This window comes from Zonotrichia leucophrys, chromosome 23 (assembly GCF_028769735.1).
Source record: "Zonotrichia leucophrys gambelii isolate GWCS_2022_RI chromosome 23, RI_Zleu_2.0, whole genome shotgun sequence".
In the NCBI taxonomy this organism is placed as follows: Eukaryota; Metazoa; Chordata; class Aves; order Passeriformes; family Passerellidae; genus Zonotrichia; species Zonotrichia leucophrys.
Genome location: NC_088192.1, coordinates 5,072,151 through 5,213,405, shown reverse-complemented (window position 1 = coordinate 5,213,405; position 141,255 = coordinate 5,072,151). Strand labels below are relative to the sequence as shown.

At 50.0% G+C, this 141,255-nt stretch overlaps 2 protein-coding genes across 4 annotated transcripts; one reads left to right on the top strand and one right to left on the bottom strand.

Moving 5' to 3' along the window:
• Nucleotides 1–56,264: 56,264 nt before the first annotated feature.
• Nucleotides 56,265–108,074, top strand: SCMH1 (Scm polycomb group protein homolog 1). Of its 3 annotated transcripts, XR_010442663.1 has the most exons (16): nucleotides 56,265–56,374; nucleotides 60,028–60,112; nucleotides 65,460–65,528; nucleotides 70,309–70,379; nucleotides 72,406–72,640; nucleotides 74,875–74,963; nucleotides 75,471–75,714; nucleotides 86,773–87,005; nucleotides 87,536–87,662; nucleotides 88,659–88,859; nucleotides 89,432–89,617; nucleotides 95,996–96,127; nucleotides 103,266–103,469; nucleotides 104,351–104,505; nucleotides 106,038–106,360; nucleotides 106,522–108,074. XR_010442663.1 is itself a non-coding variant. In XM_064731437.1 (15 exons), the coding sequence occupies exons 2-15, from the start codon at nucleotides 60,088–60,090 to the stop codon at nucleotides 106,161–106,163; spliced, it is 2,097 nt and encodes a 698-aa protein (XP_064587507.1). In that variant the 5' UTR covers nucleotides 56,265–56,374; nucleotides 60,028–60,087; the 3' UTR covers nucleotides 106,164–108,074. The 3 variants fall into 3 exon arrangements, 2 of the variants coding, with proteins under 2 accessions (XP_064587507.1, XP_064587508.1); XM_064731437.1 differs by having other exon boundaries at nucleotides 106,038–108,074; XM_064731438.1 differs by lacking the exon at nucleotides 95,996–96,127 and having other exon boundaries at nucleotides 106,038–108,074.
• A 755-nt stretch (nucleotides 108,075–108,829) lies between these two features.
• CTPS1 (CTP synthase 1) lies at nucleotides 108,830–126,538 on the bottom strand. Its single transcript, XM_064731559.1, has 19 exons — nucleotides 126,391–126,538; nucleotides 125,771–125,947; nucleotides 125,282–125,452; nucleotides 124,553–124,653; nucleotides 122,951–123,067; nucleotides 122,251–122,334; nucleotides 121,916–121,996; nucleotides 119,778–119,929; nucleotides 117,813–117,945; nucleotides 116,340–116,428; nucleotides 115,503–115,597; nucleotides 114,964–115,026; nucleotides 114,192–114,235; nucleotides 113,412–113,508; nucleotides 113,135–113,190; nucleotides 112,954–113,050; nucleotides 112,577–112,721; nucleotides 111,434–111,524; nucleotides 108,830–110,286 (listed from the first exon to the last, which is right to left on the bottom strand). The coding sequence occupies exons 1-18, from the start codon at nucleotides 126,491–126,493 to the stop codon at nucleotides 111,440–111,442; spliced, it is 1,890 nt and encodes a 629-aa protein (XP_064587629.1). The 5' UTR covers nucleotides 126,494–126,538; the 3' UTR covers nucleotides 108,830–110,286; nucleotides 111,434–111,439.
• Nucleotides 126,539–141,255: the final 14,717 nt, after the last annotated feature.

The following is a 141,255-nucleotide window of genomic DNA, read 5'->3' as shown; positions in this document are numbered from 1 at the left end:
GCAGCCTGTGCTCTGCAGCCCTGCTGGGGCTGCTGCAGGTGCTGCCGAGCTGGCCTGGCTCAGGGCAGAGGGGCTGGGGCACAGCTCCTGGGAAATGGGCCAGGAAACATGCCAGGAAATGTGCCAGGGAATGTGCCAGGAATCATGCCAGCCTCTGCAGCCATGGCCTGGACAGAGTGGTGCAGTCCTGGAGGGGCAGCAGGGCTGGCCTCGTTACACAGCCTGAGGGAACAGGGGGGCTGCTGAGTCACAGAACCATGGAATCATCATTAAGGCTGGAAAAAACCTCTGAGATTGCTGAGTCTAACTGATCATCCAGCACCACTCCATCCCCCACTAACCCATGTCCCAGCTGCCACATCCACCTGGCTTTTGAGTATTTCCAGGGATGATGATTCTACCACTTACTTGGGCAGCCTGTTCCAATACCTAACCCCCTTTACAGTGAAGAAATGTTTCCTAATATCCAATCTAAACCTCCCCTGGTGCAACTTGAGGCTATTTCCTCTCATCCTTTCCAGTTCATAACTTTGGCAAGCAACTGAAGAGCAGAGATGAGGGCCAGGTTAGCTATTTGTTCATCCTTTCCAGTTCATAACTTTGGCAAGCAACTGGAGAGCAGAGATGAGGGCCAGGTTAGCTCTTTGTTCATCCCGTCACCTCCTAGAGCTCACCTCTAATAATACAGAAAATCTGGGGGCTTCAGCAGAGCAGAGGGACCAGGAGGAGGAAAGCAAAGCCCAAGTGTCTGTCATATCTTAACCTTGAACCTGCCCTGCCAGAGCAGGAGTGGCCACTTCCAGCCTTGCCAATCTCACTGTGCAGAAGGATTGAATATCCCTGGTGCCACCAGCAGCCCCTGCCCAAGCCTCTCTCTGGCCCACAGAAAGCAGAGATCTCCTGCATCTAGGTTTGCCCTTCATCAGCCCATCCTGCTGCTGTCCCACCTTTCCTGCCCTCCCAGCCCTGCCCTTTCCTGCCAGCTGTGCCTGTCCATGCTGGGCTGTGGCTCCAGGCAGGGCTCACCACGAGCCTGCCCCACTCTTGTCACAGACATCTTTTCATGAAAATCCTTTCCTTAAGATTTTTTCCTCCTGAGAAGCTGGGAGGCCTCAGGAACAAAATGTAAACAATGGTTATCTGCTGCTGTGGAATGCAACAGGTGCATCTGTGATTGGTCTCATGTGGTTGTTTCTAATTAATGGCCAATCACAGTCAGCTGGCTCAGACAGAGAGTCTGAGGCAGCTGCCTTTGTTATCATTCTTGCTTTTCTATTCTTAGCTTAGCCAGCCTTCTGAGATTAAAATTTTCCTTCTATTCTTTTTTGTATAGTTTTAATGTAATATATATCATAAAATAATAAATCAAGCCTTCTGAAACATGGATTCAGATCCTCGTCTCTTCCCTCATCCTCATACCCTGTGACCACCATCACACACTCTCTGAGCTCCCCTGACCATTATCTACTCTGCCTTGGCTCTCACACAGAATCACAGAATTTCTAGGTTGGAAGAGACCTTTAAGATCATTGAGTCCAACCCATGTTCTAACACCTCAACTAGATCATGGCACCAAGTGCCACATCCAGTCTTTTTTTAAACACTTCGAGGGATGGTGACTCCACCACCTCCCTGGGTAGATGATTCCAGTATTTGACCACTCTTTCTGTAAAAAACTTCCTCCTTAATTCTAGCCTGTATTTCCCTTGGCGCAGCTTGAGCCTGCAGGCCAACACCCAAGCCTTGGGAAGAGCCGAACTCGTGTCCACCCCAGCCCATTTCACAGAAACCACGCCAGGTCACGGCCCTTCATGCTCAGGCTGCCATCAGCACCAAATTCTGCTCTCCAGCCCTTCACTGAGACAAACCCTGTGCTCACCTCCCCTGCCTGTGTCTGGTAGAACAATCTGACTGTGATCAAGACTATCTGTAACACTTGTTCTCCCATCCATGCTCCGCAAGATAAGCTCTCCCATACCCACAGTTCCCCGGGATTACTCATTCCTCCTGGATGAAGCCTTCTAATTCTTCCATTTAATTGCTCATGTTCCTGGCACGGGGACAGAAATACTTGAACTGTTTCTGCCTGCTCTTATCTGCTCTCTCAGCCGAGGAGGTGCCGTCCCCCTGCTGGCTGCAAGGGCTGCCTGACGTGGGTTTTTGGCAAGGGACGAGCTCTCCCATTCCTCTCTGCTCTCTGATTTTCCTTTCTTGGTCGCCCTGCTCCTGCTGCCATGCTGCCGTTCCCCATGGATGTGGATTCCAGGCAGGGTGCAAGCAAGGCCAAGAAAGGAAAGGCTCAGACAGAGACCCATGCACGGGGAACATCACTGCTTATCTGCCTTCCTCCTGATAACCTCCTCTTCATATTACCCACTGCAGGCTCACCCTTCACAGGTTCTTTATCCACTTTAATTCTGTGATCCCATCTTCTCTGGGTTAGCTAATAATTTCCCATGGGTGCTTTATCCAATCCTTGCTTAAATGCAGACAGACACAACACCATGGATTGCTCAGCCCCCGACAAGCTGCCTTTGGAGAGCCCATGCTGCATTTTATATTTCCATACATCTCACTGGCTTCAGCTGTTGTCCAATATAATACAAGCTCAAAAAATTCGTATATTACTCAGGCCAGACTATTCACCCTGCATTTATAAGGTGGTGGTGCCGTGCCTAGGACTGACTTCTTGTTTCAGTTCTGCTCCTCCAAGCTCATGTCTGTCCAACTTCTGTAAGTCCAGAGGAGGCAGCTGCACTGAGCCCAGGGCTGGACCCCCTCTGGAGCCAGGCTGGGAGAGCTGGGGGTGCTGCCCTGGAGAGGAGAAGGCTCCAGGGAGAGCTCAGAGCCCTTGCAGGGCCTGAAGGGGCTCCAGGAGAGCTGCAGAGGGACTGGGGACAAGGATGGAGGGACAGGAGCCAGGGAATGGCTGCCAGTGCCAGAGGGCAGGGCTGGATGGGATCTTGGCAATTGGGAATTGTTCCCTGGCAGGGTGGGCAGGGGCTGGGCTGGAATTGCCAGAGCAGCTGTGGCTGCCCCTGGAGCCCTGGCAGTGCCCAAGGCCAGGCTGGAGCACCTGGGACAGTGGGAGGTGTCCCTGCCATGGATGGAGGTGGAACAGGATCTTTCTCCTTTCCAACATTGTTCTGTATTTCCCACTTCACCCCTCCACATTGTCCATCTGTTTCTCTCCTCCTGAGTCTGTCCTGGTGCTCTCTGGCACAGCCCCACTTCACCTGCAGTTTGTGAGGTGGGATCAGAACAGGGAATGCTTTCCTAGCTGCTCTCAGCCTCATCTTTGTTTTTCCTCTCCTGGTGGCTGTGAGGGAGAGGGGACCCTGCCCGTGTGACAGCGTGGCAAAGGCTGCACCACTCTGACCCTTCTCCATGAGCATCCCACTTAGAAAAGAAAGGAACTGCTGGACTTGTTCAGCCACACACCAGCTGGGATGTGGAGTGTGAGATATCCGTTCCATTAAAAAGCTCAGAGATAAAATCCTCCTCTAGTGGCATTGTTATTTCCAGGAACACCTTAAAGATGCTTTGATTTTCCTTTTCTTGTGGCCTTGTTATACAACAGCAGCAAGAGCAGCTCTGCTCACAAGCACCATTAGCTACTTAACACAGCAGTGAGAAGGAATAAAACCTGGGTTTGTGGCTGTTCTTCAGGCCCAGTCCATTCAGCTATTCACCAAAATCCCAGTGATATTCCAGCCCTGTAACCAAAAGGCTTTGGGGTGACCCAGCTGTAACCTTCTAGCACCTGAAAAGGTCAGTAAGAAAAATGGGAAGAGTTTTTGTGAGGGTATGTAACTGAGAGGACAATGAGGAATAGCTTTCCACTGCTGAGGGCAGGGCTGGATGGGATATTGGGAAGGAATTGTTCCCTGTGAGGGTGGGCAGGCCCTGGCACAGGTGCCCAGAGCAGCAGTGGCTGCCCCTGGATCCCTGGCAGTGCCCAAGGCCAGGTTGGACAGGGCTTGGAGCACCCTGGGATAATGGAAGGTGTCCCTGCCATGGCAGGGGTGGCACTGGGTGTTGTCTAAACCATTCTGGGATTCTGTGATTCCATCTCCACAGCAGCCACCATCATGAGATGGTTTTGTCAGTCAGGACAATCACACTCACCTGTGGATTTAATCTGATTTCATTTGTCTCTGGAGCAAACAGAAAACGTGAAGTGCAGGCTCTGAGCTCATTACAGACAGGGCTCAGCAGAGCTGCCCTCCTGAGCCACAAGTCACACAAGTCACAGGTTATCTCCCATTTATTCTGGGAGATAACCACAAGGAACCCCATCCACAAGCCAGATTCCATCAGATGCAGGATTTGTTCACCTACAGGCAAAGCCATATCTCAAAGTCAGCATCAGCCAGACCCAGACATCAATCCCAAAAGTGCAGCACAAACCTTTCAGGGAGTCCCAGCAGTGGCTCATGCTGCCATTTTCCTGCCTCTTGCCTCCTGGGCCCTGGGCTCCTTCGTCAAGAAGTTCCACAGCGAAACCAGCCAAAGTTGAGAATTTCCAAGAGATATGAAAATAGCAGAATGCAAATTTTGTGGAGGCTTGAAATTTCAAGTGATTTACCGGTGTCAAACCCGTAAAATCAATTTGGCAGGTGTTCACCGGTTAAAATTAGTTTTAACTGAGAGCTGGAGGCATTTTTGTGGGAGTCTTTGAGCATTGTTGTGGATGCACAAGGCACGGGCAGGACTGCACAGGGTGCATGTGTTGTGGGGTGAGATCCTCCTGGAGAGCCTTGTGTATCTTAGGGAGCTCTGGGGCTGGGGCTGTGGGGCTGGCACCCCAAAGCAGTGCTTGCAGAGGGTTCCTGGTGTTTCTGGGGTGCTCAGTGTGTGGGGGTCCCACCCCAGTGCCTTGGGTGGGCTCCCAGGATAAGCCCTGCTGAATTTCAGGGCAGTGAGGGGAAGAGACACCTGGTGAGCCCACAGAATCACAGAATTATTTAGGTTGGAAATGATCTTTAAGCTCCTCATGTCCAACCACTGTGTTCATCACACTGGGACTCATCCTCCCAGGACACTGCAGACAAGCCCAGCAGCAGGCAGGGTACAGCCCCCTGTGCATTGCCAGCAGTGCCATGGAGGGATGCCAGGATGCCAGGATGCCATCCCTCCCTGCCCTGTGGGGCCCCAGTGCCCTGTGAGCTGTGCAAGGTCCTGCTCTAACACCACAGCACCAGTGCCAGCAGTTCCCTCTGCCCTTCCCTCCTGTCCCCATCCCTCTCACCAAGCTGGCAGTCCTGGAGGGGACATCACACCCAAATTCAGGGATTTTGGGAGCTGGTGCTGGCAGTCAGGGTGGTCTCCCCTCTGTCACAGTGCTGGGTTGAGGTGACAGCCCTGGGGTGCAGAGGAGGAGCCCTCAGAAAGGAGGTGTTGGGTCCTTCAGCGCATTGTGGAAGCAGAACATTGTGAGCTCCATTATCCCACCAAATCCTCCTGCCATGTTCATGTCTGACCTCCTCCCTGTCCTCCCAGCTCGTGGCTGGAAGGAAAATCCTTCCCCCCTCTCCTGCTGCTGCAGTGCCTCTGTCCCCAGGCTGTCACCATGTCCCCAGGCAGGCCAACACCTGGGACGCCTTTAGGGGGGTTTCACTTGAGCAGACCCCTCAGGGGCTCCTCTCCAGCCCAAGACATCAGGAGCCATTCCCAAAAGCTTTTGGGGATCTGAAGCTGCTCCAGGACCCCAGTTTGTGCAGCCAGATGTGCCCAGGTCCAGATGTGCCCTGCTGCTCTTCCACAAGCAGCAGCAGAGCTGGACCAGCAGCACTCCTGTCCTCACTCCAGGGTCAGCAATGAGTCCAGAGGGCAGGGCAGGCAGCCCTTCATCTTCCCTTTGGAAATTAAACAAGAAGCAGAAAGGGTTTGGTTTTCATTAATATTTTTCTTCAAAAGTTTTCTGGCTTCCCTTCCCCATCTTCTGCCAATATTTCTTCGAGGGGGCGGGCAGCGAGGAGCAGGGAACGTCTGGCAGCTTTTTGTTTTCAATTTGCACAAACTCATTCTGTGTGTGTGTGTGTGTTTTTTCTCTCTTTCTGGAAATTCTCTGCAGACAGGCACTTCCTGCAGAAATCATAATTTGCAAGGGAAAAATATCTAACAAACATGTTTTTTTCCCTTTCGGTTTGCAAAGCCCTGGGTTGGGTTTTGTGCTGCTGACCCTGCCAGGAACCAGTAACACCCAGAGGAGCTCTCCCTGCCTGTCCCAGTCCCTCTGCCAGCCCAGCACCTCCCTGGGCTGCCCCATGGCTGCTGTGGATCTGTCAGTCCTGGCAGGCAGCTCCGAGTGTGGGGTGTTCGTGGCTCTGGGGTTCTGCCAAGAGCGGGGTCATGCTGGTTGAGCTCCACCACTGTGTCCTGCCCTGGTGGGGCAGTGACGTCCTGCCTGGGCAGGAGGCCATCCAGATGTTTTACCAGCTGTTCACATCTGGTTTTCTCCCTGCTCTCGGAGCTTTGGAGGACAGGCAGGCAGTGATGGCCACAGCTGGGCAGGGGCACATGCAGAGATCAGACCCTGCTGTCTGAGAGCTTTGGGGCTTTGGTCTCTGCCCATCCTTGGGGACCCTCTGAGGTCCCCTCTGTCCCCCAAGCCCCACCAGTCTCACACTGGCCCATCCCAACCTGAGCTCCCTGGTCCTGCAGTCTGGGCAGGCATGGGGGTAGTAGCCAGGAGTGTGAGGTTAAATAATTCATTCCACATAAATCTTTCTTAGAAACAATTTTTTTTTCCCTTCCCAGGGAGACACATTACCACCTCACACACACAAACCTGAGCAGGAATTATAAGAGTGCGTTTCTGCCGCGGCGAATGGGGCAGGGAGAAGGGAGAGGAGGGAAGGAATAAAATATAGATTCTTGAACTCAGACCTGGGAAGCAGCAAAGCATCAATCTTGTTAAAGGACTAGTGTGGACTCTCCAGCCAGCCCACTTCATCCTGACTCCTGACAGGCCCCGATGATTTGTGCCTGCTCAGCAGAGGAGAAGTCCCATAACTCACGCACGGAGACGGCGTGGGATGGAGGCAGGAATGACTCACCACACCCGCATCCTGCCGTGCCACCGCAGCTCCCCTCGTGCCCACCGCCCCCACAGACCCGGGGCAGCCTCCAGGGCCATCCCCAGCCTGGCACAGCAGCCTTGGAGTGAGGTAGATTTGCTCAAAAATATATGGGGCTCGTGGTGTTGTTAGCCATTGCACAATCTGGATTATAGGAGGGGGGTGAAATTCTCGGATTGTCCCAATTTGCTGTGCTGCTTGCCTGGAAAACAGGCGCAGCAGCTGTCCCCTGCCCTGCCAGCCAGAAGGATTTGCTCTTTCCACCCAAGGCTCGCAGAGGAATCCTGCCACTGCTGCTGCTGGGGATGTGCTGAGCATGGAGATCATCTCCGAGATGGACACGGTACCTCTGCTCCAGCCCTGCCCGCAGGCGCCGGAACTGAATGCTTGATTAGTGCAGAATCCCGAGCAAGGAGAGGAAATTCTCCCTGGAGCCCTGCCAGGCCAAGCCCGCATCCAAAAATACATCCTGCCGTCCTGCTCGGAGCCCAGAGGTTTTTTGGAAAGGAGAGCGCAGCTGCTTCGCAGGCAAAAAATAACAGCAGCCCTGAGAGCCTGCAGTCCTCGTGAGCAGGGCCGGAGTCACTTTCAAATCACAGCACTTATTCCAAAAAAGAGAGATGGGGAGAAGAGAAAGAAAGAGACACACACACACCACCACGGATCTGGCAGGCAAACACAGCTCCAGGGCTTCTGTTTGCCCATCACAGGAAGATTTACTAGGGGGAAAAAAATATAGGCTGATTAATTATGCAGCCGGTTTGGTCCATTATATCATAAAACCCAGCTGTGTAGGACAACCTTGGAGATGCTCCTCTCCAGCATTATCTCGGGCTGGAACCAGGCGCCTGGAGCCAGGAGGAGCTGTCTCGGCACCGAGCGATAGCGCCTTCCCCGAGCCACCTTTTCCATTGGAGATTAGGAGAGCAGTGAACTTTGATATGGTACCAGGGCTAATTTCAATCGGCAGGCCCCTCGCTGGTGTCACCGGAGGCCTCGGGTTCATTCAGAGAGCTGCGGCAGCGCGAGGGGAGGAGGGAAAACAGCCAAAGACTCCCCTTGAATATTAATGAAGCATCAAAGCTTTTAGCTGCATGGCCGTGTCTGAGCGCGACTGCTCTCCAGGGCTCTGCTATGTTTGGCACAATAAAGCCTTGGTAATTATTTCCAATAACTAATTTAGATTATCATTAGCCCCACATTGGAGGCACAGAGAATGCTGCCCTTTCAAACACTTGAACCACTGAGCCTCAAAAATAAAACGTTCGCTCTCTGCAAAGAGATCTTTGCCAGCTCTAATAAATTAGAATATATTTGTGTGCGTTAGCGCCTGTGGTGGCTCCGGATAATGAGAGCAGGTTGTGTCTGGGAATGGAGGAGAAGGCGGCACCTCCCCTGCCCCCGCTCTGCCAGCTCACATTCCTCCGGGCCCCAATTTGTCCCCATTATCCTCCCGGAGCCCCCAACCCCAAATCACCCAGGCCTGGCAGCTGACCCTGTCACAGCCGGTAATAACCCATAAATCATCCCACACCTTCAAAGAAAATTTCTGTGTGGTGTTAACAGGCTCCTGTGCCCCAGCTCCGTGCCCAGCTGGGCTCTGCGTGCCAGGGTGGATGCTCTGCCCCAGCCCTGCTGCCTCTGCAGCCAGGGGGGCTCCAGCAGCTCTGCCCACACCTCTGCAGTGCCCAGGAAAAGCTCCTCAGCTCCTCAGCTGTCTGCACTGTCATTGTGGGCACAGCCAGCAGGGTCCCAGCACTGTGACCCCAACACTGTGGGACTCCTCCAGCCTGGGGAGCAGCCCCCACTGCACTGCCTGCATCATCCTGGAGCAATCCCAGGCAGCAGGGATGTGCCTGGAACATGGGACACACACAGAGCCACCCAGCTGACCTCCAGCTGCCCCAATTCAAGGCAAAGCTCCCCGTGCCCACCCCGAGCCCAGAGCCTGCCCTGCAGCCCTGCCCGCCTGTGACTCCTGGCTCTGGCACCGCAGGGGCCTGGGGACCTTGGGTGGATCACTCCAGCTTTCACAGCCTCCGTTTCATCAACCATGTCATTAGGCTAATGATAATTAATGCCTGCAAAGGGCTTTATGCTCTTCAGCTGGAAGGTGATAGTGAAGGGTAAATTATTGTTATTACCATAAACACAGGGTACCTGCCACTTACCAGGGTGGGACCTGCTTTCTGACTTGCCTCAGCTCTTCTTGGACTCGGACCAGGGTCAGGGCTTTTCTTCCTCTGTCATTTCCAGCTGCACCTGTGTTTGAGCCAGGCAGGACTCCAGACTGAGAATTTTTCATGCAAAGCCTCAAAAATAAGGGCTCAGCTCATTCCATGGAGTGTGTGTGCTGGGCACTGCTGGGGTTGGATGGGAGAGGTTCCTTCCCTGTCTCCATGTGCCTTGGTGTGCCAAGTCAGTGACGTTGAACAGGTTGATGTGCCAGGTTCTGAACCTGGGCCACAAGAGCCTCAGGCACTGGTCTGGACTGGGGGCAGAGAGGCTGGAAAGATTCTCAGTGGGAAAAGACCTGCAGGTGCTGGGTGGCCGTGACTGAATGTGAGCCCAGGTGTGCCCAGGTGTGCCCAGGTGTGTCCAGGTGGCCAAAGTGGCCAATGGCCCCTGGGCTGTGCCAGCCATGGTGTGACAGCAGGGCCAGGGCAGTGACCACCCCCTGTGCTGGCACTGCTGGGGCACCCCCAGTGCTGGGGTCAATTTTGAATACCTCAGGATGAGAAGGACCTGGAGGGGCTGGAGCACATCCAGGGCAGGGAATGGAGCTGGGAAGGGTCTGGAGCCCCAGGAGGGGCTGAGGGAGCTGGGCAGGGGCTCAGCCTGGAGCAAAGGAGGCTCAGGGGCCCTTGTGGCTCTGCACAGCTCCTGCCAGGAGGGCACAGCCGGGGGGGTCGGGCTGTGCTCCAGGGCACAGGGACAGGAGCAGAGGGAACGGCCTCAGGCTGGGCCAGGGTAGGGGCAGGGGGGATTTTGGGAAATTTCTTCACTGAAAGGGTGATCAGGCTTGGAACAGGATGCCCATGGATCTGGTGGAATCATCTGGAAGTGTTTAAAAGCCATATGGATGTGGCACTTGGGGACATGTGTTAATGGTGGCCTGGGCAGTGCTGGGGGCACTGTTGGACTCAGATCTTAGAGATTTTTCCAACCCGAACAACTCTGTGATTCCATGATTCTATCCCTGTTCTCCAAGGGCATGGTGACCTCCACTCAGTGGCTGTGTGTCTGAATCTCAGAGAAAGGAGAAACAATTCTTATCATTTGCTGTGCCTGTGTTTGTGCAAAAGTAGAATATGAAAATTGTTCACCCACAGTGATGGTGTTTTGGTCCCTTGGTCTGCCAGGGCCAAGTGTGCAGCCCCACATTTCTCTTCACAGAGAAAAGCAAGGCAAGAATATTCTCGTCTCATTTGCTGTGCCTTTGTGCCAAAGTAGAATGCAACATGGAGACTGTTCACCCACAGTGATGGTGTTTTGGTTCCTTGGCCTATCAGGGCCTATCAGTGTGTGTGTGTGTGTCAGGACTGTCAGGACAGTCATGAGATTCTGGGTAGTGTGTGCAGGGTTGAGTGCTGGGCAGATTCAGTTTAGAATGAATGGAATATATATATATTATATATATATTATATATATACTTTATTATACTATATTATTCTATATATTATATAGAATAATATACTATAATAAAATAATTAATTAGCCTTCTGATAAGATGGAGTCAGATGCATCATTCTCTCTCCCATCATTGGGGGTTGCCTGTGAATTCAATACAAACCTGGCCACGACTCAGCCACGCCCCTCTCCAGTGGCTGTGGATCCCAACACCCTTCCCATTGCTCTCACACCACTTCTTCCCTCTGCTTTATTAAATTTGTTTGTGGCTCATATTTGGTTGGACGCTTGATTGACTTCATTGTTTACTTTTTTAAGCTCCTATTCCCTATGGACGGTTTCAGTTTTCATTAAAAGTCTTTCATCAGAAGGAGCCAAAATTGTCGAAGGCTGTTCCTGGGTTTTGATTAAAAGCTGAAAACTGCAGTGAGAAAAAAAAATGTATTTCCCTCCATCCTTTCCCATCCTTCCTCTCCATTTTTATTGAAATCTTCCATACAGAAAAATTCCTTGATTAACTGAGGAGTTGCCTCACATGGGATGGAGCAGGGGCTCATTTACCCTGAGCAGAGAGAGCAGGAGCATCACTGAGCTGTGCTGAAATCTCACAGCAGGTTCAGACCAGGGACGTGGTGCTTGCCTGGCTGCTGTGCCCAAGCTGGGATATCAGCACGTGGCATCAAAATCAAGGCATTGTCCAGAATCTGGGCACTCACAGGTGGACCAGGAGCATCCCCACAGCTGACTGACCATGGGGACATCGCTGCACCCTCCTGCCAGGGCTCACATTCTGTTCACAGCACCTACATGGTTATCTATGAAATGTAACCACCTCTTCTCCTTCCCTCTCCTGCCCCAGTTCCTCTCTCTCAACCCCAGAGTGGTTTCTTGCAGCCCTTGTTGCTGCTCCTGGAGGAAATGAGTTATCTCTCCTATCTTTCCATATGTGCAAAATCGCAGCTCCTACCCCCCGGCTTGTCACTGCATATTAATGGGGAGGAGGCTGAGATTTAAATGTATCAAAATGCAAGAACTCAGCTTTCCTTTTGCATCCTCCAAAGCCTTATTTTGCTTTTTGGGCCAAACATATTGTGCATTTTCTGTAACAATGAACTTATCACACTTATTACGATAAACTGAGAAGGCACTTCCCACAGGAGACAAAAATCCTGCAGATTGACTTCAACTCTCAATTATTTTTGGATACACTCACATTTTTCCATGGGTGTTCCAATAAGGGGAATATCATGACTGCAGCCAGTGCTCGTGTGAGCACAGCTGATCTCCAGGCAATGGGAGCTCCTGCTGCTCCTCCTTAGGAGCAGCTGGCACCCTGTCCTTGCTCCCTGGGAAGTGCCAGGGCATTGCTTTCCCTGCCTTGGACTCATCTGGACATACTGGAAAATATTTATTTTGTCACTCCACAGTAAGCCCAGCCCAACTGTCAGGACCCAGCACATCCCTCTGGCTGTCCTGGATTGCCCAAACCCCTGCCAGGGGGCTCAGAGACCCTGGCACAGAGCTCAAAACACCTGTGGGTTTGATTATGACCCATGGAGCAAATTACCAACCTTGTATGGAGACCAGCAAGCCACAAGAGTTTAGGCAGAATAATAGTGAAGTTACCACAGGGTGGAAACGTAGATTTTAGGGTTTTTGGTATGGGGGTTCAGGAGGCAAGATGGAGGGATCTGGGTGTGTCTAGCCTTTCTCCTTCTTCTTGGCCTCCATCTTCTGCTGTGATGGTGGAACTTTTGAATTGGTATAGAGTAGAAACTCACTGTCTAACATAGGGGATAGGTATTGGAAAGTTATTGTAAATATTGTACACGTAGTTTTTAGTATAAAGACATAACACTGTCCTGGGGCAGGCAGAGTGCCTGGAACTGTCCTGCTGGATGGACCTCGGCAGGGCAAGAGAAAATTTTTTGTATATAACTAAAATAAACAACCTTGAGACTGAGAAATGAAAAGCTCTGACTCCTTCTTCAAGCGCCAGGCTGAAAAAAGAGGCTTTCCAGCTTTTCCCAGTGTCACTCTGACAAGCTAACGATCCCAGCACCCAACACTGTGACCACTCAAGGCACAGGGACCTCTAGGATGTCCCACCCAACCTGTGCTACCACCCACTGAAGAGCAGGGCAGAAGCCATCCCCCTCTTGAGCACTATCCCTGTGATCCCAACAGGGATCTCTCTCTGGGAGAGCCTCTGGAAAATGCAACCAGGCGTGGATCCCTGTGGCTCTGCTCTCTTGCTAAGCAGGATGAGACAAGTCCTGTTCACCCACTGCTCCACCACAGCAAAATCCCGAGCTAAGCAAACATCTGGCAACTACAGCTGGAGCATTTCCCTGTGGGACAAGCCATGGGGACAGCAAACACTCCTCCCTTTTGACCTCTCCCCTTACCTTTGCAGACACCTGGTGACACATTTCTCCTGACACGTGAGATCCATCACATCCCCACCCAGCAGTGTACCACCACCCATCTCCAGGGCCCACGGACAGAAACAAGCTTGCAAACACACCAGACAGGGAATAAAAGTGTTTTCCTCTTCACACAGATTGGCCAAACCTGGAAGGATGCTGCGTGGGGACAAATGCTGAGGATGCAGCAGCCCACTGCCAGCTGGCCAGCCTGTCCCTTGAAGCACATTTGGTGGCACAGGGAAATAACCACGGTGTCAAACTCTCTGGAGCTAATTCCTGGGAAATGACACGATGAGCCTGGTGGCACAGAGCTCAATGGGTGAGCTCAGAGTGTTTCTTTTTTAAATAAGTGGCCCTGGACAGCCCCTGGCAGGATCTGGGGCAGTGAGGAGCTGTGTTCTGGCATCACCTCCATCCTTCACCTTCAGAAATGAAGCGTGCAGAAAATGAGAGCAGAAATGCCTTGGCTGACAGGTTGGAATTAAGAGATTCCAGTTTTTTTATAAACAGTCTTCGGATTTCCTGAAAGTTACGGCACTGGGGCATCATTGGTATGCAGGATGTGTTGCAGCTCAAAGGTACCAGAACTAATGCTGTCCTGTTAATGAACTGAGTGAGTAATAGCCATGGGTATAGAAAGCTTATGTCTGAAACTAATCCTAGTTAATGAATCTATTGTTACAGGTATTAAATGGTGACAGGGGGTTTCATCCATCAGCCCTCCATTAATCACAGTGTCCCCGCCTATGCTTATTATTTAGAAGCCAGCAAAGGGATCTTAATGATATTAGTAATAGAGAGCTTGTGGTACGTGACCTGGGACAAGGCAGGGATTGGAGGTGATAAGTGTCTGATGGCATAAGGCATTTTAGAGGTGATCCAAGCAGCTTTGCTCCCCATGGCATGTTATCTTGTCTCTGCCAGCCTGCTCTGCTCAGCCAGAGCTGCTGTGAGAGCACAGAGCTGTGCTGGCCATGCCAGAGCCTCCCCTCCCTCGCCTGCTCTGCCTGCAGGAGATCCCTCTGCATGGGGGGCTGCAAAAATCCCCTCCCTGAGGGCACTGCCAGCTCAGTGTGCAGGGCACAGCTGAGGGATTGCACAAACCCCTCCCTGAGGGCACTGCCAGCTCAGGCTGCAGGGCACAGCTCAGGGTCTGCACTGGGGTATCCAAAATCCCTCCCTGAGGGCATTGACAGTGCTCCAGTGTGCAGGGCACAGCTCAGGGACTGCACAAACCCCTCCCTGAGGGCACTGCCAGCCCAGTTTTCAGGGCACAGCTCGAGGTCTGTATGGGGGGCTCCAAAACCCCTCCTTGAGGGCACTGCCAGCCCAGTGTGCAGGGCACAGCCCAGGGAATGCCCAGGCTGCTGTCATGGGCACAGGAGGGATCTGTCTGCACAAGTAGCCAGGTGCAAGCCCACGTGCACGAGCACAAATACCCACCCACCCACACAGCCTCAGAGCAAATGACTCAAAGGTTTCTCTGGAAAGACGTGAGGAGCATCTGATATTCTACGCTAATTCTCCATCTGGACACCCTCAGTGTTGGGATGGGATTCATCTCGTCATGGTCTCCTAAACTCAGAGAGATTTCAGCCCAGTGGAGGGGCAAGGCAGGGTCTCTGAGAAGGCCAGGACAGTGTGTAGGATGAAATGGACCATTGGAACTTCACAGATGCCTTTTGCTCTCCACGGGGTTGTCTCCCATTGCATGCACCACGTTGGGATGTTGATGGGTGGAATGAACCCCAGTTTGGCACAGCTTGGCCATGAGCAGGAGAGGCTGCAGGAGCAGGAGATGCTCCCACTGCATGCACCACGCTGGGATGCTGATGGGTGTCACAGACATGTTTTATGAAAATCCTTTCCTTAGGATTTTTCCTCCTGAGAAGCTTGGAGGCCTCAGGAACAAAATGCAAACAATTATTATCTGCCACTGTGGAATGCAACAGGTGCATCTGTGATTGGCCTTATGTGGTTGTTTCTAATTAATGGCCAATCACAGTCCAGCTGTCCGGACTGTCTCAGTCAGTCACAAGCCTTTGTTATCATTCTTTTTCTATTCTTAGCTAGCCTTTCTGATGAAATCCTTTCTTCTATTCTTGTAGTTTAGTTTTAATGTAATATATATCATAAAATAATAAATCAGCCTTCTGAAACATGGAGTCAACTACTCTTCCCTCATCCTGAGATCCCTGTGAACACCATCACAGATGGGTGAAATGGACACAGTTTGGCACAGCTTGGCCATGAGCAGGAGAGGCTGCAGGAGCAGGAGAGGCTGCAGGAGATGCTCCCACTGCATGCACAACGTTGGGATGTTGAGGTGGGGAAGGAACCCCAGTCTGGCACAGCTTGGCCATGAGCAGGAGAAGCTGCAGGAGCAGGAGATGCTCCCATTGCATGCACAATGTTGGGATATTGATGGGGATAATAAACCCCAGTTTGGCACAGCTTGGCTCTGAGCAGGAGAAGCTGCATTGCTCAAGTGTTCTTACAGAGGCAAGAATGAGTAGGTTTGGAGCAGGTCTTGCTCTGAGGGTTCAGTAGATCCCTCCATTGTTCTCCTGAACTCTGCTGTGCCCTGAAGGTGTTTGAAGAGCTGAGGGACACCCAATGCTCACTGACCCCATGGCAGCAGCAGGGCCAGCAGCTCATCCTGGTGGGGAGGGCAGGGATGCTGTGTGAGTCAGGGCCTTCCCTCAGGATGTGAGTGCAAAATCCCAGCTATAAAAACCCAGAGCATGTGAACAGCCCCGAGGCCCCTGCACAGCTCTCACGTTCAGCCCCCCGTGCAGTTCATGCTCTGCTGCGTTTCCAGCTGACAGAGCAGCTCCCCAGTTGGTGCCACAGCTGCAGAGATCCTGGGCATGTGTGTGAGCTGATGGGGGCACAGGGTGCCACAGCACAGCCACGGGGCTGGGGGAGCAGCAGCCCCTGAGCTCAGTGCCTGGGTATCAGTGCCCAGGTACCCCTGCCCAGGTATCAGTGCCCAGGTACCACTGCCCAGGTATCACTGCCCAGGTACCCCTGCCCAGGTATCAGTGCCCAGGTATCAGTGCCCAGGTACCCCTGCCCAGGTATCAGTGCCCAGGTACCCCTGCCCAGGTACCCCTGCCCAGGTATCAGTGCCCAGGTGCCAATGCCCAGGTATCACTGCCCAGGTATCAGTGGTCTAGCACTGCCCAGGTATCACTGCCCAGGTACCACTGCCCAGGTACCACTGCCCAGGTATCAGTGCCCAGGTGCCAATGCCCAGGTACCACTGCCCCCACCGAGCTCACAGCACCTGGGGAGTTCTCCCCACCAGGACAAGGCTGTCAGGGACAGGATGTGCAGGTTTAATGACCAAAGCAGAGTCACTGAGGCGAGCACTGACTCCTCTTCAAGTCTCCTTGTTCTCCATAAAACTCCTCCCTAGCTAAGGGCGGCCAGTGGCATCTGTCCTGTGCCAGCCACGGTGTGACATCAGGAGCAGGGCAGGGACTGTCCCCTGTGCTGGCACTGCAGTCCTGGGGTCAGTTTTGAGCCTCTCAGGATAAGAAGGGCACCCTCACAGGGTCATTCCTGCGCTGGCACCAACCAGCTGGGCATGGGCAGCTCTGGAAACCTTCAGGGTGGATCAGCCCTTCTCTATTCCCTGCAAGGACTCCAAGCCCTGCATTTCTGTGCAAAACCAAGACAGGTGATCTGCCACTTGGTTGTATTTTTAGGTTAATAACAGATGTGTAAATATATATATGTCTCATCTTCACAGGTACTCGGAGCCAGGAGCTCGCCGTTTGCCAATGTTTAAAACAAGCCCAGAGCTAACTTGATAAACTGATTGTAAATCCAGCTCTAAGCTGACCCCCAGCTCCCAGGCTGAGGCTGCAGAGCTTCCCCACACAGGTGACACCAAAATCTGCCCACAAACTAAAGGGTGATGCCTCCACTCCAGCTGACTGTTCATCCCAAACCCTCCTGCCACAAGAACAATGAATTTTGGGGGTTGTGTTTTCTTGCAGTGTCAAGAAACCATCCTCACTTTCCTGCCTGCTCCAGAGGGAGAAGATAAATGAGGGTTCCAAGGCACCCAAAGCCCAGGAGAATGCCCAGAAATCTCTCTATAAAAGGGTGAGGAACCTCAGTGTCTTTTCCTTGTCAGTCTGCACTCACAGGGAACTGCTTTTATCCATCGCCTGTGCCCAAGGGGCGGGTTTTCAATAAAATCCACAGGGATGCATGGTTTGGGGGTTTTGGTGGTAAAAATGGGGGTTTTTGGGGGGTAAAAACAGGGGGTTTTTTGGATAAAAATGGGGGCAGGCAGTTGGGGTGAAAACGGTTTTTTGGGGGGAGTAAAAATGGGAGTTTTAGGGGAGTAAAAATGGGGGTTTTTGGGGCAGAATGTGGGCTTTGAGGGGTAAAAATGGAGATTTTTTGGGTGAAAATGAGGTTTTTGGGATAAAAATGGGGGGTTTTAGGCTGAGAATGGGATTTTTTGGGGGCAAAATGGGGGCTTTTTTAGGGTGAAAATGGGGGGTTTTGGGGGTAAAAATGGGGGGGTTTAGGCTGGAAATGGGGGTTTTGGGGGTACAAATGGGATTTTGGGGGGATAAAAATTGGGGGGGTTTTAGGGTGAAAAAGGTTTTTTGAGGGGGTAAAATGGGGTTGTTTAGGGTGAAAATGGGATTTTTTTGGGGGTAAAAATGGGGTTTTTAAGGGTGAAAATGGTTTTCTTGGGGGGTAAAAAATGGGGTTTTTATGGGGTTAAAAGTTTGGGGTGTTTTTTAGCAAGCAAGGCTAAGCCCTGGCCAGATGTGGCCAGCAAAAGCAGCAGAGCTTGGTGTGCCCATGCCCTGGAGCCCTGGCACAGAGCAGGCGGGTACCTGGTGCCCAGCAGTGCCACGCTGCACTAGGACAGCAGCCAGCAGAGGAGGGAAAGGGAAGAGGAGAGATAATTATTAGTGATTGAAACTGATTGCATGAAAGAAGGACAGATGTTTCTGGTTGTGCTCGTGTGCCTGAGGCTACGGAGCCACGCAAGAGACCAGGGAAAACTCCTTCTGAGCCTGGGAACGCTGTGGCACCGAGCTGCATCCAAATGAGGGCTGAAACCCACACACACACTTTGCTCTGATTCCTTCAAACCCACCCAGATGTGGTGTAATCACCAATGTCCTCACTCCCCCCATGCAGGAAGGGATGCCCATGCAGGGCTGCTCTGGCAAAGGCCACCAGGTTCTGCAGAGATTCTCTCCACACCCCAGTGGTGCAGCCATCCCAGTGAGGCTCTGGGACATGATGGGGCTGGAGGAGCACAGCCAGGCCAGGCAAAGCAGGTGGGGTCTGGGGGCCTTTCTGGGTTGCTGCGACTCCGAGATTGTTAAAAGTCTCTTTTCCCAGCCTGGGTGCTTGAAGAATGAGTTGGGATTCTTTATTTCTCGGTCTCAAGGTTGTTTATTTTATCTTATATATAAAAAATTTTCTCTTGCCCTGCCAAGGTCCATCCAGCAGGACAGTTCCAGGCACTCTGCCTGCCACCAGGGTGGTGTTATGTCTTTATACTAAAAACTACGTGTACAATGTTTACAATTACTTCCCAATACCAATCACCTATGTTAGACAGTGAGCTTCTACTCTAAACCAATCCAAAAGTGCCACCATCACAGCAGAAGATGGAGGCCAAGAAGAAGAAGGGGAAAGGCTGGACACACCCAGATCCCTCCATCTTGCCTCCTGGACCCCCATACCAAAACCCCAAAATCTACTTTTCCACCCCGTGATAACTTCACTACCATTCTACTTAATTTGTCATGGCTTGCTGATCTTCATATAAAGTTGGTAATTTGCTCCATGGGTCATAATCAAACCCACAGGTGTTCTGGGCTGTGTGCCAGGGTCTCTGAGCCCCCTGGCAGGGTCCTGGCCAGCCAGAGGGATGTTCTGGGTTCCCACAGTGGGGAGCTGAAATTATGGCAGAGCATCTGTAAAGGCACAGGGCTGAAGTCAGGGAAAGCTCTTGGTCACCCTGCTGCCAGAGCAAAACAGCTTTTCTCTGATAGAGGAGACTTTCCCAGTCACCATCCTCCCTTGCAGGAGCTGGGCTGGGGGATCCTGCTGAGGTTTTCCTTGAGAAAGGCTGGTCACCCATGGGGAGAGCACGCTGGTGTCCCCAGCAGGCTGAGGAGAAGCTGTTGAGGGGACACAAAGCCCCTGTGGTGTGTTCTGTGGGCTGCAGTGCATGTTTAATGCTATAAAATATGCAAATAGAGGCTTGTCTTAGCGATGTTACTGATGGTGGTGATGTGCTGTTGGCAGCGGTTCAGCTGGCTCCTGTGCCGAGGCGGGATGGAGGCAGAGATGCATCCAGGGAGCTGAGCAGGGGTCTTGTCCCTGCATGGCAGCAATCAGCCCCTCCCCAGCATGGCCTGGCTCGCTGGGATGGCCTGAGCTGCTCCCTGGGCAGCCCTTGGGGCACATTCCTGTTTGTGACCACCGGGAGCAGGAGCCCCCAGCAGGAACGGGGCAGGAGGGTGAGAAGCTGCCTGGCACAAAATGGAATGAGAGAGAGCTGAGAGCTGCTGGGTGAACATGGGCCCAGGTGTGCCCAGGTGGCCAAGAAGGCCAGTGACACCTGCCCTGTGCCAGCCATGGTGTGACAGCAGGGCCAGGGCAGTGACCATCCCCCTGTGCTGGCACTGCTGAGGCACCCCCAGTGCTGGGGTCAGTCTGGGCTCATCATGATGTGGAGGGCCTGGAACATGTCCAGGGCAGGGAATGGAGCTGGGAAGGGGCTGGAGAATTCCTGAGGGAGCTGGGCAGGGGCTCAGCCTGGAGCAGAGGAGGCTCAGGGGGCCCTTGTGGCTCTGCACAGCTCCTGCCACGAGGGACAGCCCCAGGTTGGGCTGTGCTCCAGGGAACAGGGACAGGAGCAGAGGGAACGGCCTCAGGTGCTGCTGGGTGAGGATCAGACAATATTATAAAAAATTCCTTCACTGAAAGATGATCAAGCCCTGGCACAGCAGCCCAGGGCAGAGGTGGAGTCCCCATCCCTGGAGGGATTTAAGGAGTCTGGATGTGGCAGTTAACCTTGGTTACTGATGGGACACGGCAGTGCTGGAGAACAGCTGATCTCAATCTTAAAGGTCTCTCCCAAACTGAAAAATTCCATGGCTCTGCCCAGACTCTGACCTGCTTTGGTATCACTTGAAAGAACAGTTTGGTAACCTTGGATATCAGGAGCTCCAGGAAAGGCCCAGGGGAGGCAGAGGGGCTCAGAGCAGCAGGAGGAGCCCAAGGGAGACCCAAGGAGCCGATGGCACAGAGGGTGGGTGAAGGTGGCACTCAGCCCTGGAGGTGACACCACCAACACCTGCCACTGGCTGAACTGGAGGTTGGTCACCTCCAGCAGCTCCGTGTCCCAGTGGGGTCACCACGGGGGATGGCTCTGGGGGCCTGAGGATGAGCAGGGACAGTTCTCCATCCCCAGGGCACCAGGCCTGGATCCCTGTCCCCAGGTGCACAGGGCTGGGCTGACCTCGGGGTCCGTGCCAGACTGGCTGTAGGGCGGGGCTCCCTGTCTGGGATGGCTGTAGGACTGGCCCCTCTGTCCTGGGCTGGCTGCAGGGATCCCCCCTGTCCCACCTCCAGCTCACCTCTCCTGGTGTCCCTGTCCAGGTGTCACGGTGCCCCTGTTCCCTGTCCCTGTCCCCCTGTCCCTATCCCCTGCCTCTGTCCCCTGTCCCAGTGCCCCTGTCTCGCTGTTCCTGTCCCTGTCCCCATCCCTGTCTCCTGTCCCTATGTTCATCCCCTGTCCCTGTCCTTATCCCCTGTCCCTATCCCCTCTCACGGCGTCCCTGTCCCTATCCCTATCCCTGTCCCTGTCCCCATCCCCTGTCTCCATCCCCTGTCCTTATCTCCTGTCCCTATCCCCCATCCCTGTCCCTGTCCCGGTGTTCCTATCCCCTTTCCCTGTCCCTGTCCCCTGTCCCTATCCCCTGTCCCTGTCCCTATCCCTTCTCATGGTGTCCGTGTCCCTGTCCCTGTCTCCATCCCCTGTCCCCATCCCCTGTCCCTGTCCCTGTCTCCATCCCCTGTCCCCATCCCCTGTCCCTATCCCCTGTCCTCATCCCCTGTCCCTATCCCCTCTCCCGGTGTCCCTATCCTGGTGTTCCTATCCCCTGTCCCTGTCTCTATCTCCTGTTGCTGTCCCTGTCCCCGTCCCCATCCCCTGTCCCTGTCCCCGGTCCCTATCCCCAGCCCCTGTCCCTGTCTCCATCCCCATCCCCTATCCCCTGTCCCTGTCCCTATCCCCTCTCCCGGTGTCCCTATCCCTTGTCTGTGTCCCAGTGTCCCTGTCCCTATCCCCTGTCCCTGTCCCCATCCCCTATTCCCTGTCCCTATCCCCTGTCCTCTGTCCTGGTGCCCCTGTGTCCCCATCCCTGTCCCTATCCCGGTGTCTTCATCCCCTGTCCCCCTGTCCCTATCCCGGTGTCCCTATCCCCCATCCCCTGTCCCTATCCCGGTGTCCCCATCCCCTGTCCCCCTGTCCCTATCCCGGTGTCCCTATCCCCTATCCCCTGTCCCCATCCCCTGTCCCTGTCCTGGTGTCCCGGTGTCCCCGTCCCCGTCCGGCCCCTCCCGGCCAGCCCCGATCCGCGCGCGGGCACTGCCCCCTGGTGGGGACGCGCGGCCCCGCGGTTGCCATGGGAACGGGATGTTGGCTCCATCCCTGTCACCCCCAGCCCTTGGGGACACCGAGGGGCCGGAGGGGCCCGGGGCACGCCCGGCTGCTCTGGGCACGCTGCGGGGCTGCTCCCGAGGCCGGAGGGCACGGCTGCTCTGCCCACCGTGAACCCACGGAGGCTCAGCAGCAGAAATGGGCTGGGTTTGGCTTGGCAGGGACCTCAAAGCTCTCCCAGTGCCACCCTGCCATGGCAGGGACCCCTCACACTGTCCCAGGATGCTCCAAGCCCTGTCCAGCCTGGCCTTGGGCACTGCCAGGGATCCAGGGGCAGCCACAGCTGCTCTGGGCACTTTTGCCTCTTCAGTTTGGGGAATAGCCCTGATCCTCAGGACATCAGTCCTTTTCAGCTGTTCCTGCTTGTTTTGGGAGCACCGATGCATGTACAGCATTTGGATGGTCCTGGTGGCAGCCAGGAACCAGCCCTAGGGTCCCTCCAGTCACTGCCAAGGCAGGGCTGTGTTTTTCCTGCTGCCAAAAATCACCTTCCTCCAGCAGCAAGGGGCACTGAGCTAATCCTTGTTCTTGCCACTCTGCAGACACCCCCTGGATGCCCCTTGTCATGGTCTCAGGCTGGGCTGGTGCTTCCATGCACAAGCCAGGGACATCTCCATGGCCAGCACAGCTGTCCCCTGCCCATTGTCCCAACATCTCCACCATTGTCCTGGTCTTCACATTGTCCCAACACCTCCACCACTGTGCTGGTCCTCACAGGGACAAGCAACTGGAAACAGCAGCAGCTCCTCCTGTGCACCCTGGTTGCTGCTCCTGTCCCTCTGATGGGATTCAAGCCCAGCCTGCAATGAAGGAACGACCCATAGGTTGAGGTAAGAACAGGTTAATAACTAAAATGAAGTAAATATCATAATAATAGTAATAATAATAGTAGTAATGAAAATGAAAAGGGAGGTAACAAGAGGAGAGAGAGGAATAAAACATGAGAGAAACAAGTGATGCCCAATACAATTGTTCACCACCCACTGCCCAGCTTCCACCAACAGCCCCCAGGTGACTCTCCCCAGTTTCTGTTCTGTGGAATATTGCTGTGGTGAGGAATATCCTCTGGCCAATATTTCTGTGGTGTGGAATATCCTCTGGCCAATATTTCTGTGGTGTGGAATATCCTCTGGTGTGGAATAACCTCTGGCCAATATTTCTGTGGTGTGGAATATCCTCTGGTGTGGAATATCCCCTGGCCAATATTTCTGTGGTGTGGAATATCCCCTGGCCAGTATTTCTGTGGTGTGGAATATCGTCTGGCCAATATTGCTGTGGTGTGAAATGTCCTCTGGCCAGTTTGGGCCAGATCCCCTGGCCATCAGCAGAGAATTGGGTACTGAAAAGTCCTTGATTTAGAGGAAGCACTCAGCAGCAGCTAAACCATCACTTCATCACCATCATTTTCATTCCAAAACCCAGAACTGTAGCAGCTACTGGGAAGAAAATCAGCTGTACCCCAGACACAACCAGGACACCCTCTGCCATGTGAGGCTGGCACCAGAGCAGATGAGGGCAGGGCTGTGCAAATCCCACTCCTGAGGCTCTGATGGAGCCACCAATCCAACCTCTGCCCTGACCATGCTCCAGCAGCCCCCTGGCACAGGGCATCCTCCTCCTGCTGCCCCCACAGCAGCTCCCAGGGACTGCCCCAGGCTGTCGCAGACATCTTTTATGAAAATCCTTTCCTTAGGACTTTTCCTCCTGAGAAGCTCATAGGGCTCAGGAACAAAATGTAAACATTGATTATCTGCTGCTGTGGAATACAACAGGTGCATCTGTGATTGGTCTCATGTGGTTGTTTCTAATTAATGGCCAATCACAGTCAGCCGGCTCAGACAGAGAGCCAAGACACAAACCTTTGTTATCATTCTTTGCTATTCTATTCTTAGCCAGCCTTCTGATGAAACCTTTTCTTCTATTCTTTTATTTTCTTTCTTTATTATTTTCTTCTATTCTTTTCTTCTATTCTTTTTTAGTATAGTTTTAATGTAATATATATCATAAAATAATAAATCAGCCTTCTGAAACATGGAGTCAGATCCTCGTCTCTTTTGTCATCCTCAGACCCCTGTGAACACTGTTACACCCTAGGCCATGCATGACCCAGCCCTCAACCAGCAATTACCCTGCAGCTCCTGCTCCAGACTCCTGTGCATTTCCCCAGGAGCAGAAATCACACCCTGGAGCAAAGGGAAGTTCCTAACAATGCTTTAATCACAACCAAATCCTTTCTGCAGGAAGTTTGGGGCTTGGGAAATCTCTTTGCTCAGTTTTTGTCCTGGTGTAACTCGGTGTTCCCGACTCATCTCAAAAAGCCTCTTGTTCTTTCATCACTTCTCCCCTCACACTGGAGAATAATATTTTCACTCACACGCTGAAATTAGATCCCGATGTTTCTGCCAGCAAGGCTTTCAATAACTCACTTATGTTCCTGCATGGAAATGCCTGGCAGAGTGTGCTGGGGGTGAGGGGAGTGTGGAGAAAACCCCAATAATCCCTTCCAGCAGCCCCCAGGCTGTGCTGGCTGTGCCATCAGAGCCAGAGGAAGGATGGCACAGAATGAGTACACACAGAGTGACCCCTCAGCAGGGCACCAAGGGGATCCTCCCGGAGCTCTGGAGGAACCAGCACTCCCTGCTCAGCACCTTACACATCCCCATAAGGCCCAGATCCTTCCAGAAGCTCTCCAGGAGGCCTGAGCTGCCTCCCAGCCTGACAGTGGGTGACGGTGTTAGTGTTCAGGAACACATAATCACAGAATGATCATATGTTATATTATATTATATATATATAATATATTATAAATAATATAATATAATATAATATAATATAATATAATATAATATAATATATTATAAATAATATAATATAATTTATATTATATTATATTATATTATATTATATTATATTATATTATATTATGTATTATAAATATTATTATATATTATAAATATTATTATATATTACATATTATATATTTTTTTATATATAGTCATTATATGTATTATACTATATAGAATTATATTAATTCTATTCTATTATGTTATATATTGATATGATATGATATGATATGATATGATATGATATGATATGATATGATAGCTCTGGGTGTCAGGGGTACAGACCTAATTCTGACTCAGCCACAGGTTTGGGATGAACATGTTTCCTGACCTGCCAGACAGACCTCAGCAGGTCAGAGAAAGAATATTATAGATAAGAAATAATAAACAACCTTGAGAATGAGAATAGAAGAATCTTGACTCCTTCTTTGACAGTCAGGCTGGGAAAAGAGGCTTGTACATATCTCAGAGTCACTCTGACCAGCAGAGATCCTGAGAAAATAGGATTTAGTTTGGGGTTCCTCCAGCTCACAGCTTCCCTGCTGCACCACACCTGGCCAGGCAGCACCTGCAGGGAGCACTACCTCAGTGCTGGGCCAGGTGCCCCGGGGAGCAGGCCAGCCTGGGGATGCTGAGAGCCTGCAGGGAGCCAGCAGGGAGCAGGGGATCCCTGCCAGCCCCGTGGTCCATCTGGCACGCCGTGGAGCAGGCTGGCAATCCCCGCTCTGCAGCAACCTGCCTGGCAAGCTGCTGGGCACTCAGCGAGCCTGGAAGGCACCGGTGCCCATCTGCCAGCCTGGCAAGTGGCAGGCAGTGCAGGAGCCCCAGCTCCCAGCACCAGCAGCGTGGAGCTGGGAGGCAGGAGAGCATCCTGCAGGCACTGCCAGGAGCCTCAGCAGGCTTGGCAGGGGCTGGAGAGCCCCCATCACTCTCAGTCAGTCTCATATTTCAGGAAATCAGTGCAGGGAGGGAGCTCCCCTGCCCATCAGGAGATCACAATTCTCCAGGCTGTGATTCCAATGTTATCCTGTGCAGGAGTGTCAGGGGGTAGGAGGGTCAGGACGGACAGAGAGCAGAGATCTCTGCAGCCAGGGCTGGGAACTTGTGGGTTATTGCAAAGGGCCTGGGTGCAGGGCCCTGCTGAGAACTGCCAGCCACAGCTCAGAGCAGGCCTGAGAGAAGAGAGGGGGAGAGAGTAAAAGGGCAAGAGAGAGTGAAGTTCCCATTACAATACCATAAATCATCTTCTGTGCTGAATATTCCAATTCTCACTAACCAATCTAGTACAAGATACAAATCCTACAGCATTTCCATACAGCCTAGAAGAATCATTACATTCCCACACTGGGTTACATTTTAAACCCTAAAAACTTCTCTTTGGGCCCCTTCTGCCAAGCTGGCAGGGTCTGCTCTGAGCCTTGGGCCTGTCTGCAAGCAGAGGGGATTGTTTGATCCAAAGGGGATCACCTTCAGCTGGCCATGCCATTGTTTTCCAGTTGTTCAGTAACTGAGGGATCTCAAAGCTTGCTTTCATTTCAATCTCACTTACAGTTTCCATATTCTCAAACTCTTTTGCCTGGCAATCATATTTATAAGGCTCTCCTGTTCCATCTTCCCCAACAATCCTGGAAGCCCCTCCCCAGCCAAGTGACCTCAGCTCTGCTGTGCAGCATCTCCTGAGGCTCTGCACTGCTGGCACTGCCCACACCTTCCACACCCCCTGGGCACAGGTCACCCCCTGCCCCTGGCTGGCACCAAGGCCACCACTCCAATGTCCCTGTGAGCACACCTTGATGGGGAACCAGCACCTCCTGTGGGCTCCTACAGCTGCAGAGCTGACCTTTTTGAAGGCACATGTTGTTAATAAACATTGTTAAAATTATTGTTAATAAACAATGGGGAAATAATATCTGTCTCCTCATATCCTCAGGAGTATCATGGCCATTTTCCTGTTGTTTTTCCAAAACAGCACAGACAGCATGTGAGGAGCTCTAGGTGTTTCAGATAGGTGTGAACATCTACAAAAAAGGCTCTAAGTGGTCTCTGCTGTGTCTTAACCTTCTGATAGCTCATAAATCCTCACCAGGATGGTACCAGCCACAGCCCAGACCCTGCAAACGTAGCACAAGTGATTAACCAGAGGTTGTGCTGAGCTCCTTTGGGAGCTGAGGCTCTGGCAGGGTGCACAGGCACCTCTGGGCGGTTCTGGCAGGTGAAGGTGGAGCCTGAGCCAGCAGGTCTGGCAGGGCTGGTGTCACTATCACTTAATTTCCTAGGCTAAAACCAGCCCTGGTTCTGCTGCTCTCCTTCAGAGGAGCCTTTCAGAAACACCACAGGAGATTTGGGCTGGGAACTTGTGGCTCAAGCCCTCCCAGCTGCCATAACTCAGCTGCCCTGGACAGTCCCTGTCCCCAGTTTGTTCAAAACCCACTCTTCAGCGAGCAGAGTGTCCCAGGGCACAGGCAGGAGCCCTGTGTGCACTGAGGAGAGCTCAGAGGGATGCCAGCCACTCCTCAGAGGGATTCAGCCTTTCTCAGCCCTGTCCCTCTGCTCCAGAAACAATTCTGCCTGCCCTGAACACTTCAGTGGGTCCTGAGAGGTGAAACCCCCTCAGATCTTGGGGCCAGGGGATCAGATTTAAGGTTTTCCAGCAGGAAAGTCATGCTGAGCAGTGAAGGACCCCAGTTTGTTCAAAACCCCATTCCTCAGTGAGCAGAGTGTCCTGGGGCACAAGCAGGAGCCCTGTGTGCACTGAGGAGAGCTGAGCCCCACTCCTCAGAGGGATTCAGCCTCAGAGAGATGTCACTCCTCAGAGGGATTCAGCCTTTCCCAGCCCTGTCCCTCTGCTCCAGAGACAATTCTGCCTGCCCTGACCATCTCAGAGCCCCCTGGGAAGTGAAAGCCCCTCAGACCTTGGGGGCAGGGGATCAGATTTAAGGTTTTCCAGCAGGAAAGTCATGCTGAGCAGTGAAGGACAACGCTGGCATGGTGCACAACCATCCCTTTGCTTCCAACTGGGTTTGAAACAACACACACTGTAAGCTATTTTTTTTGAGCTTTTTTTTTAATCAATTCTTGGGAACTGTGTCTCTTTCCACCTCCAACAGCCTGAATCCCTGCCCATGCTTCTGGTGGCTTCAGCTGCTGCAAGGATGCCTGTAATGAGGAGAGGGAGGACCATCTGATCCACGCCTGAGCCACACTTCCCAACAGCAGTTGCTGATAATTCGTGCCATGATCAGCTGTGCAATTTGGAGAAATTTCATCTCCTGAATGTGCTGGACTGGGCAGCCAGAGCTCAGCACTCCCCTTACACCAAACAGGAGTCACCTGGGGAAGGTCTGGCAGGATTTATGGCCTCTATAAAGGGGCAGGAGTATCAGGGGTAGGATGGTGGGGAGGAAAGAGAGCAGAGATCTCTGCAGCCAGGGCTGGGAACTTGTGGTTTATTGCAAAGGGCCTGGGTGCAGGGCCCTGCTGGGAGCTGCCAGACACAGCTCAGAGCAGGCTGAGAGAAGAGAGGGGGAGAGAGGATGAAAGGGTGAGAGAGTAAAAGGGGTAAGAGAGCGTGAGGTTCCCATTACAATACCATAAATCATCTTCTGTGCTGAATATTCCCATTCTCACTAACCAATCTAGTACAAGATACAAATCCTACAGCATTTCCATACAGCCTAGAAGAATCATTACATTCCCACACTGGGTTACATTTTAAACCCTAAAAACTCCTCTTTGGGCCCCTTCTGCCAAGCTGGCAGGGTCTGCTCTGAGCCTTGGGCCTGTCTGCAAGCAGAGGGGATTGTTTGATCCAAAGGGGATCACCTTCAGCTGGCCAGGCCATTGTTTTCCAGTTGTTCAGTAACTGAGGGATCTCAAAGCTTGCTGTCATTTCAATCTCGCTTATAGTTTCCATATTCTCAAAATCTTTTGCCAGGCAATCATATTTATAAGGCTTTCCCTGTTTCATCTTCCCCAACACATAAGCTGGATGTTTGCTGTTTTTATGGGCTGTATTTCTCTCCCTCAGCAACCTGCATCTTTTACCACTGTGGCAGGTTGCTGCTTCCACTTCTTGCTGGAGCTTTGTTGGGTGGGAAGAGCTGGGTTTGGGCTCACACAGCCTCACCCCATCCTCTCAGGGAGCACGGAGCACCATGAGGGACATGAGCTGACCAGGAGGGACCGCACAGCCAAAGCCCATGGGACACCTGAGTCCTTCTGTTCCAGCCTGCCCATCCTCCTGGAAGGCACACAGGGGCCAGGAGATCAAGGCTGCTCAGAGGGATGTTCCCCTGCCACAGAGCCTTCAGTTAAATGAGTCGGAAAAATGCCTGGAGAAGCTTGTCTTTTACATTTCCAATTTGACAAAATTGGCAGTGAAGAAAAGGCAGCTTTGGGGTCTTGCTTTCATCCTTTCCAGAGTGCAGTGTTTCACAGGATGGTGAAAGTGGGAGAAGACATTTAGAAGAGAAAAGGGAAACAAAAATTCCAGTCCTGGACCTCTTCTCTGCCTTGCAGGTGAGGGATTGCAATAAATTAACTACTTGTGTTAAAAGTGACACCACCCACCCCAGACCTGTGGGTGTTGTAGGGCCAGAACTGTGAGCTCAGCCACAGAGAGGAACTGAAGGAAGGCTTTGCCTCTGGTCTGTCTGTTCTGGATGTCCCAAACAGGCTTTTCTGCCATAAAAGATGCATCAGGAAGAAAATTACAGTACCACACAGAGCCTGGAATGCATATGGAGAGCCCGGTTCAGTTGCTGCCTCAGTTTCCCCCCTTGGACAATAAAAATAGTCCAGTCCCAAAAACTCAAACAAACAATTTCCTAATAAGCATCTGTTCCCCATCTCAGACCAAGCTCCCCAACCCATCTTCTTTTCCCTTTCTCTAACATGGTCAGGCCCAAGGCTTTTCAAGAATTAGCCTCCTGGCCAGCCCAGAAGGGAAAGCAGCACTTCAGTTTAAAATCCTGATATCACAATTCCTTCACTTCCAAAAAATAAGCTGCAATAGGTCGGAATTTTTGTTTCCCTTTTCTCTTCTAAGTGTTTTCTCCCCCTTTCACCACCCTGTGAAACACTGTACTGTGGAAAGGATGAAAGCAAGACCCCAAAACTGCCTTTTCTTCGCTGCCAATTTTGTCAGATTGGAAATGTGAAAGACAAGCTTCTCCAGGCATTTTTCCCCCTCATTTAACTGAAGGCTCTGTGGCAGGGGAACATCCCTCTGAGCAGCTGTGCTTCCAGGCTGCTCACAGTGTCTCCTACCTGTGGGAGCAGATGGAGGCCCATGGCACCTGTGAGGCTTTCATCTCCTATCTGTTCCCTCTCTTTTCCATGTGTTTTTTCCCCTTTTCACACTCATAAGTCCCACTGGATTTGCTCCATGTTTTGCCTTTCCCCCTTTCACACCCACAAGTCCCGCCAGAGCTGTCCCATGTTTTTCCCTATTTTGTCTCTTCCATTTTTCCCATATCCTGATTGAACTTACACATCAGCAGATCATTCTGTCTAGGATTTTATATTTTTTTTATGGGCTTGTTGCTACTGCCTTACCAAAATTCCCGCAGGTTTTTAGCTCCACACTGCTCACAGTGCTTCTCTTCCCTCTCACAGCTGCTCCCAGCCAGTCCCTTGGAAAGTGTTTGATCTCTGAGCCCCTCCTGGAGATTCTGCCCTGATCTCTGAGCCCCTCCTGGAGCTCGTCCCATCCTGCCCTTCCTGCACAGCCACATCACATTATTCCGGATTATCAATGGGAAATCACTGCTGGGCACACTCCACCATGCCATGAGCACCCACAAGCTCAGCTCAGCACTATTTTGCCCCTAAAACAAGAGCTGCTCTTTAATGAGGAGACAGAAATCTTTAAAAAATAACAATTTTATTTTTATTTTGAGCCAAGGTATGAACACTACTCCAGTGTCTTCTCCACCACAAAATTGGGTCAAACAGAACCATGGGAGTTTTTGCTTCCTTCACATTACAGCATCCCTCACCTCCTGCTCATCCTGCTTATTTCCCTAATTTTTGGCAAGCAGGAGCAGGAACTCAAGGCAGTGCCCATTCTCCTGCCTCCCATAGGCCAGCACAGCTCTGTGTTAAGCATCCTGCAGCTCTCGTGTCTCTGGCACAGTTGGTGACACTGTAATAAACACTGAAACTAATAGCAGGTATTTGTGAGCCATGTTTTGTTCTCTGCAAAATGTTAATAGAGAAAAATCTGCAGCACCATGCCAGGAAATCTTTTTATATCTTATTTCCAGACTACCCTAATATCAATTTATATCTGCAATTCAATTAATGTTCTGGGAGAGGCAAATTAGCATCCCCAGGTCCCTCCTGTCTCAGAAAAGCAAGTTCCCATGGAAAGAGGAGTCTGGCACTGCCTCTCTCAGGGGCTCAAAATCGATCAGGGCAAGACCCCAAACACACAGAGATCCCCTAAATAACCCGGGGGTGGCTTCAGACATGCCCTGAAACACCTTTTGTGTCATAAAACAGCGCTTAACCCCTCCTGAAGTTGGTACAGAAGTACATGGTACTTCACTTATAAATCTGCCTGCTAATAAGAGCATCAACTTTGAAGTCTATAGATTTAAAAACAGGAATCAGATCAGATGATGTCACTCAGCTGTGTGTGCATCCAGTGGGTTTTATGCTCCTGGAAGCAGCAGGATGCTGCAATTTTAATTTAAGTGGAACAGGGGAGCTGGTCTTAAAAATAATCAGGGCCCGTTCTGAGCCTTGTGAGAACACTGCCTCAAGTTGTGCTAGGGGAGGTTTAAATTGGATAATAGGAAAAAGAGTGAATTGTGGTAAGGCATTAGGACAGGCTGCACTGGTGGAGTCAGCGTTCAAAAAATGTGTGGATGTGGCACCTGGGATGTGTTTTAGTAGCAGCCTTGGCAGTGCCAAAGTGTAGAAAATAGGACAACCCCACTTCCCTTCAAAACCCCTGCACAGCACAACGCACTGTAGGCAGGGCTGTGGGCAGAGGCAAAGCCCTGGAAATTAAAAAACTCCTCATGTAAGTGTCCTCAGCATGCTGGCAGCATCCCGAGGAGAGCAGAGAGTTCCTTAGGAAAGCACTTTGAAAGCAAACAGCTCCACTTCCATTCTGAACAGCCCCTCTGAGTTCGTGTCCTGAAATAGCCCCGGAGCCATTTCCCAGCAGGATTGCACAGGAACCTCCCCCCTTTCTCCAGCACAGCCCCTGTGTTTTTATCTGTATTGATGGGCAGTGAATAACCCAGGACACATCTGCAGGAAAGCACAGGATGCCCTGGAAAGTGCTCCAAGCCCATGGCCCCCTTGGGTGGGAGCTGTGTCCCCACAGAGCGCGGCCACCCGTGAATAATCCCAATGAACAACTCATTAATTAATTCACCAAAATGATTTTCCAACTGGCTTCTGTTGCCCTGTTCTTCTAAGTTCTTCTAAGCCTTCTGAAGTTTACATTCTTGTAACAGAGTTTCTCATGTACTAAAAGTGTAAATAATTATTGCTTTACATTCTTTTCTGGAGGAGGAGAAATTTGATGCACTGCTGGTTTGTCCAGTGTCATTGGAGAGGTGGCACTTTCATCCTCCAATCCACTGTCACTTTTGAAAATCTGTAAATGTTGGAGTCAGAAATTAAACTTCCATTCTTCTTTTTCTTCTTACCTTGGAGTTCCAATGTTTTATTCTGTGGCCTATTGTGACAGGCTTTGTGTGATGGTGTTCACAGGGGTTCTTGGATGAGGGAAGAGATGAGGATCTGACTCCATGTTTCAGAAGGTTTCATTTATTATGTTATGATATATATTACATTAAAACTACACTAAAAGAATAGAAGAAAAGGTTTCATCAGAAGTCTAGCTAAGAATAGAAAAGAAGGAATGATAACAAAAGCTTCTGTCTCAGACAGAGAGCCCAAGACAGCTGGACTGTGATTGGCCATTAATTAGAAACAACTACATGAGACCAAGCCCAGATGCACCTGTTGCATTCCACAGCAGCAGATAATCAATGTTTACATTTTGTTCCTGAGGCCTCTCAGCTACTCAGGAGGAAAAGTCCTAAGGAAAGGATTTTTCATAAAAGTTTTCTGTGACAGCTTCGAGCTGAGCCCACAGTCAAGGATCTGCTGCAAGAGGTGATGAGGAAAAGGCAAAGACAAGGTGGAAATGGCTCCAGCTGTGGATCCAGGGAGTGGCCAAGCTTGGTGGAGCATCCCTGTGGTGCTGCTGGAGCAAGGAGCCTGCAGGGGAATCCAAGCACTTCCAGCCCCACAGGAATGAGCAAGGGCTGGCGCTGCTTTCCCACCATCCCTGGGTGCAGGATTCACCCCCTCAGAGAAAATGGCTGATTTCTCTTGGCCTGGGAGAGGCTCAACACATGCAAACGGGAAATAATTATATTTAATTTGGAAATTTGGAAGATATGAATGGGCTGTATGGCTATTTCTGTTAAAAAAAAAAAAAAAAACCACAGAAGGACTGCAAAACTTAAAAGAGTGGTAAAGCAGATGAGACCGTGAGGTTCCCATTGCAATACAATAAATCTTCTGTGCTGAATATTCTCATTCTCACTAACCAATCTAGTCCAAGATACAAATCCTACAGCATTTCCATACAGCCTAGAAGAATCATTACATTACCACACTGGGTTACATTTTAAACCCTAAAAACTCCTCTTTGGGCCCCTTCTGCCAAGCTGGCAGGGTCTGCTCTGAGCCTTGGGCCTGTCTGCAAGCAGAGGGGATTGTTTGATCCAAAGGGGATCACCTTCAGCTGGCCATGCCATTGTTTTCCAGTTGTTCAGTAACTGAGGGATCTCAAAGCTTGCTTTCATTTCAATCTCACTTAGAGTTTCCATATTCTCAAAATCTTTTGCCAGGTAATCACATTTATAAGGCTTTCCTGTTTCACCTTCCCCAACACAAGTGTTTCTGCAGATCCAAACAGAAGCTCAGTATGCGCTAGTTAAATGCAATCCCTGCTCTGGGGCAGGAATTTCTCTTTTCAGCATCAATGTGAAGGGGTAGAGCCCCAGAGTGAGATGCTCAACTTCCCTGGCCCTGGCACTGACATCTCTCCCCTCTCTGCATCACCCCCATTTTCATTTCAGCCCCTCCATCTCACTACATCTTGCAGCTACTTCCACCCCAGCAGGGCACACATCCATGGCAAAGATCCTTCAGTTTCCTGTGCCAAGCATGAAGAGCTCCTTGACCTCGAGTCAAGGAGGTTTTCTAGCCCCCAGAGGACTTTTGTAGCTTTTCTTGCAGCCCTCTTTGTGCTCCTGCAGCCCTGTCAGAGCTGACAGCAGAGCTGCTGTGTTGTTCCTGGAATAGCTTTTCCAACGCCGTGTGAAGGATTTAGGTCACTCCTGACTCTTTGCTGTTCCCCTTTTTATAAACCCAGTGTCAGGCAGAGACACAGACTGACTCTGAAGCTGCCCTGAATGATGCTTTGTGAGACTGAGCCTCTCATCTTGGACAAAGCATTTTCCAGGCTCTCAGGGGTGGATTTGTGGATGGCTCTTCAAATTCAGCAGCTGGACTGGGGCTGTTTAATGGTCCTGAGGGTTTGGCAGCCATAACCTGCCCTGCTCAGGATTTTTGTCTCCTGCAAACCTTACTGTCGATTTTATGATTGTTATCATCCTTACTAAAATTACTTCACAGCTCTGTCTTTCTAATTTCCAGTCCCAGTAGGGGCAGCACCTCTCCTTCATCTCAGGGTTGGCATTGGGCAGAGGCTCTGGCACAAAGCTGGGCACAGCTGACATTTAACATGGCCATTTACAGCATTAATGATGTCCTTGCTGGTGCTGGATCCTCAGGGATTTGTGTCCAGCCTCCCTACCCCAAAGTGCTGCCAGGGGGTTACTCAGAACTACTGGGACATGGCCTGGATGTTTTCACCATGGGTCTGTCCAGCCAGAGCCACTTTCTGTACCAAAAGCCATTAATTTTGCCAGTGTGCAGCTGCAGGAACTCAATTAACCCTCCTAACACCAGATCTGGGTTCATGTCTTCCTTTCTCAAGCCATCATAATTTTGTAAATCCCCAGACCCTTGGGATTTTCCATGTTGTCAAGGCTTGCTAATCTCTTGGTTCACAACTCAAACTTCCCAGCTGACACCTTTGTGTGTCCCAGGTTTAGACTTTCCACAGCACCAACCTGAAAACGTTGAATGTCCCAGGGCTTGCACCCTCCTTAGTGCAACATGCCAGCTTTTCCAGGGAAAACCAGCTGAGCTGTAGCAATATTTCATAGAATCAGAGAACCACACATCAGATGGGTTAGAAGAGACCTTAAACACCCTCTGGTTCCATCCCCTGCCATGGTAGGGACACTTCTCACTGTTCCAAGTGCTCCAAGCTCCATCCAGCCTGGCCTTGGGCACTGCCAGGGCTCCAGGGGCAGCCACAGCTGCTCTGGGCACCCTGGCACAGCCCAAACCTCTCTAACCAGCCCTTGCCAGGCTACAAAGCCCCTGTGGCAAATGGCACTGAGGGCACCTGGAACCAGCCAGGAAATCATTCTTTCCTTTCCTTTCTCCATTTGCTGCAATGGGTTTTGGTGCTGGTTTCCATCCTTGATTGAGGAATGTGAATGCCAGAGTGGTTTGGGTGGGAAGGGATCTTCAATGGCAGCTGATTGCAGCCCAGGGCCACCTGCCACTGTGCCAGGTGCTGCCAGCCCCAATGCCCAGCCTGGCCTTGGGCACTGCCAGGGCTCCAGGGGCAGCCACAGCTGCTCTGGCAATTCCAGCCCAGCCCCTGCCCACCCTGCCAGGGAACAATTCCCAATTGCCAAGATCCCATCCATCCCAAGATCCCATCCATCTCTGCTCCCTGGCAGTGGGAAACCATTCCCCCTTCCTTGTCCTGTCACATCCAACCTTCAGTCACAGGTGGACTCTACATCCTGGTTTGTTGATTATGTATTCCTCCAATAAGATAAAATAATTAATATGATTTTGCATTCTAAAGGGATATTCTGTTCTGAGTATCACCTCTGAAGGGTGAGCCCAGCCAGCAGTCAAGGAAGGAGCTGCAAACTATTAGCTTTATTCATTAAGGAGAAAAATTTAGTCAGAAAAATTATATGGAGATGGAGACTTCCCAGTGAAACTTTGTTTTCAGATACTCAAAATAGTCACATCATTGCAAGGAGAAGAACAGCTGGAATCCATCCTATTTCACTGGAAAATGAGGGGAACAAATAGTAAATTGATGATCCTAAATTGATATGTATGTGTCAAAGAGCAGTAAGGGCAAACAAATAGCAACATAAATAATAACATTTTATATTGATCAGTGAGTACAAGATGACCCTGAATCCAAGCAATGCCAGAAATTCAATGGGAGGCTTGAGAAAAGATGACTCAAATTGAATCAATACCTTGAGCTGCTTCCTTTGTCCAACAGTTTATTATGATTCTGAAAAATCCCTTGCTTGAAATATTTTACAGTAATTCGAGAAGCAGCTGAGCAGGTGCTGTGTTGGGGAAAATGGCAAAAAGGAAAGAGGGGAGAAAGTGCAGGAGGGGGACTGAACACGAGAACTCGTAAATTAAATTAAATTAAATTAAATTAAATTAAATTAAATAAAATACCGAAAACAGTTTTAAAGTTTGGGTGGGAGTAGAAAGGTCAAAAACTGATAAAAATTTTCACCCAGCTCAGCTTTGCTGGGTATCCAGGACAGGATTTGGGGAGGTGATTTACACTCTCCCACATCCCTTGGGATGGCACCAGCGAGGCACAGACACCGGGCACGGAGCAGGGAGTGCCCCATGTCCCTGTGCCCCTGTCCCTGTGCCCCTGCCCCTTCCCTGCAGCCCTCTGCTAATGACCCAGCAGAGCAGCTTGGGCTGGCCTGGGAATGGCTTCTCTTTCTGATATGGGATCAAAGAAGGCTCTGGAGCCGCGAATCCCTGCGGGAGGACGAGGGGTCGGCTGGGATTAAGGCGTGCAGTAATTTGTGAAGGGTAGGAACAGAAGAAATGAGCTATTAGGGGAAGGATTCGTGGCTGGCAGGATCAAAGAGCAGCAGTAGGAAATGTTTAGAAGGCGCTGGGAACAAAGGGAATTCAAACCCATATGAGTCTATTAATAGACAGAGGAAATTTATTAACAGCGGCAACAAATCAAGTGTTCAATAACTTCCTAAATTCTGACTTTGCAGAGAAACCAGATCTCTTTTCTTAAAGCTGATGAAGGACTTGCAAGACTGCTATTAGCCAAGAAATTTAAAGCACATACCCCAAAATAAACTGATATTTTACACCTACAGCCAGATAACCCAAACACTATCATGCTTGAAGTGTTGACAGAGGTGTATAGCAGGCTTTGGAAATACCAGACAACAGCTGAGTTGAGCTATTGTGACAGCCTGAAATCATATAATTACAGGTTGTATATTGATATTAAGTAATAATTAGATAATAATTTCATATTAGAATAACAGAAGGATTATAAATATATACTTAAGCTTGGTGAGGTGTTAAGCAGCAAAGGTGGGGAAGGATCAAAAAAGCAGCAACTCTGGGGAGAAATTCAGGGTGAGCAAAGCAGAGCTGAACTGCAAGGGGTGCCTCTGTAACAGAGGGGTTTTAGCTTAAATTTGGGTGTATATACTGACAGGAATGGGTACATTTAACCAGGACAGGGGGTACAAGCCCTGGACATGGCACAGTGACACCCTGGCACTTTGGACCAGGCTTGGCATCAACCTTGGCATGTGGAAAAGATAGAAATAGTTGCAAAGAGCCATGAGAAACGGGAGAAATAAATAGTGAAATAAATATAGAAATAAATAAATAAATGAGAAAATGTGTTCTTTTGCCTCAGGAGGATATTGGGGGCTCAGAGGGCAGCCTTTGTCAGAAGGTCTCTGTGCAATTGGACAGGGAAAGGCAGAGCTGCCTGCAAATGTTTGGGACATGAGGCCAGGAGATTTCCCACTACCAAGAGATCATTCTGGTATTCACAAAGGTGATTTTCCAGGCCATGAAGTCTTCAGAACAAAAATGGACTCTTTTGGGCAAATTCAACAGCTGGTCTCAATATGAGATTGCTTTGGGAAAGGAAACTTATGGCAGGCCCTGCAAAGTGATCTGCTGATTGTTGGGGCTTTAATCTCTGTAAATAACCTTTTCCTCTGCCTTTTTGAGGCATGGGGAGAAGATTCCCATCTCCCCTCTCCAATAAAGATGTCAGGTCAAAGAACATATCTATGAGAGAAGCAGGAATACTGGGTGCACATGTTCCTTTAGATCTTCCTCCTCTACATCCATCCCTGTGCCCTCTTATTCACCTTTTTATGAAGTATCAGATTCAGGATAAAAAGGTCACGGACCAGGGGACATTAGGCTTTTTCTTTCAAGCAGAACATGCTCTATATTTTCATCCATGCCAGACTGAGGATCAATCTGTGGCAGAGAACAAAGTTCATTAATGGGAGCACTGCAAACAGTGGGAACCAGGCTAGGAGGACATTCAATGCCAGATTGCTGCAAGGCACCAATGAGGGAGGAAGAGGGAGGGGAGAAGGGAAGACAGCAGGAGGTTTTCTTCCCAGCCACATTGCCTCATATCCACTGCACCCTCTCCTCCTGCAGTGCTGCTCCAGTGTGTCCAACACCCTGTCCATCAGTGCCCCTCTGAGGGTTCCCTCCTGGCTGCTCAGCCCCAGGAGCTGGCCCAAAGCAGGCTGGAAATGTGCTGAGCTTTCCTGGCAATGCTTCAGAATAAATGGCAAACCATTTCTGCAGCTCGTTTCCATTGGAGTATTAATCAAACTGAATTCCTGTGGTGCTCATATGGATGTCATATGTAAATCCCACTGCTCATTCCAAATTGAAGCCAATGGAGAAATTTCACTCCTCTCTCCATCCTGCAGCTCTTGGGCATTTATTCCATTCATGAAATCCTGATCACTGTGGACATGAGGGAATACCAGAGTTGATGACACCCATGAGAAATGTTGGTAATACTTGTGAATTTATAGAGAAGGTGCTCGGGTGCAAGGCTGAAGCAAACACATCTCCATGTCCAATCTCAACCAAGTGGTCCACATCTTAAAATAAATGCCTTCACCAGCATTCCAAACTGGACATCCCTCGATGTACTTCAGAACAAGAAGATTTTCAGGCCAGTGCTGGCCCTCAGCAGTGGTCAGTGTCACCATTCAGAAGAAGACATAAAAAACCTCCAAACAGCAGCTCTGGAACAGTTTCAGAGTTTTCTCCCCCACTATTAGAAATCCCTCCCTGTTTGATGAAGTATATGCTTTTATTTATAATTTTTTTGTGCTGAGAGACAGGCAAATACAGGTTTCTTTTGCTCTCAGAGTACTGATCCCTCTTTTCTCCCCTTGAGAAGGGAGTCAAAGAGCTGTGAACGAATTGGGGGACCCCAGAAGTTAGCTGCTGATCAGGCAGAAGCTCCTTTGGCCTTGGGTAGGACTTTCAGCTTTGCACAGACTGAACCAAGTCCAGCATCTGAACCAGGACAGCGTGAGCACCTACAGGGTGTCCCTGGCCTTCAGTGCAGTTCTGGTCCCTGGGGAACTCTGCAGCCCTCAGCCCATCACAGCAATGCCATTCACTCCCCCAGAGGAAAAGGGAGGAACACAGGAATGGGCTGAGTGGTTCCAGCCCTTCCTGAAAGGCTGGGTACTGGTGGGAAGGTCCCACCCCAGAGCCCTTGCCCACCCTGTGCCTCCCTGGCTGGCACCAGGCTTGGCAGGGAGCAGATAAATCACAGCTTGGCCTTCTCTCTGTCACAGATAACAAACCACTCATGCAGGAAGCCACACATATCACAGAACTTTCCAGAAACAGACTCCATCAAGCCCTGTCCACACCAGGGGTGTTTTCCTTCTGATCTTCGTTTGACCTAAAGCACTCAAGCCTCCATGGAATCTCCCAGAACAAGAAATCATTCAGGGGAGACTCCTACATTATCCATGCTTTGGAAATTGTTCAGGTGCTTTCTCCAGGAGAAGATGCGTCACACATCTGTGTCACTCCAAAGCTAGGTAGGAAAATACATAGGAAAATATATTAGGAAAAAACTCTTCCCTGTGTGGGTGGTGAGGCCCTAACACAGGCTGCCCAGAGAGGGCAACCCCCTGGAAGTGCCCAAGGCCAGGTTGGACAGGGTTTGGAGCAACCTGGGACAGTGGAAGGTGTCCCTGCAATGGCAGAAAGGTGGCACTGGGGCATTTTTTCCTCTTCCAACCCAAACCATTCTGAGATTCTATGGTGTTTCCACTGCCCCACTGGAATACCTACTCCCAGACTCCTTTAGCCTCACTGACCACTCACTTGAGGATAATAAAAGATGTGAACTGAATCTCCAGACCACAAGAATCACTGATTGCTTGGGTTGGAAAAGCCCTCTAAAATCAAATCCAACAGTTACCCTGGCACTGCCAAGGCCACCACTAACCCATGTCCCCAAATGTCACATCTACATGTCTTAAATCCCTCCAGCGACTCCACCACTGCCCTAGGTAGTCTGTGCCAGGGCTGGACAACCCTTTCCATAAAGAAATTTTTCTCAATATCCAATCTAAACCTCCCCTGGGACAACCTGAGGCTGTTTCCTCTTGTTAATTGGGAGTTCCCAAGATAAGTGGTGGCAGAGCATGGTTTTGGGGTACCATGTGTTGGCTTTGGCTGCTCTACAGGACAGAGAAGGCCCCCAGTGAGGTCCATCTCTGGTCAGGGGACAGCACCAAGGATGCTCATGGGGTCAGTTTGCACAGGATTCTCTCCAGATGGAACCTGGAGATGGTACATATGGGTAATGAGGTATAACAGAGGCACAAGGGATCCTTTTAGCTTTAAGGAGTCACAGGGGTCTTTGTCTGGGGGGAATTTGGGGATAATGAGTCCTCAAATAGGGACTGGGGCACTGGGGCACCCACTCTCAGGTCTGGAGATCATGGTAGGGGTCTGCCCTGTGCCCGTGTGTCCTGGCTGGGCATGGGAGTCCATCCCAAGGCTGGGGCTCGGGAGGAGCAAGTCTGTGCTGTCCCAAGGGTCCTGCGGAAGGCTGGAGAAGGCTGTCCCCAGGCTGAAGATCACGGTGGGGGTCTGCCCTGTGCCTGGGGGTCCCTTGAGAGCACAGAGGTTCCTGCCCAGTACGGTGAGGACACGGCGGGTTTGCCCCGTGCCCAGAGTGCAGGTAGGGACCGGAGTCTGTCTCTGCCTGAGGACGGTCCCGAGCGGGCATGGCCGGGGCGGCCCGCGGGGCCCAGCGACGGTAGAGGGGTTTGTGAGGGCCGGGCCGAGCGGAGCCGAACCCAGCTGAGCCGGCCGAGCGGGTTGAGCCGAGCCGAGCCGGTCCGAGGCGACTGGAGTCGAGCCAGGACGGGCCGAACCCAGCCGAGACCGAGCGGAGCCGAGCCAAGCCTTGCCGAGCCGAGCTGTGCCGAACCAGAGAGGAGCCGTGCCGACACAAACCGAGCCGAGCCGAGCCGAAACCAACCGAGCCGAGCCTAGTGGAGCCGCACGGACCCAGCGGAGCCTCTCCGAGCCTCGGCCGATCAGCTGCCGAAGCGCCGGCGCTGGCCGGAGCCGTCCCGGCGGCGGGGGCGGCGCGGGGCCGGGTCGGGCCGGGCCTCTCGCCGCCGCTCCCCCTTCCCCATTCCCGCCGTCCCCCCTCTCCGCCTCCCTCCCTCCGCGAACATGCCCTGCGGCGGCCGGCGGCGGCGAGGGCGGCAGGGCCAGCGCCGCGCGCCAGCGTGGGCCGCGCGTGGCGGCCCGGGGCGGGCGGCTCGGCCGGGCTCGGTCCGGTCCGGCCCGGCCGGGGAAGCGCGGCGGGGCTCGGGCGGGAATCGGGCCGGCAGCCCGGCCCGGATCTCATCCCTCCTGTCAGCGCGGCCCGGCCGCCGCTTCCGCGCGGTGCCCGGGCCGGGGGCGGCTGTCACCGGCCGCACCTGCTGGTGCCCGTCCGGGACCGGCCCTCCCGGCGGCCGGGCAGCGGCCCGCGGCTCCCCAGCCCTGCGGCTGCCCGGCCGGGCTGTGCCTCCCGGGGAAGCCTCTTCCAGGGCTTTGTTGTTGTGCCGGGTGTCCCCGGGCAGGGCCTCGGGCAGCCGCGGTACCGCCTCGCCCCGAGGCCTCGGAGCGGTTCTGGGGCCGGCCGGAGCCGCCTCTTCCCCGGGGCGTTTCGGTACCGGCCGGGTGCTCCCGGCAGGAAAGGGAAAGCGGGACCGAGCTGCAGGAGGTGGCCCTGTCTGCGAGCTGTGCCCGCGGGGTTTGTGCCCTTCCTCCCCCGTGAGCCCTTAGGGGCTCGGTGACACCGTCCTGTCACCCCAGTGTGTGTGTGGAGCTGGTGCCCGGTGCTCCGAGCAGGTCCTGCTGCTGGAGGTGCCATTGGTGACCCCAGGGAGAAATCCCATCACCACCGTGCCTGGGGAGAAGCTGCGCCTCCTTCGCAGCCGCCCCGAGCCCAGCGCTGGGGTAGAGCTGGGAGCGAGACAAGATTTGAGCGTTTCATGCACAGTGAGATGTTTAAAAATAACCCCGGTGACGGCTGGCTCCTGCCGCGCAGGTTTAATCCGCCAGCTCTTTGAAGCTCCCGTGTAAAACTGTGGCAGCACTTTGGAGTGTGGATGACTGAAGGTAGAGCTGGCAAATCCGAGCAGGCAGCCTGAGTTTGGGATGCACTCAGCAGCTTGGCTCCCTTGGGCCTCGGGTGGTTTAGGTTCAGCAGCTGAACATGAAACTATTTCCATGGGGAACGTCGGGATGTGCAGACCCAGCTCTGGGGTCTCCGGCTTTGATTTTTTGGCTGAGTTTGTGTTTACTGTTGTTGTTTATAGTAAACAGCGTGCACTGAGTGGCTGGGAACAGCCATGTGGTCGCTGCAGTTCGCAGCCAGTAATATTGGGGGAAAATGTTCTCCCACCTCGGTTCGCTGCGGGCTGGGCCTCCTCCTGTCGCCTTCCTCTCAGCTTCTGCTGGCCAGGCTGTGCTGTCCATATGTGTTTGTTGGGAAGATTAGGAGCATGAGATGGTGGTGTCATTCCTTGTGCTTTATTTCAGGCACTGGTATGTGGCTTGGTGTTAATTTGGGGAACAAAACTCGGCTCATGGGGGTCTCAGCTTGGGACGAGCTGCCGTGGTATGCAGCCCTGCATGTGCTGGTGGGTAGTTCAGGATGTGCCCAGTAGATGGTATGAAAATGCAGATGGAAATCAGGGAGTCCTTTGCAATGGGCACAAGGGAAATGCAGGTTTTTCTGTGCTATTTAAAGTATTTATTTAATTAAAAGTTTGAGTGTGTTCTGTTTGTGAGAGATATGCTGAACCTTGGTGCTCCTGATTTAGTATTTACATCTTAGCATGCAACAATTCTGCATCTTGATTGTCTGCTTTTCTTGGGGCCCTTCTGTGGAAACCTGATGAATTTTGCAGGACAACATGGTGCCTGTAAGTAAAAGATTCTGTTAAGGTATTAAATGATGATCTTATTAATCAAGTAGCTGTGCTTCAGTCTAGACAGGAGTGCTGTGGGAGTTGTGTCCATGCCCTATGTCTAATTTAAAGGAATGTCTGAAACTTTGTTTCATAGTCTCAGACATCAGCTATCTCCAGAGATGTCCGGGTTGTTTCCTAATCTTGGGTAAGGTCAGGTAGGCTTCTAAACCCTTCCTGGGTAATAGTTCTTCTTTTAAGCTCTTCATGCTGGCAGTTCCTTCCATATCCTGTGCAGGTGGTTTATGCCAACACTTAGGCCTCCTCATCATTAGTGAGATTTTTCAGGGTGTTTAATCTAAATCTTTGTCTTGCACTTTAAACCTGTTCTTTTTCTGATGTCCAGAGCTCATGGAGAGCACATCACTCCACTTCCTACATGTCTGCAGCTCAGTTACAAACATTTGAAGATTTCCCTCTCCCTGAGCTGAGCAAGATCAGTTTCTCTGTTCTTCTCACATGGGCATGTCAGCCTTGCTGACCTCTGTCTCTGACTTGGGTTCTGCTCCTATTGACACTCCACCTAAAGTGCCATGGTCAGTCAGAGCAGAACTCTGCAGAGCAGTTGTAATAAGCTGGGCCCAAATGACCCCGTGTTGGGTACATCTCAGCACTGTTACATGACAGGGAATGCACATCACATGTTTGTCTGTTTGTGCTTTTAGCTCTGTGTTTGGGACAGGACTTGGTGTGCTCGGTGAGCTCCTGTTTGCAAATGTGGAGTAGCATGCTAGCAACATGAGCTCAGAGCTGTGCTGAGTTAAACCTTGGTGTGTTTGAGGCTCTTGTTTGAGCTGTAATGTTTCCATCTAGCACCCTGTCTTTTCTCCTTTTCTTTTCCTTGCCTGCTGCTGCAATTCAGTTTTTGCAATGAGACAAAGAGATTTTGAGTCCTTTATGCATCCGTTTGTGCTTGAGAATTTTCCTGACAAGGAGGGGTCCCTGAGAAGTGAGAGAAGATGCATTGAGGACAGAGCAGCAGCTCTGGTGCCAGCTTCTCTTGTGAGGTGGTTAATCTCCTGCATATATATAATTCAGAGACATGCCAAGGTAAAAATTATCTCCACAATTGAACTCTCAGTGTAGCAGAACTGTAACTCTGACCCCTCCTTCACCCCAGCACTACATCCGGGTGTAGCACCTGCACTCCAAGCTGGCACATAAATGTTTCATCCCACTTCATTTGTAGGATAGCACAGCCTAATCCTAAAGGAAATGCTTTTTCTGGCTTTAATACAGTTGTAAAAAATCCCTTTCTTACCCAGCTTAAATATCTACCAGTGGAAGTTGTTATAAAACATTTGCAGTATGTTTAACCAGATAGTGCAAGTCTGAGAGCAGCAGGAAGCACAAGAGATCTTCCCTGTGTATCACCAGGTCTCACTGGGTTTGGAGTGAGCAAATCCAGTGACCTGAGCAGTGGTGTTAGAGTGGTGGGGACACCTGAGCCCTGGAGATCAGCACCTCCTCCTCTTTGCAAAGGGCTCTGTCCTAATCTCGCTTAGCAGGACATTTCAGAGGTGGTTTCAATTGTGAGCAGAAGTAGAGATCAGTACAGGGACATCACTGCAGCCTGGCTGGTGCTGAAAACACTTAATTCCCAGAGATCTCTATTTTCATTCAATTCCCTTTAAAAACAGAGTAATATTTAGCTCTTTTACCCAGGTTTCTGACACACACCACCTCTGGGAGGTTTAGACACTGTGATACACAGTTTGCAGTCTTCACTACCAAATGTTCCTGCCTCTCTAGCTGGGATTTAAGCAGAGTTTGTGTGTGCCTCTGCTCCCACTAGGCTGAATCTCACACTTTTATGCAGACTCATCCTGAGCAAAAAAACCAAGAATTTGGCTGAGACCTGAAGGAAAAGATGAATGTCTGTTTTGCTGCCTCTGCTGTTTGCGTGGCAGCTTCATCCAACAGGCCAGATGGACAGGTGATGTCTGGGGAATGAATCTAAAGCACTTGGCTTCCTCAGAGCTGCCTTGATCAGCAGAGGGAAGTGGCCCCTGCAGCTCCACAGGCTGGTTGGTAATATGTCACTGGAGATGAGGAAGCAGAGCACAGTCAGTGTGGCCATTGCCAGCACGAGGGAGCTGACGTGGGAATTCAGGCAGGGCTGCTTTTCCCTGGCACAAGTTTGTGCTGCTGCCGCTCTCCGTTTCTTGCTCAGAAGTTTTTTTCTGTTTGTATTATAAATTGAATGGTGTTATCACCAGTCAGAAAAGAAACTCCTGCTGGAGGTGCCTCCTCCCAGCCAATGTGGTCGGAGTTACCCAGCTCCAGTTAGCTTGTACATTTTCCAGACTGCCACAGTGGGAACAGCCCACAAACTCCGTGTGGCTGGGGTTTGTTTTCAGCAACGGAAACTGTAGGAGTAGATGGCAGTGGAAATTTGCAAAGTTCAGTCTTTGCCCATTGAATTTCCTGAAATTCTTCCTCTCTCCTGGCCCTTCCAGGTTCTTTCTCCTAAATATTGTGGCAAGGGAACAAGTTTGGTTTACCCATTTCTGGAGTGACATCTGCTGCGGTTTGCTTGGGGGTTGAGGGAAGTAGGTGCATCCTTCTGATTGTTCAGGCTGCTGCTGATGTTTGTCCTGCCAGGAAAAATGGGTTTTGTGCCTGGGAAGAGCTGGGGGACATTCAGAGCGTTTGAGTTCAGTGTTGGCAGAGGCTGCACAGGGTGAAGCCCATCTGTGCTCCACTGAGTGAGCCACGGTCCCATCGGCTGCTGCTTGCAGTTACCTCATGCTGGAACACCTGCTGCCAGTGCCTGCCCAGCTTCCATCTGCTCTGCCCTCCCCTGTGCAGGGTGTCCCTGCTCCTGGCCTCCCTCCCTTCCCCTTTGGAGCAGCCCCTGCCTCCTCCCCCGTGCTGCGCCCTCAGCAGTGGGATGCGTGTCCGGCTGTGTGTGCGGTGAGCGGGAGGGCAGCCTGTGCTCCCTGCTCCCCTCCTGGCTGGGGGAGCCTCCCTGGGCCCCTGCCAGGGCCTGCCTGCCCTCCCTGTGGCCCTGCAGCTGTGGGCAAGCCAAGCCAAGCCAAGCCAGGGGCTGCACACACCGTGGGGGACACGGAGGAGCAGCAGCTTTAGGATGGCTCATTGTCATTGACAACATGTGTATGTCCTTCCTGAATATTCAGAGAGTTTTCAAAAGCAACCCACATATAATCGCTGAATTCTGACCTGTCTACAGCTAGTATTTTGGCTCCTTAGTAAAAGCCAGGATTTATGCTGAGTTATGCTGGACTTGCATTTGACTTCCAGCCACTCCTATTCCTAGTTAGAAGGAATTTATTAACTTCTGGAGTTGTCTTCTTCATAGACAATCAGTAGTGGGTGGTTACTCCATAGCTCTTCTCATGGGGAAGGGACTTTGGGGCAGGAACCCAGGCTTGGCTCTGGCTCTGGGTGGCACAAAACGTCCCCACAGTGCAGTTGAATGTCCCTGAAACCAGCTGGACTGCAGAGGTGATGGCTCAAGGTGAGGGTGGCTACCTGAGCTCAGGCTGAATGCACTGGGGGAGCTCTGCAGAGTGCTGGCATCTCCCAGCAGTGCTCACTCACTGCTGCAGGGCCCCTCGCTCCCCATTTGTGCCTTTCCTGCCCAGCTGCAACACATAAGGTAGGAGAAATTTCTGTACTATACTTGTTAGTTAAGTGAAGGAGTAGAGAGCAAGCAGAAGAGCTGATGGAGTCTGATGTGGACTGAGGAGGAAGTTGTACCAATTCTGCTTTCTAAAAATAAATTGAGTGGCTGTTCACACAGCCCAGAGACTGCTGCTTTCTGTATGCTCACTGTGGTTGCTTTTTTTTTTTTTTGTCTTTTTACAGCAAATCTTAGGTGCTGCAGTCCATTAAAATTGTGCAGTGGCTGTGTGATCAGGGAGGTACCTATGCAGACAGTCTTGTGGTTTAAGTGTTTCTAGAAGTGACCTTGAAGGATCACCCATACCTAATGTTTCCTGGAGGTTTCTCTAGGGTGTTCTAAGATTTCCAGTGATGGTGATTCCTCCTTCCTCAGCAATTCACTCCAGTGCCTGACTATTCTGAGATTAAGGAGCTTTGCTTGATTTCAGGCTGGTATTGCTGTACTTTAACCCAATCATTTTGATATTTCACATTCTCTTCTGGCAGGCTACCAAGAGAAGAAAAATGCTGTACTGCCTGTTATGTACAGCTGACATTATCCAGAGGATATTGGCCAGTGGTGAGCAGCAGGTGTCAGTTCCATCACCTTGCTGCTCACCTGGAGCCCTTAACTCTTACCACAAGTGGGGTAAACTGGCTGACCTGGCTTATCACTTGGCTCCTGAGGTCATTTGTCATTGCCACAGCCCCACACTGGAGGTTTTTACATGGTTGTACAGTGCCACATCTCCTCCAGCATGGCAGGAGGCAGCAGTTCCCTTGGTGGTGAATTGCTGTGCCTGGAGAGGGCAGGAGGGCTTTGTTTCCCTTGGGCGTTATCCAAGCCCTGCACTGTGGATCTGGGCAGTGCCACTGTTGTTCCAGCATTATGGTGGGGTTTTGAATCTTGGCTCCTTTTCCATCACCATGAGCTTTGGTCACATCTTGCACACTGCTGGCAGAGTCTCCAGCTATATATATATATATATATATATATATATATATATATATATATATGTGTGTGTGTGTGTGGTGGTATCTGTTCAGCATTATCCTCTGGTGCCTCACCAGAGGACTCAGTTTGTTCTGGGGCTGCTCACTTATTTCATATTGTTGTCAGCTGGAAAATCTGTAAATGCCCTGTGATATTTTATGGCTTTATAAGCTGTACAAAATGTCCAGCAGGTACTTGAATGCCAAGCAGATACAGTCTGTAAGAGTGCCTTGTTTTCATTAGCTCCTTGGCAGACACTGAACATACTTGCAGAGCTGCAGGATGGACTTTTGGTTGCTTGTGGTCATGATTTGGGTTTTTTAAAAAAGGGCCTCACAGGATATTTTTTAGTTGTCCAAACTCTTGGCCCTTCAGGAATGTAAAGCAGCCTAACAACTTTTTCATTACACAATTAACAGCAATCTGTTCAGGGTTTCCTGCAGGAGCTGGCTAGTGATTTTTGCTCTCTGGGAGTAATTCTCCTGAGTTAGTATTTCTGTCTACGTCTAGATTGTTCTTTCTTTTGTTATTAAAATTGAGTGTAATTTTGATGGGCATGTTATACTTTTTCTGTATCCAGACTTTGTATCCTGTAGAGGATATTTCAATTTGAGTAGATACATAGTTTTGAATACTGGGATTTTATCTTCTTAAGTCACAGATGAGACCAGAGTTATATACAGATTAAAAATAGCAAGCAGTAATTAATACCCATCCTCAGTGAGCCTGGCTCTGCTGGTTTTCTTGACATGTTGCACTGTAGCAATTTCCTTTCTTTTTCCTAAGAAATAGATGAATTAATATTTCTCTACATGAGTGAGAAAATAAAAGAAGGATGCTTGTTTCCTGCCCTGGCACACCATTCCCTTGGGGTACAATGAGTTTGAGGAGCTCTTCTCCTGGGCAGCCCTTTGCCTTGATTGGGCTGGAGCAGACCAGCACTGGGAGGAATGATCCTTTCACATCCTTCCCTCCCCAGACATCCTCCTTTCCCTCTCTCAGGGCTGGATTATCTCTGTCTCAGTGCTCCAAGCAGCAGAGACTGACTCCCCTTCCGCTCCAACAAGGGTAAATCCAGGTTTTGTGGCTCTGCTCCATACCCTGAGGGTTTGGAGATTTTATCTTTTTCATTTCTTCAGCAGATGGGGCAGATCAGTAGGAACTATTTCTCATCTGTCCTTTGTTTGCATAAGAAGAATCAGCTGCTGGAAGGGTTGGAGGGGAGTCTGGCTGTGCTTCCTGCCAGGGAGACCCTGAGTTTTGTCTGAGGGTAAATTTATATATATATATATATGTATATACACACACATTAAAGGGGTTTTCTCTGAGAGGGCAGGTTCAGGAGGGCAGAGGGAGTTGCATTTGGAAGGTTTGGAAGGTTGGCTGTGTGGATGTTGAGGCAGGGACAGGATTTGTGTGTGGATCTGTGAAGCATTCAGCCTTGAGTGTGACTGGAGCTGTGCCCCCCTCCCTCCTCCCCTTTGTCATTAAGGACGTGTTTGTGTTGGTGCTGGACCTCAGGAAGGTAAGAAATGCTTAACTCCTTGGAAGGTCATTCCTATGTGCTGGATGAGGAAAGAAAGCACTTCAGGCACTCCAGTAACATCCTCAGCGATTGCTTTGATGCCATTCGAGGCTTGAGGATGAGTTTTCATCCCTGTATTTTCCCAAGGGATATTGCTAAGCATTCCATTTAATTGTTGGGGTTGGTTATAGGAGGAAAGGAGAAGGAAAATGCAATTGTAGGTGTATGTAACCATCATCATCCCCCATGCCTCAGTGTTTAGCTCATTAGAGAGTGGTGATTTTGTCCCTCACCTTTTCTTCAGGGCTGGTTTGTTCTCCCTGAGCTCTCATTTCCCTCCCTGCCATTTCAGTGGAAACCCTTTCCCCCTGTGTCTCTCCCTGAGGATCACCCTCCTTCCTCCTGCTTGTGGGTTACAGGGTACTTTAAGGGACTGGGTCATCTCCTTCCCCTCTCTTTGCAGAGTTTTCCTCATTTACATTTCTGTTGTGTCCCCTAATTAGCATCCCTTTGCTTTTTTATTCCCCCTCAAGCTGCCTTTCCCTGCTTATGGTCTCCTGAGGATGTTCTGCTGAAACTTTATCAAACTTAGATGACTAGAAATAGTTAATGCAACATTTTCTTTGAGGAATTCTCACATCCTGCTTGCAGCATCACTGCACAGTCTATCTTGACATTTCCAATAGAGACACAACTGGAAATCAGTCCTTTCCTTCTGGATTGCCTCCTCTTTCTCCTTCCATAGGAATACGTTGTCCTCCTATATCTTCCATGCCATAAAGAATTTATTTTTTAATAGAGTCCAGTAGAGAAGTAAGGATAAAAGGTTGATTAAACATGTTATACATACATATATCTACTGGGTGTCAAGCAGAGACCCATGAAGGGTTTCTGGAGCCCTTTCTGGGGCCACATCCATCACCCTGAAACTGCTGTCTGGGAAAGCAGCCACAGCTGAGTGTGCAAGGGGGGCTGCACTCGTCTGTCTGGGGCTGATATGGAAACCATGCACTGGTTTTTAATGTACTCCTGTTTAAATTCTTATTTAAAGACTTTGAAGCATCCTATTGTGTGCTTTTGTGAGGGGTGACTTTGTAAGTGCCCTGGGCAGAATCCCATTTCAAGGTCTCCTGGAAGCCATCTGCTTTCAGTAATAGCTCTTAGCTTTGGCATGTGGCTCGGTGCAGGCTGGAATTGCCACAGTGCTGCAAAACTTTCTGTACTGCCTGCATCACTTTGGGCTTCCCACTATGCCTGCACAGGCTGCTGCACCCTCAGGGTGCCCTGCAGCACCAGGTTCACCCTCCAGCTTGTCCCCAGGCAAGGGGGGCATGACCCAGCACAGGAGTGTGGGGTGCACCGTGTCCTGCACCTCTCCAGTTTCTGGGATTGCCATGAAAGGAAACTCAGGTACTGCAAACCTGGCCTGTGGGCTGGTTCCCAGTCACCTGCGTGTCAGGGGATGGGCAGAATGTGCCAGAGCCCCATGTGTGGTAAATCTTCTGTACTTCAGTTGTCCTCAGTGGTTTGGGTACACTGCTGTGCCAGTCTATAACCAAGGCCATTCCTCTTCTAAAGTCAGGACACTTCAACTTTTAGCTATGGGAGTCCTGCTGACACAAAATAGCTGTGACACAGATGGTTCAGTGTTAGAAACAGCAGCCTTGGGCACACAGATTCAGTTCCTTGCTTTGGCATCTTCTTCCCATATGGCACTGAAGTCCAGCAGTGCTTTGCTTTTCTCTGTGTAACAGGCAATTTACCTGCCCAAAAAGCAAATCTCTGAGTTTTGTTACAGTGCATTTTAGAGCTCTGTGGAGGTACAGTCAGAAATATCTCTGCTTAACACCCAGAAACAGAGATCTGCAGCTTTTCCCAAAACTCCAGTAGAGTCATGGAGAGTGTTGGTGACATCTTTCACATTGGGATGTGGGACATGGGCATTGCTCAGCTCAGGGGGAGAACCTCAAAGTGGCTTCAACAGTAGGAACAGCCATGAAGGATTTGCTGAAATAATTCTGGAGCATGGTGAAGCTTCCTTACCACAGGGGATTTGTGTGATTAGATAAGGTCTGTGCCACATCAGCACAAGTTCAAGTTGGGCCACTCCAGTGGGAGGCAGCCCAGGCACTGGCTCCAAGCCTTGGGCATGGTCCTATCTGGGGAGGAGCAGCTCAGGATGCAGTGAGTGCTGTGAATCCCTGCCCATGTCCAGGGCTTGGAACAAGGGGATCTTTGAGCTCCCTTCTGACCCAAACCACTCCATGACTCCATGTTCCCTGCATTAGGTTTTGCACTGGTTTCTTTCTATTGGAGTGGATGGGAAACCAATACCAGTCTTAAAAGCAGCTCTCATTTTCAGCAGTGTGTGGACTTCTTACAGCAGTCACGCCCTGTTGGGGAAGGTGAAACAGGAAAGCCTTATAAATATGATTACCTGGCAAAAGATTTTGAGAATATGGAAACTATAAGCGAGATTGAAATGAAAGCAAGCTTTGAGATCCCTCAGTTACTGAACAACTGGAAAACAATGGCATGGCCAGCTGAAGGTGATCCCCTTTGGATCAAACAATCCCCTCTGCTTGCAGACAGGCCCAAGGCTCAGAGCAGACCCTGTCAGCTTGGCAGAAGGGGCCCAAAGAGGAGTTTTTAGGGTTTAAAATGTACCCCAGTGTGGGAATGTAATGATTCTTCTAGGCTTTATGGAAATGCTGTAGGATTTGTATCTTGTACTGGATTGGTTAGTGAGAATGAGAATATTCAGCACAGAAGAAGATTTATTGTATTGTAATGGGAACCTCGCTCTCTTACCCCTTTTACTCTCTCACCCTCTCACCCTCTCTCCCCCTCTCTTCTCTCGGGCCTGCTCTGAGCTGTGGCTGGCAGCTCCCAGCAGGGCCCTGCACCCAGGCCCTTTGCAATAACCCACAAGTTCCCAGCCCTGGCTGCAGAGATCTCTGCTCTCTGTCCATCCCCACCATCCTACCCCCATCTTTCCTACAGAGCCCCATCTTTCCAAGGAGGATTTGCAGGGCTGGAGTGCTCACCCCCCTCACTACAGAAATGGCAGCCACAGAGCTGTAACTCCCAGCTCATCAGTAAACATGTCTGTGCTGAGAAAATTCATCCTCTTAAGGGGCTTCCTTTAGCAGACTCAAGTCAGATTATCTTATTTGTCTTTTATTTGAAGCCCTTTCATCTCTCCATTTCTCTCAGCCTGGTATCCTGTTCCTGGAGTGTGCCAAATATGTTGTCTTTATTGCAGCCTCTTCAGTCTTTGTGGAGAGCAAGGTCTGCTCACAGTGATATGTGTCAGGATGTTTTTGGTTTGATCCAAGGCCCATGCTGGTTTCATTGGGTTTATTTTAGTTTTGTGTTTTGGTTTTGGTTTGGGTTTTTTTGGGTGGGTGGGTTGGTTTTTTGGGTTTATTTTTGCATAGGGAAGGAAATCCTTATTGAAATCCTGCAAGATTTTATTTAATTTCTTCCACAGTCATGAGCAGTGGTGACTGTTGTAGCTTTGCTCACAGTAGTGGTTCCTCTCCCTGGTTTTTGTCCTCATCCTGAGGGTGATCTCTTGAGCCTGACTCAGCAGTGTCTGGTGGTCCAGCTGCCATTTCCTGGGGGGCTGACCTATCTCCTCTCCCCACCAACCTGAAGGTGTTCAAAAGGAAGTCATAAAATCAATATTTTCATTGTAGAAACATGGTCTATCCAAGTTTTTCACGTGTTTTTGTCTTTTAAACTATGTAATCCCCTGAGACTTGGCTCAGGGGGCTGAGGAAGTGTTTTCCTTGTGATCACATCTTTGAGACACCTCAGTGTGTTAACACAAGAATGTGTTTGTGAGGAGCCTGTCATGAAGTCTGGAGTTCATCAGTCCACTTCTTACATGATAGAAGGATAAAATTAATTCCAGAGAATGAGAGATGTTGGAAATAACAGCAAATCTTTCTGGTAGAAAGAGGAGTAATGGTTTACAGCCATCAGGTATTTCAGATCACACAAGGGGATCAGTACTGCAGATGGAAGTACCAGCATTCATTGTACAGTGTTACTTAGAAATAGTCCCTGGTGTGAAAGTAAGGGCTTTCCTGACCTGATGAGGGGAGATGCTTCCAGAGGTGCTGTATGTTCATCAGCCTTTGTTTGGAGCTGCCAAAAATGTGACTTTGCACAGACTAGGAGAAATAAAACTCCAGTCTTGCTCAGGAGGATGGGAACAGGGAGGTGGAAGGAACTCAAATCATTGTTTAAGATAAATTCTGACTCACCTTTTCAGACTTGGAAGCTGATCACTCCTGAGAGTTTGCTCCAGGTCCCACATAACCATTCATTTGGCATTTTGGTTTAGGATCCTGCATGTCTGGCTCCAAGAAGGCTGGAGCTCAGTCCTGGGAGCTGGTGTTTGGATTCTGCCCAGGAAAGGGGTCAGTAAATTGGCTCATCAAAGTGTGCCTTGAGAGCAAAAACTGGGGCTTAGACCAGCAAAAGTTCTGGTGTCCACAGGTCAGGCAGAAATCAGAGGAGCCAAGTCTGGTGTGAAAACTAAAAGAGGAGTCAGATCATGCACTGACATTCTTCTGATTTCATCAAGTAGGCTGAAAGTGCTTTTCTTTCTGCACCATAGAAATTAAAAATGGCAAAAAAGGTGTTAAATGAGCAAGCAGGCTGAGTTTGGGAAAGGTGCTTCCCCTAGAGGGTCGTGGGGCACTGAACAGGCTTCCAGGGAATGGTCATGGTTCCAAGGCTGCCAAAGCTCAATCTGGAAAATGCTCTCAGGGATGGAGTGGGATTGTTGGAGTGTCCTGTGTGGGATCAGGAGTTGGAATTGATGATCCTTATGGATCCCTCCCAACTCAGGATATTCTGTAATTCACATTATCTGCTCAGCATGTGCCTGATTTTCTGCACTGGATGTGCCTGTATCACACAGGGGCTTCCAGAATGGAGCTGAAACATTCCAGCAGAGGGCTGGAATGGCAGCACTGCCATCACCCGTGACAGGCAGGAGCTTACAGGGCTGCCCTCACATTTCCTGAGGGAATTCCTGAGGGAATTTGTAAGCACAGCTCTTTACTGCTGCAAACATTGATGGGGTTTGATGGAAACATCACTGTGAAGAAAACCTCAGCTGAAGCAGAGGTTACATGGAAGGGATTTTTAGTGGCTGCAGTGGTCGTGGTGCTCCAGCCCTGTGCTTTTGTGGGGAACAAATCAATGACTGCAGGCACTTTGCATCATGAGAAACTGTCAGGATTCCCTTGTGGCAGCCCCATGGGATTTCCAAGGAGCGTCATTCTCACAGTCCTCTGTCAATATGCAGAGTTTCCTTTTTTCCTCTGAATCCTAATCTGTGGGTATGTATCTGACCTAATAAAACCATTTTCCAGCCTCACTGCTGGTGGTTTTCTTCCTCTTGTCTCTGAAAGCCTCTGGCCTGCTGGCAGTGCCATTGTCCAGCGAGGTTTGAAGCTTGGCACGCTGTCAGCAAACCTTCAGGTTCCCTTTCAATCAAACATGGGAGTGCTGAGATCCCACTTGGACTCCATCCCAAGGTTCACCACAATCATCCTTGTATAATAGGAAGTCCAAACAACCCCAGGAAATAATTCAGATGTGACTGGTGCCTTGAGTGGAACAAAGAAGTGCCTGGAAGAGACATTAAGAGCCTCAGCTCTAACTCCTTTGATAATTATGCACTCTGAAGGAGCAGAGGCTTTGGAGATAAAGGGATTACATGCATCTCATGAGGTCTGGAAAGATGGGACAGCATCTTCCATCCACATTTTCTCATTTTTGTTTTACTGATATTGCAGTTGCCACATTTTGTGGAAGAATATTGCAGAGTAGGCTCCCCTGTAACCCTGCAGTTGCCTTCCAATCTGGCACAGGTAAATTGAATCTGACTGCCCTTAGGGATGAGCTTTTGGAAGAGCCTGTTGGCAAGAGCAGTGGGGGGAGAACTTAATTAGATTAAGATGCATTTCCACAGTGTTGCTGCAGGCTGTGCAGTGCTGGAGGAGCTGGGGATGTCCTGGGATGCTCTTCCAGCCCTGCCTGCCTGCCTGAGAAAAAGGGAAGTGCATCAGAGGTGTGAATCTCAGTGTAACTCACCGGGCAGTGAACAAACCGTGTCCTGAGCTGTGTCCTGCCCCTGGCTGTGAGTGGGATCAGCAGCCTGACAGCAGGGCAAGGGCTCAGCTTTCCCTTGGCCCAGCACAGCAGCTGAGGCAGTGATGTGGTGGGCAGGGTTTGGCTGGGCACCAGCCTTCATTCAGCTCTTGGGGCCTGGGTACTGATGGCCCAGGGGTCTCATGCTTTGATACTCCTACAAATTCTGCTTTGCTTTTCAATGTCTGTCACTTCTAAGGTTACTCATTTACTTCTCTTGATAACTTCCTCCACAAGGAAGTTGTATGTCTATTAATTTCCAATGAACTGTTCCTTCTCCCTGGTATATACTTGGGAGTTTTTTTACTTTTGTAGGTTTGCTCTGCTGCACTGGGAAGGGATAATTTGGAGTCCCCAGTTCTCTCTCTTCATGCTACTCATTATTTTATATGCCTCTCCTGTGGTCTCTCTCCTTTTCATTACTAATCAGGTCTAGTCTTTTCAGTCCTCCTTTGTGTGATAGTTTCATTTTACAAAAGCTGAACTAGTTTCTATCAGCTCAGTTGATGTGATCTTACTCATATCAAAGGTGTTTAACAGCCGCAGTCCCGTGTACTCACTGCAAGCTCAACTTAAATTGTGTCAAGTTCTGTGCTGCTTTGTGAGTGCAAGTGGGAATGTTTGTTACAGCTGTCTTTAAATTTAAATTTGGATGTTTTAAATGAATTAAATATGAACATGAATTATGCAGCTGGTAACTTAGCCTTTCTGCAATTAAATGCAAACTTTTTCATTTTGTCTCTGTGCTTTCAGGTTTTGCTATGCCGCAGTGTTTGTACTGACTCTGCTGTCTTGTAGGAGTGATGGGGAACTAGAGCCCATGACAGTTCAGTGGAGCCCTTGGCACTTTTGATATCTTGGTGAGTGAAAGTTGTTTGAAACTCTGGGAGAGGAACTTCATCTGCTACTGAAGGCAGCAAATTAGTTGCTCTTTTTACGTTTTTAAGGTAGCATCCTGCTGAAGTGAATTTGCACGTTGATCTGTCCTTTCAGGTTATAAATTGTGGAAACCAGCACTCTGTAATGCTGTAGTTCATGCTTGGGAGATTATCTTGATCTCCACAAGCAGGAGAAACAGAGCTTTTGAAAGCAAGGGGAGTTTGAACTCTGGTGTGCAGCTCTGTGCAAGTGTCAGGCTCTGGAGATGGAGCATTGCAGCGTGTGCTGGGCTGTGGAAATCTCAAAGGCTTTAGTTGATGCAACAGTAAGATTGTGTCCTTTGTGCCATGGATCCAGCCATGAGGTCCTCATCAGGGGCATATTTGTGCCTGAGGTGATTCTGGAAGATCTGTCTCTGTGGGTAGCCTGGTTTTCCTCCTTGTCTGTACCTTCTGCTATTTATTACCTTCACGTTTTTTCAATCTTCAGTCCCTGAATGGAGTAAAGGTCACATCCATTGGTACCATGGTTCTCCTGTCCACAGGTGCCTGTGGGCTTGTCTGTTCTGCCTTTGACTTTCTTCTCTCTACACTGAATTCTCCTCACTGGGGCATTTCAGCCTTGTCAAAACCTGTAGAGTGATTCCTCTTGCCATGCAGTGAGATAAAGTCCCTGGGTGTTTCAGGCTGGAAGGAGCTTTCAGAGGTTGTCTGGTCCAGTGCTGCATGCAGAGATGGGCTGACTTTGAAGTCAGAGTCAGCTACAAGGTGAGATCAGGCTGGCAGGGGAGGGAGCTGCTGATGTTTGGAGTATCTCCAAGGGTGCAGATTTTACAGCTCCTCTGGGCAGCTATAAATTACAGTCAGTGGAAATGATCAATTCCCAAGCCCTGTGTTAGTAAAGCCCAGGGGCAGCTCCTGTCTGTGCTCCCTGTGACCAGGGACAGGACCCAAGGGAGTGGCTGGAGCTGTGTCAGGGCAGGGTCAGGCTGGATGTAAGGAAAAGGTTCTTTCCCCAGGAAATGGTCCTGACCCTCACCTGCCAGAACTCCAGGAGCATTTGGACAACACTGTCAGACACCCCAGGGTGGGACTGCTGGGGCTTCTGTGACAGGCCAGGAGTTGGATTTGGTGATCCTTGTGGATCCCTCCCAGCTGTGATTGTACAGTGTCTGTCTCCATGGCTGAAGGAGAGCATCCCTGCATCCTAGGGCAGGAGCTGTCCCTGTCCTTGGGATGCAGTGAGGCTGGTGGCTCCTGGCTGTGTAGGTCCAGCTGCCTCTGGAGTTTGCATCATGGAGTTTGGCTCTGCCTCTTCTCCAGGCATAACGTGACTCTGAGCACTCCAGTTATTTTGCTTTTTTTCCCCTTGAGTTATGATTTTGCAGGATTAACCCACGTGTTGCTGTCCTGTGCTGTGAGATGTAGGAGGGATTTGGGTGGTGCAGAGCTGTGTCAGAGGCTCATGGAGGATGGCAGGAGTCAGGCTGGGGCTGTCACATTTGGGCAGTTTGTTGGAAGCATATTTTAGAGTGCAGTGTCCTTGAGCTGGCACTCATGTGGCTCTCAGCAAAGTGGAACTCCCCGTGCAGCTTAAGTCTCCTCCTTTGGGGAGGAGTCACCATTTGTTTATTTATTTATTTAAATTGGACATTTACAACATCTAATTCTCTTCCATGACACGAGATCTTGCTGAGAGCCTGCTGCAGTATTGGCTGAGGGATACCAGCAGTCAGCTCCGTGCTTTATCAGCATCGCAGAATTACAGAATTATTAAGGTTGGAAAATACCTCAAGACTGAGCACCACCATGTCCACTACACCAGAGCTCTAGTGCCACATCCAGACTCTTCTTCAGCAACCACCACCTCCCTGGGCAGCCCATTCCCATGCTTTACACCCCTTTCTGTGAAGAAATTCTTGCTGATGTCCAACCTGAACCTCTCCTGGTACATCTTGAGGCTGTTTCCTCTTGAACTGTCCTTTGCTCCCTTGAAGAAAAGACTGACCTCCACCTGTCAGGGAGTTGTGGAGGGTGACAAGGTCCTCCTGAGCCTCATTAGGGTTATTGGGCCATAACCTTTCACAAACCCTATCTGAGCAGCTCAAACACAGTCACAGTGTTTTTTCTTCCAGTACTTCTGAAAGGAACAGGTCACACATGCCTGCCAGCAGGGTTCTGAGGTGCTCAGGCTGAAGCAGCTTTTCAGAAGCCCTCAGAGGGGCACAGAAACTCCTGTGCCATGAGATTTATGTGTGTGGGTACTTGAGAAAGTCCCACAGACAGCAGAGGGGAAGAGCCAGAGATGCAGAATGCTTGTCTGGTGCCTTTATAAATAAACACCTTTCAGCCTGGTTTTTATGTCTAGGGCACTTTTCCTGCCAGGACTGCTAGCCTTTAATAAAAATGACTGAAGAAAATTATGAAAAGAAGCCTTAAAAGTTGTAAATAAACTTTCACATGTAGGTTGCCTTCTGCTATTGAAAGGGAAACCAACCTTACTCCTTTCACAAGTGTGTACAGACACACACACTATTTAGGAGAGAGGCAATAAGTGACTACTGTGCACCTTTTGATTTGGATTAAAAAAAACCCAGTATTTAATATTCTTTCAGTATTTTTCTTCTCAGAGTATTGCTCAGTGTTGCATGTAAAGAGGCTGTAGTTTGAAGAGCTGTGACAGAAAATTAAACTCTATTTCTCTTACATGTAGAAAAAGCCTGGTTTTCAAAACCCCAAACTCTTGCCAAGTTGGATCTGTAAATAACCTTTAAGCAGCCACTCAGTGCTGCGTCCTGAGACAGCTTCCTCCTTCTCCTGACTGCCCCACTGTGAACAAAATGGAATTATATTGATACAATTAATCTTTCATTAGTTAGTGGAGTGTCAAAACATGCTATTCGTGGCTTTCCCAAGGGCTGGTTTGTGGCTCAGCCATTCATTTGGGTGTTTTGTGGCAGGGCTTGGCTGGGCTGTGTGGGTGTGGCAGCCCTGCCCTGTGAGAGTGCTTGTGCTGTAGCACTGGATCTCCCAGGAGCTCTGATTTTTCAGGAATATTTCTTTATAACAAGAATGCAAATGCTTTTTCTTTTTGGGCACAGTCCAGCCAGTTTTATTCCAACCAGGAAAACAGAAAATGCAGCACAACTTGGACACTCGTGGCAGTACTAACAGCAAAAGTATTTCCTGGGTCATTGTCCAATTTCTCATCCTTATTCCCCAGAACTGCTGTGAGCAATTTGAATTGTAAGTGGCAAGCTGGGGATTGCTGTGCTGCTTTGCCAGAGTTAATGTTATGTTTCCATGTGTTTTCTTTCATAAATTCCAGCTCTGCCTCCCTTTGTTAGTGAGTGGGAGCAGCCCCTCCTTCCACACACACGCTCTGGACCAGCAGTAGGGTTAGCACAGAGACAGCCATGTGCTCCTTGTGCTTATTCATGCTGCTCCTGCTGCCATGAATTTGGTGTTGTCCACAAATTGGAGAAAGTTTGAGGGGGTGAAATGAGTTTTGTGTGTTCTGTGCTACCCCAGGTGACAGAGTGTGTTTTTCCCCCCACTGTGTGATGAGTTAATGCTGCAGATAACTGTGTGCTCCAGAATGGGCAATTTTCTCATCTTTATTTCTTTTGTCCTAGACATCTTCAGTCCTGTAAGAGCAGCCCAGTCCCAGGATAAGGACAGCAGCAGGTGGTAGAATGCGGAAACCAGGCCCTCAGAAAGGTGAGCAGTGATTTGGCACAGCCAAGGGCCCTGCAGTGAGCTGGCATGGCCTGGGTGCCTCAGTGGGGTGGGAGCTGAGGGGATGTGGCTGAAGCCCAAAACTGAGTTATGTTTCTCAGTCCATGTGCAGAGAGCAGTTCATCAATCCCCTCTGTGACAGGAAGAGGAGAGTCCTTTTTTGAGGCATCCCTGCAGCTCTTGGAGGGTGCCCTGCAGAACCCAGGTGTCATGGTTTGAGCCTGGCACAGAGCCAGTGCCCCCATGAAAATGCCCCACCCTGGTGTCTGCTGTGAGATGTGACCAGGAATAAGCAAAACAGGCTCCAACTTAAACATAAATAACACTTTATTACCTAAAACTACAGGAAAAAATAGGAAAGACTATAAGGAAAAAGGAGAAAAAAAATTGAAAACCTTACAAAAACCACTTTTCCTCCTCCCCACTCCCTGACTTCCCAATCCAATACATTCTCTCAAAAATACCAACTGCCCAGTCCGGCACGACACTTTAGTATACTCAAACATCAGTTCATGAAGAGGGAAAGGAGTCCTTCTTGTTCCATAGGCTTCTCGTGGAGACACACTGAGACCCTCGTGTGCTTCCCTGTCACTCCGGCACCGCCCGGAAAGTCCATTTGCCGCTTGTGACACGTTCCTTCCATGCTCAGTGCTCTCACCACCGAGACATGGATCAGAGCTGCTTTTAGGGTGGTCTTTCAAGGATGCCTTGTCTCACTCCAAAAAGGCACAGTCTCTGCTTTTGGGACAACTGTCCCCCCCATATATTTCCAACCCCCTGGGGCCGGGGGGTCCTCACAAATGAACCCTCCTGGTTTTGAGGCACTGCCTCCCCCTAAATGCAGTCTGTGTCACAGGAACAACTGAGTCCATGGCTACAAGAAAAGTCCAGCTAAAAGGCCACTCCAAATCATCTCTCCCCATCCAATCATCTCCACAATCTCCGGGCCAAAGTCTTTATCTCATATCATCTCTCATCTCCCTTCTTATTCAGCTTCGAGGAGGATTAGCATTTTTGTAAGGCCCCAATCATGCAAGAAAGGGTTAAAAGTTTTCAGTCTCTGTCTGTCGGACGGCTCCCACGCACGCTGCCCACACGCTGCCGCTGCGGCCGGGCAGTCCTCCCCCCCTTCTCGCTGGCTGCTCTCCTGCTCTCCTGGGGGGGGGGAAGGGGGGGGGGGGGGTGGCTGGCTGCCCGATGTCTCTTGGGGCTCCCCCACCCTTCCATCCTCGAAGCCCCCTCAACACCATCTCTGTCCAGACCCCCAGGCCTCACCGCATGGCTGGCCCCTCCCCCGCCCAGCAGCAGCGGGCCGGGCGAGGGAGAGAGGTCTGAACTCCTCGGCCGCGATGTCCAAAAAGAGGAAATGCCAGGGCAGTGCCCTGCTTTTAACCCCTGTGTATTCTCGGAGGTGTGTCCAAACCCCACTGGCTACACCAGGTGTCAGTATGAAACTCAAAACCTTCATTGGTTTGACCACAGCTTCCCAGAATTCCCACTCCTTCCGGGTCAAACCATGACAATCCACCCTTCACCTCCGAGAATACACTTTCTAAAATTATCAACAGGACTACAAAACACTTCTACACAACAATACCTTAGATTCACTATGACTATTTATCTACCTTAACTTAGTACATGCTTTCCTTATTCTTCTTGGTCTCATCTCACAGCTTTACCTCATCATTCTCCCGTGATTCGATTTCCCGGTCCAGGGAACCAAAAAATGTCATGGTTTGAGCCTGGCACAGAGCCAGTGCCCCCATGAAAATGCCCCACCCTGGTGTCTGCTGTGAGATGTGACCAGGAATAAGCAAAACAGGCTCCAACTTAAACATAAATAACACTTTATTACCTAAAACTACAGGAAAAAATAGGAAAGACTATAAGGAAAAAAGAGAAAAAAAATTGAAAACCTTACAAAAACCACTTTTCCTCCTCCCCACTCCCTGACTTCCCAATCCAATACATTCTCTCAAAAATACCAACTGCCCAGTCCGGCACGACACTTTAGTATACTCAAACATCAGTTCATGAAGAGGGAAAGGAGTCCTTCTTGTTCCATAGGCTTCTCGTGGAGACACACTGAGACCCTCGTGTGCTTCCCTGTCACTCCGGCACCGCCCGGAAAGTCCATTTGCCGCTTGTGACACGTTCCTTCCATGCTCAGTGCTCTCACCACCGAGACATGGATCAGAGCTGCTTTTAGGGTGGTCTTTCAAGGATGCCTTGTCTCACTCCAAAAAGGCACAGTCTCTGCTTTTGGGACAACTGTCCCCCCCATATATTTCCAACCCCCTGGGGCCGGGGGGTCCTCACAAATGAACCCTCCTGGTTTTGAGGCACTGCCTCCCCCTAAATGCAGTCTGTGTCACAGGAACAACTGAGTCCATGGCTACAAGAAAAGTCCAGCTAAAAGGCCACTCCAAATCATCTCTCCCCATCCAATCATCTCCACAATCTCCGGGCCAAAGTCTTTATCTCATATCATCTCTCATCTCCCTTCTTATTCAGCTTCGAGGAGGATTAGCATTTTTGTAAGGCCCCAATCATGCAAGAAAGGGTTAAAAGTTTTCAGTCTCTGTCTGTCGGACGGCTCCCACGCACGCTGCCCACACGCTGCCGCTGCGGCCGGGCAGTCCTCCCCCCTTCTCGCTGGCTGCTCTCCTGCTCTCCGGGGGGGGGGAAGGGGGGGGGGGGGGGGTGGCTGGCTGCCCGATGTCTCTTGGGGCTCCCCCACCCTTCCATCCTCGAAGCCCCCTCAACACCATCTCTGTCCAGACCCCCAGGCCTCACCGCATGGCTGGCCCCTCCCCCGCCCAGCAGCAGCGGGCCGGGCGAGGGAGAGAGGTCTGAACTCCTCGGCCGCGATGTCCAAAAAGAGGAAATGCCAGGGCAGTGCCCTGCTTTTAACCCCTGTGTATTCTCGGAGGTGTGTCCAAACCCCACTGGCTACACCAGGTGTCAGTATGAAACTCAAAACCTTCATTGGTTTGACCACAGCTTCCCAGAATTCCCACTCCTTCCGGGTCAAACCATGACACCAGGGCACCATCTGGCAGAGCTCCCAGCATGAGGCAAACTGCCTGAGCTGGCACAGCCTCCCCCTCTAATGAGGCATGAAACCAGAAACCAGCCTGCCTTGTGGAGAGGAAATCTGTCAGGAGGTTCCCCTGCCACCCAGTCCCTTGGCCCCTCACTCAGCACGTGCTTCCTGGGTCCTGCATCCCCAACAAAAAGGGTGAAGCCCAGCAGGCTGAGCTGCCCTGGCTTCTTGTGCTGAACAGAAATATTGATTTCCTTTAGTGCCGTGCCATGCATGTGCGTCTGACTGGAGTGATCTCATCAGGGAGGAGGGGGGAAGGGAGAAGGGAGAGGATGGAGCATCCTCCACAGCTCTTTGTTCACATCTGCTCCACACTCCCAAGGTTTATTGCAGGAGATTTCTATGCTCGATTTCTCTGCTCCCTTTATTTTTTTTTTTAAATGTCTCCTTTGCTTCTGTCGTGGTTCATCTTACAGCGGCATTATCCTCTTCCTAACACTGCTTGTCCTTTAATGAAGTGAAAATAAATGAAGGAAAGCAGGGAATGGGGAGACCCTGCTGTGAGGCAGCTGGAGGGCTTGGCAATAAAGGAGCCTGGTTGATTAGTCAGCAGCATGGCCTAGGCCAGGCTGGCTGGGTTCAGCCTCACTCACAGCTTGTTCTCTGTGCTCCTGGAGCCTCCAGCCAGCCTGCCTCTGTGACCTGGGCTCACAATGCCAGCCTGTGGGCTGCAGAGGCAGCACCTGCACTGTGCACATGTGGGTTTCTGTCCTACTTACCTGCTTTTTTAATAATGCATTGAACTTGCTCTGTTTCTTTATTTGTCTGCGGAAATTCTTGTTTCGCTCTCTTTTCTGCTGCTTTTGTATCGTGCTTAATGAGGATTTTTGCATGTTAAAGGTTAAGAACAAAATGTACCTTCACCTGCAGAGTGTGGTGAGAAGCTCCTTTGAGTGCATGGATGCTGTTAGAGCTGTCCTGCAGCACTGAGGGGAGCCTTACCCACCCAGGGGGCTCTTTAGCTTCTGCCTTAAATACTTTATGTCCTTTATTCTTGCTTTCTTAGGGACATGGCACAATGCTGTGCCTCGTGGTAATGCATTTATTAGGAAGGGTGTCCTTCAATCCTTTTCATTCATTTATGTCTCTCCAAGGAGGCTCTTTGTCTGGCCCATGTCTAGGGAATCTGTGGCCACACTCCATATGTCCCTCGTGTTCATTTAAGGGATGCTGATCTGGCATCCCTCTGCTGGGCTGGAGGCTGTTGGAGGCAGGGTGGGCATCCCCCACTTCTTGCTCTATCACTTTCCAGAGCAATAAAACCTACATGCTGTCCTGTCCATTGTGCTGAAAAGAACATGTCAAGAAGAGAAGATTGTAAAAATAATTGTCCCAAAGCAATTCCAGACACGTCAAGACACCCCGGGCCACTTTAGAGGCAGCTCTTAGCCTGCCTTTTCCGGCTGCTGCTCAGATTTCAAACCTTTTCCTTTCACAAGGAACTGTTTTTCATGGGGGCAAGGCACATTTCACAGGGCACTACCAAGCTGCTGTCTACAATAGCCCTAAAAATGGTCTGTAAAATAAAGGAGCTGCACTCCAGGGTGCCAGCCTGGCAGCAGCAGGTTGAGGAGCTGCTCAGGGTGAACTCTGCCATGGGACAGGACGAGCATTTCCCACTTTTTGCTCTATCGCTTTCCAGAACTGTCTTGAGATCCTCAAATTTTGAGAGCTCTGAGACCCAAAGTTGTCATGTGCAAAAACAGTTCATGTGAGCTGCTCTGCAGAGCTGGTGCTGCTTTGCTGTGCTCTCCTCTGAGCAGCAAGGGACACAAGGAAACTGCTGTTGTGTGTGGAGAGAGCACTTGTGCAGATTTTCAAAGTCACCACAAAGGGCTGAGGTTGCTTGTGTGGAATAACCTGGAGTTGATACACCAGGAGCCATTCTGCGCCAAAGATCCTCATGAGCCATTTTTAGTGGCTGTTATGTTTGTTCCTCTCAGGCCCTTCTTCTCACAGCTAAAATGATGGAGTTTGCTGTTCTTTATTGCTTGTCACTGAAGGAGAACATTGGCTGGTGGGAACTAAACAGGGATTGAGGTGCAGATGTGGATCCCTCCTGTGTGGTACCTGTGGAGAGGAAGGGAGCACACCCAGACATGGAAGCAAATTATCCACATTGCTGGGGTCAGGACAGGGAGGTCACTGCTCCCCACAGACAGTGCAGGAGGGTGCATTGCCTGGCTCCTTGCCCTGACACAAATGCTCTGTTTCTTGTCTCAGCCATAGACTGGAAAGATGGTAAAAAGCACAAGTACAGCCGCCCGTCAGAGTCTCCCTCCCAGTACCAAGGTAAGAGAGCTCCCTTCTTCCTCCCTGCTTCTTTTAGCCCTCCCTTCTCCCTTTTGTGGTTTCTGAAGGTTTTTTTTTAACAAGTGCATGGTACAGCAGTGAATATTGGTGATCACCTGTAAGAAACTCTGAGCAGCTCATCACTGCCCAAAGTGTGGGCACATCCTTGTAGGGTTTGGGTCTGGAGAAGAGAAAGGTCTGAGGAGACCATGGAGCCCCTTCCAGTGCCTCAGGGGGCTCCAGGGGAGCTGAAGAGGGACTTTGGACAAGGGTCTGAAGTGACAGGACAATGGGAATGGCATCTTACTGTCAGAGAGCAGGGTTAGATGGGATATTGAGAATAAATTTTTGTTAAATTCTTCTATTTGTTATTGAGAATAAATTCTTGTTAGGGTTAGATGGGATATTGAGAAAAAATTCTTTTTAGATCTTGTCAGGGTTAGATGGAATATTAAGAATAAATTCTTGTTACCCTGCTGGGCAGGCCCTGGCACAGGGTGCCCAGAGAAGCTGTGGCTGTCCCATCCCTAGAAGTGTCCAAAACCAGGTTGGACAGGGTTTGGAACAACCTGGGACAGTGGAAGGTGTCCCTGCCCATGGCAGATGGAAAGGAATGGGCTTTAATGTCCCTTCCAACCCAAACCATTCTGTGATTCTGCACAGTGAGGGGGTAAAACTGCAACATCTGACACAGAGCACCTGTAATCCAGGCTGTAAGGATTTTGGGTCAAAGCTGCATTGGGACACCTCTGAGGAGAGCAGGACAGAGCAGACAGCACCGTGGAGTTTCAGAGCTGTTAGTTTTGACTCACATTGTCACCTTTTACTGATCAGGACAGAGCACTGGGGCTCGTTACCAGTGCAGCTGGATCGATGGCTGAGCAAAGTGCCTGGGATGGGGCAGGGTCATGTTATAGGAGCCTCCTCAAGCCAGGTCTCATAAGCTCTCAGAGGCCTACAGCACATTGAAGATAGCTCAGCTACTTTTGGAGCCATAAAAATCAGCAGGATGGCTTCTGTTGCAGTGTTGGAAACAAAAAGGTTTAATAAAAGGCAAAATAACAGAGAAAAACTGAGCTAGGTGCAGGAGGTCCTTTCTCCTTGTAAAACACCTTACAAAAGGGATTAGTTTATTTGTTTACTTCTTTTTCTAGTAAATTGCCCAGGTGAGACTTTTTGGCTCCTTAAGTTTGAGGTGAAGTCCACCAGGCCTATGAGGTGCCTTTTTCACCTAATGGAGGAGAGAAACTTGTGGGCTTCTTTCCTTTATGAGGGGACAGAGGAGAGTTTTGTCACTCTGTCAACAAAAGGTACACTCCTATAGGGTGGGACAGCCTGTGGGAGAGCTGACCCCTCAGAGCCATGCTCAGACATCAGGGACAGCCACTGTCACTGGGATCTGCCAGCCCAGAGCATGCTCTGCTCATTTTCAAACTGTGCTTCTGCTTTCATGTGCTGCCTTGGTGCTCCTGAGCAGCCACACATATGGGCTGCAGACTTTAATGGGATGCCTTGATCTGGCTAGGGCACGTTCTCCTTCACAGATGTGACCTGAAACACACATGTATTGTTTCACTTGGATTGATGACCCCTCGGGAGCCAAAATGCTAATGGAGCCCAAACCAGACTTCAGTTAAAGATATAAACACAAACTCCATCTGCATTTAAATTCTGGGCAAAGGATCAATGTTAAGTGCAACCTAAAGAAAATCAAAACATGAGGGTGCAGAGCTGCACTGTTCACAACTACTGCAGTTTGATCCCTTGGGTTTGTGGAGTGTTTTGTTTGGAGTAAATATTTTTGGAGGTTAAGACATCAGAGCCCAAATGTGACTCTCTGCCTGGAAGTAATATCTGCCTTTGGCATGAGCACACAACAAGGAGCTTTCCCAAGGCAAGCACAAGTGACAGACAGTCACCCCAGTGGCATTTCCACAGCCAAGGCACAGGAATCACACAGGTTCCCAATCCTTGGCTTTGGTTTGGCTCACAGATGGAATTGCAAAGAGGGTGTTTCTCGTTTAAGGGTCTTTCTCTCGTTTCTTCCTATGAAGAAGACCCAGTGTGCTGGAGAGAAGCAGAGAGGGACCTGGGACAAGGGCCTGAAGTGCAGGGTTTCCTCTCATGCTAAGGGTGTGGTGGCAGCTTCCAAGTGCAGTCTGCAGTTTTTACCTCGGTCTGAGGGTAATCTTGAAGAAGAAGTGCAGGTTCTACCTGTGGTTGCCCTGCCACCTGTGTGTATGGGGATGCCTGGTAGTGACACTGCTGTATCAGCTCTGTCCTTTCTTAGAAGTCTTTCTGCTGCTCCTGCTTTTCTTTGCAAAAAAAATCACCAGAACCATTAGTGATAGCAATGAGAGAATCATAGAATATCCTGAGCTGGAAGGGACCCACAGGATCATCAGTGGAGCCCCTGGCCCTGCCCAGATCCCCCAACAGCCCCACCCTGGCCATCCCTGCAGCGCTGCCCAAATTTCTCCCCCATCCTTCATCTCCCCAATCCCTCACTCTCACACAGTCATGGAATGTGCTGAGCTGGAAGGGACCCACAGGGATGATCAATCCCAAAGCCAAACCCTGCCCAGAGCCCCCAGCAAGCCCAGCCTGGGCATCCCTGGAGCTGTGGCAGCCTCAGGGCCGTGCCCATTGCCTGGGCAGCCTGGGCAGTGCCAGCACCCTCTGGGGGAAGAGCCTTGCCCTGAGCTCCAGCCTGAGCTGCCCTGGCCCAGCTCCAGCTGTTCCCTAGAGAAGCTGCAGTTCTAGTGCTGTGTGTGTCTCCATACAGTGGTTGAATCCCAGCAGGCTTTAGAATTAATCTCAAATAAGTTCCATGTCCAAACACTATTTTTAGAGGCCTGCAGCTGTGTCAGAAATTCTCTGCTCCCACTGGGGTTGTGCAGCATAGATCTGGGCTGTGGGCTGAGCTGCTGCAGGGAGCAGGATGGCCTGGCTTGGTGTGGAGGGAGTGGAAAGTGGGAAGATTAAAACCATGACAACTTTTAATAGTGATGGATTGAAACCAGCTGAGGGGAGTTTGTTTGGTTTTTTTTTTTAAAATAAAATTATCAAGCACAGCTGATCCTGTTCAGGCTGCTGGCTCAGGGCCTGGGGCTGACACTGACACTGCTCACCCTTACTGTCACCTGGGTGTCCTCTGTGTTCTGGGGACAAGAAGGGCCACCCCAGTCTGAGATGGGCCAGATCAGCCACCAGAGTTAAGGAGTTAAGACATTTCCAGGCCAGGAGTGCCCAGCTTTGCTTTGCCTGGGTGTTTACTCCACATTATTCATACAAAGAGTTTCATTGACAGAACCAAGTATAAAATCATATCTTCAATTAAAGCAAAAGAATTTTGATTTTGTGAGAGCATCTTTGCAGTAACTCACTGAATTTCTTCATTCACCCAGTGTGAGGCTGTGGCTGAAATGAAAATATGTGCCAGTGGATGGAGCTGAGTACTCTGTGGCGTGGAGAGTGCTGTCAGTCTGCAAATAGCAATATTCAGCCAGTGTGGCAATGAAACTGTATTTTTTCTGTTCATTTTCCCCATTTTTAACAGTGTACTAGTCATCTGCATGGGAGGTGGTGAGAAAGCAGCATTCCTTGTATTTATTTGAAGCTTGTAGATTATGAAGGCTCCTCTGTGCACAAGGCAGCACTGAAGCAATGTGTGCTGACCTTACTGCCTCAGTTTTCAGAGGTGTGGTGTGTGCTGCAGTAGCTAAAATGGCTCTTAATGTAGCTTTTGTTTTGAAAATAGACTGATTAAGAACTTGCCTGACTCGGGGAAGCAGTGGCTGACTTTAATTGTGCTGCCACCACTGCTCTTGAAATGCCTTGAAAACAGTGGTCTCCCGGGAGCTGTTTGGATGAATACAAGTGAATGTCATGCTGCAAGGTTCCTCTCCCAGCTGCTCAGTTTAAATGGCAAAAGTCATGATTTGCTCAGATCACAGGAGCTTTTAATTCCTCATTTAATAACAGGTTTCCCTGGGTGGCATATTGCTTTTACCCTTCTTGCTGTATTCCTACCCTACCCTTCCTGAGGAAGGGGCAGGCAAGGATGAAATGCATTTCCCCTGGCAGTAACATCAGTGGAAGGGGGCTTGAGGTTGGGTGTGAGGTATTGAGCTCAGTAAATCCCTGTTTGGAGGATCCCTGCTCCCATCCTGTGGATTTCAGGAAGGTAATTTTTGTCCTGTCCACTTATTGCTGGGCTGATCCCTGAGATGGGCTGTGTCTGTGCTGGACCAGGGGACCATCCAATCACCACAAACCAGATTCCTGTTCTAAATCCACAATTTACAATCATGGCATCACAGAATGGCTTGGATTGGAAATAACCTTAAAGATAATCTCATTCCAGCCCCCAAGCTGTGCAGCTCACAGCCCACAGTGACTGTTTGCAGTCCCCAGACTGAGTGATGTGTTTAATGAATGGTTTTGAAGGGACAGTTGTCTGGAGGACTCAGCAGATTCCCATCTGTGCTGGGTGGTTTCCATTAAGTTGCAGGTTGTTATCCTGGCTCTGTGCAGCCCCTTCTCAGCAGCACCGAGGCAGGAGGATGCCCAAGGCAGAGCTGTGCTTTGTTCTGCCTGTCAGTTGCAGTTGTAAATCTTCTGTGCTCACACACACCAGAGGTTCTTGGTGAAAACACGTTGCCTGTGAGCACCTCCTCTGTGAGAAGTGCAGAACTGCTATCTCAGGAGTCTGGCCAGTATTTTACTGAGAATTTTGCTCATCTGTTCCTATTTGAATCCTTTTGTTTTTAATTCTCAGGTCACTTCACGTGGGAGAAGTACCTGAAAGAAACATGTGCCATCCCAGCTCCTGCCCATTGCTTCAAGCAGGTAAGAGGGTGAAAACAAGAAAAGTCAAGGGCTGTGGTCCACTGGGGGCCCTGGAATTCTGTGCCTGGGATAGACCCCTGGTTTGGCAAGGAAGATACTTAAGGATGTTGGGGACTTAACAGAAATCCAAGTGCTGAAGCAAAGATTAAAAAGATGCATTTAGAGTAGCGCAGATTTTCCTCTCAGATATGCATGTTGGGAACACAAGTGTGCTATTAACTCTGTCAAGCCCTTGGAGAAAGTGTCCAGAGTAGGTTGGAATCCAGCTTTTGGTGGATCCTGCTCAATCAGTAGATTTTCAGCAGAATTCACCCAGTTGTTGTGAATTGTTGCGAGAATAGCAGCCCCTGGGTAGCAGGTACAGGAGTGAATCAGTGTGGGACATCTGGGTCTGGGCAGAGGGGAGAGTGAATGTCTGTGTGGGTCTGGGGTTGGCTGGGTGATCTTCCCAGGAGAGGGTTAATCCCCTGTGCACTGGTGGGGCTGCATCTCAGATCCTGGCATCAGTTTTGGGCCCCTCACAAGGTGGCTGGAGTATGTGCAGAGAAGGGAACGGAGCTGGGGAAGGGGCTGGAGCCCCAGGAGGGGCTGAGGGAGCTGGGCAGGGGCTCAGCCTGGAGAAAAGGAGGCTCAGGGGGGACCTTGTGGCTCTGCACAACTCCCTGACAAGAGGATGGAGCCTGCTGGGGTCAGGCTCTGCTCCCAGGGAACAAGGGATAGGATAAGAGGAAACACCTTCAGCCTGTGCCAGGGGAGGGCCAGGTTGCATATCAGGAAAATTTCTCCACTGAAAGGGTGATCAGGCCAAGGAAATGTCTGTCCAGGGCACTGGTGGGGTCCCCATCCCTGCAGGTGTTCAAGACATGTAGTTGTGGTGCTTAGGGGTACTGGGTAAGTGGTGGGCTTGGCAGTACTGAAGCTGATGATCCTAGAAGTGTTTTGCAGCATTAATGACTCTGTGATTCCAACAGGACAGGCTTTAGTTGCCTGGATGATGCAGGATGGAAGGATGGGGGTCTGTTACAGACCTGCCAGGGCTGGCTGAGTTCCCTGTGGTGCCTCTGCTGTGCCTGGAGGGGCTGTCAGCCTTCAGCAGACCCCTTTGGGTGCTCCTGCTGCTGGAAGCTTTGTGCCTGAGCTGGTGCATGAATGCGTTGGCAATCCTGGCTCTGACTGGCCCTTGTTGCTGTTGGTTTGGAGGGTCCCCAGGGAGCCCCCTAAGCTGTGTGTTCACTGGTAGCAGCAGGCAGCAAGGAGATGTTTTGCAGAGTTAATCAAAACTCCACAATTTTTGTGAAAGTTGTAAAGCCGGTATGTTTATTACAGCGCTGGACACATGTGGGAATCGTTCCCCTAAAATGACATGTGTACTTCTGGGAACTTCAGGTCCCTTTTTATCCCCCTCTCAGATACATATGCATACAATTTCACAATAGGTTCATACTTATTTTTATTAATTTTGTGTGACATTTGCCGCTAGTTCTTGTTTATCAGAAAGAATTCCTAGGTTAGGTTGACCTGCTCTCACAGCAGTCTCTGTCTCTCTCTGTCACCTTCTGTCTCCCCCCCTTATCTCTGTCCTTCACTGAAGCAGTTTCCCTGAGCCTGGGCTTTTGCAGTCAGGCTAAATAGCTATGTTTTCTAACCACAGACTCAACTCAAAAATGTACATTTCACCTAAATCAAAATGGATTTCTACCCTGGAAAATTTCTATCCACATGGCTTCTGAGGGTGCTAATTAGATGAGGGTTTATTGGGGGTCCCACCTCTGGAGCAGCATGGTTTGAGGGAGAAGGGGGAGAGAGGGAGAGCCTATGGGGAGAGATGGGCCAAGAGAGATTCTGTGGCTTAACAGGGAGATTCAAAGTGGGTGCAGAATAATCCTTGGGCCAATGGGATTTACAGATCCCTGATCCTGCAGGGGAGGATCACAGGCTTGGAACAAACCCTACATTTTCCAGGAGTGACACAGAGCAAACCATTGAAATAAAACATAACACACAGCTCTTGTTTCCCTCTTTTCAGTCCTACACTCCACCTGCAAACGAGTTCAAGATCAGTATGAAGCTGGAGGCCCAGGACCCCAGGAACACCACGTCCACGTGCATCGCCACCGTGGTGGGGCTGACGGGCGCCCGCCTGCGCCTGCGCCTCGACGGCAGCGACAACAAGAACGACTTCTGGAGGCTGGTGGACTCTGCTGAGATCCAGCCCATTGGCAACTGTGAGAAGAACGGAGGGATGCTGCAGCCTCCTCTGGGTGAGCTGGAGTTGAGCTGTCCAATGAGGATTGAGTTGATGGAGGGGAAAGTTTGGGATGTGGGAATGTTCCTCACTCAGGGCTCATCATGTGTAGTGGTGTTTGCAGGATCCCCAGGATGAGAAGGCTTCTACTCTAGAACAGAAAGCCTCACCAGCTTCTGAGAATGAAAATTCATTATAAACTTCAAAATTCCCATCAGCCTAAAAATAGGCTTCTACTCCCTTACCTTCTTCCCCATTGCACTGTTTGTATCACGATCCATCCTGCAATTTGCAACATGATATATGGCCTCAGACCCCTACATTTCAAAATTTTTCACCTACCTACTATTCTTCCTAATCACCATACTCATCTTAATCATTGCCAATAATCTGTTTGTCCTATTCATTGGCTTAGAAGGAGTCAGAATCATGTCCTTCCTACTAATCAGCTGATGGCATGGATGGGCAGAAGAGATGAGAATCTTGACTCCATGTTTCAGAAGGCTGATTTATTATTTTATGATATATATTATATTAAAAGAAAATGATATGTCAAAACTATACTTAAAGAATAGAAGAAAGGATTTCATCAGAAGGCTAGCAAGGAATGAAAAGGAAGAATAGTAAAATCTTGTGACTGCTCACAGCCTCAGCACAGGTCACTGGTCACCTGAGCCATTCCAACCCAAACCATTCAGTGATTCTGCTGCCCATCTGTTCCAAAGCCCTGTGGGCCGGTGGTCCCTCCTGTGCCGGGTGTGGCCAGCAGAGGGCACGAGGTGCAGGTGGAGCAGCCCTGGCTGTGCTCGGGAACTGGTCCGGGAGTGCTGCCCCGTGTGCCCGGCCCTGCTCTGTGTCACCTTGTGCCAGGGGAGAGGCCACGGTTAGCTGGGATGTTGGGGAAAAATTCTTCCCTGTGAGCGTGGTGAGGCCCTGGCATAGTGGGATCAGGGAGGGTGTCCCTGCCCATAGCCGGGGAGTGGAACTGGATGATTTTGCACCCAGCATGAAGACAGGTAACTGGGCTAGTGCTGCAGTTGTCCTTCTGCTGCAGAGTTCAAGGGCCTAAAAACTCTGTAAGGGTTTTCTCTTTACTGTAGTATTTTCCATGTGCACTCTTTCTTTACACAGATAATTCCAGTGACAGGAGCCAGGGCACGGCTGGAGCTGGGCCAGGGCAGCTCAGGCTGGAGATCAGGGCAAGGCTCTTCCCCCAGAGGGTGCTGGCACTGCCCAGGCTGCCCAGGCAATGGGCACGGCCCCGAGGCTGCCACAGCTCCAGGGATGCCCAGGCTGGGCTTGCTGGGGGCTCTGGGCAGGGTTTGGCTTTGGGATTGATCATCCCTGTGGGTCCCTTCCAGCTCAGCACATTCCATGATTGTGTGAGAGTGAGGGATGGGGGAGATGAAGGATGGGGGAGAAATTTGGGCAGCGCTGCAGGGATGGCCAGGGTGGGGTTGGTGGGGGGTCTGGGCAGGGCCAGGGGTTGGACTGGATGATCCTTGGGGTCCCCTCCAGCCCAGGATATTCTGTGATTCACATAAAATGTTTTCGTTTCCACTGTGGGAGCTGAGCTCTCCCATCCCCTGTGGTTGTGGCTACTTGGGTTGGTTTCCAAGCTGATCTGACAGAGCTCAGGGCTGGCAGGGTGACCTGTGCTGAGCACTGCAACCTTGGCAAAGTTCTGCCATGCTCTTGGTCCAGATCCAGTGCCAGGATTACCTTCAAAACTCCCCAAACACAGCTGAGCAGCAGAAATTGCCTGTCCAAGAAGATGCACATTTAGCAAAGATATTCTGTGATATCCAGAGCCTTCTGTTGATTGTATAGTCATAGTCAGTGCCGCATACTTCAGAGCATGTGAAATTGCTTTTTTCTTCCCATAAACCCTCTCTTGTTATTTCTCCACTTTTTTCACAGCAGGTGTCAAGCCAAAACCTGCCATCCTTCCCTATAATGTGTTCCAGCCAAATCACAGCCTCTATTTCTCCAGATTAGCTTGCCTGCAGCTCACACTAGAGGTAGAGGAGGCCACCCAGAAGCTGTGATTCCCTGTTGAGGAAGAAATTCCATAGCCCTGAGTGTGCACTTGCTGATTCATGTCTCCCCTGCAGCAGGAGCTGGCAGCACTGATGCTGCACAAAGTGCTCAGTCTGGATGGTCAATGGGATTGTTGTGATAAGTGAATATTGCAGTTAGACAGTGAATATTGCAGTCTAACAGTGTCCATCTCCACTTCCCTCCCCTCAGGCTTCCGCCTCAATGCCTCCTCCTGGCCCATGTTCCTTCTGAAGACTCTGAATGGAGCAGAGATGGCTCCTGTCCGGATTTTTCACAAGGTATTTCCCTGTTTGTGCAGATCTTTCTGGCAGAGCAGCAGACTCAGGGCTGGTGTCTCATCAGAGATGTGCTGGTCCCATAGGAGGTGACACTGCACAGCTCAGGGCTGCTCTAGGACAGAGCTGTCCCCTCTCCAGCTGTCATAGCAGTGTCAGGATGTAGCCAGAGGTCTGCCAAGGAAGTGTTTGGCATTCAGGGTTCAGGCTTGAGGCAGGAGCTGGTTTTTCACTGAGGCTGCAGGTGCTGCTCAATGTGGGGAATGCAGGGTGGGAACATCAGCACCTCTGTGGAATGTCCCACTCCTGGGTTCAGTCCAGCAGTGAGTAGTGGACTTTGCTGCCTCTTGATCAAAGGGCAGTGGCTGTGTAGCCTATTGGGGTTCAAATCCAGCCCCCCTAACTCCCTTCAGCTCCTTGTGGAGTTGAGTTTGCTGGTGAGGGCACAGCCCTGGTGTGGGGAGGCACTGCCATATCCCCTTTGAGCATATATTCCACTTCTTCTTGTAGGAACCACCATCTCCTTCCCAAAACTTCTTCAAGACAGGTATGAAGCTGGAGGCAGTGGACAGGAAGAACCCTCACTTCATCTGCCCGGCCACCATTGGGGAGGTGAGAGGTTCTGAGGTCCTGATAACATTTGATGGCTGGAGAGGTGCCTTCGATTACTGGTGCCGATATGATTCCCGGGACATCTTTCCCGTAGGCTGGTGTTCGCTGACTGGAGATAATCTGCAGCCCCCTGGTACAAAAGGTAAGGCCCACGTTGGTTTTTAGCTGGCTTGGCTCCTCCACTCAGCTCTCAAAGAGCAGCAAAGCAGGCAGAGACTGGCAGCAAGGACACCTGGGTGCTCTGTGTGGTTTTTGTGCATGGTAAAGGTGATCAGACCTATAGCTCTGGCACCAGGGTGCTGAGGAGTGGCTGTCCATAAAGCTGGGCAGGATGGTGGCTCTGGGGAGGGATGGTGCTGGATACAACATTGCTGAGGTCTGCTCCTCTCCAGGAATTCCCTTGAAGTGTTTCCTGCGCCTTTGAACCACATTTTGCTGTGCAGTTTTTCTCAGGGGGAATAATGAGAAGTGTGAAGCTGCAGGACTGCTCCTTTTTGTACCTGGGGCAGTTTTCTTTGCTGTGAATGTGGACAAAGCAGGTGTGAAGCAGGTTGTGCCTGCCTTGTTCCTGGGGCTGTGATTGTTGGGTAGTAGCAATGCTGGGGAACTGTTGATGGCCAGCGATGGGTTTGATGGCTGGTTTGATTCTCAAGACCTGCCTCAAGCTCTCTCTCATCACAGTTGTGTTTGGGCTGGTTTGATTCTCAAGACATGTCTCAGTCTCTCTCACATCTCAGTTGTGTTTGGGCTCAGGGGGCTGTCATTGTCCCCAAGCACATCCCTCTGGCTGGCAAGCCCTGCACATTGCTGGTCAATGAAATGAGGGGCAGGAGAACAGCCTGTCTGCCAGAGCTGAAGGATTGCTTAGGAAGGGCATTTCTCTGACAAGATTGTTCCTTTTGGAAGTCCTGGGTCAGCTCATGCTGCCCTGTCAGGCTGGTGCTGCCCTGTGTCCCTGGCATGGGCCAGGTCAGTGCTCAGGGCTGCAGGGCTGGTCTCAGTGCATTGCCTGAGGTGATCTGTGTGCAAGCCAAGCTGTGAGCTCCCCTTGGCTGATGATTCCTCTTTACCTTGGATTTCTACATTTTGCCTTGCTGTTCCCAGCCTCTCCCTCTCTTCTTGCTGCTTGTTGTGTCCCAGCTGAGCACTGGGGCCCTCTCAGGCAGTGGCTGACTGCTCCAGTGGAGCCCTGGTGCTCTCACAGGCATCTCCAGAGTGTCTCTCAGGTACTGCACAAGTGGCTCAAGATGTGTTTGTGTTTGGTAGGAGCTTTCCTGGCAGTAATCTGGGGGTGGAAGGTTTCAGGAGAATGGTGGAAGCTGCCTTCTCAGGAGAAGTGGGAACCTGTCTGACCCTCAGCCCCAGCACAGGCAGCTCTGTTCCTCCCCAGCCTCCTCCTCACTTCATCTGCCAGGGGCTGAAGCTGTGAGTGAGCAGGGCCCAGTCAATAATCCAGAAACAAGATCCCATTGTGCCACCCCTTGGCAAGTGGCTGGGATGGCTTCTCCCTTTCCCACTGGCTCCATGTGCAGTCACTCTGCACTTCTGCTTGTGTACAAAAATAGTGACCCCCAAAAAGTCACATCTCCCCACTCACCCTCAGGCAAATTTCTACTCTCTTTGTCCTTTTTTTGCAACTCCTGGGACAAGAGCAGAGGTTGGCAGGGGTTGCATGAGCCATGCAAAAATGCCAGGGAGTTGAGATCAGCCTTGTCTTTGTGCTTTTGCTTCTCCCTCTGTGACTGTCTGCTCCCTCTCCTGACCGAGAATTTCTGACTTGCACTTTGTGGGATTAAACCAAAAGAGCAGAGTATTGGGAGCTTTCTCTAATGAAATTCCTCCTGTGTTTCCTCAGCCCTGCTGTGGTGGAGGGTTGAGCACAGCCCTCCCAGACCTGAGAGTGCTGCTCTTGGCAGGGTGGGAGGATGCATCACCACACAGGAATTGCCTTTTCCTTGAGCTCCAATAAACCTTCTCCATGTGCCAGCCTGCAGGACCATGTGGTGGAGTCAGGCAGTTTCCCTTTCCTGGTGGGAATTCCTCTTAAAGAGAACTGGAGAGACATGCAGGCAGTAGCTTCTGCTGTGGGAAACTGCTCTGTGCTCATTTGCTGGGCTGACTTTGGCCCTTGTGGAAGGTGGGGAGTCCTGTGAAGAGTTAACTCCATGGAGAATGAGTAGCAAAAAGAGGCCTCGTGGAATGAGCTCATGTTCAAGGGAAGCACAACTTCAAAGAGGGCAAGCATGTTTATTTAATGCTGGTAACTCCAGTCAGCTCTGATCTGTCTCTGCTGCTGGCTGCCAGCAGAGGTGGAGGAGTGCAGGGCTTCTCCCAGCCATGGTCCTTCTCCATCTCCCAAGGTCCTTCTCCATCTCTCATGGTCCTTCTCCATCTCCAGGGCCTCCCAGTCCCAGCAGTGTTTGCTGAGCTGGAGCTGCTGGAGCTGGGGCCCAGCCACTCCATGGAGCTTTCATTAGGCCATGTGTGTGTGTTAAAGGAGGAAAGGGAGGTCAAACAGCAAGGAGAGGAGCAGCCTGCATGCCTGCTTGGTATTCCAGTGCTGCCTGTGCAGTAGCTGTGGGCTCCTGGGCATCTCCTGGTGCTCCTGTCTGCATGCTGCACACCTTGGAGCTGGGGGATCCAAATCAACACATCACACAGGGGAAATGGAGCTCTGGGAGTGCCTGTGGTGGGTCCTGGTCCTCTCTCCATGTTGGTCACAGGTTAGGGATGGATGTTGGCTCTGCTGGGCTACAGAGCAAGGCAGAATGTGGGAGAGTTCATCCTGTGCACCCAGAGCTTCTCCAGCTCAGCCTGGGGGGACAGGTCCCAGTGGCTGTCCCAAAGGAGGGGAGTTCTGTGTGTGTGCAGCAAACTTCCCTCAGCACCCCACCCACACCTGGGCTGCTCCCAGGGATGTCCATTGGCCAGGAATTCCTACTGCACTCCTCATATGTGGAATACAGCACCTTACATGTCTTTTCATGCCTCTTACATGTACTTTTTAATCTTTAAATACATATCTGTACTTTAAATACACATCTGTACATACCTTTTAGGAATATAAGGTGAAGTGGACTTTCTGTTCAGCTGAGTGCTGGCTGGGAGCTCTGCTCAGAGGTTATGGAGTCAGAGAACATCCTGGGATGGAAGGAATCCACAGGGATCATCAAGCCCAGCTCCTGGCCCAGCACAGGACAGAGTGAAAGGACCTTGCCCACACACACAGACACCAATGTCCCTTAAGTCTGCTCCCATGTTTCATGTGTTACTGTGGAGAGCAGGGAAATACTTTTATCTTGAGCACAGGGAAGCAGAGACACAGGTGTCTGTATCTCAGGAGGTGCCTGTGCTATTCCTCCATCCTGGCTGATGCCAAGTTGCTCTGGATTCCTGATGGGTTTGCTACCCCCTGTTCCACCCTTCTGGATGCTCTGGGACACAGAGAGGGGTGACTGTGCTGTGGGAGAGGGGCAGTGCTGAAAGGGTTAAGGCTGGCAGGCAGAGCTGGAAGCTGCTCCAGCTCTGGAATTTGGAGCACTGGAATTGCTGCCTTGGCTGCAGCCCAGCTGGCAGAGAGCCCCTGGCCCTGGCAGGGCAGAGCTAACACAGAGCTCATCCTGTGCCAGTGTGCCAGGGCTGGGGGGAGCTGGGGGAGGGCACTGGGGCACTGCTCAGTGCCTGCTCAGGTCTGTGTGTGCCCTCAGACCCTGCTCCCTCTGGCTGGGCTCAGCTGCTGCTCCCTCTGCTTGCAGAGCAAGCCCATGTGAGTAGTTTTAGTATTTACCATGGGGATAGGCTGAAGGGGAGCTCCGTCCACCCTGGGCTCACAGCTCTGTGTTACCCTGAGACCAGAGCTGCCTGCTGTGGCTCCAAGATGCTGATCCTGGACAGAAAGTTCATCAGGTTCTTCATTTCTCACCACCACTGCTGCCATGTGATTTGTTGTTTAATTGCTTTGTCTCCTCAAAGGAAGATGATGATCATCTGCTAGGTTTCCTGCCCAGGGGCAAAGGTAATGTGTATTTTATTATTTTATTTTGGACATTGCCTGGTTCCTTTTCCTTCTTCAGGGTGAGAATATAGTGGTGGGAAGAGGAGCCTCCTCAGGAGTAGTTGGCAGGGTAAGAGCTCAGGTGAGCTCCTGTGCATTCCTGCTTGGAGGAGATGGGAAAATATTAATTAATTCCTGTCTCTTCAGGACTGAGCTCACACATTAAGCTGGGTGACATTGCTTTGCACTGGCATGGCTGGTGTGGGGACCACACAGGTCGAGTTTGTGCACCAACAGCAGGAGGAAGGAGGGCACACAGAGCAGTTCAGGTGTTTATCCATAAATGTAACACACAAACAGCCCTGGAGCCTGGGGGTGCTGCCTCTGAGGCTGCTCTTGGAAGATCCCAAGAAAATCTCTTGAGTTATTTGGAGCACAGAGCCAAGGCTCTTAGCAGTGACCCTGGCTCAGCTTGGATGGTGTCCTGGAACACATGTGGGGTTTGGGAGCTTGGTAAGGGAGCCCAGCACTGCCAGAGGCTCTGGAGTGCTGTCAGTGCCTGTGGCTCAGCAAACAGCAGATGGGAACCATGGCATGTCACAGACCTGAGGGTGCTGAGTGATGTCCTGAGGCTGGCAGAGCCTTTAAGAAGAAGAACTGACCTGAGAGAAGCAGCTTCCTCTGCTCTTCAGCCTGTCCTTACTCTCAGTATCTAGACCTTCCTTTAACTTGACTTTCCCTCATGTTTTATTTTGAAATATTTCATATCCCAGAGCATCTGGGTTTTGTTTAGGATGTTTCCATCCCTTTTCCACCGTGCTTCCTGGCCTAAAACAGAGTTTCAATATCTCAGGGTGTTACTGAGCTTGGCAGGAGGTTCCTGGTGTTGGAACCTCCCTCTCTTTGGTTGAACAGCACTGGGGCCATCACTTTGTTTCTGCAGGATCTCTGAACAGTAACAACACTCCTGTTCACTGGGCCATGGTGCAGGTCTGAGTGCTTTCAGGATGGAATTGCACAACCTCAAGGAAGAAGATTATTCCAGAGCTGTTATTTATAGGGATCTAAAAGTGCCTGACTGAGCTCTGATTGCAGGCAGGGCTGGTGGCTCTGCCCAACCATCCTCTGCTGGTTTGGGAGCAGAGTGAAGTCAGCCTAAAGTGTGCCCAGGGTGAGAGTTTGTGTAGGAATTGCTGCTGGGGGATCCAAACCAACACACCACATGGGGGAATGTAGCTCTGGGAGTGCCTGTGGTGGGTCCTGGTCCTCTCTCCACATCAGCCACAGGCCAGGGATGGATGTTGGCTCTGCTCTCCACAGGAGAGCAGGATTTCCCATCAGGATGGACGGGTTTAAACACTCAGTTTTACAAAACACTTCAAGGAGTTCACACTCCACACCATATTCCAGCCTTGGTGACAGGAGCTTGGTCACCTTTTAAATTCCAGGATTTGGAGTCTTGTTTTTAATCCCTGTCTTTGCAAGGAGCCTGTGTCTCCCACCCTTGGTCCTGTGTTGTGTCTGCCATGTCTGCTGAGAGCTCAGCACAATCCAAGCCTGGAGCCTTCCCAGGGCCTCTCTTTCTGTCCCAGTTGTGCTCATGGTGGCCAGTGATGATGGTCTCTGCTTTGGGAGGAATCACAGGGCTTTGAAGCTTTCACATTTTACTCTGGGACAGGCAGTGAGCTCTGGTTCCTGTCCAGCTCCAACTTCCAGGATGTCTGGGATTGAAATGCCTCGCTCAGGGAAGGATTCAGCCAGATCCCAACAAGATTTCTGCTCTGGCAAATTTGCTTATCTTAAATGGGTCTGTTTAACCTCTCTGAGTGCTGCTTCTGCCCTGAAGTGCTGAAGATGGACAAGGGGCAGTGAGCACCAAAGGACATGGAGGGGTGGCCTGCAGGACATTGTCAGAGTGGGCATGAGTGCTGTGCTCAGAAATCTCCCCCTGCACTTCAGGACACTGCAGGGGCCACTGTGGACATCTCCAGGCAGAAGCACATGAACTGCAGCTGCAAATGAGAGTACAGAGCGCAAAAAATGGGAATTTGGGATTTGTGCTCCTGCAGCTCTTGGTAAATGAATCTTGTAAATAGGAGAGAAAGGCAGGAAACCTTTCTGCAGCTTCAAAGTTTTCTCTTCCATATTCTTCTATGTTTCGACTTTGTAATTCTTGTCCTAAGGACATGATTTCGTCTTCTTCAAGCTGTGACAAGTCTCAGCTAAGCTGATGAGTGACAAATGTTGCTTCCTAGCATTGACCAACCCTCAGAGTGTAGATGGCAACTGTGCAGAGTCTCTGTAAGCAAAGGTTTCAGTCCCAGTGTGGTGGGCAGCTGCAGGTGCTGTGCATCAGCTGATGGAATATTTTGGCATTAGGAAGTAGAGCCTGAAATCAGGAATTCTCTGTCAAGTCTCTTTGTCGTTTAAACTAATCCTTCAGTGGTGAATAACATCACCAGTGGTGCCCAGCGTCTCTTTGGCTCTGAGCTCAGCTGTGTTTGAGCTGCATTTTGAGGGTGATGTTTCTCACTGTGCCAAATGGATCCAGTGGCAGCCAGCCTTCTCCTCCTCCTCCATGTCTGCCATTGTTCTGGATGCCTGTGTGACCCAAAACAAGACAGTTCAGCCAGCATAAAATTCCCAGTGATTAATTTTCTGTCCCCTTAATGAGCTGAAATAGCCATGAGTTCAGATTCAGGTCAGAAAGGAGCTCAGGGTTGCATGGCTCAACTCCTGCAAAGCAAGGCCAGCTTTGGGTGGTTAGATTGCTCAGAGCTCAGGTGAGCAACAAAGCTGTGGCACAGAGATGCTGCTTTACTGAGGAAGAGTTGATTTTTTTATGTAAGAGAGGCTCCACTTGATTTTCTGAAAATGTGGCTCCTCTTAGTGGCTTGTACAAGGAAGAAGAAAGTGAGAATGTCTCTGGCAGCTGCTCTTTGTTGGGCTGACTCTGTCACCAGCTGAATCATAGAATGACAGAATATCCTGAGCTGGAGGGAACCCAAGGATGATCCAGTCCAGCCCCAAACCCTGCCCAGATCCCCCAACAGCCCCACCCTGGCCGTCCCTGCAGCGCTGCCCAAATTTCTCCCCCGTCCTTCATCTCCCCCATCCCTCACTCTCACACAACCATGGAATGTGCTGAGCTGGAAGGGACCCACAGGGATGATCAATCCCAAAGCCAAACCCTGCCCAGAGCCCCCAGCAAGCCCAGCCTGGGCATCCCTGGAGCTGTGGCAGCCTCGGGGCCGTGCCCATTGCCTGGGCAGCCTGGGCAGTGCCAGCACCCTCTGGGGGAAGAGCCTTGCCCTGATCTCCAGCCTGAGCCTGATGCCTCAGGTTTAGCTTTCATATTTTTCACATTCTGCGCTGCTTTAGTGTGTGGGTCTGGGTTTCATATTATGGGATGCTGAGCTCTCTTCACAGAGTAGGGAGATAAAGCAATTCCTGCTCTAGCTGGGGACCAAGGGCAAATGATCCAAATGTCAGGCCCAAGAGCACAAACAACCTGGGCTGAAGAGAGAAAAACAAGCAGGATGGGACTGCATGGTCTAAAGCTGGAATTGGACAATTAACTCTAATAGGCAAATGGAGCAGAACTGATCAAAGTGAGAGACCCCATGACTGGTTGTGCATTTTGGGACCATTTTGGTTCACCTGGGGTGCAGACCTGGCTGGGCTCTTGTGCTGCCTAAGGTGGATCCATTCAGGACTTTTAATAAATCCCTGCTTTATTCTTTAACTCCATCCAGTCTCTGCTCTAGATCAGCCTCCACAGAGCATCAAGCCTGCCCTGGCCCAGCTCCAGCCGTGCCCTGGCTGCTGTCCCTGTCCCAGAGCAGAGATGGGAGCTGCCCCTCGGGAGGAGCTGCAGATCCCTGAGCTCTGCCCTCAGTGTGCCCTGCTCCAGCTGCACACACCAGGAGCCCTCAGCTGCTCCTCAGGTGGCCCCTCTTTGGACACTCTTTGATACCTTTAGATTCTTAACAATTAAGATGTAAGAGTAGTAAGAATAAGATGCAGTAAATTGAAGTTTTTGGCAGTTAAAGGAGACTTTGGCAGTGCTTGGAGCTCGAGATAATCCTGCTTGCTGGGCACAGCTGTTTGCACCTCTGGAGCTCTGTGGGTGCAGGCAGGGCTGAGTGCTGGGCACTGATCCCTGCATAGCAATCCTGTGTTTCTGGATCACATCTGCATGACAGCAGGGACTGAAATCCTGCAGGAAAATAACAGGCACCTGAAAAGGAGCTACTGGCTCCTTTAGGAAGCATGCAGTCACTGGAAGTGGTGCCTTGGGGGCGAGGCAGAGTGTGGCCAGCTGTAACCCTGTGCTTTGGGGGCTGCACCATTGATGTGCAGCTGGTGGCAGGACTCTGCTCAGTGCATCTGCTAGGGCAGCAGAAATGTGTTAGCACAGCCTGGTGTTTGCTCAGATTCTGGTTCAAATCCAACAAAAAAGCCAGGCAAGTCTGCTGGATCGTGGGAGGATAAGAGCTCATTTCATTAAATCACTGCAGGTCAGAAAAATGTCTGTGCATTGCATCAGTGTGATGGAATCAGCCCCAGGGAAAACATCAGTGCCTGTCCAGGGCTGTGCTCAGGGCTGTGCTCAGGGCTGTGCTCTGCAGCCCTGCTGGGCACACAGCACCAATCTAGGTCACAGTCTGTGTCTCTGTGGCCTGAGCTGGCTGCACATTTAGATGTAATTTAGCCTGTTTGAGTGAACAGCCTCCCTTGCTGTGGCAGCTCCTCCATCCCTGCAGGAGCTGTGGCTGTAGAGGGACCAGGGATGTGCTGCCAGGGGCACAGGCACAGTGGGGACTCCTCTGGGTGGCTGAATGACATGAGGTGTCCCATCAGGGGATCTGCATGCACCCAGTTATGGGATTTTATTGTCCAAATCCCAAAACCAGTTCTTCAAGCCTGGTAAATTACTATTATGTGTACTGTCTTTACAGCTGAAGTGGGCGATAGATTTTTCTTGCATTTATTTCACCAAAAGATGAAATCACTTATTAAAATCACTTATTAACATAAGATTATACAGTGAAAGCTTGCACCAGGAGTTCATCTGACTGCAGTCTCCTTTCTCCTGGCAGTGATGTGGTCCCAGCCTGGGAGCAAAGGGTGCAGTCCAGCTGCTCTGCCTGCTGCATGCCAACTTCCCAAATGCACCATTTCTCTGGGTTTGTTACTAGTAAAACTGAGAAAACATGTTTGCCTCACAGCTTGTCTGTAGAATTCTCAATTTTTCTCCACATTAGAGAAACCTCATTATGGCACAGCTTGGTTTAGACACTGAGTGTTGTGCTGATCTCAAATGAAATGCTCCCTGCCCTGGCTTCCACATCCTTTTGATATTTAAGTTTCTTTGAAGTATGGAGAGTTTTAGAATCATGGATTGGTGTAGATTGGAAGGGACCATAGATCTCATCCCATTCCACCCCTGCCATGGCAGGGACACCTCCCACTGTCCCAGGTTGCTCCAAGCCCTGTCCTTGGACACTTCCAGGGATCCAGGGGCAGCCAGAGCTGCTCTGGGCACCCTGTTCCATTTGATCTTTATCCTTGTTCTGTCAGCTTATGGGTTTCTAATAAATAGTTTGATGCAAACATTTCTCTGCTGAGATCAGTCACTGCACACCTGAAGCCAGAGGCCCCACGATTCCATGATCAGCACCTGCCTTACCTGTGCCATTCCTCCTGCAGCTCAGTGCCAGCTGTCACCTGGAGCAGGTGACACTTCTGGAGTACCATCAGCTCTAAGAAGCACCTGAGCTATTCATTCATTTTCTTAACAGCAAAATAATCTTGCTTTTAACACTAACAGCTCAGGCAAAAAGTAGTAAAACCCTGTTTCTGCCACATTCTCTGTGTCTGCCTGACACAAAAAAGTCTTTATTCAGGAAGTCAGATAGATCCTGATGATTGTGCTTCTTCCCAGCTTCTGATACAGAATGCACAAAAACAAGGAAATAAAATTGAAACTAAACATGCCTCCACGGCAAGCAGAATGGGGCTGGATCCTGGATGCACTGTGTGATTTGGGTTGGAAAGGAGCTTAAAGCTCATCTCTGTCCAACCCTCTGCCATGGCAGGGACACCTTCCACTATCCCAGGTGCTCCAAGCCCTGTCCAGCCTGGCCTTGGGCACTTCCAGGGATCCAGGGACAGCCAAGGGAATAAATCCTTGCTCACAGTAACTGCTCCTAAAACCTCATTGCAGAAACCTTAAAAATCTCTGTATATGCCCACAGTTGTACCATCCTGGTATCAATCTAATTGCACTTTTTTTCCTTGGCTAAGACTTTTTTCCTTCACTACAAAGCCCCTGATTTCAAAAGTGTTTGCCTGTGTTTCTTCCTAATTCCTTTGCCCCTATGTTGAGGTTTCTAGATGTGAGAAGCAAGACATCCCAAAGATCACTCTGCAGTTTTCAAAATGCAGCAGGATTTTGGTTTGTTTCTTTTTAGCAGAAATTTAAAACAGAAGGAAATACTGGTCTGCTAGGCTGGGCCAGCACATCTCTGGCCTTTAGCAGGCTTGGGGAAGATGGCTGAACAAATTTAGGGGTTGTATGGGCAAGTATAGCAGAAACCTGATGTTGTGATGGAAAGAGTGAGAAGATGAGAAGGAACAGACCTGGCTCTGGTTTGTGGATGAGCAGGGCAGCTGGTCCAGCAGAGATGAGCTGTTGCTCAGGACCAGGAGCAGTAATCCCTGCAGGCAGGGAGGATGGAGCTGGTCCCTTCCACTGCAGTTTGCTGGGAATTTAGGGACAGATTTGACATCAGCCTTGAGAGAGGGGATTTCCAGTGTTTGCAGCACTGGCTCTGTGAGTGTCAGACAGGTCTTGGCTGATCCCTCCTAGGAATGCTCTCAGAGCCTTTTCCGTGGCCACTGGCAGGTCACTGCTTGCAGAAGGAAGAGATGTAGGTGCCAGTTATTTTCAGGAAGGCAGGTATGGCTGCAAGCATGATCCTTCTGGAGTTCAGCCCATCCAGGTTAAGCCCCAGTGTCCCCCAGCTCAAGTTCTGAGCTGGGGGTCTGTATATTTGATTTTAACTCTGGCATGGAGAGCAGTCCCCCCACGCAGGGGTCTGCGAGTTGTCCAAATTTTTCCATGTGTATAAAGATGGAGGCTGCTCTTGTTTTGATTCTCACCTGATTTAATTACATTTGCTTTTTCTCTTTTTATTTCAGTTGTGATTCCAAAGAGCCCTTTACCTGCCTCCGAAGTAAACTCGGAGAAACCTAGCATGCACAGTAGCACAAAGACTGGTTTGGGGCATCAACAAGGGCAAAGGCGTCGCAAAACAGGGAAGAAGCGTGGTCGAACGACCAAAACACTAATCCACCACCCCATGCCTACACCCTCCAAGTCAGTGGAGCCTTTGAAATTCCCCAGAAAGAGAGGCCCCAAGCCTGGCAGTAAGGTAAAAGCTGATGCTGATGCAGGCGGGTGCTGCAGGTCCTGCCATGGGTTGGTGCATGCGTGTGTTTGTGCACATCTGGCTCAGCCTCTGGCTGGGTGACTGCAGCAAGTAGGAGAGCAGAGGGGTGTGTGGGCTGGGAGTGTCCTCAGAGCCCAGCCCCAGAGCTGTAGAGAATGTCTGTGTCCTAAAGATCATTTCCATCAAGAATCCGTGGCTTTGGAAGTGCATTGGCTGTGGAGTAGCATGGCAGATGCTGGGAGCATGCCAGGATGGCCAAAGGGTAGAGTAAGCTCTCCTGTTCTTTGTGTGTGGCTAGTCTGAGTCAAACAGAGGTGGCAGATCCCAGGCTTGTGGTTTGTAAAATACACACATGTTGATTGCTAGGTTCTTGAGACACCCCATCATCACCATCAGAAATGTGTCGTGTTCCACAGTGCCTTGTCTGTTGGATGCACAGGAGAGAGTGTAGTGATCATGGGTGGTAAAGGAGAGCAGGGGTAAAAGGAGAAATATCTCCTCTTTTTCTGCAGAGGAAACCTAGGACATTGCTGAACCCAGCACCCACCTCTCCAACAACCAGTACCCCAGAGCCAGACACAAGCACTGTGCCCCAGGACGCTGCTACAATCCCCAGCTCTGCCATGCAGGCTCCCACAGGTAAGGAGGGTCTTGGACCACGTTCTTGACAGGATTGCACAGTTAGGAGCTGCAGCAGGCAGGCAGCAACTCCCTGAGAGTCCCATTTCTGCCTAAGGCTGTAACCCAGCAATCCTTACCACTCCAGAGAGGCTGGCCTGAGAGAGGCACATGAGTCCAGAGCAGCTGTTCATTTATCTTTCTATTGGAAATAATGAAGTAGGAAGGTTGCAAGGCCACCTGTTGAGTGCAAGGACCCCTTTCCCCTGCATGCTGGTGACTCCACAGCTCTGCAGATATGTTTGTGGTCCATTGTGCCCTGGGGCAGTCGGGTGTGCAGCACCCCTTGTGAGTCCCCCACCATGCAAGGCACAGCTGCTGGAACTGCACAAGGGGCAGAGGAGGTGCTGAAGGACTGTGATCTGCCCAGCTCCAGCCAGGATATCAAGGCACACAGGGACAGGAGGGAATAGGGGAGGAGAAGGAGTAGCAGTGAAGAGTATGCACTGCTACAGGATGAATCTGGTCAGGAAAGTCTAATGCAAAGCTGCTTTTGACATGTTGAGTCAAGCACTGGATATGGGCTGAGCCCTCTGTTTCCCCAGAATGTAATTGGCCAGTTTTCAGAGGAACCTTAAAGAAGCCAGTTTCCCTAAAAAGGAAACACTGTGGGAACCTCTAGAAAGTGAGAGCTGCATTCCTTCTTCCCCGCTGAACATCACAAGCCACCTTACCTGGCTGGCATTGAAAGAACTTTACAGCCTGACTGCAGGGGAGAGCATGGGAGAAACAGCAGCAGTTTGGAAGGTGAGCTTGAGGCAGGAAGATTTTGGAGGGGATTCCTTCCCCTCTAGAAGCGGCTCCACTGTGAGGATGCAGTCAGGCAGTCGTGGTGGATTCCACTTTGTCAGTGATTGCACAGTCTTAATATCTCAGCATCTCTCAGGTTGGATTTTAGGCATCTGTTTCTTGCTTTCTTGAGTGGGTTAACAGCAAACACATTTCTCATCTTGGCAGTTTGCATTTACTTGAACAAGAACGGCAGCACTGGGCCCCACCTAGACAAGAAGAAAGTTCAGCAGCTGCCAGACCATTTTGGACCAGCTCGAGCTTCTGTTGTCCTGCAGCAAGCAGTACAGGCCTGCATTGATTGTGCTTATCATCAGAAAACAGTCTTCTCCTTCTTAAAACAAGGCCACGGGGGAGAGGTGATCTCAGGTGAGAACGAGCCCGCAGCACTTGGCCTCCTCCAGAGAGGTTGTTGCAAGAATTCCCTCGTTGGAAGATGTCTGTCCTGAAGCTCGCTGCAGCCACAGGCCAGGGGCAGACACAAGAGTTCTGTCTTCTCTTTCTTGCCACACGTGTGTGTCAGTGAAGCAACAGCTGGCGGCTGACTCAGAGCGGAGCAGTTCCCATGGCCCGCGGGCACAGCTCAGTGCTGGCACCAGCCTGGGCAGCAATCCTGCCAGCCCTGGGAAGAGCCACACCAGGGGGGATTGCACAGCTCCTCACGGAAAGACAAGAAATACCCCGGGTTTTATTTCTCCTTTAAGCCCGTGCCTAGCTGGATCTGCCCCTCCTGGAATCTTTTCCGTTCCCTCGGACGCGGCTGCCCCGGCCCTGCGCTGGGTGCAGCAGGCTGGTCCTGGCCTGCCCTGGCAGAGGAAGGCTTTGTTGGCTCTGAGAGCCCAAAGATGCTGAGATCCAGGAGCTGCCTGCGCGGCCCTGGGCGTAGCCTCCCGCCCTGGCGGGGGGTTCACGTGTTGGGCTCTGTTTGTTTCTGTCTCCAGCTGTGTTTGATCGGGAACAGCACACTCTGAACCTGCCAGCAGTTAACAGTATCACCTACGTCCTCCGCTTCCTGGAGAAGCTGTGCCACAATCTGCGCAGTGACAACCTCTTTGGGAACCAGCCTTTCACTCAGCACAGCCACATGCAGCGCTCTCACCAGTACGACCACGACAGGTATCTACCAGGTAGGAGCTGGGGGGGTGGCACTGTAGGGACCCAGGTTTTGTCTCTTATCTCAGAAGGCAGGCTCCTGTTCCAGAGCCCTCTCCCAGGGTTCATTACATCACACCCAGTGTCGTGTACACACTCTTGTTGTGTAGGGTTCCAGTTGCATTTTCTGCCTGTCAGTTTGGTTTCCATCTCAGCTGGAGGTTTCCGCTCATCCGTGCTGTCTCCTTGTCTTCCCTCCTCCCCTCGTCCCCCAGTCCTTCCCACTTCCTGTGGTCTGATTGTGGTGACTTCATCCAGCTAGGAATTCAGGTGAAAGATTGCAGGAGAAGGGACAGTGATAACATGCAGCAAGTAAACTGCAATTAGAAATTAATTAAAGCAGAGTGGTTTCCACACTGGCTGTGGATCTGCTGGCATCAGCCAGGGCATCCAGCCCTGGTAACAACATGGGGTTCTTGTTCAGGGGCGATGCTCATGCTCAATCTGAGGCAGAGGTGGTTTTGTTTTCCTTGGCATAGCCCTGGTAACAACGTGGGGTTCCTGTTCAGGGGTGATGCTCATGCAGCAATCCAAGGCAGAGGTGGTTTTGTTTTCCTTGGCATGGCATTGAAGCGGCTCCAGCTCACCCCAGCAAGACAGCTCATGCCACGGTGCAGATTATCAGGCTGCAAAACTGCTCTGAAGTAAAAGCAGTGGAAAACAAGCTCAGCAGTTCCCCCACAGTGCTGGGCAGTGGTGATGGCTGCCCACAGGCTGTCTGGGGGTTCTGGGGAGCTCCTGCTCCAGGAATGTCAGTCATGGAGAAGATCAAAGGCTGTCTGCGCCCTCTTTGGTGGCTGACAAGTGCTGATCTCCTCTCCTGTCTTGCTTTCTTCCCCCTCTAGTCAGCAAGTAGCTGTTGTGTTGTTTGAGGTCTTTCCAAAGTTAATCCTTTGCATAATTATGGTTCTGGCAGGAAAAACAAAAGTTGTATGAATGTAAAAAGATGGGCACTTAGAAGAACTGTTTAAGGAGAAGTTGCTAAGCATGAGGTGTAGGAGCCACAGCCAAAGGCCACAGTGCTTTTCAGTGCACCTAACAAAGATTCATTGCACCTCACAAAGATTCATTGCACTTCACAAAGCACCTTAGGCAGAGTCTGGAGAGCAAGAGGATCTTCCCATCCTCTGCTTCCTCCTGCCTGGAGCCAGCAGGGCCAGGAGCAGAGGAGCTGTAGGATATGCAAGGACAGGAGCAGCATGACTGGTTACTGAGAGTGGAGGTTTTTTCCTGAGGAACCCTCAAATAGAAGAAATCCCCATGTTTCAGTGTGGAGGTACCCTCACATCATGAGAGAGAGCATGAGGGAGGGAAAGCACCCAGCTCTGGGCATGGATCAGCTCCCACACAGAGTTTCCAGCCTCCATGAGAGGTCAGTGATGGCTGTGTCAAGAGTTGGGCTCTGCTGGGCAGAGTGGAAAAATATAAATCAGAATTCAGGGAAACTCAAGCAGAGCACCAGATCTGCCACAATGTTGTGATCTACCCATCCTGAATTCTGATTCAGAGTGTTTGCAACACTTAAAGAAAAATCAACCACAGTCAGAGGTGTGACAGCACCTAGTCCTGCAGTTCATCCTGATCTCTGAGCTCCTTGGGCATCTGCTCATGTAACACCTTTCTCACCTGAAAGAAAGTGATAATCTGCACATCACAGTGCTCCTGGTGAGGGCAGGGAAACAGTGCTGGTGATTTTGGGAAGTTTGAGCTGGTCATGGAGGAATGAGGGTGGAGCTGTACATCCTTCAATCACACCAGGTGTCAAGGCTGCTGTGGTCTCACACTGAGCTCTGCATGTCCTGCCTTGTTCCCTCTGCAGGACAGGAATGTGTTGTGTGGGGCTGGTTCTCCCAGTGAACAGCCACTGGTTGGGACTGGGAGCTGCTCTGAGTTCCCAGGACAAAATGACTTTGCAGGAGCACCCTGGGGGTGCCATGGAGGGTTGGGGTGTGTGCTTGGGGCACAGGGAAGGTCTGCAGTGCCCCTTAGCTCAGCACTGTGCTGCCATTCTGACTGAGTAAATGGAAATAAGGAGGAGCAGGCTGAGTTGTGCATCAGGAACAGCCCTGGTTGCTGTTCACAGCTCCATGAACATGATGGGACCTGGAGCTGTCAGAAAGCACAGGACTGGAGGGACCCTCTGGGCCACAGAGCCCTGGCTCCTGCTGCTACAGCACCACACACATGGAGTTTCTTGGGTTTACTCTGGACTTGTGGATTTTGCTTTTCCACTGGAGACTGCTCCAGGGTTTTATGCTGAGATTTTAGAAACTATGTTGTAATTTCCTGCCCTGATTTATTCTTGGGCAACTTGGTGTCTGTGTCTCCTGGTCTTAATATTGTATTTTAGCTTAACTTGGTTCTCTTTCTTCTGGAGTTAGTTGCAGAGCAGTTGTAGCCCTCAAAGGAATTCATCTTTTCACTGCTTTTTGCTCTCCTCAGACAGTGTTGGTTTGACCAAAACTTCATGGGGTGTCCAGAGTGCCACCCAGCACTCTGGGGAGGGGCTCACGAGGACCTGGTGCCACAGCACTGGCATCACCATGGCCACAGGAAATGTCTCTGCAGTCACTTTGAGCCTCTGTGTCCTTGTACCAGGTGGTGATCAGCCTGTCCTGGTCACATAAACTGTTCTTGTCATCACTGGTGTCACCTGCAGATCACATGGGACAGTGCTGCAAGTGCACATCTGGATTTGGCTGCTGGATTTTCCTTCTTGCTGGTTCTTGGTTCTGTGTATATATATATATATATATCCTTCCTGCCTGATTTTAAATGCTGCTTTGTCTGACCTGACATGGGAAGGCATCAGCAGATTTCATTGGTAAATCTCTTAAATTTCTGCCAGGGTAATTACAGTTATCAAATGATCCTGGGCTCAGGGGTGATCCTCAGGCAGATTCACTGCCAGTCTCATGTTCCTTCTCAGTGTGCTGCCAACAGTTTTACCTCTCAAATCAGGTTTCTGTGCATAGAACAAGGCTCCTGGTAATTCATGTTCTGTCTCAGCTGGCTCTGTGTGTAACATCTTGCTGAATTCCAGGTGTATGAGGTTGATGTCTCTTCCCTCATGTGATATCAGGATTTCCCATCACAGGGAGGATGTTGGGTTGGCCTCCTCTGATGAACACCTGCCATAAAATGTGCCCTGTGTGTTTCCTGCCCTTTCCTTCAGAGCCTGCCACAAACCTTGTGGTGCTGCTGAGGACATACATAAGCATTTTATTGTAAAAATCATTTTCTCCACCTATTTTTTCAAATATTAGCACCACATTTCAAGTGACTGTCAGTAATTCAGTGCTGAGTTCTGTTAGAATTTACTGCAGCAGACCCAGAGTTTCAGGTGCACTTCAGGTGCACTGGCATTCTTGGCTTCCTCTGCATCCTTAAGTCTCCAGTTTGAGGACATTCAGTTGTCTGACTTAGTGGTGGATATTTTGGTTCCTGTCCTGTTTCTTTTATCCTTAGAGCTTTGCCCCCAATGCTCAGCATGGCTGCAGCTGGAAGTGAATCCCAGAATGGTCTGGGTTGGAAGAAACCTTAAAACTCCATCTCATTCCACCCCTGCCATGGCAGGGACACCTTCCACTGTACCAGGCTGCTCCAGACCCCATCCAGCCTGGCCTTGGGCATTGCCAGGGATTCAGGGGCAGTCACAGCTGCTCTGGGCACTTGTGCCAGGGCCTGCCCACCCTCAGGGAAGAATTTTTTTCCACAAATCCAGTCTAAATCTACAATCTTTCAGCATACTTGGTGTCTGTGTCTCATGGTCTTAATATTGTCTTTTAGCTTGACTTGCTTCTCTTTCTTCTGGAAGTAGTTGCAGAACAGTTGTAGCCCTCAGAGGAATTCATCTTTTCACTGCTTTTTGCTCTCCTCAGACAGTGTAGCTGAAACACAGACCCATCTTTGCCTTTGCACTGTCTCCAAACACAGAATGAGTTAAAAACCTCCCTTCATCCTGCACTCCCCATCCTGAGGTGCACAGCCTCCTTTTATCCAAGGAAATGTTCTGCTTGTTCTCAGCAACTTTCTCAAAGTGAACATTTATCCACTGAGATTTGGGGTCCTTCCCTCTCAGATTATTTCCTCTTTGGTGATCACATTCATGAGGTTTATGTCATTTTTGGACTGAAGACATTTTCCTTTTATTCCTGATAATCTGAGTACAGCTCTGTCTGTTACTCCATTTCTTTATTTTCTTAAAACTTGTCCTTTAAAAACAATTCTCTTTTTGGTTTATCCTCTCATTAATTTACACCAACCTCACTTCTGACTCCTAGAATTAACTTCTATAACCTGACCTGTTGTGTTTGCAGTATTTTAACATCAACCACTTAAAAAAAAAAAAAGCTGAAATGCCAAAACCTTATGGAAAAACCTTTGTAAAGCATCACCTTGTGTTGTGATTCTGTGCCTGTTGGGTGAAGAAGGTTGTGCAGTTTGACATAAGGGTAGTGCAGAGACATTACCAAGAGCATGGGTTCCACTCTGGGCAGTGAGGGGGAATTTGTTTTTCTGGCAATGTCACAGTGATTTTTTGGTGATATGGAATCCCAGGGCCTCAGTGCAAGCAGATTTTCATTTCCCTGAAGAATATTGATTGAACAGGAACCTTCTCCACCTTTGTGTTTCTCCTTAATCACCTCAGTCGTGCCCATCTGGTGCTCCCCCCCGTGCCTCCCTTTGTTGGGCATTGTGCATCTCCCTGGTGTCACTCCCTGCTGTCCCTGTCACCCCTGCTGCCCTGTGCCAGCTCTCAGAGCTGCTGGTGCCTCCTGGCATTTGTGCAGAGCATTTCACCCTCTGTGCCCACCCCAGAGCTCTCAGGGTGGCTGGAGGGCCCAGCTGGCACTTGCTGGGCAGTGTGGGGCAGCAGGAGGAGTCACCTGAGCTGGAACAGGCTCTGTGTCACTCACCTGGCTGCTGTCCCCATCAGTGTCAGTGCTTCCATTCCTTGTCCATCCAACACTGATGCTGTGTGTGCAGAGATATACCCAGCCCATGGCAATCCTGTCTGGTGGGCAGGATGGGCACAATCCCATCCTTGGGATCAGTTTGGAGAGGAGCAGCAGTGACAGTGCAGGGACAGTGCCATGGCAGTGTCCTGTCTGCTTTGCTCACAGTACCATCCTTGGGATGATGAGTTTGGAGAGGAGCAGCAGGGACAGTGCCTGAGGGCTCCATGGAAGGGGGAGATTGAAAATGGGAGTAGGGTTTCATCCAGCACTGGATATGGCAGAGGGCTGGCAAATCATCCAAGGTTTGTTTGCCAGTGCAGACAGGACAGTGCCTGGGGGCTCCATGGAAGGGGGAGATTGAAAATGGGAGTAAGGTTTAATCCAGCAACACAGAGGAGTTGCAAATCATCCAAGGTTTGTTTGCCAGTTGTCCAAGGTGACAGTGGGATCAGCAGGAATTGTGTGGGATGAGCCGTGGGGAGAAATGGAATTAAGCCAATAATTTGGGTAAAATATGGCAAAACGTGGATAAGATTTTGTGTTAGTTTTCTCACACCACCTTTTTTCTCTGGTAAAACCTGCAAACTCTGCTCTGTTGAGCCCTGCCAGATGTGCTGGGTTGCAGCTTGAGCAGGTGGTGGGTGCCCAGGCTGGTGATGCACACAGGGCTCGGGGGACTCTGGCAAGACTGCATTTCCCAGAATGTCTGCACTCCTAAAGAAATCCCAAGTGTGGTGGTGTTCACAGGGACAAGGAAAGAGATGAGGATCTGACTCCATGTTTCAGAAGGCTGATTAATTATTTTATGATATATATTATATTAAAATTATACTAAAAGAATAGAAGAAAGGATTTCATCAGAAGGCTAGCAAGGAAAGAAGTGGAATGATAACAAAAGCTTGTGACTCTCAGAGAGTCTGAGCCAGCTCTTTGATTGGCCATTAATTAAAAACAACCACATGAGACCAATCAAAGATCTTCCTGTTGCATTCTACAGCAGAAGATAATCATTGTTTACATTTTGTTTCTGAGGCCTCTCAGCTTCTCAGGAGAAAAATCTTAGCAAAAGGATTTTTTATAAAATATCATGGCCACACCCATGTCATCATGAGAGAGAGCAAAACCTGAGTGAGAGGGAAAGCACCCAGCTCTGGGCATGGATGAGCTCACACACAGAGTTACCAGCCTCCATGAGAGGTCAGTGCCAAGAGTTGGGCTGCTGGGCAGAGTGGAAAAATATAAATCAGAATTCAGGGAAATGCAGAGCACCAGATCTGCCACAATGCTGAGACCTGCCCATCCTGAACTCTGATTCAGAGTGTTTGCAGCACTTAAAGAACAACTAACCACAGTCAGAGGTGTGACTAAAGAGGGCTTGTTCTCTTTTCCTAGACAGAAGCAGTTCCTTAGACGGCTCTCTGCAGGGACCAGGCCGGGGTACAAAGCGCTTTTCCCAAGACCCCCCTCCATACAGTGCTCCTCTCTCCCCCAAGGTACCAAAGAATGACCGTCACCCTTTGGAAGGTGAGCACAGCGTGTCTGTTCCCAGAGCTGCTCCAGAGCCTGTCCTGGCTGCTGCAGGCTCACACTGCCCTGGCTGCAGGGACCTGCTTTGCTCATCCCTGCCGTGGGTTGTGCTTGGTGTTCCAGAGGGGAGTGGGTGAGTGTTGGGGCTTGAGCTGCTCACAGTGACCCCAAGAAGAGTTTGAAAATCCCTTTTCCCAGCCTGGCACTTGAAGAAGCAGTCAGAGCTCTTCATTTCTTGGTCTCAAGGTTGTTTATTGATGCTTATCTATAAAAAATTTTCTCCTGTCCTGCTGAGGTCCATCCAGCAGGACAGTTCCAGACACTCTGCCTGCCCCCAGGGCAGTGTTATGTCTTTATACTAAAAACTACCTGTACAATATTTACAATACCTTTCCAATACCTATCACCTATGTTAGACAGTGAGCTTCTACTCTAAACCAGTCTAAAAGTGCCACCATCCCAGCAGAAGATGGAGGCCAAGAAGGAGAAGGAGAAAGGCTGGACATGCCCAGTTCCCTCCATCTTGCCTCCTAAACCCCCATAGCAAAACCCCAAAATCTACTTTTCCACCCTGTGATAACTTCATTATCCCACCTAAACTGTCATGGCTTGCAGATCCTCATCTAAGGTTGGTAATTTGCTCCATGGGTCATAATCAAACCCGCAGGTGTTTTGGGCTCTGTGCCAGGGTCTCTGAGCCCCCTGACAGGGGTCCTGGCCATCCTGGACAGCCAGAGGGATGTCCTGGGTCCTGACAGATGAGCTGCTCTGTGGTGAGCCAGGTTCCCCACACAGATGTGTCAGGCATGTGGAATGTAGCAGGAATTCCTCCTAAGCCTGACAGGCGTCATCTCACACTGTATAATCTGGTTTAGTTTCCCTCACTGTGCATGGGATTAACAGTGCTCAAGCTGCCCAGCTGTCTCAGGCAATCTGCCCCTGGATTTGTGGATTTTTCCCTGAGGGTTTGCTGCAGCCTGTTATGCAGATGCTGATGTGCAGGAACTTGCTGCCCTTTCCCAGGATCTCAGTGGAACAGCTGGGGGGTGTCACTGGCTCCCCCAGCTCAGCCACACCATTCCCATCCCACACTGCTGCTCCTTCCCAGAGTCCCTTGGATGCCACTGGTGCAGAAGCAGGAATTGCCACTTTTATTCCTTACTAAGCACAAGGACACTTAAACCCCTTCACAGCTGGGGTGCAAGTCAGCAGCAGAATTCATCTTCCCAGGAAGAGGCAAAGTTTGCCCAGTTCATTTTTCATGAACTCAGTTATTTTAGCTGTGGGATCCATAGGTGACCCTTGCATGCACAGGTGGGAGATTTCCAGAAGATCCAGGCAGCTGGAGGACTCCCTGAACTGAGTAATCTTCAATAAATATCCTCCCACTTCGTACTGAACTGCAAACCCTTCCTAATGCAGACTGAAGATTTAATCTTACTAAGGCTTTTAATTAATGGATGGTGAAATCTGCCAGTGTTAGTCACAATTCTTTGTGACTGAAATCCCTGAAAAATTGCTGGAGACTCCTGGGCAGGCTCCCAGTTCAGTGGCTTCATGCTCTGTTGCTGTCCCTTTAGAATGCCCATTTCCCTGGTTTTGCTGGGTGATTTTTGTCTGTGTCCATCACTGTGTCCTGTGCTCTGCAGGATCTCTGACCCTGCCTCTAACACTGAACTTGCCCAGAGCAGCTGGGGCTGCCCCAGGATCTCTGGAAGTTTCCAATGCCAGGTGAACACTGGGGCTTGGAGCAAGCTGGGACAGTGGGAGGTGTCCCTGCCATGGCAGGGGTGGCACTGGATGGGCTTGAAGGTCCTTCCCAACCCAAACCATTCCATGGTTCTCATGGCAGAGGTGGCACTGGATGGGCTTTAAGGTCCTTCCCAACCCAAACCATTCCATGGTTTTCATGGCAGGGGTGGCACTGGATGGGCTTTAAGGTCCTTCCTAACCCAAACCATTCCATGGTTCTCATGGCAGAGGTGGCACTGGATGGGCTTTAAGGTCCTTCCCAACCCAAACCATCCCCTGGCTCTCTGGTGGACAGTTTCTAGTGGCCTCCTTATCTGCAGTGATTAAAACTGTGCATTTGTCACAGCAGTGCCACCCACCACATCATCTATTCCAGCATCTAGACAGGTCAGAAACTGTCCCCAGAGTCCCCTTCTGTTCCTCACCTCCAGATGGGTGCTCCTTGATTCCCCTCTGAGGCATCAGCCACTGAATTTGGGTAACTGCTGGCACTGCCCAGCCCTTCCTCTTCCCCCAGCAGGTGGGACAGGCAGTGTTCAGCCTGATCTTGGAGAAATGGATTGCTCCAAAGGTTCAGATGCTTTGGTTGGGTGGTGATTGTTGCCCACTCTGTATTGTCAGTGAAGAGAGAAGGCTTCCATAATGGGTAATTCCAAGGAGGAGCCTTCATTATGTTTCTTCAAGATTGATTCTCAGTCTGCTTCAGAGTCTGTTCAGTTATCCCTTGGCCTTTGAGTGGGTTGTGCCATCTGGATGCCAGAATTCTCCAGGCTCTTCCAGAAAAACAGACAAGTGGGCAGGAAGTGTGGCTGCATGTGAGGGGTGATCCTTCCTGCAGCAGCTTGGTCTTGTTCAGTTCTTCATCCAGGCAGGGAGAAATGAGGTGCAAATTCCATCTAGAAATTCATTCTTATCCCACAGCTAAAAGCTGGAATGAATACATCCTCTTCCTCCACCATGAAATTTATGTTCAGGCAGGAATATTTGCATTTCAGAGGATATATTTCAAGAATATGCACCTGAAATACTCAGATATTGAGTATTTCTTGAGCAAGGCACATCTTCTCATGGGAATGTACTCTGTCTCACACAGCAGCTCCTGAGCACATCCCACTTTGCCATGTGCAAGGCTGTGAGCAGCAGTGGGACATCTCCATTCACTCTGCATTTGGCAAGAAGCAGAGACATGAGGAAGGGATCTCACATATTACATTGTTTTTGCTCTTGCATCCAGTGGAGTTTGTGTGGCTTTTTGCTGAAACCCTGCAGTCCCAGCACAGTGGGGACCTGCCTTCACAGCCCATCACTTGCTGGAAGCAGTGGGTGTTCAGGAGTAGTGCAAATCACATTTGTGCTTGTGGCCAAACTCCCATGTTTTAGCAGTAAAGTGACACTGTTGAGTCTATAGCACTATTTGTTTAATTAAACTTTAATTATCTGCTCCCTGCCTCTCAGCCACTAATTGTGGCATGTTTCCCTACAATGTGCCAACTGCCAGCCTTTAGTTAAATCTAACAGTGTGTGTAAGGAGCTCTGCCTGAGGATCAGCCACCTCCTCCTCCCACTCTGTTATCAAGGGTGAAGGATCCTGGGTGTTGTCTGAGTGCAGTTGTGCAGGAGTGTCTCATCTACAGATGATTCCCAGGGCAGCAATCATTCCCCTCTTGTCCTTCTCCTTTCCCTGGAGGTATCATTCATTCAGCAGTTCCCTGTGTACTTGTATTTTTGTATTTTTAGGAAAATCCTCAATCCCTCTTGCACTGAGCCTGCTGCAGAGTTACAGCCCAAGCAGGCACTGCCCTGTGCAGGGTGAGGGAACCTGGGGATCACTGTGTGCCTTCAGTTTTAGCTCCTGGGCAAAAGCACATCAGCCCCCAGGGCTTCACCTGTGGCCCTTGGTCTGTGATCACAGCTGTGAGAACAGGATCACATTTTTGTGTTTGCAGAATGCATCACAGCACACTCCTGTCATGATAGTGCTCATTGTTGAGTGAAATCATTTCTGAGGGTGAGTTCTGGATCCTCAGGAATCTGTGCATGTGCTCTTCCAAACTGGGCCCTGAAATTCCTTCTGCTGACACCAATCCCTGCTGAGAGCTGGGGTTTTGGGGAGCACTCAGACACGTGTTTGTGTGACCCAGCACATCTGGGTGAGTGTCCCAGGACCTCCTGGCCAGCTGCAGCTCTGTGTCACCCCAGAAGGTGCTGGGGTTCCTTGGAGGGCTGAGATGCACAGCTTGGACCTGTTGCCATGCCCACAGCCACTGGGGGCTGTGCCCACTGACCCTCTCCTGCCCTGTCCTTCCCTGGCAGTCAGAGCCCTCCCCCAGATGTTTCATGGGAAAAGTTTTGGGGTTTAAACAGAACTGTCCTGTTTGAGGAGTGTGAAAAATTTTAATCACTTGGTTTTAAAATTTTAAAAGTTTAATAGTAATAAAATGGTTATAAAAATAGTAATACAATTAGAGTAATAATAATTTGGACAATTTGAATTAGGACAATATGAGACAATAGAGACAAACAGTTATGGACATCTGGGTACCTTTTTCTGGGCAGCACAAGCCTGAAAAAAGGACCCACATTAACAAAGGATTAACCCTTAAAAGGAATAACCTGTTGCATATTCATACATCTCATACATGATACATAAATTCCATTCAAATACAGGATTCTCTCTGGTCAGTGTCAGCTTCTTCTAATTCTAACAGCACCTTTGAGGCAGGAAGAAGTTCATTTCTTCTGATAAGAGGGCAATAAATTCTCTCTCTCTGAAAGATTCAGGTGTCCTGTGGCTGCTATCTTGCTGTTAGTCCTTTCTTAAAAAAAAAAAAATCTTACATAGCATTGTTTCTATTTTAACATTTTTTATAACCTAGAACTTATATTTACCACACTACTTAAGAGAATTAATACAGCATTACTCTCTAACACAACACATACAATATTCATTTGAATATTTGCAAAAAGCCAATCATAAAATACATGCATTTTTCACAAGGAGGAGACCAAATGTAGTTTGAAGCAGCTGCAGTGGAACCCCACTGGTGTGACAGCCACCAATGGGTCTGGCTGGGCAGGGATCTCCACCAGGCCAGGCCAGGGCAGGCAGCTCTGCTTTGCATCCAGTCTGGGGCTGAAATGCAATGCTGGGAGTGCAGGAGGGGTTTGAGGTTATTCAGGAATAGTCAAGAGTCAGCAAAGCATTTTTTATGCAGAGCAGAACACACCTGTCCATGCAGGAGGAGAGTGACAAGAGGGCCAGCCCAGCACAGGTCACAGGGCTAACAGTCCACACCAGTTTGTACAGGAGATTTTAAGGCTGTGCTGCTGTTTCTGGGCATATCCCAGAGACCTAAAAGCAAACAAAGGCAGCAGTGCCTCAAGTGCAGAGTGGCAAAGCCCTGGGGTGGGAGCAGCAATTTCCCAGTGATAACCCCACACCAGGCTGGCCAGCAGGCACACAAGGGTGTTCCCATTTCATGTCCTTACAGTGTGAAGCCCTGGCAGGTCAGGGCTGTGTGATGGTGCTCACAGGGGTTCTTGGATGAGGGAAGAGATGAGGATCTGACTCCATGTTTCAGAAGGCTGATCTATTATTTTATTATATATATTACATTAAAACTATACTAAAAGAATAGAAGAAAGGATTTCATCAGAAGGCTGGCTAAGCTAAGAATAGCAAAGAATGATAGCAAAAGCTTCTGTCTCAGACACAGAGTCTGAGCCAGCTGACTGTGATTGGCCATTAACTAAAAACAACCACATGAGACCAATCACAGATCCACCTGTTGCATTCCACAGCAGCAGATAATCAATGTTTACATTTTGTTCCTGAGCCCTATCAGCTTCTCAGGAGGAAAAATCCTAAGGAAAGGATTTTCCATAAAAGATGTCTGTGACTGCAGATCTTGCTGCCTCAGCCAGTGCAGCCTGTCACCCTGCACAGCCTCCTCAGCCCCTCCATTCCAGCAGTGCCATGGACAGCTGCAAATTCAGGGCATTTCTGGAGAAGATGAGGAAGCCACCATTGCTCTGGGGAGGGTGTTAGAGGCCCAGGCCCTCCTGTGCATGTTCCAGTACAGGGAATTGGCCTCTGATGTGGTTAGGCTGGAAAAGAACCCAGCAGGAGCCCAGGAGGGATGAGCAGCTCATCACCAGCTTTTGGGGCAGCTCGTGGTTGCTTTTGGGGCCAGAGGAGCAGCAGGGTGTGGGAGCATTGCCTGGCCCTGATGGCACAGCTCCCTCCCGCTCTGCGTGTGTCTGCCACCCCATGCCAAGCAGAGGAGCCATGCCCTTGGTGAGGTGCAGTGTGTGACGCCTCAGGGAGCATCCCCTCCCCTTCTGTTCAGGCCTGGCTGTGAGTTCTGTGTCCATTGGTGTCCTGTTTAGGGCAAATCTGGGAGAGAATCTCCAAAGGGGCCCTTTCAGAAAGCAAACCCACACAGCCCCTGCCCCCGGCTGGGTCAGGAAGGATTCCTTGGAGAGAAGTGGAAAGAACCTGTTTATTTAATAGGCACAGCACCCCCAGCACACAGAATGAACAATACCAGGTGACACCACTCTGTCACCGCTCTGACAAAGATGACAAATTCAGAAAGTCTCTCTGGGGCTGGTTGCTCTGTTCTCAGTCCCTCCTGTGCTGGGGCAGCTGCTGCAGTCACAAGGTGCAAACTCTCGGTGTTCCCAGGTCCCAGGCCAGAGCAGGTTTGAGTAGGTCCAAAAAAGGGAAAGGAGAAACAGCGCAGGGAGAATCTGGACTGCTTAGCTAAACTAACTGATGAGCAGGAGCAAAAAGCAAGAGCAAAGCAGGAGCAAAGCAAAAAGCAAAGCAAAAAGCAAAAGCAAAAAGCAAAAGCAGCACCATGTACTGCCCTGTCTGTGTGTCCCACCAGCCGTAGGGGAGCGGCTGAGAGCAAAACCAAAACAAAACATTCGCTCTGCAGAGCCAGTCTGGAAGGCACAGAACAGATATCCAGCATGAACAGAACACAGGAATGGGGATACAGCATCATAACCTCACCCCAGGACAATTGGCATCCAGAGGGGACAGCCCTGCCCATCCCAGGGATGTTCCTGCTGGGGTGTCCAGAGGGCCCAGGGCAGTCAGGCCTCAGGGCTGGTGGGGGCATGAGCAGAGTAGCTGAAAAAGGAGCTGCTGCTCCATCTGGGACCATTGTCACTACACTGGTTAGACTGGCACTGGCAGATGGTGGCACCATTGGCAGCTGGTGAATGCCAGGGCTGTGGCAGGGCCTGGTTTGATCCCTGTGCTGGATTGAGGGATCTGTGCTGGGTTGGACCCAGCGATGCTGCTGTGGCTCTGCCCCACATGGAGTGTGGCCGTGCCGTTCAGGTGCACTAACTGCAGCTTGCTGCATTCCAGGTGAAACCTTTGTCCTGGCAGATGGCCTCCCAGGGCCCTTAGAGCCTCGCCTGGACCCCATGGACTCTGCCTTGAACTCTGTCAGTTCATCCAGCCACAGCAGGAGCTCCAGAGACTTTCGCCTGCCGGGATACAGGCACCTGCAGCAGCCCTGCAGCCTCAGCCAGGGCAGCAGCTCTGCCCTGCGCAGGCTGAGCTCTGGGGGTAAGAGCTCACACAGCCCTGAGCTGTGCATGGGGCAGTGAAGGGCTGGGCTAACTCCAGTCTCACCTCTCTGACTGCAGCCAGTACCACAGGCTGGGCTCTGTTAGGTGTGATGGCACCTGGCAGTGTGGACAGGTGACATTTCTGCTTTGGCAGTGGGGAGAAAGGAACAGGCAGGAGCTGAACTGTGTCCAAGTGATAAATGGGTGTCTGAGTCCACAAGGATGGACTGGGAATGGCTGGGGAGTCAAAAGTTGCCTGGTGGGGCTGGGAGGATGGGCAGATGCATGAGTGGCACCTCTCTGTGTGGGGGAAGAGGGGCAGGAGAGCTGAACTGCTCATTGCAGCGTGTGGGGTTGCAAATAATGTCATTTTAGGTGCATGGCATCAGTAAAAGCCTCTGAAAAGCTCAGGCTGCTGCCTCCCACAGATTTTCAGGCAGAGCTAAGACAAGGGGCTGTGCATGGTGGGAGCTCAGGCTGGGCGGTCACCTGTGGGTTCAGTCCATCAGAAGATGCAGCCAGTGAAAACATAAACCAGCTTTGCCACATTAAATGTGTTAAAAGTGTTGGGAGAGACATGGGAATGGCAGGGGATGTTCTGCTGTGGTGGGAAGTGTCTGCCCATGGACAGGGAGGAGTGGGAGCTGGGGCCAAACAAGGGGAGTGGGGCTCGAGAGAGGGGACCAGGGCTCAGGCTGCCCTGAAAAGTCAGACCTAAAGAGGAGGAGTAAGGTTTGGGTGCCAGACCTGAACCACAGGAATGGGGGGCATCCCTTGCTGTGTCTCTGCCGTGCTGTGGAGAGGAGCTGAGTGGGGGGCTGAGGGCAGTGGCTGGGGCGGTGCCAGCGAGCCCCAGTGACAGAGCTGTGCCTTCCCCAGGCTCGGACAGGTACCCGGGCTCCAGGGACAGCTCCAGGGACAGCTCCCGGCTCAGCAGCCGCGACCCCTCGGCCTGGACGGTGGAGGAGGTGATGCAGTTCATCCGCGAGGCCGACCCGCAGCTGGGCCCCCACGCCGACCTCTTCCGAAAACACGTGAGTGGGCAGAGCTCTGGGTGTGTGTTTGGGGTTCATGTACAGAGCTGTGTGTGTGTTTGGGGTTTGTGTACAGAGTTCTGGATGTTTGGGGTTCATGTGCAGAGCTCTGTGTGTGTTTGGGGTTCATGTACAGAGCTCTGTGTGTTTGGGGTTTGTGTACAGAGCTGTGTGTGTTTGGGGTTCATGTACAGAGCTCTGTGTGTGTTTGGGGTTTGTGTGCAGAGCTCTGTGTGTGTTTGGGGTTCATGTGCAGAGCTCTGGGTGTGTTTGGGGTTCATGTGAAGAGTTGGGGGTGTTTGGGGTTCATGTACAGAGCTCTGTGTGTTTGGGGTTTGTGTACAGAGCTGTGTGTGTGTTTGGGGTTCATGTACAGAACTCTGTGTGTTTGGGGTTCATGTACAGAGCTCTGTGTGTTTGGGGTTTGTGTACAGAGCTCTGTGTGTTTGGGGTTCATGTGCAGAGCTCTGTGTGTGTTTGGGTTCATGTACAGAGCCCTGTGTGTGTTTGGGGTTCATGTGCAAGCTCTGTGTGTTTGGGGTTCGTGTACAGAGCCCTGTGTGTGTTGGGTTCATGTCAGAGCTCTGTGTGTGTTTGGGATTTGTGTACAGAACTCTGTGTGTTTGGGGTTCATGTACAGAGCTCTGGGTGTTTGGGGTTTGTGTACAGAGCTCTGTGTGTTTGGGGTTCATGTACAGAATTCTGTGTGTTGGGGGTTCATGTACAGAGCTCTGTGTGTGTTTGGGGCTGTGCTACATCTGGGAGGGGGCAAATCACACAAATAAAATCCACGAGAGTCAGAACACAGCAGCACTTCAGACCAGATGTGTGATTGTACCAGTTTTGGGTTTCTCTGGGTCTGGATTGAAGACACTTGAGACAGTAGTTCATGGTAGGACTCAGGTGTTTATTATTTCTTATTAAAAACAGTCTCACTGCTGTGAGCTCCGCAGCTTTTCATTAGAAGGCACAAAATGGCCAACAATCTCTGGTTACAAGGTCTTTTAAGACTAAACTATCCAATTAAGAACTGACACCTGGATTATTTCCCCTTTTAACCCAATAACTGATCCCACAGAGCCTGCAATGCAGACTTTTCAGAGTGGATGTGGGGCTACCTGTGCTGTCCATACTGGAGTCTCCATACTGGGATCTCCATGCTGGGATGTCCATACTGGAATATTCATACTGGGACATCCTTATTGGGATGTCCCTGCTGGGATGTCCATACTGGAGTCTCCATGCTGGGATGTCCATACTGGAGTGTCTATAGTGGGATGTCCGTGCTGGGGTCTCCATGCTGGGGTGCCCATACTGGGACATCCATACTGGGGTCTCAATACTGGGATGTCCCTGCTGGGATGTCCCTGCTGGGGTGTCCAAGCTGGGATGTCCCTACTGGGATGTTCATACTGGTGTGTCCATACTGAGCAGGGCTCTCTCACCCAGCCCTGCTGTTGCATTCTGGGCCTGGCTCAGGCAGGGCTGTGGCTCCCAGGTGCCATCACGAGCTCTGTGGTCGATCCTTGCAGGAGATCGACGGGAAGGCCCTGCTGCTGCTGCGCAGTGACATGATGATGAAATACATGGGGCTGAAGCTGGGGCCTGCCCTGAAGCTCACCTACCACATTGACAAGCTAAAGCAAGGCAAGTTCTGAGAGGACTCCTGGCAGGATGGACCCTGGAAGCTCCGCTCCCGGCCGCCCCACCCGCGCTCACCTGCCACAGGTTCGCATGCACACACCCCTTCCGCCGCAGCAGACAGACGGACAGACGGACAGACGGACACTCCCGACGCCAGCCGGGCCCCCGACAGCGCTCAGGAGGAGCCTGGCACAGCCGGGCTCTGCACCAGGCTGAGCTGTGGGCACTGGCACAGCCGGGCTCTGCACCAGGCTGAGCTGTGGGCACTGGCACACCTGAGCTCTGCACCAGGCTCGGGCTGTGGGCACTGGCACAGCCGGGCTCTGCACCAGGCTGAGCTGTGGGTGTTGGCACAGCCGGGCTCTGCACCAGGCTCAGGCTGTGGGCACTGGCACAGCCGGGCTCTGCACCAGGCTGAGCTGTGGGTGTTGGCACAGCCGGGCTCTGCACCAGGCTGAGCTGTGGGCACTGGCACAGCCGGGCTCTGCACCGGGCTGAGCTGTGGCTGTTGGCACACCTGAGCTCTGCACCAGACTCGGGCTGTGGGCGTTGGAAGCCGAGGTCTCTCCCTGCTGCCCAGCCAGCATTTCTCCATGAGCTCCCAGTCCTGCTTCCCTGGATGAAGCGGCTCCAGCAGGGCCTCCAGGACCCGGTGTTTGCCTCAGCTCCTCCCTGGGCCTGGGGGGCAGCCCCTGGGCACTGAGCCTGCCCAGCCTCCAGGGGCTCGGTGCCCCCAGCCCTGTGCCACCACAGCGAGCTCAGAGCCCTGTCTCCAAACTGGGGGAGCCCATCCACCTGGCTCTGCCTGCCCCCAGCTCCTGAGCTGGCTCCAGCTGGGCACACTGGGCTAGGGGTGCAGGCCTTTGTATTTATTCCAGACTGGGGAGGCCGTGTGGGGCATGGAGAGAGCTGGGAGAGCTGAGCAGGGCTGGGCCTGGCCTGCCCCTGGCACAGATGGGCCTGGGCTGGTGTTGGAGGCTGCCTGGGTGCTGCAGGACTCAGCTGATCCTGCTCGCCTTTTTTTAATTTTTTTTTTAATTTGGAATTTTTTTTTCTACTAAGGAGTTGTCTGTTTCAAACGATGAGATGATTTTTCTACCTGTGTTGAACTCGCAGCTCTTGGTGGTTTTTAGCCAGAGCTGCTAAGGTTTGTCTTCCCAGGGGCACTGCTGCTCCTCTATAGAGTTTTGGTCTGTCCCAGCTCAGCGTGTGTGAGGGTTTTGGGTCTGGCCAGAGCATCCCAGGATGGTGACCTGTCCTGGCATCTCTCAGAAGAGGGCTTTGTGAGGGCTGTGAGGGCTTTGCCCTTCCCGAGGCACCTATTGGTCTCAGGCAGTTTAATGTATTTATTTTTGATGGCACTTGAGTGCTTCCCATGGTCCCAGACAGGTTTCTGCAGCTGCACGAGGAGTGTCAGAGTGGAGCCACCGCAGTGGCCCCTGGACAGCAGCTGCCCAGACCCTGGAGCATCCCTGGCACCAGCCTGGCAGGACAGAGCTGATGGTGCCAGGGCACACAGCTCAGCACGCTCCCTCTGCAGTGACCCAGGGGCTGGGACAGAATCTCCACTCCAAGCACTTCCCTCTGCTGTCCCCAGCCTCTGCATGGGAGCCACAGCTCACACCTCCCCTGCAGCCTCCAGGGCCTGGCCAGCAGCAGGACGGGCCCCTGTGGTGGTGACCAACCCTCCAGGCTCTTGCACTGAGTCAGGTTTACCCCTAAGGGGCAAAGTTGCAAAAAAAAAAAAAAAAAAGAAAAAAGAAAAAATACCCCAAACCCCAAAGTAATAAAATGGCTTTTGTCCTGTAGCGCAGCCTGCGCTGCTCGCGGGGCCCTCGGTGTGTCCCTGCCCCAGGGGCAGCCTGTGCTTTCCTCTGCACTTATTTTACCTTGATTTGTTTATAAATAAAAGGATACCAAGTTCCTCCCCGTGGTTTGTGCACTGATGGCAGCACCAGGCTGAGCCCCGGGACTGATCCCGATCCCAGAATTGAACCCAGGGACTGAGCCCAGGGACTGAGCCCAGGACTGAACCCTGGGACTGAGCCCAGAACTGAACCCAGGGACTGAGCCCGGGGACTGAACCCAGGGAATGAGCCCGGGGACTGAGCCCGATCCAGGGACTGAGCCCAGGGACTGAACTCATGGACTGAGCCCTGGGCAGGGAGGGAGAGCGGGGCCAGGGTGGGGCTGGGGGTGATTGTGAGGCCAGGGAAGCACATCCTGTCCCCCCTGAACCACAGGTCTTCTCCCAGTCCTGTTCCTGAACTTGTTCCTGACCCCAGAGCCAGGGCTGAGGCTGCTCTGGGGACAGCAGAGTGGTGGCAGTGACAGCCCCCATCACCCCATGGATGTTGTGCACAGCCCTGCCTGTCCTGCACTGGGCAGCACTCCCAGGTGCGGAGGACAGAGTGGGACAAACCCTCCTGGGGCAGCTCCAAGCCACTGGAAACCTTTTCCTGCCCTGCAGAGCCTGCAGGCTCAGCCCAGGCTCCCCAGGTTTCTCCAGGGCTGGAAGGAAGCTCAGTAACTTCAGACTGTGGAGCTCCACGTCTAAACCCACTGTGAATACAGCTCACAAGTTTTTGCTATCTTATTCAAGACTGGGAAGTTTTTTGCTTCAATCCTTTCCTTCCCTCCCTCCAAGCAGGCAGAACAGAGCAGGCTCAGGGCTCCTCACTCAGTTTGTTACAAATGAGCATTTAATGACCGAGTCAGTTGCACAGTTTTGGCCAAAACAAATATTTCAGGAGAAAAAAACCCACAGAGTTGTGCTGCAGCTGAGGGAGGATCTGACCCAGGATGGCCAGGCCAGGGCAGGAGTGGGCAGCATCAGAGCACTGCAACTGAGGATTCCTGCCCAACAGCTGGAACTGGCACACGAGGAATGCTCCAAGCTCTCCAGGCTCACAGCAGCTTTACAGGAATATTTAAAACAAATGAGGATTAACACAGGGAGGAGATCACTGGGAGGGACAGGACAGGGCTTGGTTTGGTGGCTCAGCCAGGTCTGACCGTGCAGCTGCTGAAGTCTGAGTGTGCAACATCAGACAAGGGAGACACTTTCCTTCCTTTCTTTGTTCCTTTCTCCTCAATCAAGGCCCACACAGGGCAGGGAACCAAGGCAGTTCAGCCCCACACACCACACCCAGGTGGTGATCCCCTCCCTGAGGAACAGCCTTGGAGGAGAAGGGTTCCTGCTGCAGGAGCCCAGGACATGCAATGAGGACAAAAAGGCAACAAAAAGACTCCACTTCAAACCCATGAAAAAGCACCAGGAGCTGCAGTGCCCCAGGCCAGGGACACAGCTGAAGGCAGCAGTGGAAGTGGTTCAGTGGTTCACTCTGTGCTCACCTGCCCCTTGATGCAAGGGGTTGGAGTTTCCCAGCCCCAGGAGCACAGGGAGGGCTCACAGGGACCCCTCAGGTCTGGGTTTCCCTGGCAGCTTTGTTCTCCTGCCCTGATCCCAGCTCATCACATCCCTGCAGTGACACCTCAGCCAGAGCTGAGCATGTTCCACAGTAACACTGTTCCAGGAAGATCCTCCTGGTTATAAATTCATAGTGACAATGAATGCACCAAGAGCACCAGGTCTGCAAATGCTACTGAAAAAAAAATAAACAAAAAAAATCATCCCCTTCCCCCTTTCCCTGAAAAATAAAAAAAGAAAAACCAAACCAAAAAAGCTGCATGAAGCTGCCCAGCTCAGACACTAAGCCAGCCCCCAAAATCTTGTGCCATCCATAATTTCACCAGTAAGTAAAGACTGAGGAGGGAGCAGAAATACTGGAGAAAGCAGCTCCAGTGTCAGTGTCCAAGGCACCCTGGTGCCAGGCACTGCCTGCCCTGGGAAGGACTTGTGCCATGGGATTCCCCTCAACACAGCAAATCCCACAGCCAGCTTGCTTTGACCTCCAAGCTGCTGCAGCTGAAGGAAATCTGCCTTTGTGAACTCTCCTCCACAAATAACCAAGATCTATAGAGAAAATAAAGGACAGAAGAGCTGAGGAAATAAGGGACAGAACAAAAATTATAAACCCATAAGTTAGGAAAGCCCAAAGCTGAGGGTGTTGAAGCTGCTGCTGTAAGAACACCTGGAAAACCTAATGGAGACTCCTCTGTGCAGCAAGGACACACCTGGGGAGAGAAAAGGAGCAGGAATTACTGACAGGGAAGAGCCACAGCTGGAACTGCAGAGCATTGGAGGCAGAGTGTGGCACAGGGGCACCTCCAAAGGCACTGAACTGCTGCCCTGGCCATGGCTCCTTCCACACAGAGCACAGGCAGTGAGCACAGCTCAGCCACAGGCAGCACCAAAGCAGCATTTTCACTGTGCTGCAGCCCAGAGTTGGGTGACACAAATCCCAGGGGATACTTCAGTGAGACCAAGGCTCAGAGTATCTTTAGGATCAACATTTACAGGGAGAATTAATCCTTCAGCTGTTGGTGTTGTGGATCAGTCCCCTCTGGTCCCAGTGCTGTGCCCGGGGATGGGGAGCACTGCTGTGACACACTGGGGCTGGCCCTGCTTCCCCCTGCAGGTCACTCTGGAAGGGAAGGAGGGAAGGGCTGGAGTCTCCAGTGCCCTGGCACTCAGCAGTGCAGCCCACACACCCACAGGGTGTGCAGATGCTGCTCAGCTCCTAAAACCCCCTCACACACCAGCCAGAGCAGGGCAGGTGTCACATCCATGATACCCACTGGGAGGGAGGATGCAAATGCAAACTCTGCCTGTTTTGTTGGTGCAGTCTGAGTGCCAGGTTTTAGTGTCTTCTCCTTCCCAGGACTGTTTACATCCAGTTTTCACATCCCTGTAACCCTTAGAGAGCAGAGCCTGAGCCCTAGGTCTGACAGATCTGCTGTCCCACGAGATGGACACAATGGATGCTTCCAAGATGTTCTTTTACTATGGTGAGGGACTGCAAAATACTGAATTTCCTAAACCCAGGAACCCCTTATGCAGCTCTGCCCCTATTTCCAGGTGTGCTCCACTGGTGCTTTTACCCAAATCTAACCCCAAATTCCTCTGTGTGTATTTCTATTTTATTGTGTGTCACTTTGCTAAGGGGACACCCATCCCCAGCTGTTCCAGAGAGGCAGCACCCAGCCCTCAGCACAGCTGGAACAGATCTAAACTGTGCTAACACATCTGAACTGTGAGCACCAGCACATCTCATGGTCTCCATTATTTCTACCAAATAATGTGGGAATCAGTTGTCAGGAGCAAAGATTGGCCAAGAAATTTTTTTTTCCAAAGAAAGAGGCTGAGATAATGAAACATTACCAGGAATCAGTCGTGGTTTGCTGAAGGGAACTTCAGCTCTGTTATCTCCAGGTCAGGAGAGCTGCTGCCACTCCTGTCACTGTAGGTGTCCCTGCAGGAGTAAAGGATTTGGGGTCAGGGAGCACAAGTGCTTTAAATACAGATTAATTAATTAATGTGGGATGCTGCAGCACAGGGAAAACTTCAGCTCCTCTGCTGCAAGGAGCCATTTCAAACTCAAATGTGCAGAAGCAGAGTTAGAATATCCCTCCAGCCTTGGAGGCACTGAAATGAAAATGCCTCACACACAAAACTCCTCTGGACCACACCTGACCACTGTGATGTTGAACCAACACAGGAATCCTGTGGGGCAGCTGCTCTGCAGCTCAGCCCACAAAGCCAACACTTTAATTTTGGCACTGCATTTGCCTGGGTTTGATACAGACACTGCAAACTCTCCTCAGCATTTGGTCTGGTTTTTGTTTAGTGCCTGTCAGCACTCAGTGTGAGGAGGAGAACAGGTCAGTACCAAATGCTTGTTATTTCTTGCACAGTCCTGAGTGCCAAAGGGAATTGCAGGCACTGGGGAACAGCAGCACCATTAAATCCACCCAAAACACCACTTGCCTTGCAAACTGGAACAAAGAAAGCTGAAGTCAGCAGAAAAAAAATAAAATAAGAGGCTGCAACCACCAGGGCTGTTCTTTAAACCAGTAACAGGAACAAGTTTCTCATGGACCAGGGCTTGTTCTTTAAACCAGTAACAGGAACAAGTTTCTCATGGACCAGGGCTTGTTCTTTAAACCAGCAAAGGTTTCTCATGGACCAGCCTGTACATGGGACTGTGAGCAATGCAGGGAGAAGCCCATGAGGTCTCCAGTCATGTAAAAGAGCAGGCCCAAGCTCAGTTTCCTCAAAGAGCATGACTGACAGCACAAGGCTGCAGATCCTCTCCCTGAAGCCAGGGCCTCTCTGCAGGACAGCTCTGTGCCCCCAAAATCAGCCTCAACACACCAGATGTGGGCTTTGAAAAGGAGAGTGGAAAGAAGAGGGTGCAATACCAAGTTATCCCCAGGACTCTGTGCCAAGAGGATGCTCTGGGCTATCCTGCAGGAAGCAGCACCATCCTGTGCCAGCTCTGACTGGGGTCTGTGTGAAACCCACCTGGGGGAGAGCCTGCAGCCCTTCTGCAGGTAGTGGGTGAGCCTCCCTGCAGATGCCAGGAGGAGCCCAAAGTATGGGGGTGATGGCTTGATGGGCCTGGAGAGGAACTCGGGGTGATACTGAACACCAACGAAGAAAGGATGGTCTGAAAACAAACAAAACATTCCGGTCAAGGCTCTCAAGCTTGGGGCTGAGCTGCAGGTGAAATTCTCGTTATGCTGTCCATGAATGGAGAGTGACATGGGATTTTATTTTTACCATCATTTTATGGATGGAATCAAGAAAGTCAATGGGTCCCACATGAAAAGCTGCTCCATTCCCCTCCAAACACTTTCCCTTGTCCATCCCACACACAAACCAGCTGGTTAAGGACTCACCTTCCAGCTCAACCACTTCCATCCTCTCTCCCTCCTCATCCTGCCCCACAAACTTCAGACCTTGCTCTTCAAAACACTTTTTCAGTTCTGGATTGACCTAGAAAATCAGAAGCAAGACAAGCCATGATCTCTTGTGTCTGGATTGCACAGGAAAGCTCAATACCCACATTTGCATTTTTACCTCAAATCTGTGTCTGTGTCTCTCTTCCAAGAAATCATGATCTCCATAGAGCTTCCCTGCAGAAGTAAAATGTTCCTTAGAGCAGTGATCACAGCTTTTAACACATCCATTTGATCAGCATCCTTCAGAATCTGCCACTTCTGGAGGGAATTAAATTCCCTGATCCCCATTCCCCAGCAGAACAATCTGTGAACAGCTGCCATTCAGGGATGTTTGAACATCCCCAGGCCTCACTTCCCCAAGGAAACATTTCCAGAAGAGGCAAGAAGGGCCTTACTCATGATTGAATTCTTGGTTTGGAAGAGTGTCCTCCTCTTGCCAAGCCTCATTGTCCCACCCATCTGCCCAGGATTATGTTCTGGCATGTCTATGACCTGTGGAAAGAATTCAGAGGGAGGTGAGAATCAGGGAGAATTAACAATAACAGGCAGACTCTGACACATAAAAGGAAAAAAAATCCCACCAACATTCATGCAAAAAACCAAGGAAACCAGCCCAAGGAACAGAACAAGGCAGACCAAGAGAACTGGGGTAGCTGCCTGAGCTGTTCAGTACCTATGGATATTTTGTGGATATTCAGGGAACTTTCACAGAGGAAATGGCCTCAGAGTTTACAGATTGCACACACCAATACTGGGCTGTTTATTGAACTGCATTTTAAACAAACAAGCAAATTTATGGGGGAAAAAAATTAAATCAGACTTGCTCACCCTTTGATAAATAACACCATAAGCTGTTTTTTGACAAGTTCCTCACTTTGAGGAAGCCAATTATTATGGCAGACCCTGGACCAGAAACACAGAGCCTTCCACAATTGTTCCCAGGAATTCAGATCTGTCTGCAGCTATCATACAACAGTTAGAGTTGGAAGGGACCTTAAATCCCATCCAGTGCCACCCCTGCCATGGCAGGGACACCTCCCACTGTCCCAGGCTGCTCCCAGCCCTGTCCAACCCTGAGGGATCCAGGGACAGCCACAGCTTCTCCTGGCCATCATGCCCAGGGACGTGCAGGACAGTCAGGTAAGGATATCACAAATAAATCACCATAAACTCACCACTGGATGAGAAGTTTTGGGGTCAAACTCTGTTGAGTTGGCATCTGCAATGCAACATTCAGCAGTCAGGAGCACAGAGTGGCTCAGACCATGGCATCACCTCCAGGAGCTGCTGCTCCTCATCCCCAGAGCAGCCCAGGCAGCAGGAACAGGGCTGCCAGCACTGTTCAGTACCAATTCCAAAGGCTGCAGCTGCAGGATAAGCCACCCTCATTCAGGAAAAACACAGCTTCAAGTACAGAAATAAAGGCAGGGAAAGGGGAAAGGAGCACAATGGTCTGAGGAATTCCTTTTTCCTCACCCTCATTACTCCAGAGAACCAAAGAGGCTGAGAACTCAATTTAGCACTCTCTGAAGGGAGCTGTGTTAACAATCCAAGCAGAGGGGCTCAGAAGGTAACTCCACTCACTGGAGGAGCTGCAGCTGCTGGCTGCCTGAATTGCTGTTTGGGCTTCATTGCCACTGGCTGCAGTGGGAATTTGCCATGGTGTTTCATTTTCAGGAGCTAAGAACCTCATGTTGAGCAACAGGAAGTTTTCTGTCATTATCAGCATGACTTACTCCTTTGATTTTTATTTAAATAGGTTAAGGAAATTGCTGTTTTTACTTTGAATTAGCAAAAGAGATAGGGATTTTTACAGGTCTAAGTAAAAAATTAAACTGACCTATGAAAAACTTCAAATCATATTATCTAAAAAAGTCTAAAAAGTATCTAAACAAGTCACAGCAACCCAAGAAATGACCAAAGGCAGGAAGGGTTTTGTGCCATTACCTGTCCAACCAAGGACACTGCGAGCAAACTCCACCACTGCCAGCTGCATTCCCAGACAGACTCCTGTGGAAGGACAGACAGGACATGGATCAGGTCAGGACAGGGACCTCTGAGCCCTTGCTGCAAGCACACACACCCTCACAGAGGATCCTGAGCCAGAGGAAAACCTGGATGAGGCAGATCTTTGGGATTCAGGGCTCTCTAGTCCTGACAAGCTTCACTTCCCTCCCTTTCCCATCCCCTCTGCTCAAACTCCAGCTTCTCACCACAGACACTTCACTGAAATGCAGCCTTGTATTCCCTGGTGCCAAGATCACCACAGCCTGATGTGAAACATCCCTAGACTGCAATCCCCTCATTACACACTCCCTGTCAGCCAGCCCAGCCAGCTGTGACCACTCCAGAGCTAAGCAGGGCTGAGGCTGCACTCCCTGCTCATCCACACACCAGTGACGATCAGGGCAGCTCCTGCTGCAGAGCAGTACAGACACCTTCAACTTCCCTTCCTTTATTTCTGATGGATGAAACATTATTCTCACCTAAAAAGGGTTTTTTCTGTTTCCTTGCCCAGGAAATAGCTTGGATTTTGCCTTCTGTCCCTCGAACACCAAATCCACCAGGAACCAGAACTCCACTGCATGAGGATGAAGAGATTCCATTCAGCATGGCTGCCCCAAACCACAAATCACCTCCCTCCCATAAAATCCTGCCCTTGCAAGGCCTCTCTGCCCTGAAAAGGGCTCTGAAACAGCCACGTGGCAAGGCCTGGCTGCAGCAGTTTCACATAAAGAGGGAGAAATATTTCATAAATGCCAATTTTACCTTCCCAAAGAGAGATCCCAAATATCTCACAGGTTCCCATGCAGAAATGGTTCATGCTGTGGGACTCACACCCTGCCCCAAACGTGTTTGCAAACACATCACCCAGCCAGGCCCATGCTGAGGAAAGCCCAGTGTCAGGTTGTCCCAACACCAAACCCTGCAGGGGGTTCTTTATTCTGCTCTCACTCCAATCCTGAGGGGTTACAGGCCCCACTTTTCTTGGTTTTGTGCTAATTCTTGGCACTCCTCTGCATACCAATGCTTTTCCCCCTCTCATACTATTTCTGAAGAATTTGTTACCCCATTTACATCTTCCATCCTCACTCTGGCTTCACCTGTACCTTTCCTTCCTCCTGATTTCCTCTCACAGTTTCCATCTGATCATGCAGGTGTGCATATCCTCACCACCATGATCATTTCCCCCACTTATTTAACAATTCTCCATTTAACACCTTCTCCTAAATGTCCCTGAGAGGTGTCTGGGGCCTGGTCAGAATGTGCTGAAAACAGATTTATCAGACATTCTCCAAGGAAAGGGCCACAGCAGAACTTACTCAGCACCACAGAGCTTCTGCCAGGCCTCGTGGTACCTGACAGGCTCCTCCTGCAGAGTGTCTGGCTCCAAGTCAGCAGAGTCAATGTACTGGGAAGAAATCCAAAAAAAAAAAGATGATGAGATATTGAGACAGCATCATTCCTCCTGGAAACCTCTGGATTTGTTTCCTAATGGATTCTTTAGTTTTTTCTGGGCTGATTTCCCATCTGTTAGCCAACAAAACTCCTTTTCTCACCCCCCTGTTCCTGGTGCACAAACAGAACCCATGATTTCTGTGTCCTCCCCTCTCTGCAGCCCTGCTGGGACTCCCACCAAGCCCCTGAGCCCCAGCCTGTGATGTTCAGTGTGAGGATGGTGGGAGCATGGGGCTGTGCAGACACAAAGCACCACACAGACAGGAAAAAACCTATCCCTCTCTCATCAAATAAACATCTCCTTCAAGAGGCACTGCAGAAGAAATAGGCTATGGTGAAACAGGCTGCTGTAATTAAAGGGTGTTATGACAACGGAAAAAACCCTGCAATTTTTCCATTTTCTCATCTCCAGCATTCCAGTACCTCTGAACTTCTGGGTGTATTGGCAGGCTGCTAACCCTTTAAAAGAACAATATTGTCCTTCTTTTTTGTTTGTTTTTTGGAAGTTGCAAAACTACCAATCAGTTCTTTAAGTAACAACAGCTACTCAGTTCTTCAGCACAGAGCTCACAGAGCTCACTCCACTGCTGAGCCACTCAGACACAGCTGTGCCAGGGAACACCCACAGATCCACGTGCAGGGTTTGCACTTTACCAGTCTTGTTTTGCTTATCTTCACCTCTACTGATTTTGGAAGTTGAAAGGAAATCCTGACCTAGATCAGCACTGTTAAAAAGCAATCACCTATTTCCATGACTCACTGACATCATGGAACTGCTGGGCATTTAGAAATCTATTGAAATGAAAATTTAATTTCTAGCAACAGGTAGAATTCATATTTCACCTCTTCAGAGCATCCAGCTATGACCAAGACCCCTGAAAGCATCTGTGCATCCAAACCAACATGAAAACCTTAATAAAGCCTGAGGCAGGAGCATCATAAAACCTGAGTACCACAAGGTTAACAACAACAAAAAGGATAAAACAACAAAAAGGATATAAGAACAAAAAGAATTACTTGCAACAAGTGTCAGAGAAATGAGAGCAGAGAGTGCCACCTCCAATCCATCCCCCACTGTCACAGTGGAGTTTCCATCCATTCCAGCTCACAGGACAGGCTGCTTTGCTCTGAAGCTGCTTTAGGCCTGATAACAGCTGTTTTAAAGCTGTTATAATCAAAACAGCTGTTTTGATGCAAGGATAATTTGGATGTTCACTGGCTTAATCACTTCTCCCTTTCTGTCTATGGCTTTGTGAAAATCTGAGTCAGGATGGGCAGCAGTGTGGGTGGAAGCAGCATGGGTGGAGTTTTTCCCCCACACACAGACCCAGCCCTACCTTGATGTCAAGTTTGTGGTTGATGGCCAGGGCAGAGTGCTCCAGGGCTTTGATGACAGATGCATAGGAGTCAGAAAATTTGGTGTATTTGCCCACCAGGGCAATGGAGCACGTTTCAAGCAGACGGTCGTACCTGCAGGACACCAGAGCACACAGGTTATTCCAGCAGCAACAGGACAGGGATGGAATCTTCCATTCTCTTCAGCCTTCCAAGGAACAAACAAACTTTTCCTGTTCTCCTCAGTGTGTCCAGCAGAGCTGACGTCCTTGCAACAGTGACCTTTTACAATAATTAAGATTTAGAAACATCAAAGCGAGATCAAACCCAGAACAATGACTGAGGAAAACACTTGCAGAAAGCCACACATAAATTAACTCCTCTCTGCTGATGATGAAAAGCCACTCTGAGCAGATCCAAGCTGCCTTTTCAGGAAGCTGTATTAGATTCAAAGGCTGCACTGAACTCCTAGGAGAGGATCAAAGCACAGCTTGGTGTATGTTTGTACTGCACAGCATCTTCCCACGCTGCTGCTGAGCTCCTATCAGCAGCTCCACACACAGAAAGGATTTCTGCAGCCCTGAGGCTGTGCTGCCTCCACTCTCAATCCCCAGCACCTGGCAGCACAGGATTCACACAGCACTCCTGGCCACAGCTAAGTTTGTTTAAAGTTTCTCTCAGAATTGCTAAATAACTTCAGCCCAGCTGGTGACAAGGACATTCCCCATCAAAGGAAATGTTATTGACAGCGCTGGCTTGTGGCAGGCACAGAAATCAAGGAAAGCATCTAGATCTTGAAAATTAATTTCTTTTAAGAACAAAGATATTTAAGGCTTCAGTTGACATTCAAGCACTTTCTGAAAAGACTCTATTCACTATTTCCCCATGAATACTGATTCTATGCCTCAGAAGAAAAACCCCCACAATTCAGTTTCTCAATTTCAGACTCCAGTGTCCAAGGAGTCTCAGAACAGGTACCAAACACTTGTCTCACTTGCCTGAAAGCACTCTCAAAGATATTCTTTGACACTCCTGACATCTCCATATAGCTACAAAAGGATTTCAACACTTGGTAATGTTACTGAGAGATTTTTTTTTTTAATAAAAAGGGAGGGCAGAGCTGTCCAGCTGTTAATAACTTCAAGAGCTTTTAATAACTTCAAGCTGGGTTTGACTCACAGTAAACTTCCAACAGAAGATAAGGATCTCACTAAGTTTATCTCACAGGATTTTATGGAGAAAAGGCTGAGGGAATTGGGGTGGTTCAGCCTGAAGAAGAAAAAGCCCCAGGGAGAGGGGGATGTTATGGCAGCCTTCCAGCAAGAGGATTTATGAGAAACTTTTTAGTAGGGTCTGTTGTGCCTGGACAAGTGGTGATGGTTTTAATCCAAAAGAAGGGGGATTTAGGCAGATACAAGGATGAAATTTTGTACAATGAGAGTGGTGAGGCACTGGCACAGGTTGTCTGAAACCCATTCAGTTGTTTTAGCAGCACATTAATGAATGAAGTTCAGAGCAGTTCTTGCAAGCAAAAGAAACCCAGTTGGAATAAAAGTTCCCCATTCTAATCCAGTCAGGGTTTCTCTCTTCACCTCCAAGGGTCTGCAGGACTATCACTGCATTAAGGCTCAGCTAAACAAAGCAGGAGGAACAGAAGTTGGAGCTGTAGGATTTTTGGTTTCATCAAGCCTGACATCTCTGAGATAACACATAACTTGCATCTCCATTTGAAAGTATTAACAAAATTTTGTTATTTCAACATGAATGCTTTGGGAAGAACCTCCCACAGCAGCTGTGGAAACATTCAAAGTGCAGATGGGGCTCTGAGCAAAAGTAAAAAACCAATGTGAGCATGTAAGAACAGACTTGAGGAACAGGAAATGACACACATTATCTCAAACAATCAACAACCAAGAACAGAAATAAATCCTGAAGTGTGCTGCAGTGTGCCCAGCAGGGCAGCTCACCTGTCTGCCATCTCCTTCCACTTCATGAGCATCCTCCTGGGCTGCCTCTCGATGGGCAGGTCCAGCCTGTGCCTGAAGTAATCCACAACTCCCTGCTCCTCCAGCAGCAGAGGAACCCGGTAGATGGAGGAGACATCATGGACACAAATCACCTGTTCAGAAAATATCATTAAAACAGCAATCCAGTGCCTCTACAATCATTTTTACTCAGAGTATTCCTCTAGCAGAAAACCATATGACCACCTAAACTTCCAGACAATAACATTTTGAATAATATAACGTAGCAATGATATTTTATGAAAAATCATTTCCTTAGGATTTTTTCTCCTGAGAAGCTGAGAGGCCTCAGGAACAAAATGTAAACATTGATTATCTGGTGCTGTGGAATGCAACAGGTGCATCTGTGATTGGCCCATGTTGGATGTTTGTAATTAATGGCCAATCACAGTCAGTCAGCTCAGACTCTCTGAGCCACAAACCTTTGTTATCATTCTTTCTTTTGCTATTCTTAGCCAGCCTTCTGATGAAATCCTTTCTTCTATTCTTTTAGTATAGTTTTAATATAATATATATCATAAAATAATAAATCAGCCTTCTGAAACATGGAGTCAGATCCTCATCTCTTCCCTCACCCTAAGACCCCTGTGAACACCATCACAATATAACTATCAGTAGTTTAATACTGGTTTCCTTATGCCTGAAAAAGCCATTTCTTCAGCACTTGCAAGGCATTGCTGCTCCCTGGAGCCCCTTGGGAAGGGTTAGAACACAGTAACCCAGCAGGAGAGTCAGCTGCCCAGCACTCAGCAAAGTTCAAAGGACACCCCAGAGAGACTCCTGTGACACAGAATCACAAGTGAAGCTCCAGACAAACTGCCACAGGCACAGCTTCCCCCTTCCCTCACTGTCCTTCCTAACCAGGGCTCCCAGTCTGAGAGAAACCCAGGGCAATCTGTGACCCCAATACACTTTACAGGGTGCCCCTCATCCAATTTGGGATTACACAATTATGAGCAAAGAATTCTTAGGTCAATGAGGAGAATCTACATCAACAGTTCTAGCGCACTGAAATGGGAAAAGATGGCTCAGGACAAATGTCATCTGTCCATTAATAATGAACCTGTACTTTAATGATCCAAAACACTGGCAAAACTTCTTTAAATCTTCATTTCTACTGACTCAAATGAAAGCAGAGTTCAGTTCTGCACCAGTCAAACCTCCTTGGCTGCACATTTTCCTCTTTTACTGCTCACTTCTCAATCCAAGTGCAACAGCAGTCAGAGCAACAACTACATAGAACTGCATTAAACTTCCTGGAAAGGGACAGGAGCCAACTTATTCTGAATTCCTGGCCAACAAGAGGTAGATATTTTACTGATGACACATCAACATTATTGCCAGCAGTGCAGTGCTTGAAATTGCAGGACTCAAGTCTGGTCTTGCTATAGAGCAGATTAATGAAAATTACTTGACAGAACCTGGGATTATGAAGTTATACTCAGTCTTTCACAAAAAGACAACATTTTGTGAGCTCCAGCTGGATTGCAAAGTGCTAAAACTCAGCCTTACACACTTTTGATTATTTTCCAAGGTCCACCTTAGAATGTGTTACAAGTCTCAGTATAGAAAGAATCGTGCAAATATGGAATCTGTGCACATCACAACCTTCAAGTGAAGCACTGCTTCTCCCAAACACCATTTCAACCTCTCTGAGAAATCTCTCCTCAAGAATTCTTGGGCAGAACAATAATATTGTGAAAAGAGCAGAAGTACAGTCATATATCCTTTAAAACTAATTTTGGGTAATCTTTTCACCTCTAAATACTGGAAAATCTTGTTCTGTGTTCACAGAAGGAATGTGGAACTATAATTAAGGTTAAAACAGTGATTCAGAAATCACCTTGGATTCCATAAAATCTTATACCAATCACCTTACAAGAAAACCAGGGTGCTGGCACAAAAAGAATTGGCTTAGCAGCAGGTTCATGTGTCAGGAAGGGAGGTAAGACAAAGCAGCAAATGAATTATGCAGCTACCAAAACACAGAGCTGGAACTGCTGCACTAGACAAAACCCCCCTCAGCATCTGACAAACAGCTCCAGTATTTACTGCAAGGAAGCACAGACAGCAACCCTCACCTGTTCTGGTTCAACATGACAGAACATGGAAATCTTTTCTTTTACTGAGGTATCCAGTGGAGTGGAGCACCTGCAAACAATCTAACACAGCAGCAACATCAGGGTTGTGATGCAAACAGAAACACCCAGGCATTCATAAAACAAACCTCTAGAAAGAGCTGTCTTTGTGCAGACTCTGATTTGAGAAAAAAAAAAACAACCCACAATTCAGTTTCTTTTCCTTATTTATCACCACTATAGAAGAGTTCTCATAGAATTACTTAGACAAGACTGCTGCAGCAACATGCTAGATTTTAGATTTAATGCCACAAACTTTAAAGCTACACAAACCTTACCAGATCTGGAGAGAGTCCCAGACCTCTGAGCTCACGAACACTGTTCTGGGTGGGTTTGGTCTTCTGCTCCCCTGTCGAGCTTGGCTGGCCAGAGAAGAGCAGTGGGTGCATCAGATTGTGATAAGCAGCAATGATTCAGCAGGTTAATATCTCAGACATCTCATAAAAACTTTGACTCAGTTCTTGGACAATTCACTTGAACCATTTAATCCCCAGGACTGAGAGCAACAGCAGGAACCCAAACTCCAATCTGCCCACTGGAGTGCAGGATGGAAAGGGACAGAGAGCCTGAGGTTTATCCACTGCTCCTTCCAAATACCTAATTTTTGTGTTTCTGATTTTTCTTTATAAATCACCTGGCCTGGACAGAAGGGGTTAAAGGGAGAAGAGAACCAACATTGAGCACTCCATAATTATCAATTTGCTCTGTCAAATCCAGTTCAGTCTGACACAAGGAATGCTCATGCTGCATTTCTGCAACTCCCAAGCCTTTATTACACATTTACAATCTTTGAAAAGTTGTTTTTAAACTCCTGTGAGACTTTTAAAATATATAAACATAAAATCTCTCTACTTCTTCCAGAAGTTGATATATACACAGAAATACAGAAGTAACAGCACTTAAGCATTTCAGAAATACCTCTTTAGGAAATTTTGGACTGAGGAAGGTTCTGCCCACCAGTATGTTTCAGATCCTCACCTGGGGAACCAGGCTGACATGAATGGTGCAGAAATTCTCTCTTTTGGCCTTGAACTGGAACTGGCGGAAGGCCTCGATGAACGGCATGCTCTCAATGTCACCCACGGTGCCCCCGAGCTGCCAACACACACACACACACTGGGAGTTACTGCCAAAACCTGCTCAAGGTGCACACTAGAGACATGAAAATACATAACTGTCACAGAGAAATGAGGGCCTTTGCCGGGGTCGAGCCATTTGTCGGTGAGGGGAGACTCAGACACTCAATATGAGTGATAAGCAAATTCCATTTATTGAAGAGAGCATCAGACACTTATACAGCGAGTAATAAGCTTATGAATATTCTGTAAGCTAAGCAATCTATTGGTTAAACTATACCATCAACTCTTCCTCATTCCTTAGGGGTTACATCTCTCTTTTCTCATGTCTCTTTCACTGTTTGTTATTATACCACAGCTAGGCCCAAGGACACTGCTATCTGTGCAGGTGCAGGACTTGGAATTAGCCATGGTTTTGTACTTTTCCATTTTCTAGCAGCTAAATTCCCAACACATAACAATCTACTCCAGGTGCTACTCTACTGTCATCATTTCCCCACAAATCAAAAAGCCACAAGAAAAACAGCTTCCCCTATGGGCAGCACCTCAGAGGCATCAGCTTGACTTCTATTTTCTAGTCAGAGAAAATAAAATGCTCAGATGTGAAAATTATGATTTATGAACATTAGGTGGCACTGAGAAGCAAAATTTCTGTTAAGTTTTAGAACTATACAGAGTGGACACGTGCAGGAACAGATGCAAGACAGACAGTGCCTCCTTGGTACCTGAGATCTGGGCCTGTGATCCTGGCACACAAATTGGCTGCAGGCAGAGCCCAAGTCACCCTGACCTGGGCTCTGTGACAAACTCCCTCTCCTGTGTTAGCACATCCCAGCAGCCAGCTCAGCACTGCCAGAGCCCTCACCCTGCTCTGTGTCCTTCTGGCAGCAGAATGTTCCATAAACACCCTGAGAAGTGCCACCACTACCTTGTGCCACTTCCTGCTGCAGGTCTGTGCTTGAACTGGTCACTGGGAGGAGGAAAGACAACAATCCAGAGGGGGATTTACCTCCCCTGCCTCCATCCACCAAGGGAGAAGAGGGCACAGCACAATTAACTCAGACTGGAATATTGAGTTACAAGAGCTAAAAAATTCATTCTGTAAGTTAATTCATAGAATATCCTGAGCTGGAAGGGACCCAATGAATCCAGTCTAAAACCCTGCACAGATTCCCCAACAATTCCACCCTGGAGCTCTGGGAGTGCCCATTCCCTGGGCAGCCTGGGCAGTGCCAGCATCCTCTGGGCAAAGAACCTTGCCCTGATCTCCAGCCTAAATCTCCCCTGACACAGCTCCAGCTGTGCCCTGGGGTCCTCTGGGGCTGCCCCTCATGAGGCAGCAATTCAAAAGATTAATAATTGAAATTAACAAGGGGAATTTTTAACCCATTCAATAACACACCAAGTTGAACATTTCTGTAAAGCAAAAATGCAAAATATGCAGATAGATCAGTTTACTGCATACAAGAAACAAAACTGCCTACTTTTAAAAAAAGTTACAAACCTCAATCACACAAACTTGGGGTTCAATGCCATCTTCATCCACAGGAATCCGTGCCTGCCTCATCACCCATTCCTGTACGGCATCTGTGATGTGGGGAACAACTGGAAAAGAAACCCAGGCAAAGGTTAAAGCCCCCAGACATTTCTCCTTCTTAACTCATTAGAGAGCAAATTACTGACAACCACTAGCCAGGGCTTGAGCAGGAATTTTTGTCTTTAAAGAACTGTGCATTTTTGAAGTGATTATTCTTGGCTGTGATTTTCAAGGGCCTTGGCAGGAAATTGAACCCTGCCTTAATTTAAACACATGTAAGCAACGTTTCCTTTAAGCTGAAAGAGTCAAGCACAAACTGTTCTTTGCCCTAAATAGAGAAAGTAACACTGTTTTCAACTGTTTGTAAAAGTCCTGATGTCAACCAGCTGTGCAGAGTGGTTAAAAAGAGAAGGGACTGATCTGATACTCACAAATCCTTTGGGTTTTCTAATGACATGAGTTATCAAAAGCATTTACCATTTTAACCAGCTAACAAACAACCCCAAAGTGCATTGGTCTGAAGTCTGTTCACATTTATCACTGGGTACATTAGACAGCTGGACCCAAGTCCAGCACAGTCCAAACACAGGCAGGATGGTGCAGAGCCTCAAGCAAAGATGAAAGGCAAAAGCATCCAGCCAGGGTTGAAATACACAGAATGCACTTTTAAGCACCAGGAAAGAAGTTTTGCATCACCTTGGACCGTTTTGCCAAGATAATCTCCTTTCCTCTCCTTGTTAATGACATACTGGTAGATCTTCCCCGTGGTCAGGTTGTTGTCTTTGGTGAGTCGGATATCGAGGAAGCGCTCGTAGTTGCCGAGGTCCAGGTCCACCTCCCCTCCATCATCCAGCACAAACACCTCCCCTGCAGGCACAGAAACAGGCACACGTGTCGGGAACATAAGGAAACTCCTTCCCTGATTGCCACAGCAAGCTCAGGAGTGGCGAACAGAACTAAAAGCCTTTATAAGCGAGAGGAGCAGCGCTCTGGGGACCGAACCCCTTCAGGCAGCAGCAAGAACAGGCAGAGCACATCTGTGCTGTGGGCACAGCAGCCGGCCCGCAGCGCTGGCAGGCTCAGGAGCAGGCACAAAGGCTCGTACAAAGGAAACGATTCACGGCAAGCCAAGGCAGCCCCGGCGCCACCCGGCAGCCCCCGACACCGAGCCCGCGGGGCACCCACCGTGCTCGTACGGGGAGAAGGTGCCGGCGTCGATGTTGATGTAGGGGTCGATCTTGATGGAGGTGACATGCAGCCCGCAGGACTTGAGGATGGTGCCGATGCTGCTGGCGATGATGCCCTTGCCGATGCCCGAGATCACGCCGCCCGTGACCAGGATGTACTTCATCTGCCCCGAGCCTGGACACGACAGACACCGACCGGCACCGCCTCAGCGCGGGCTCTGCCGGGGGAACGCGCCCCGGGCGCTGACACTGCTGACAGCGACCCCCGCGCCGGTGCCCTGCCCGCTGACATTGATGACAGCGACCCCCGGGCCGTGTCCCGCCCGCCGCTGAGGGCCGGTGCCCTGCCCGCTGACACTCCTGACAGCGACCCCCAGGCCGCTCCCCGCCCGCCGCTGAGGGCCGGTGCGCTGCCCGCTGACATCGCTGACAGCGTCCCCCGGGCCGTGCTGAGGGCCGGCGCGCTGCCCGCTCCTCCCGCCATAAATTCCCGCCACCGCCGCCCGCGTGGCCCCGCCGCCAGGCCCGCGGAGTCCGCGTGGTCCCGCTCTGCCGCCCGTCCCCGGTCGTGTCCCCCCCTCTCAGCGCTGCCCGGATGGTCCCGCCCGCCGCTCTCACCTGGTGCCGCCGGGCGCGCGGAGAGCGCGCGCGCGGGGGGAGCGGGCGGGAGGTGCGGAACGCGCGCGGCGCCGCTCCCGGCCGGCTCGGCTGGGAACCGCATGAGGCCCAGCGGCACCTCTGAGCATGCGCGGGGCGGAACGGGAAGGGGGCGGGCCCAGAGCCTGAGGACGGGGGCGTGGCCGGAGCCGGCATAGCCCCGCCCTCTGTCCCCCCCCTGGCCCCCTCAGCCCTCATGGAGGGGGGGCACGGCCGTGGGATCGCGGGATGAACTGGGATGGAAAAAACCTTTAAAATCATCTAGTCCAACCTATGAGCTAACACCTCCTCATCATTTCCCCAAGTGCCACATCCACACCTTTCTCTAACGCTTCCAGGGATGGGGGCTCCACCGCTGCCCTGACAATCTAGGCCAGGATAATCTTTCAGCGATGAAATTCCCAATATCCACCCTGACCCTGCCCTGGCCCAGCCTGAGGCCGTTCCCTGTGCTCCTGTCCCTGTTCCCTGGAGCACAGCCCGACCCCCCAGGCTGTGCCCTCCTGGCAGGAGCTGTGCAGAGCCACAAGGGCCCCCTGAGCCTCCTTTGCTCCAGGCTGAGCCCCTGCCCAGCTCCCTCAGCCTCTCCTGGGGCTCCAGACCCTTCCCAGCTCCCTCAGCTGTGCCTGAGATGGATTCTGTCACTGTTGGTCACATTTTCCACTGTCCGTGTGTCCTGCCAGCGCATTTCCCCACGGACATGTCCCCTGGGTGTTGATAGCTCTGTGATGTCTCTTTGCTTCCCAGGGCTGTCCCCTGACTCCTGGCACTTGGTGACCCTGCACAGGAGTGCAGTGCCTGCTGCCCCCTTGGAGGAAGCATTTGCTTTCAGAATTACCTGGCCATGCTCATTTGTTCCTCCACAAAGGACTCTTCCTGTTTTCTGCTGTCCCACAAGTAGCTCCTAAGTGGGAAATTAAAAAAACAACATTTCCAGCACCTTTTCTGCAGAATGGTGGCCACGGGTCTGGTGGCAGTGAGATGGGTGACAGCAGCAAGGGCTGTGTGTGCTCGGGCTGTCACTGTCACTGCCTGGTGGCACATCCTGATAAGGCACAGGGAGGCTGAGCTCTCCCTTAGACATCACAGCTTTTCCCATTTCATGAGTGAGGCACAAGATAAGTGTCTTGTAGCTGAAGGGAAGTCCATTCTTGTGGAGATGTGTGTAACCTCGATGGGAGCATTAACTTCAGCACACACAAATCCTCTTCTCAGTGCCTCATTAAAGGCCTCAGGGCTTGGACATCCCGTGGTGCTCAGGAGAGAACTGCACTCAGTGGGAGCTATTGTGAACATTAAATGGTGTGGAATAACAGTGACCCAGAAAAGTCAGATCACAAATATTTCAAGTTATGCAAAATTACATCTGCTTTTTGCTGAAGTGGGTGAAAGTGTATGTGGATATGTGTGTTTCACCCTTAATTTTGCCCTGAATAAGTTTTGCCCTCACAGTGCCTTGTTCTCAGCTCTCAGCAAAATACAGACTGAATATTTCCCTTTCAGAAATGTGAAATGAGATGAAATGGATCTGCTCTGTTTATTTAACAGGATTTGATTCACAACAAAACAACTTAACTGGAAAACATTGCTGGGAGGACTGGCATAGCTGGGGGGAATGTTAATGTGTTACTGGGATTATGCAAGGAATGAATAGACTGGAATCCTCAAACACTCACTTGAACTTCCTTGCAGTTTAGGGGACTATTTGTACAGGGAAAGGCTTATTGTCATGTTACTTTAATATAACATTAATGACAGTGATAATAATAAATTATATATTATGTATGACAGTCAGGACAGCCTCCTCTTACGTGGTCCCTCTTGAAGGTGACTGGGTGACCTGTTGCAACAAGATTTTGAGACTGAAATACCATTTTCAGACAGTGACTCTTTTCTCTGTGACCTGTCAAAGAAGTGGCTGAAGATGGCCCTGCACTGGAATGTTCCTGCCAGAATATCCAGAAGCTTGCAGACCCCCGTGGGGCTGCCACCCCACCGCTGGGCAGCACTGCAGAGAAAACACTTTGTCTTTATTGTCACCAGTGCTGCTTATCACCACAGGTGTCTGATATGTACATTTAGCACCAACATATCGTTTTGGGTGGGTGTCAGCTCATGCTCTTCTGACCGATTCCTACTCCAAATGCTCTACACATGCCCCAGGTGGCAGCAGTGTGGCTGAGGACATCCCTGTCACCATCCCCATCCATGCTGACCCCATCCCTTGTTAGCAGCAGAGGGCTTTGCAGAATTCTGGTATCACCAAGGACAGACAGGACATTTGGAATCACAGAATCCCAGGATGGTTTGGGTGGGAAGGGACCTTAAAGGTCCTCTTGTTCCACCACCTGAAATGGGCAGGGACACCTTCCACTATCCCATGTTGATCCAAGCTCTGTCCAGCCTGGTCTTGAACACCTCCAGGCAGAGCATCTCATGTGCTGCTGAAGTGCCCTGGGCATTTCTGTCTCTGAGTACCTGTGAAAAGCTGCAAAATCTTGGCTGATTTTTAAGTACAGAATATTGCAGACAGCTAAAAATCAAGGCATGAGGGTGATTGTCAGCTGCCTACTCCAGATTCACCCTCAGCTCTTACTCTGTGACTGCTGAAGTGGTGATGAAATAGTTCCTGCTGTGACCCAAAGCCTTCTGAAAGGCTTCTTCAGTGGTTTGGGGTGGGAGTTCTTTCTTAGCAATGCAGGTGTGTACTATCTGAGGTAGGATAGGGGACTTCCTTCTATAAAGGTGACTGTAAAACTCCCCATTTTTAGGTTCTTCTAACCAGCTCCCATCAGCACATGGTTCAAAGCCAGGATCCAGTGCTTGAACACACTGGGAAAGCTGTTCTGTGTTTGATTTCCACTGGTTTCCAGTGCTGATCACTGGGTTTCACCTCGTGATTAATATAAACTTCACAGGGGTGATGTGGAGTCACTGACAAGTGTCAAGCACTGTCCAGTCCCACTTCCACACAACAGGATGCTCCCTGTGAGCCTTCTGTGTGGCTCCTTGAGGTCTCCATTTGTAGGATTAATCAGGGTTTGTATAAAATGTTCAAATCCTTTTACTAGTCTACACTTGTGCTCTGAACTGGATCAAGTTTTCATCTAAGTGCAAAGTAAACACATCTGTTACCCTGAGCAACCAAAGGATCTTAAATAAGATACAAAATTATGTAGGAACAAGAGCTGTTACTACATGTACAGAAGCACAAATCTGATGAGAAGCAGCTGAGAGGATGAGTGACAGAACAAGGGAAAATGGCCTCAAGTTGTGCCAGATTCAGGTTGGTGTGGGAAGTTCTTTCTTAGCAATGCAAGCAGCGTGGGAGACTCATCTGGGAAGTGTAAAGAGGAATTGCCACTTCATGAAGTGTGAAAATGTAAAACTGCCTGATTTTGTAGGTTCTTCTCCATAGCTCCTGCTGGTTCATCAGCCTGGCCTGCTGCACCTGAACTGTCGTGTTTGATTTCCACTGGTTTCCAGTGCTCATCACTGGGTTTCACCTTGTGATTAATATAAACTTCACAGGGGTGATGTGGAGTCACTGACAAGTGTCAAGCACTGTCCAGTCCCACTTCCACACAACAGGATGCTCCCTGTGAGCCTTCTGTGTGGCTCCTTGAGGTCTCCATTTGTAGGATTAATCAGGGTTTTGTAAAACAAATTCAAATTACTTTTACTAGTCTACACTTGTGCTCTGAACTGGATCAAGTTTTCATCTAAGTGCAAAGTAAACACATCTGTTACCCTGAGCAACCAAAGGATCTTAAATAAGATACAAAATGATGTAGGAACAAGAGCTGTTACTACAAGTACAGAAGCACAAATCTGATGAGAAGCAGCTGAGAGGATGAGTGACAGAACGAGGGAAAATGGCCTCAAGTTGTGCCAGATTCAGGTTGGATGTTAGGGAAAATTTCTTACTGAAAGAGCGGTCAGGCATTGGCACAGGGCACCCAGGGCAGTAGGGGAGACATCATACCTTGGAAGTGTTCAAAAAATTAGTTAATGTGCCACTTCATGATATGGTTTGTGAACAGGGTGGGATTCAGGCAGAGGTTGCACTTGATGATCTTGGAGGTCGTTTCCATTTTTAGCTGTCCTGTGGTTTTGTGTCTTGTGGCTGCTCTTGCCCTGCTGCACTCTGTCCTCTCCGAGATCTCCACTAGATGGTGGAATGCACCAGTAAAAGAGTTTGTGCAGTAACAAAGGGACACCGTCAGGCTGTGGTGGCACCCGTGGGGATCTCAGAGCTGCTCTCAGGACCAGATCCTGGAGCACCACACGTGCCCTGCGTGTTGGGGGGCATTTGGCAGCTCCCCTCTCCATCAGTCTCTGCGGTGCCATCCCAAACCCGCTGGGACTGAAGAATTGTGATCCTTCCACAGGTCTTGATTCTTTCAGAAAGGGAGGTTTCACCTTCAGGCCTCTTCCTCTCTGCTTCCTTTTCTCCATGGAGAAGAGCTGCCTTTTTCCTAGGGGGAAATGAGTGAACCTCTGGTGTGCTGCAGAGCTCATCCGTGCTAGGAAGGGAATGTTTTGGCTGGAGGAGTGTGAATAGGACAGCATGTCACCAAAGAGGGGGGATTGGGGAGGAAAAGTTCTGCAGGTGCAGGAAGATGTGTGATGGGGATTAAAGCTCTCAAATCTGTGTGATGGAGCCAGTGCTGGCCTTGGACAGAGAGACCAGCTCTCAGCCCTCAGCCCAGCTCATGTCACAGTTCTGTGCCTCAGTTTCTCCTGTGTTAGATGAAGTCAAGGATTCTGACCTTTTGGGGACAGTCTTTTGTTATCTACAATGAACTGGGCATCAGAGCTCTCTGTTTTCATTACTGACTGGTGGGATTGTGCCCTCTGTACCTGGAGCTGGGGAGTTGAGGCTTTAGCTCCACTCATGGCACTGTCCAGGGCAGGGGGCTGAGCCTGCACTGTGCTGGTTCCCTCATTTCAGTTAGAGCAGCATGTCCTGCACACAGCAAAGGGACATGTGCCAGAGCCAGCTGCTGCTGAAGGGGTGACAGGAGCTGCTTGAGCTGCTGTCACTGTTTGGCCAGCCTGCTGAGGGTGTAGGCTGCAGGCCTTCATGTCTGCAGAAAGACTCATGCAGATTTGATGAGTGGAGAAGCTGTAGAAACAGAATGAAATAAATTAATTAATTAAACAGAATGTTTTCCTTTAACAAATGAAGTTTCCTTCTCTGAGGGGACTGTACTGGTGGTGGTTTTGCCCCCTTTCCAGGGGGAAGTGTCACTGCCCAGAAGCTTGGAACAAGATTTCCTTTAAAGTTCCCTCCAACCCAAACCATTCTGTGATTCTGTGATTCTGTAACACCTTTTTTCTGAGGACAGCAACCACACAGACCATGTGAAGCCTAAGGAGTGTCCTCAGTTCCCCCAGTGCTCTGCAAGACTGCATTTCCAGCTCATGCATTCTGGAGAGGCCAAGCCAGCTGCCACAGAGTGTGTTACAAAGACATGCAAGGACAAGAGGCAGGATTATCAAGAGCTGCTTCTCTCTACCTGCATGACTGAGCAAAATTTAATTACCTCTGCTCTCAGGAGAGATGCCTGGCCCTTGTACATGAACCATGAGATTTAGGTTTGTAACGATTTGCAGTGCTGTGACAGGTCTGTGAGCCCTGCAGCCTGTAGGGTGCCTCTAGTAGAGACCAGGGGAAGCTGGGACAAGGACTCTGTAGTGAGTCATGCAAGAAAAAGAATAGTGTGGGGAAAAGAGACCTGTTACCCACAGGAAGCATGCTGGTTGGCTTTTCCATTCAATCATCTGCCTTTAATGTTTTTAGCCTGTCATATTTCCATAGGTCCATTTTCATCTGCTTCTTTGATGCTGTGGGCTTGACTGTGGGTTTTCTCTAGTACCCAAATCTTCATTCACTGACTGTTGTGTTTGTATTTTCAAGTATTTTCAAGCCTTGTGTTTGTATTTTCAAGTCTTAAGTTTGTATTTTCAAGTCTTAAATTTTATCTGCTGTCAAGTAGCACCTTCTGTTCTTATTGGCCAAGGACACTAATTGTTCCCTGTCTTTCTAACAGCAACAAGGAGCCATCATAAAATTATCTCACAGAGCTGCCCTTCAGTCATGGTTGTGGTAATGAACCAAGTGTTTAAGAAAAGGCTTGGTCCAGAGAGATGAAGGGATGGGGTGAGAGATGTGCAGGAAGATTTGTTGAGGTGACCTCACCCTGGGATGTCAGGGTGTGCCTGTAGGTTCACAAACAAACCCAAGCCATCCCTGCTGCTTGTGACCTTGTCAGTCAAACCTGTTTTGATGTTATGATGAAGTGCAGGACAGGTTGCCTGTCTGGGCATTTGGTAAATGGGCAGAATTGCTGTGGTGGCACCTGCATGGGGGCAGGAATGTCACTGCCAGGCACAGAACAGGGTCTCAGTGCTTAGAAAAACAATGCACTCACCCAGGGAGGGTCAGCTTCAGCAAACCTGAAGAGCTTTTCAGGGCAGGAACACTCAGCAAAGCACTGAGGTGCCAAGAGGCAAAACAGGTTTTGGCCTCGCTATTTGCCACATACCACACATAAACAGAGTGTGGCCAAGGTTTACATTAATGGCAGCCAGGTGTGCCAGGCCCAGGGCAGGAGGGGAGGCACTGCACAGACACACAGGGAGGGGTCTCATCTCTCCCAGAGTTCATATCCTCAACAGAAAAGTCAGGGAAAAGAATAAATGTGATTTTCTATAGCATTTTCCTTGAATTAAAATACACAACAGTAAAGTAAAAGCAGGGCAACCCTGATGAAGGGAGAAATGCTGCATCTGACTCCATTGATATCAGGAGGTTAATTAATTACTTTATTATACTATATTATTCTATATTACACTGAATTTTTTAAGTACTTTACTGTACAAAATTTTGTGACTGTCAGCTGACAGTCCTGACACACATACATGGATTTAATTGCTTAATGATTTAAAACACTTACACTAGAATTTAATTACTAATTTCTTTTAGGTAAACATTTTTTTACAATGTATTCTACTTGTTCTAAAACACAGGAGCAGTAAATGAGATAAGAATTATTTTTCTTTCTCTGATGTTCAGAGAATGTGAATCCCAGAAAATCCTTGGGAAGTTGTGCCTTGCTTTTCTCTGTGAAGAGAAATGCACCCACACACCAGAGCCATAGTTCCCCCAGCACCTTTTTGGCTCTCAGCACATCTTAAAATTGATCCATGAGGGACATTTTGAGGTACCATATGACAAAGTCCAGGACAGAGCTGAGCCCTCTCCCCACACATGGACTGTGAACCATCTGGTCAAGTCCAGGTTATCACACACAGAGGCCACCATGGCTAGAAAATCAGGTGGGACCATCCATAGGAGACCTGTGTGTCACAGCAAACCACTGTGAGGGAGCACCAGAATCCCAGAGGTGCTTTGGGGGTGTGAAATTTTACCTGTCCCTAATCCAGGAGGTTTTTGTGATGTGTCAAAGACTGGAATTTTTTAAATACTCTTTCTCTGTCACACTGTGAGTGTCCCATCAGCTCACTGACCACACCAAACAGCCCAGCTGGAGTTCACTTAAAGCTCTGCTCAAATGCTTCATTTTTCTGTCTTTAAATCTGTACTGACAATATTTGCATTGTAATGATTGAACTCTGCTTTCACCTCAACATTTGCCTTGTAGCAAAGGTGAATTCTGCATAACCAGAGAATATCTGAGTCTTCCCATTTTCTAGGAACAGTCTCACCTCAGTGTGGGACTCAGCTCTATTCAAAGCATAAGGGAGCTGCTTTTTCCCAATACTACACAGCAAGGTTTGGAGCTGCAAACAGGTAACAGGGTGCAAAAAGTAAATTTTAGGGACTAGGATCAGCCAGGAAGCTCTCAGAAAATGTTAGGTTCTCCCAAAAGTTTGTAGATGCCTCTGAAAAAAGAGGAAGATTTTTTATACTGGCAGGTAGTGACAGGAAAAAGGGAAATGGTTTTAAATTGATAGAGGGAAAGGTTAGATGAGATATCAGGAATAAATTCTTCCCTGTGAGGGTGATGAGGCCCTGGCACATGGTACCCAGAGAAGCTGTGGCTGCTCCATCTCTGGAAGTCCCCAAGGCCAGGTTGGACGTGGCTTGGAGCACCCTGTGACAATGGAAGGTGTCATGGTTTGACTAAGAAAGAGTGAGAATTCTGAGAAGCTGTAGTCAAACTAATGAAGGTTTTGAGTTTGAGACTGGCGTCTGGTGTGGCCAGTGGAGTTTGGACACACCTCTGAGAATACACAGAAGTTAAAAGCAAGGCACTGCCTATGGCACTTCTTCTTTTAAACATCGCGGCGAAGAGTTCAGATCTCTCTCCCCCGCCCAGCCTGTTGCTGCTGGGCGGGGGAGGGGCCGCCATGCGGTAGGCTTGGGGCCTAGACAGAGGTGGGGGTTGAGGAGGCTTCGAAGATAGAAGAGTAGAAAGTCCCACAAAGTCAGCCCTCGGGCAGCCTCCCCCCCCCCCCCCCCCCAGGAGAGCAGCCAGCCAGAAGGAGAAGGGAGAGGAAGACTGCCCGGCCGGAGCGGCAGCGTGTAAGCAGCGTGCGTGAGAGTCGCTCTGAGACCGACAGTAGAGACTGAAAACTTTTAACCCTTTCTTGCATGATTAGGGCCTTGCAAAAATGCTAATCCTCCTCGAAGCTGAATAAGAAGGGAGATGAGAGATGAGATGAGACAAAGACTTTAGCCTGAAGAATGTAGAGATGATTAGATGGGGAGAGATGATTTAGAGTAGCTTTTTAGCTAGACTTTTCTCGTAGCTATAGACTCAGTTGTTCCTGTGACACAGACTGCATTTAGGGGGAGGCAGTGCCTCAAAACCAGGAAGGTTCTTCGTGAAGACCCCCCGGCCCTAGGGGGTTAGAAAAATATGGGGGGGACAGATGTCCCAAAAGCAGAGACTGTGCCTTTTTAGAGTGAGACAAGGCATCCTTGAAAGACAACCCTAAAAGCAGCTCTGGCCATGTCTCAGTGGTGAGAGCACTGAGCATAGAAAGAAGATGTCACAAGCGGCAAATAGACTTTCCGGGCGGTGCCGAAGTGACAGAGAAGCACACGAAGTTTTCAGTGTGTTTCCACGAGAAGCCTATAGAACGAGAAAGACTCCTTTCCTCTTCATGAACTGAAGTTTGAGTATACTAAAGTGTCGTGCCAGGGCTGGGCAGTTAGTGTTTTTTGAGAGAATGTATCAGATTGAGAAAGTCAGAGAGTAGAGAAGAAGAAAGTTTTTTTTGTAAAGTTTTCAATTTCTTTTTTTTTCTTTCCCTATTTTCCTGTAGTTTAAGTAATAAAGTGTTCTTTATGTTTAAGTTAGAGCCTGTTTTGCTTATTCCTAGTCACATCTCACAGCAGACACCAGAGTGAAGCATTTTCATGGAAAGCACTAGCTCTGTGCCAAGCTCAAACCATGACAGAAGGTGTCCCTGCCCATGGCAGGGGGTGGAGCAGGATGAGCTTTCAGTCCCTTTCTATCCAAACTATTCCATGGCCCCGTAATTCTGTGATCTGGGGATGAAGGCACTCAGTGTTTGCTGGAGGTCCCATAGGATTTCTTGTCACAGACATCTTTTATGAAAAATCCTTTCCTTAGGATTTTTCCTCCTGAGAAGCTGACAGGGCCTCAGGAACAAAATGTAAACATTGATTATCTGCTGCTGTGGAATGCAACAGGTGCATCTGTGATTGGTCTCATGTGGTTGTTTTTAATTAATGGCCAATCACAGTCAGCTGGCTCAGACTCTCTGTCCAAGACAGAAGCCTTTAGTTATTGATTCCTTTTTTTTGTATTCTTAGCTAACCTTCTGAGGAAATCCTTTTTCTATTCTTTTAGTATAGTTTTAATATAATATATATAATAAAATAATAAATCAGCCTTCTGAAACGTGGAGTCAGATCCTTGTCTCTTCCCTCATCCTCGGACCCCTGTGAACACTGTCACAATTTCTGACAGAGTTAAGGGGTGAGAACTGATCTCCATGTTTCACTCTGCAACACAAATCTGACAAGTTCACTCTCGTGCACAGAACAGCTGACACAGACTCACACCCAGTGTCCCTTTCCCTCAATTTTGGGGCTTTTTTTGTCTGTAAATAAGGTGGAATCCTATTTTAGGAGCAGAGCATATGTGACCACCAGCAGGAGAGATTGTGCCACCAGCACAGTGATGTGTGGGAGCTGTGGGACCCAGCCTTGGCCTGAGAGCAGCAAAGCACAGCTCAGCACAGGCAGAAGGAGCTCCACTGACAAAGTGCTAAGCAAACAGAGGAACTGGGGTGAGGAAAGCAGCATGAGCAGAGAGTTGGAGAAGTATGGAGAAGAGTTTCCAGGCCAGCATTGCTGGCTGAGAAAGATGAGGTCCCACAGTGTCACTCCTGTGAGTCTCTTCCTGGCAAGCTGGGTGAGAGGAGGAAAGACACCAAGGCTCCAGAGAGAGGATGAAGGAAATGCAGGATGACACAAAGCCCTGAGAGAGGAGGAATGCCCTGGGGGGTTCCTGGATGGACTCCTATAAAGGTGAAGTTAAGCTGGCAAGGAAACCTCACAGGGCAGCTGAGCTCATGCTCTGCCCCAGCCACATGCAGGCCACATGCCAAGGGGGAGATGGCATTTCCATGGGCACCCCAGCATCCAGTGGGGGGGTTTTGTCGCTGTCCACATTCAAAGAAATCCAACAAGAAGCTTTGCCTCTAACAAGCAGCCTCTGGCTGCAGCAGGTGACAGGAGCAGGGTACCAGCAGAACTGGGGGGGTTTGTTTCAGGAGCTGGATGGGCTTTGAGCCATCAGATCAAACACATAAAGCGCTGGGTAAAACATTTGGGTGTGTGCACTGCAGGTGTAGCACAACACAGGGTGTGACTGAGCAGCACAGCCCTTGAGAACAGCCTGTCACCAGCAGTGACATCCCTGAATCCACCCAAAGGGCTCCACAGTGCAGGGACAACAGTCCAAAAGGTCTTTTACTCCCCTCTACTGATTTTCTTGGACTCCTGCACTTTGAACCTGATTCAGCAGGTGGCCACTTCCTCCTGGTGTGTCATTTAGTTTCTAATTTTGAAGAGGCAAAAACTTGAGGGATTCCAACCCTTTTTTGAGTGCATACATGCTTTGTTGGTTGGTAGTGAGAGTGTCACACAACTGGTGTGAGATATCTCAAAAGGCACTTCATGGAAAAGGACAAATCACTCATTGTTCATGCAGCCCTAAGGACACAAAACCCTGCTCTAAGTGCTCTTTAAAATCTATGAAATGTGTGAGAAATACAGTGACATTCAGTTAATTCAATTGCAGGATAATTTCAACTTCTATTTAATTCAATCAAAACTCCTGAAATAAAACCATTTGTATTCTTGACACAAACCCATTTGCACTCTACTTCTGCTGGGCTGATGGAGATGTGATGAGTTTTTCACTTAGAGGCCACTTCACAGCTAATTTTTATACTGGATTTGCTTAACTGACAATAAAGAAATACTCACACACTTGTGCTCCAAATTCCTGCCTCCATTTATAACATTTCATTGCACAAAGAGAGTCATTACAGAAGAAACCCTCAAGTACAGAAGAAACCCTCAAGTCAAAGGGCTTGAGTGCTCTCTCCTGCTGTGCTGCAGCCAAACTAAAGCTTCCAGCTCGTTTATTGAACATTCCTGCACACACAGACGGGATCTTGTGAGGTGTGAGCAGGTTGTAAACCCAAATCCTTGCCGAGAAGAGGCCCAACATCGTGAAAGGCCCAAAAGCATGAAGAGCTCAAAGGGGCTGAAGGTGTGAAGAGAGAGGCAGTCCCTGCAGGCAGGGGCAGTGCAAATTACACAGCCCTGACAGAGCTGAGTGTGGGGGGCAAGAGGATTTATTTCCTTCAGTCAGGAGTGGGAAGAGCTGGGTCAGGAAGAGACAGAAGCTCTGCGCAAACACATCTGGGTTGTTTGCAGGTATAACAAGTGCCATCCATTGCCTGTGTTTGAGAGAGGGAGCAGGGAACTGCCCTGGGAGTGTAAAATCACCCTGGGAGTGTAAAATCAACCTGGGAGTGTAAAATCAGCAATACCCACCCCACAGGGAAGCATTTGCCATTTTTATTTGTTGTCTCCTGTCACAGACATATTTTCTGCAAAATCCTTTTACCAGGATTTTTTTCTCCTGAGAAGCTGAGAAGCCTCAGAGGAAAAGAAAACCAATAATTATCTGCTGCTGTGGAATGCAACAGGTGCATCTTTGATTGGTCCATGTGGATTGTTTCTACGTGATGACCAATCACAGGTCCAGCTGTGTTGGGACTCTGGTCAGCCACAAGATTTTACTTTTCATTCCATTCCTTTCTTTTCTAGCCTTCTGATGTCTCCTTTCTCTTTTCTTTAGTATAGTTTTAGTATATAATTTTCTTTTAATATAATAAAATATCATAATATATCAGCCTTCTGAAACATGGAGTCAAGATTCTCATCTCTCACCTCATCCTTGGAACCCTGCAAACACCACCACATTCTCCCTCTTGATCTCTTTAGCATCAGGCTGAGCATGTCCTCAAGAGTCCAGCAGCAGGAGGGGATGTGCCATGAGGGCAGATCAGGGAAGCTTTTGTCCCTGCCATCACCCTGGGGCTGTGCTCCTGCTGTGCTTGCACAGGGGCAACTGGATGGGCCAGAGGAATTTTAATCCTGAATGATTTCCACATTCCTTCCATCCTGGCAAAGGATTCTGCTGAGGCATCAACTGCCTTGTCCAGCTCAGCCTGTCCTGCATCTGATAAGTTAATTGAGGATTTAATTGAGGAATTAATTGAGGCATTCTGCTAGTTACCACAACATTATCAGTCAGCTTCCCAGAGTTGGAGCTTTCCAGTTCGTTTGGACTCAGTCCTGTAAATAACTAAATACCATTAACCTCCTCCAAAATCCCTGGAGTGGTGGCTGCTGGAAACTTGAGGGATCAGTATCCTTGTTGCCAGCCTTTCTTTGAGTGCTGTTTTGCTCAGCTGAAGGAAGAAAGTTCACTTTGGAAGCAGAAGTGCTGAAAAGTCTTTTTTCCTTCGTGTCCTGGTTCTGCAGCTGCAGCTGGTTGTGCTGTTCATTAGCTCTGATTCTGGCATTTGTCTTGGTGGTCTGGGAAGATGTTCAGCTTTTGTTCTCAAAATCATACAATACCCAGAGAGACTTCCACCTCTGTTCAGTGCATTTGTGCACATTGGAGATGTAAGATGTCATCTGGAAGGTAATAACAGCACTTCTGTTAAATGTGAGTTCCTGAACTATAACATTTTAAACGAAAAAACTTGATGTGATTATCTCTAACCCTTTGGAGCCCATTCTGGTTGGAGCCCATTCCTATTCAAATTGGTGTGAATAGGAATAAGTTAATGGGAATGTCATGGGACAAGGAGGCAGAGGCAGCTCTGCGTTTTCATAGAATAACAGAATCACAGAGCAGCTTGGGTTGAAAGGGACCTTAAAGCTTATCTCATTCCATGGACAACTTCCACTGTTCCAGATTGCTCTGAGCCCCATCCAGCCTGGTCTTGGATACTTCCAGGGATGGGGCAGCCACAGCTTCTCTGGGTACCCTGTGCCAGATCCTCAGCACCCTCACAGGGAACAATTCCTTCCCAATATCCCATCCAAACCTATCCTCTGGCAGTGGGAAGCCACTTCCCCTTGTCCTGTCCCTCCTTGTCCAAAGTCTCTCTCCATCCTTTCTGTAAACCCGATTTGCCCTCAGTAAAACCATTCCAGCTCTTTGTGCTCACTTCCCCATCCTGCACACATTTGGATAAGGACTCCAAGAGGATGAGCTCCAAGATCTATCTTTGCATAGACAGGTGACTGGCCCAGAGTTCCCAGTCCTCCTCTTGCCCCAGCTGATGCAAATTCAGCAGGAATGTAAAACCCTGCCTGATATTGTCCCTAGGCATTTTTAATGATTTCAAATCATAAAGGAATGCCACTGTGATGAACACAGGCAGAGTATGGCCACAAAGCTCTTCTGGGTCGGAGGTGCTTTTCACTCCTCTTGTTCTTGTGCCTCTTTCTCTCTGAGCAGCTGCTGCAGCTGTGCTTGTTCCAAATTGCAGCATGATGTTAATTTTCTCAGATCTGTCTATCGAGGAGGATTTCATTTCAGTTGGCAGAAGACAATGCACTGAAACAGCTCCGGCCGAGACAAAGACGGAAATTAACATTTGTAAAGAAAGAAAGGGACAAAAGAAATGTTGGTGACAAGGAAGAAAGTGCAACAAAAATGAAATCATTGTCATTGTCTGACTACAAAGGAGAAGGGGTCCAGAGATGAAGATTCCTGTCATGCCAGCCTGCTGCTTGGGGCTCATTCCAGAGGGGAGACAGTTGTTCATGAACAGGACACGCTGTGAGTGCTAAGGGCTGCATCCCCCACCATCAGCCCAGGAGAAGGGATTCAATGATCCATGGTACTCATTGTCATACCCCTCTGTTAGGCAGGTTGTTTTAAAATGTCCCCCCAGGAAGAGGGAAGATGCCCCAATTACTGCCAGGTTATGTTGCAAGCTTCTGACTGATCCTTAACCTTCATCCTTTGCTGGTGATTAATCAGGAGCAGTCCTGACCCCTCAGCTGGGAAACTGAGGTCACTCCTACCCTGCCCTGCTGTCCTGGACTGGATCAAGGGATGGATTGAGCCCCAGAGACCAGGAGCTGCAGTGTTCAGGGACCTGCTCACACCCACAGGGGCTCCAAGACAGGAGTTCACTTTGGGGCACATGGTGAGGCTGTGCCTGTCCTGCTGAGGATAAATCACACAAATCCTGGTGAGGCTTTCCCCACTCATGGTGACT

What these genes read in the sequence shown, in the direction of transcription:
- CTPS1 (XM_064731559.1), bottom strand. Translation starts at nt 126,493, where the DNA reads ATGCGGTTCCCAGCCGAGCCGGCCGGGAGCGGCGCCGCGCGCGTTCCG. An exon ending in CCCAAGTTTGTGTGATTGAG is followed by an intron (nt 123,068 to 124,552) that starts GTTTGTAACTTT and finishes GTGTGTTGGCAG; the next exon opens with CTCGGGGGCACCGTGGGTGA. An exon ending in CCAAAACTTCTCATCCAGTG is followed by an intron (nt 113,509 to 114,191) that starts GTGAGTTTATGG and finishes TTCTTTCCACAG; the next exon opens with GTCATAGACATGCCAGAACA.
- SCMH1 (XM_064731437.1), top strand. Translation starts at nt 60,088, where the DNA reads ATGCGGAAACCAGGCCCTCAGAAAG. An exon ending in GATGCTGCAGCCTCCTCTGG is followed by an intron (nt 72,641 to 74,874) that starts GTGAGCTGGAGT and finishes CCCTCCCCTCAG; the next exon opens with GCTTCCGCCTCAATGCCTCC. An exon ending in GCCCCAAGCCTGGCAGTAAG is followed by an intron (nt 87,006 to 87,535) that starts GTAAAAGCTGAT and finishes CTTTTTCTGCAG; the next exon opens with AGGAAACCTAGGACATTGCT.